The following is a 144179-nucleotide window of genomic DNA, read 5'->3' on the forward strand; positions in this document are numbered from 1 at the left end:
CCCCTTAGTAGACGTTGATCCAGCGATGAATTCGATGACACCGATGAAGAGCTATACTATCTTCAGAAGTGCCAGGCAAGCAAAACCCCCTTGTTCATTCCGATACAATCCCACTCTCTCGCTCCTGCTCTCTTTTACTGCATTAGGACAACACCGTTTCAACTGTTACATGCTGCGGTAGCTGAACCCCTTTCCTCTGCATGACCTGTCATTGCCACAGTAAATAGATGAAACCCACTAGCATGAGTAGGAATTGTTTGAGCCCTGATGTTCCTCCTCATTCATGCTTGTTATCATGCCTGCTACTGCTTAGAGTTGAGTCCGGTCTGATTCATTGGGAATGAATTGGAATGTGGTGAACATGTCCTACCGTTGAGAGCTAAGTGTGTGAACACGATTTGGTAAAGGTAGCGGTGAGAGGCCATGTAGCCGTCACATTGCAGCCGCAACCTTGTAGCGGTGAGAGAACATGGTGGGTTGTCTCATTGCAGCCATCCTCAGGAACCGAGTTCTGTGTTTGTGATCCATGAACAGTTACTACCACACATTGGGTTCCGGTAACTCGCCCCCTCTCGGCTTATTAATCAACTCGATCTCTGTCCAGGAGTTGCCACTAGTTTCTGGAGTTTGTAGGTAGTGTTAGTAGTCTACCAAGTAGCACCCGGTACAGGTGGGCTTGGGAGAGACTAGGCACAGTGGCACGGTGTACCAAGTGGCACCCGGATGGTGGTCTTGGGAACCCTGCACACATCGTTTGGGGCCGTGAACGACACCCCGGCCGGATCTCCTTGCGGATGGAACCCGAATAGGCGATAAACCTGGACTAGAGACTTTTTGGTTTGTCATGTCATGGCCGACTCCCTCGCCCGGCTTCCGCTTGAAGGTTGTCGAGGTACATGACATGTACAGAGCGATAAGTGGCGAGAGCGTGTGTGAAGAAGTACACCCCTGTAGGGTTATCTTTATCTATTCGAATAGCCGGATTCCTCGGATATGGAAACTTGGACCCCTTGCATAGTTCATAGACAAGTGAAAGTGGATACTCTAAAACTCGCAAGATAAGCGTGAGTGCTATGTATGGCGTTCTCGCAGGGAGACGGGATCGGATCCATAGTGGTGTATTGGTATGGTGAATTTGTGGACTCATGTGCGCCACCTCAAAAGAGATACTTGTAGTCGTAGTTCAGGTTAGCCACTGAGTCAAAGCTGGCTTGCTGCAGTTAAACTCCACCACCCCTTTGTTGATAATGATGCATATGTAGTTAGTTCTGATGTAAGTCTTGCTAATTACATTTGTACTCACGTTTGCCTAATTTATGTTTTGCAGAGAGACTTCAGTCTCGCTAGTAGTTCCGCGTGGACTTCGATTTTTAGCTTGTTACCTCAGCTACGATGTTGTACATTTGGGAGGGTCTTGTAGATAGTCAGGCTTCTGAGCCTTCTTCATTTGTAGTTGTCTATACTCAGACAAGTTAATCTTCCGCATGTGCTTGTTGCTTGTATTCTCTGTATGTTGGGGTCATGAGACCTATGTTTGTAATGCTTGGCTCCTCGGAGCCTAATGAATAAATACTCTGAGTCGTAGAGTCTTGTTTTGTTGCCATGTTGTATTGCACATATTGAGCATATTGTGTGTATGATTGAAATGCTTGGTATGTGTGGGATCTGACAACCTAGTTGTTTATCCTTGGTAGCCTCTCTTATGGGGAAATGTAGTCTTGTGCTTCCATGAGCCATAGTAGTGTGCTACAGCCCAGTTCACCGAAGTCCTGCTAGCCCAGCACTACTGCTCCGGAACACTTGACTGGCCGACATGTGATTCACTTCGTTCCTGTGTCTGTCCCTTCGGGGAAATGTCACGCGGTGACATCTGGAGTCCTGCCTAGCGTGCTACAGCCCGGTTCACCGGAGTCCTGTTAGCCTAGTGCTACAGCCTGAATTCGCACGCCGCTGACCGACATGCTCGATGTTGATTCATGTATGCCTGTCCCCATAAGTTAGTGCCACTTTGGGTTCACGATTAGTCATGTTGGCCCGGGTTCTCTGTCATATGGATGCTAGCGACACTATCATATACGTGAGCCAAAAGGTGCAAACGGTCCCGGGCCATGGTAAGGCGACACCGTGGGAATACCGTGCGTGAGGCCGCAAAGTGATATGAGGTGTTACCGGCTAGATCGATGTGACTTGGAATCAGGGTCCTGACAGCTTTGGTATCAGAGCCTGACTGCCTGCAGGATTACCAAGCCAAGCTGGTCGAAGTCGTGTCTGGAAATGCTTTAGTTATATAAGGGAATTGATTGTGAATGGGAACGTAAGGCTCTTTTTACTCCTTATCCTCATGACCTTCTGATCTGAGTCATCTTATCTTTTCTATGGGGTTAAGAACTAGGCTTCTCTTCTATCTCTCAGGATGGCGTGTTACTAAACCGTAGTTGCCTAGGATTGTTGAGTTTAAGCCTCAATTCAGTTCCTACTACTTCCATATGTTCATAGCTGGCCTCAGAACCTTGATATTGTGATGTTGAGTGGTTATGCCACCATTTTTGCAGGTTGCCTCAAATCTTTTGAGCAATTACAGCCGTTATGCTGTCCGAGTCATCCCAGGTTTCTAGATAGTTTGATGCAGTTGCAATCACTCCTCCATGTTCCTGATGTCCATTTGGGTCAGGTTAATCACACTAATCGGTGAGTTGAGGTACTCTGTTGCCTCAACATATATGTTGGAGCTATTACTATGACCCTAGGTGTTTTAGGGAGTCACCTAGTAATCTAGCCATGTTTTGTGTTCCAGTGTGATGATTCTGGCCACCATTCTTGAGAGCATCCCGCGATGCTACTTAGTAGTAGGTATTCTACTCCTGGGTTCTTGACCCAAGATTCACTCTACTTACCTCGTGTTGATAATGTTGCTCGTACCTTTAGGATATTAGTAACCTTTGCGATAGTCCTCGAGGTCCGTGGTATTTCCTTCTCCCAAATACTATGAACTGCTTATGGCAGAAGTTCTTTTGAACCAAAAGATCACAACCAGAGTGCTCTTGATGAGTTCTTCATTTTACATTGTGAATCTGCCAGTCCTACCTCTCTGCATGGGTTATCCGGAAGAAACCTGTTGAACTTGGTTCGACATACTAATCTATGCATCCACAACTCAGAAAATTATATGTTCCTTTGAGTTATCCCTCTTTAGTTGTTTTCTAACTCTCATCTATCAATTGATAGTCGGGAGTAGTTGTGCATTCGTGTTATCGATGCTTATTATTCTCGTGGTCCGTCGAGCCGTTCTATTCCTGAATGACTAGGAGAAACAAACTCCAGTACCTCATCCATTTCTAGGGTTGGGTCAAAGCAGTTGTATTCTGCAGATCAAAATGCCAATCCAGCCTTTGTTCTGCTCTGCCTCGGAGTATTACCCCCTTTATGTCAGGATTGCCATGAGAATTGCACCACCTCTTATGAATTCTTGACGAAGTGATACTTCTCGCCATCATTATCCATTCCTCGGTTCCATGTTGTTGTAACCGGAATGCCGACAAGTGATTTGTGATGTGTGAAATCAATACTCCGAGCAACTCGTTGCTTGGTAGTAAATGGACAATATTCTCATTCTTAGGGTGTTGGTTATTGAATCATCATTCTAAGATAGATTGTGCTGCCTAGTCCTTATTTCTGGTGCACTCTTCGATCAATGAGTTAGGATTGTGTTAGTCCCTCGCTTTCTTGATCATATCGACTTGCCCTGGAAAGCAAGATTGTTCTCGAGCTTAGTAACATATCGGTGGTTTTTGATTTTCCGAATATCTTCTCGGAAGTATTACCAGGTTGTTCCCTGATCGCCATGTTGAGTTCGTGATCATGTTGGTTTTCTCTAAACCATCTATTATCCAAGAATCTGTGTTGCATACCCATGAGCTAGTTGGTTAAGCTAAACAATAACTTGGAGAGTTGGAAGATAAAAGCTTGTCTGACTTAGTTCGTGTCAAGGGATATCTTTTGTTTGTGTGTGTTGAAGAAAGATGATATCTTCATCGATTGGTCCTCGTGATCAGTTGTTGGATCTATTGTCTTGTCCAAACTTTGATTTGAGTGTGGGCTATCCTCAAATCAAATCAAAACCAACAATGTTCGTAATGTTGTCTTACTCGAGGTTGATTCCTCGGGCATACACCATTACATCCTTTGGTCTGACCAATACCATCACATTGTTCACATAATGGTGGAAGTCCAGTGATATGGAAATTCTGATGAGTTGTTGTTAAGCCCATCAGCAGCATTTTGTCTTCTCCATGATTCATGCAGAACATCTCGCTAGTGTTGGAAACTTGTGTAAGCATTTTCTTCATGCCCCGTTCATGGAGTATATGTTTGGATGAAAGTAGTGACTTCTTCTAAGTTCACGTGCAATCGATGCAAGTTGCCGCCGTGAATTCGAGGGAGCTTGTTTTTTTGCTTCTTTTGGAATCATCCGAAGTCAGTCATGCATTTGTGCGAAGTATTCTATGGTTTGGTAGATTAATTACCTCCACTCCATATGTGTTCCTAGCACACCAAGCCACTGATTGATTGTTCAAGGACAATAAGTTCTAAGTGCTAGTCCTGAAGGTACCAGACAGATTTGTACAACATTCCGTTATCCTCAATGATGGTTCCCAACCTGAACACGGTAGTGTTTTATTATAAGACTACTACGTGGTCATGCTTGTCTAGGACAGTGTGTTCACAGTTGTGTAGCAGAACCAGCTCATATTTTGGAGCATGCTATCATAGTTCATTTCCGAGAATCTCGCAACGTCATCTTGTCGATTTGTGTTGCAAACTTTCTTTTCCATACATGCTGTTTGAAATATTCCGTTACCAACCGGATCTGAATCTCAGGCAGATATGATGGTTGGAACATTTCCAAGATCTATGATGTAGGTCCCAACAAGGTTGATGTTGGCCGACACACCTAGCCGGAAGATCTATTATTGTAGCTTCTTGGTTAAGCAATTTGACCATCTTCTCCATGAGGATTTCGTATGATCTATACTAAAAGTTGATCCTTATGGGTGTTTGTGCCCCGAAGTTAGACCTTTATTTGATGTTCTAGATATCGAATGATATTGAGTTAAGCTGGTACATCAAGGAGAACATTAGAAGCGGAGTGCTAAATGTCTCTCGGTCGATCATCCAGATTTTGTTTCCTTGGCGTCGTCAAGGTAAAATCTGAGAAAGTGTTGTCCTCCTCTGCACCTGCATCCTCCATCATTATTCATCATGGTAGTACGAGGTGTTACCAGGATCTTGGCATAGATGTTTGTAAAACCTTGATGAATATGGAAATGCTCAAGTTCTTGAAAGAACGCTCAGTCACTAGGTTATATCCTCTGTTTTGAACGCTCAGTCACTAGGGAGTCGGCCACGACCTGACTAACCAAGAAGTCTCTAGTCCAGGTTTATCGCCTATTCGGGTTCCCTCCGCAAGGAGATCCGGTCGGGGTGTCGCTCACGACCCCAAATGATGTGTACAGGGTTCCCAAGGCCACCATCCGGGTGCCACTTGGTACACCGGGCCACTGTGCCTAGTCTGTCCCAAGCCCACCTGTACCGGGTGCCACTTGGTAGACTACTAACACTACCTACAAACACCAGAAACTAGTTGCAACTCCTGGACAGAGATCAGGTTGATTAATAAGTCGAGAGGGGCACTTAAGCATTCCAATGCGTGGTAGTAGCTGTTCATGGATCACAAACACAGAACTCAGTTCCTAAGGACGGCTGCAATGAGACAACCCACCATGTACTCCTACATGGCCTCTCACTGCTACCTTTACCAGATCGTGTTCACACACTTAGCTCTCAATAGTAGGACATGTTCACAACTTTCCAATTCATCCCTGATGAGTCAGACCTGACACAACTCTAAGCAATAGCAGGCATGACAACAAGCATGAATGAGTAGGCACATCAGGGCTCAAACAACTCCTACTCATACTAATGGGTTTCAACTATTTACTGTGGCAATGACAGGTCATGCAGAGGAAAGGGGTTCAACTACTGCAGCATGTAACAGTTGAATCGCGGTTGTCCTAATGCAGTAAAAGAGAGCAGGAGCGAGAGAGTGGGATTGTATCGGAATGAACAAGGAGGTTTTGCTTGCCTGGCACTTCTGAAGATAGTATAGCTCTTCATCGGTGTCATCGAATTCATCGCTGGATCAACGTCTACTGAGGGGGGACAAACACCGACAACTGAGAAAGAACACAATCAACACATGACGATATGCAACAATATGATGCATGCTATGACATGGCAATATTAATGTGTTTTGAGCTAATGCATCTAGCTATGATTTAAATGAAGTTGGTTTGAATACATGATTCAAATTCCAACTCCATATATGATTTATTTAAATTCCAGAAAGGAATTATTGCATCAGCATGACCACACAGTGACGTCAGCAGGTCAACGGCTCGGTCTAGGTCAAACCTAACATGTGGGGTCCACACGTTAGTGACATAGTAAACTACCAGGGTTAATTAAAATTAAAATAACCTAATCTAGATTAGTTAAGGCCTGGGCCCACATGTCAGTATTAGCATGGCTAATTAAGTTTAGTTAACACTTAATCTAAATTAGTAGGGCCTGGGCCCACCTGTCAGCGACCCTGAGGAAGTCAAACAGGGTCAAACTCTGGGTCAATGGGGTCAAACCCGCCGGACCTGGTCCACGGCTCGTCAGGACTAACTACATATGACAGAGAACCCCGATTCCAAGTCACATCGATCTAGCCGGTAACACCTCATATCACTTTGCGGCCTCACGCACGGTATTCCCACGGGTGTCGCCTTACCATGGCCCGGGACCGTTTGCGCCTTTTAGCTCATGTATATGACAGTGTCGCTAGCATCCATATGATAGAGAACCTGGGCCGACATGGCTAGTCGTGAACCCAAAGCGGCACTAACCTATGGGGACAGGCATACGTGAATCACATCGAGCATGTCGGTCAGCAGCGTGTGAATCCGGGCTGTAGCACTAGGCTAATAGGACTCCGGGAACCCGGGATGTAGCAGGCTAGGCAGGACTCCGGATGTCACCGCGTGACATATCCCCGAAGGGACAGACACATGAGCGAAGTGAAACACATGCCGGCCAGACAAGTGTTCCGGAGCAGTAGTGCTGGGCTAGCAGGACTCCGGTGAACCGGGCTGTAGCGGACTACTATGTCTCATGGAAGCACAAGACTATATTTCCCCATAAGAGAGGCTACCAAGGATAAACAACTAGGTTGTCGGATCCCACACATACCAAGCATTTCAATCATACACACAAAATGCTGGATATGTGTAAATACAACATGGCATCACAACAAGACTCTACGACTCAAAGTATTTATTCATTAGGCTCCGAGGAGCGAGATATTACAAACATGGGTTTCATGACCCAACAATCATAACATACAAATCAAAGCACAACCGGAAGCTTAACATGTCTAAGTACACACATCTACAAATGAAAAAAGGCTGAGAAGCCTGACTATCTACTAGATCCTGCCGAGGGCACAAGATCGTAGCTGAGGTATCAAGCTAAACGTCGAAGTCCACACGGAACTACTAGCGAGACTGAAATCTCTCTGCAAAACATAAAATAAGCAAAGGTGAGTACAAATGTACCGAGCAAGACTTACATCAGAACTAACTACATATGCATCGGTATCAACAAGGGGGGGGGGGGTGGTGGAGTTTAACTGCAGCAAGCCAGCTTTGACTCAGTGGCTAACCTAAAGTACGACTGCAAGCAACTCTTTTGAGGTGGCGCACACGAGTCCACATATTCACCATATCAATACACCACTGTGAATCTGCTCCCGTCTCCCTACGAGAACGCCATCCATAGCACTCATGCTTATCTTGCGAGTTTTAGAGTATCCACTTCAAGTTATCTATGAACTGTATAGGCAACCAAGCAGTCCTTTACCGCGGACACGGCTATTCGAATAGATGATGTTAACCCTGCAGGGGTGTACTTATTCATACACGCTCTCACCACTTACCATCGTTTACACGACATGTACTCGACAACCTTCAAGCGGAAGCCCAACGAGGGTGTCGGCCACGGCCTACCTAAACACTCAAGTCTCTGTTCCAGGTTTATCGCCTATCTAGGTTCCATCCGTAGGGAGTCCGGCCGAGGTTTCCACATACGGCCCCGAACGATGTGAACAGGGTTCCCGAGACACCAAACGGGTGACTCGGTACACCATGCCATGGTGTATCTACCGCATCATAGCCCACACCTAGGGTCAGCGCTGCGCATGGCTGCCAACACATAACCTACAAACACCAGAAACTATTTGCAACTCCTGGACAGAGTACTAGGGTGGTTAAGAAGCCGAGAGGGTCAATTAAGGATCCCAATGCATGGTAGTAACTGATTCTTAAATCACACATATAGATCTGGGTACTTAAGGACGGTTCCAATGAAACAACCCACCATGTACTCCTACATGGCCTCTCATCAATACCTTTACCAAATCGTGTTCAACACACTTAGCTCACACAGTAGGACATGTTCACAACTCTCAATTCATCCCCGATACCTGACACAACTCTAAGCAATAGCAGACATGACAAACAAGCATGAAAATGACGACATCGTGCATGGGAGGGTCAACGGGTAGCACCTAAGGTTTCTACGGGCTCTCACAAAGCTAACGGGCATAAGAACAGGACCGATTGGCCACCGGAGCCTCGTCGGCGACGAGCTCGTGCGGCGGCGTGCTTCGGTCATCAAGGGGGCGATGGCTAGGGCGATCAAACGGAGCGGGGGAGAGGGGGAAACGGTGGCGGAGCTCACAGCGATCACAAAGAGGGGCTCGGCTTGCTCGGGGATGGCTTGACGACGGCGAATCCGTCGATGGAGTCTGGCGGCCGTGCTCGGGGAAGACGACTCGTGACGGCGATGTGGGGCTCCCGCGGTGGCGTGGATCGGGGTGGAAGAAAGAGGGGGTCGAGGCACAACCTCTTGGCGCATCGGCAAGGCGAGGTATGGCCGGTGGGCACATTGGCGGCGACGACGACGATGAGCACGCTCGGGTGCATGGAAGGGAGAGAGCAGAGGAGGGGGGAGGAGCACGAGGGGGAGGCCGAGAGGGTTCCACGGGTCGCATGGCGTGCGTAGGGCGTCGGGGAGCTAGCCGAGAGGCAGGAGGTGGCCGAGCGCGTGCTCGCGCGCTGCGGGCACACGCCTCTCGTCCTTCTGGTGAGAGGAGGGAGATGACTGGCAAGAGGGCCTGGTGGGCTGGGCTGCTTCGGCTGGGCCAAGTGGCTACACAGGTATGGCCAGGTAATTCTCTCTCTCTCTCTTTCTTCTGTTTTGCATTTTCTGTAATTTGTTTTGATTTAGTTTTAGACACTAAATCATTTTTGTTTCTTCTGATAATTCTTGTAGGGACTAGTTGGATTATTCCAAAGCCCTTCACCAAAGATCAGAATTATTGGACATATATTAATTAATTAATAAATATATATCCAATGCAAATAGTTATTGATTTAATTCAAAGGCCCAAAATAAATATCTCTGAGATTCCAAAAATATTGTTTTAAGTTTTACCTCTTGCCAATATTTTCAGAGACTAAGAGGAACATTTTCTTGGACTTCTTTGAAAAGATTTTAATGTTGATTATTTTTGAAGTGATTTATGAGGGTTTCAACTAACCTCAATTCAACTTTCAGAATTTACACATGAAGCATGATGCTCACTCAGGTAATTAGCTACAAGCAAAATCTAGGGCTGTGACAACTCACCCCCACTAAACAAGAATCTCGTCCCGAGAGTCAAGACGTGAGGTAAGAAGACAGAGGGAACACTAATAAAGAATCTTCACGATCTGATTGCCCTTCTCGAAGATGTTGATTCATTGCATCATGTCGATCTTGACATCCTCGCTTTTGAGATCTTCATCCACGCGATGACGACAGAAAGAAACTATACTAGGATTGATCTTCTCAAAGATCAAGCTATACAAGATCCACTCGCGGAATGAGATGTTGAAACATCTTGAGTTGAGAGACAGAACACATTGAGAGGGATGGAAGAACAAACGACGGGGTTTGATTTGGTGGGCAACAATTCCACGCTTAGAAAGATGGTGGATGGTGTCAGGGTGACAAGGAAATAATTGCCATGATTCCGTAACGGGGCACCTTGGAAAAAGTGACTCGTTGAACTGTTCCCTTAAGTGGCAAAAAGAATTACTTTTGATCCATAGATCATTGGAACTCTTCATACCAACTTAAGGCAATTCGCAAACGATCGTCTGGAAGAGTTCGAAGAAGTGTCATACTCGGACTAGAATGGATGATGTGGACTACCTTGTTGAAGTCAACACAAGGGATGATTTTGCTTGCGTGTGCTCTCAAGAACTTGAGCATTACCATACTCATCAAGGTCTTACCAACATCCGTGTCGGGGATCCTGGCAACACATCATACTACCATGATGAATAGTGATGGACAATGCAGATGTAAAGGAAGACAACACTTTCTCAGGTTTCACCTTAGCGAGGCCAAGGAAACGAAATCCAGATGATCGACCGAGAGACATTTAGGACTCCGCTTCTAATGTTCTCCTTGATGTGCTAGCGTAACCCATTTATGGATATGGTTTGGTATCTAGGACACCAAGTAAAAGGTCGGACTTCGGGAGCGTAAGAATCCATAAGGAATAACTACGGAAGTAAATCCTACGGAATCCTTATGGGGAGGTGGCCAACTTTCTCAATCAAGATACTACGATAATAGGTCTTCCGGCTGGGTGTGTTGGCCACGACATCCACTTTACCGGGTTACAGAGACCAATATTATAGTTCTTGGGAAACATTCCAACCATCATATCTGCCTGAGATTTAGATATGGTTGGTAACATAACAGTTCAAACAACATGTCTGAAAAGGAAAGGTTGCAACACAAATTGACGAGATGATGTTGCGAGATTCTCGAGAAATGAACAACGATAGCAAGCTCCAAAACATGAGCCGGTTCTGCTACATACATGTGAACACGCTGTCTTAGACAAGCACGACCACATGGTAGTCTTATAATAAAACACTACCGAGTTCTGGTTGGGAACCATCATTGCGGATAACGAATTCTTGTGCATTACCATGGATTAGCACTTAACTCCTTTTCCTAGAACAAATCAGTCAGTGGCTTGGTGTGCTAGGGACACATGTAGAATGAAGGTTGCAAGTCTCCAAACCACAAAATACTTTGCACGTATGCATGACCGATTTGGGATGATTCCAGAGGAAGCAACACTGACTTTCTCGAATCCACGACGACAACTTGCATCATATGCACATGAATTAGAGGAAGTCACTACTTTCATCCAGACATATGCTTCATGAACGAAACACGAATAAATGCTTACACAAGTTTCCAACACTAAGTTGATGTTCAACATGAGTCATGAGGGAGACAAAATGCTGCTGATGGGTTCAACAACAACTCATCGGAATTTCCATATCACTGGACTTCCACCATCATGTAAACACGGTGATAGCATTGGTCAGACCAAAGATGTAATGGTGTATGCTCGAGGGATCAACCACGAGTAAGACAACATTACGAACATCGTTGGTTCTGATTTGACTTGACGATAACCCATACTCAAGTCAAAGTTTTGACAAGGCAATAGATCCAACAACTGATCACGAGGACCAATCGATGGAGATATCATCTTTCTTCAACACACACACACACACACACACACACAAGAATATCCCTTCCGAAAGAACCAAATTCCTCAAAGCTTTTTATCGTCCAGCTCTCCAAGTTGTTGTTTAGCTTAACCAACTAGCTCAGGGGTATCCAACACAGATTCTTGGAGAAGGGGTAGTTTACAAGAAACCAACTTGATCACGAACTCAACATAGCTGTCAGGTGACAACCTGGTAACACTTCCGAGAATATATCCGGAAAATCACGAACCACCGATATGTTACTAAGCTCGAGAACAATCTTGCTTTTCAAAGCAAGACGATATGATCAGATAAGCAAGGAATGGAATAATCCTCACTCATTGATTGAGAAGTGCACCAGAAATAAGGACTAGGTAGCACGATTAGTCCTAGGATGGTGATTCAATAACCAACAGGCTAAGAATGAGAATATTGTCCATTAACTACCAAGCAACGGAGTTGCTAGGAGTATTTATTTCACACATCATAGTTCACTTGCCGGCATTCCGGTTGCGACAACACGGGACCGAGGAACGAAAAATGATGGCAAGAAGTATCACTGCATCAAGAATTCATAAGAGATGGTGCAATTCTCACGATATTCTTGACATAAAGTGGGTAATACTTCAGGGTAGAACAGAATCAAAAGCTTGACTGCATTTGATCTGTGGAATACAACTGCTTTGAACCAATCCTAGAAATGGATGAGGTACTGGAGCTTGTTTCTCCTAGTCATTCTGGAATAGAATGGCTTGACGGACCACAAGAATAATAAGCATTGATAGACACGGATGCACAATTACTCCTGACTATCAATTGATAGGCGATGGTCGGAATACAAATGAAGAGGGACAACTCAAGGAATGTATAACCTTCTGAGTTGTGGATGCATAGATTAGTATGTCGAACCAAGTTCAACATATTTCTTCGAGATAATCCATGCAGAAAGGTAGGACTAGCATAGTCACAATTATGAATGGAGAACTCCTCAAGAGTACTCTGATTGTGATATTTTGGTTCAAAAGAACTTCTGAATTAATGGTTCATGGTATTTGGAAGAAGGAAATACCACGGAACTCGAGGACTAATGTAAAGGTTACTAATATCCTAAAGAAACTAGCAAACACTATCGACATGAGGTAAGTAGGGTGAATCTCGGGTTGAAAAACCCAGGAGTAGAATACCTACAACTAAGTAGCATCACGGGATGCTTTCAAGAATGGTGGCCACATTCATCACACCGGGAACACAAAGCATGGCTAGATTACTAGGTGACTCCCTAAAACACCTAGGGTCATAATAATAGCTCTAACATATCTGTCGAGGTAGTAGAGTGCCTCCACAGACCGTTAGTGTGCTTAATCTGGCCCAAAGGGACATCGGAAACGGGAAGAAGGGATTTGCAAATGCATCAGACTAGTTAGAGACCTGGGATGACTCGGACAGGATAACGACTGTAAATGCTCAAAAGATTTGAGACATCCTGCAAAATGGTGGCATAACCACTTAACATCGCAATATCAAGTTTCCAAGGCCAGCTATGAATATATGGAAGTAGTAGGAACTGAACTGAGGCTTGAACTCAAAAATCCTAGGCAACTACGGTTTTAGTAACACGTCATCCTGAGAGATAGAAGAGAAGCCTAGTTCTTAATCCCCGTAGAAAAGAATAGGTTGACTCAGATTAGAAGGGCATAAGGTAAAGGAGTAAAAAGAGCCTTACGTTCCCTTCCACAATCAATTCCCTTACATAAATAAAGCATTTCTAGACTCGACTTCGACCAGTTTGGCTTGGTAATCCTACAGGCAGTCAGGCTCTAATACCAAAGCTGTCAGGACCCCGATTCCAAGTCACATCGATCTAGCCGGTAACACCTCATACCACTTTGCGGCCTCACGCACGGTATTCCCACGGGTGTGGCCTTACCATGGCCCGGGACCGTTTGCGCCTTTTGGCTCACGTATATGATAGTGTCACTAGCATCCATATGATAGAGAACCCGTGCCGACATGCGTAGTCGTGAACCCAAAGTGGCACCAACCTATGGGGACAGGCATACATGAATCACATCGAGCATGTCGGTCAGCAGCGTGTGAATGCGGGCTGTAGCATTGGGCTAACAGCACTCCGGGGAACCCGGGCTGTAGCAGGCTAGGCAGGACTCCGGATGTCACCGCGTGACATTTCCCTGAAGGGATAGACATAGGAACAAAGTGAAACACATACCGGCCAGTCAAGTGTTCCAGAGCAGTAGTGCTGGGCTAGCAGGACCGGTGAACCAGACTGTAGCGGACTACTATGGCTCATGGAAGCACAAGACTACATTTCCCCATAAGAGAGGCTACCAAGGATAAACAACTAGCTTGTCGGATCCCATACATACCAAGCATTTCAATCATACACACAATATGCTCGATATGTGTAAATACAACATGGCATCACAACAAGACTCTACGACTCAAAGTATTTATTCATTAGGCTCCGAGGAGCGAGATATTACAAACATGGGTCTCATGACCCAACAATCATAACATACAAATCAAAGCACAAGCGGAAGCTTAACATGTCTGAGTACAGACATCTACAAATGAAAAAGGCTGAGAAGCCTGACTATCTACCAGATCCTACTGAGGGCACAAGATCGTAGCTGAGGTATCAAGCTAAACATTGAATTCCACATGGAACTACTAGCGAGACAGAAGTCTCTTTGCAAAACATAAAATAAGGAAACGTGAGTACAAATGTACCCAGCAAGACTTACATCAGAACTAACTACGTATGCATCGGTATCAACAAGGGGGGTGGTGGTGGAGTTTAACTGCAGCAAGCTAGCTTTGACTCAGTGGCTAACCTGAACTACGACTGCAAGAAACTCTTTTGAGGTGGCGCACACGAGTCCACATATTCACCATATCAATACACCACTATGGATCTGCTCCCGTCTCCCTACGAGAACGCCATCCATAGCACTCATGCTTATCTTACGAGTTTAGAGTATCCACTTCAAGTTATCTATGAACTATATAGGCAACCAAGCAGTCCTTTACCGCGGACACGGCTACTCGAATAGATGATGTTAACCCTGCAGGGGTGTACTTCTTCATACACGCTCTCACCACTTACCGTCGTTTACACGACATGTACTCGGCAACCTTCAAGCGGAAGCCCAACGAGGGTGTCGGCCACGGCCTACCTAACCATTCAAGTCTCTAGTCCAGTTTATCGCCTATCCAGGTTCCATCCGCAGGGAGTCCGGCCGAGGTTTCCACATATGGCCCCGAACAATGTGAACAGGGTTCCCGAGACACCAAACGTGTGACTCGGTACACCGTGCCACGGTGTATCTACCGCATCATAGCCCACCCCTAGGGTCAGCGCTACGCACGGCTGCCAACACATAACCTACAAACACCAGAAACTATTTGCAACTCCTGGACAGAGTACTAGGGTGGTTAAGAAGCCGAGAGGGTCAATTAAGGATCCTAATGCATGGTAGTAACTGATTCTTAAATCACACATAAAGATCTCGGTGCTTAAGGATGGTTCCAATGAAACAACCCACCATGTACTCCTACATGGCCTCTCATTGATACCTTTACCAAATTGTGTTCAACACACTTAGCTCACACACAGTAGGACATGTCCACAACTTTACAATTCATCCCCGATGAATCAGACCTGACACAACTCTAAGCAATAGCTGGCATGACAAACAAACATGAATGAGTAGGCACAACAGGGCTCAAACAACTCCTACTCATGCTAGTGGGTTTCATCTATTTACTGTGGCAATGACAGGTCATGCAGAGGATCAGGGGTTCAACTACCGCAGCAAGTAACAGATGAATCGTTGTTGTCCTAATGCAGTAAAAGAGAGCCAGAGCGAGAGAGTGGGATTGTATCGGAATGAACAAGGGGGTTTTTCTTGCCTGGCACTTCTGAAGATAGTATAGTTCTTCATCGGTGTCACTGAACTCATCATCGGAACCACATCTATCGAGAGGGGACAAATACCGACAAACAAAGAGGAATACAATCAATGCAATGCAACAATTATGATGCATGATAATGTCATGGCAATATGTTGTTGATTGAGCTAATGCAACTAGCAATCATATTAAATGAAGTTGGTTTGAACCAAGGGTTCAAATTCAAACTCCATATGTGCTTATTTAAATGTCAATTATGCAAATTGGCCTGTACAGCAACCCTAGGTTTTTCAAACATGCATGCAAATTCCATAAACATATTCCTTTTATTTTTTTGATAATTTTTCATATATAATTTATTTCATTCTGAGTTATAGATTATTTTCTATGATTTTTGGAAGTTTAAGGGATTTTCTAAAAATAAATAAATCATTTAGATTTATTTAAAATACAGAAAAGCATTTACTGCGTCAGCCTTGCATCATGGTGACGTCAGTAGGTCAACAGGGGCGGTCCAGGTCAAACCTGACCTGTGGGTCCCGCGTGTCAGTGTCATCACTAACTTAACAGAGTTAGTTAGTGTTAGATTAACCACTAATCCAAGTTAATTGGCACTAAACTAAACCTAACTAAAAATTAACAGGGCGGGCCCACGCATCAGTGACCCTGGGGGGTCAAACACGGGTCAAACACGGGTCAAATCGCCGGAGTTGGCCCGCGGCTCGTCGCCGGCGGAGCCAGAAACGGCGGAGGGCGTCGGGTTTGCTCCTCCAGCGACCAAATGAGTGGCGAAGGGGCTCTGCATGGAGCTGGTTCTCATCCGCATCCAACGGAGCAAGCAGTAGTGGCTGGGGTGGTCTACAGCGCTGATGGCGTCGAGCTTTGCAGTGGCCGGAGCTCGGGCACCAATCAAAATTACAACATCGTGCACGGGAGGGTCAATAGGTAGCACCTAAGGTTTCTACGGGCTCTCACAAAACCAGAAGCTAGGTGTTACAGCACATACTTGCATGTTATGCGTACGTGTAAAGTGTATTGCTATGTGTGGGATCCGACAACCTAGTTGTTTATCCCTGGTAGCCTCTCTTATGGGGAAATGTAGTCTTGTGCTTCCATGAGCCATAGTAGTCTGCTACAGCCCGGTTCACCGGAGTCCTGCTAGCCCAGCACTACTGCTCCGGAACACTTGACTGGCCAGCATGTGATTCACTTCGTTCCTGTGTCTGTCCCTTCGGGGAAATGTCACACGGTGACATCCGGAGTGCTGCCTAGACTGCTACAGCCCGGTTCACCGGAGTCCTATTAGCCCAGTGCTACAGCCCAGATTCGCACGCTGCTGACCGACATGCTCGATGTTGATTCATGTATGCCTGTCCCTGTAAGTTAGTGCCACTTTGGGTTCATGACTAGTCATGTCAGCCCGGGTTCTCTGTCATATGGATGCTAGCGACACTATCATATACATGAGCCAAAAGGACCAAACGGTCCCGGGCCATGGTAAGGCGACACCGTGGAATACTGTGCGTGAGGCCGCAAAGTGATATGAGGTGTTACCGGCTAGATCAATGTGACTTGGAATCGGGGTCCTGACAGCTTTGGTGTCAGACCTTTATTTGATACACCATGCCGAGTAAGTGTCCTGAAGTTGGTTTTCTACGCGTTGGTATCAGAGCCAGGCTGCCTGTAGGATTACCAAGCCAAACTGGTCGAAGTTGAGTCTAAAAATGCTTTAGTTATGTAAGGGAATTGATTGTGGAAGGGAACGTAAGGCTCTTTTTACTCCTTTACCTTATGCCCTTCTGATCTGAGTCAACCTCTTCTTTTCTACGGGGATTAAGAACTAGGCTTCTCTTCTATCTCTCGGGATGACGTGTTACTAAAAACGTAGTTGCCTAGGATTGTTGAGTTCAAGCCTCAGTTCAGTTCCTACTACTTCCATATGTTCATAGCTGGCTTTGGAAACTTGATATTGCGATGTTAAGTGGTTATGCCACCATTTTGCAGGATGTCTCAAATATTTTGAGCATTTACAGCCGTTATGCTGTCCGAGTCATCCCAGGTCTCTAACTTGTCTGATGCATTTGCAAATCCCTTCTTCCCGTTTCTGATGTCCTTTTGGGCCAGATTAAGCACACTAACGGTCTGTTGAGGTACTCTACTACCTCGACATATATGTTGGAGCTATTATTATGACCCTAGGTGTTTTAGGGAGTCACCTAGTAATCTAGCCATGCTTTGTGTTCCCGGTGTGATGAATCTGGCCACCATTCTCGAAAGCATCCCGTGATGCTACTTAGTTGTAGGTATTCTACTCCTGGGTTTTTGAACCCAAGATTCACCCTACTTACCTAATGTCGATAGTGTTTGCTAGTTTCTTTAGGATATTAGTTACCTTTGCATTAGTCCTCGAGGTCCATGGTATTTCCTTCTTCCAAATACCATGAACCATTAAGGCAGAAGTTATTTTGAACCAAAATATCACAATCAGAGTACTCTTAAGGAGTTCTCCATTCATAATTGTGACTCTGCAGTCCTACCTTTCTGCATGGATTATCTTGAAGAAATATGTTGAACTTGTTCGACATACTAATATATGCATCCACAACTCAGAAGGTTATACGTTCCTTGAGTTGTCCCTCTTCATTTGTATTCCGACCATCTTCTATCAATTGATAGTCAGGAGTAATTGTGCATCCGTGTCTATCAATGCTTATTATTCTTGTGGTCCTTCAACCATTCTATTCCAGAATGACTAGGAGAAACAAGCTCCAGTACCTCATCCATTTCTAGGATTGGGTCAAAGCAGTTGTATTCCGCAGATCAAATGCAATCAAACTTTTGATTCTGTTCTACCCTGAAGTATTACCCACTTTATGTCAAGAATATCGTGAGAATTGCACCATCTCTTATGAATTCTTGATGCAGTGATACTTCTTGCCATCAATTTTCATTCCTCGGTCCCGTGTTGTCGCAACCGGAATGCCGACAAGTGAACTATGATGTGTGAAATAAATATTCCTAGAAACTCCGCTGCTTGGTAGTTGATGGACAATATTCTCATTCTTAGCGTGTTGGTTATTGAATCACCATCCTAGGACTAATCTTGCTACCTAGTCCTTATTTCTGGTGCACTCCTCGATCAATGAGTGAGGATTATTCCATTCCTTGCTTATCTGATCATATCGTCTTGCTCTGAAAACCAAGATTGTTCTCGAGCTTAGTAACATATCGGTGATTCGTGATTTTCCGGATATCTTCTCGGAAGTGTTACCAGGTTGTCACCTGACCGCTATGTTGAGTTTGTGATCAAGTTGGTTTCTTGTAAACTACCCCTTCTCCAAGAATCTGTGTTGGATACCCCTGAGCTAGTTGGTTAAGCTAAACAACAACTTGGAGAGTTGTACGATAAAAAGCTTTGCCGAATTTGGTTCTTTCGGAAGGGATATTCTTGTGTGTGTGTGTGTGTTGAAGAAAGATGATATCTCCATTGATTGGTCCTCGTGATTAGTTGTTGGATCTATTGCCTTGATCCCTCAAGCATACACCATTACATCTTTGGTCTGACCAATGCTATCACTGTGTTTACATGATGGTGGAAGTCCAGTGATATGGAAATTCCGATGAGTTGCTGTTGAACCCATCAGCAGCATTTTGTCTCCCCCATGACTCATGTTGAACATCAACTTAGTGTTGGAAACTTGTGTAAGCATTTCTTCGTGTTTCGTTCATGAAGCATATGTCTGGATGAAAGTAGTGACTTCCTCTAATTCATGTGCATCTGATGCAAGTTGCCGCCGTGGATTCGAGAAAGTCAATGTTGCTTCCTATGGAATCATCCCAAATCGGTCATGCATACGTGCAAAGTATTCTGTGGTTTGGAGACTTGCAACCTTCATTCTACATGTGTACCTAGCACACCAAGCCACTGACTGATTTGTTCTAGGAAAAGGAGTTAAGTGCTAATCCATGGTAATGCACAAGAATTCGTTATCCACGATAATGGTTCCGAACCAGAACTCGGTAGTGTTTTATTATAAGACTACCATGTGGTCATGCTTGTCTAAGACAGCGTGTTCACATGTATGTAGCAAAACCGGCTCATGTTTTGGAGCTTGCTATCGTAGTTCATTTCCCGAGAATCTCGCAACATCATCTCGTCGATTTGTGTTGCAACCTTTCCTTTTGAGACATGTTGTCTGAACTGTTATGTTACCAACCAAATCTGAATCTCAGGCAGATATGATGGTTGGAATGTTTCCCAAGAACTATAATTTTGGTCTCTGTAACCCGGTAAAGTGGATGTCATGGCCAACACACCCAGCTGGAAGACCTATTATCGTAGTCTATTGATTGAGAAAGTTGGCTACCTCCCCATAAGGATTCTGTAGGATTTACTAACGTAGTTATTCCTTATGAATTCTTGCGCTCCCGAAGTCCGACCTTTTACTTGGTGTCCTAGATACCAAACCATATCCATAAATGGGTTATGCTAGCACATCAAGGAGAACATTAGAAGCGGAGTGCTAAATGTCTGTCGGTCAATCATCTGGATTTCGTTTCCTTGGCCTCGCTAAGGTGAAACCTGAGAAAGTGTTATCTTCCTTTACATCTGCATTGTCCATCACTATTCATCATGGTAGTATGATGTGTTGCGAGGATCGCCGACACGGATGTTGGTAAGACCTTGATGAGTATGGTAATGCTCAAGTTCTTGAGAGCACGCGCAAGCAAAATCATCCCTTGCGTTGACTTCAACAAGGTAGCCCACATGATCCATTCTAGTCCGAGTATGACACTTCTTCGAACTCTTCCAGACGATTATTTGTGAATTGCCTTAAGTTGGTATGAAGAGTTCCAATGATCTATGGATCAAAAGTAATTCTTTTTGCCACTTAAGGGAACAGTTCAACGAGTCACTTTTTCCAAGGTGCCCCGTTACGGAATCATGGCAATTATTTCCTTGTCACCTTGACACCATCCACCATCTTTCTAAGCGTGGAATTGTTGCCCACCAAATCAAACCCCGTCGTTTGTTCTTCCATCCCTCTCGATGTGTTTTGTGTCTCAACTCAAGATGTTTCAACATCTCATTCTGCGAGTAGATCTTGTACAGCTTGATCTTCGAGAAGATCAATCCTAGTATAGTTTCTTTCTGTCGTCATCGCATGGATGAAGATCTCAAAAGCGAGGATGTCAAGATTGACATGATGCAATGAATCAACATCTTCGAGAAGGGCAACCGGATCGTGAAGATTCTTTATTAGTGTTCCCTCTGTCTTCTTACCTCACGTCTTGAATCTCGGGACGAGATTCTTGTTTAGTGGGGGTGAGTTGTCACAACCCTAGATTTTGCTTGTAGCTAATTACCTGAGTGAGCATCATGCATCATGTCTAAATTCTGAAAGTTGAATTGAGGTTAGTTGAAACCCTCATAAATCACTTCAAAAATAATCAACATTAAAATCTTTTCAAAGAAGTCCAAGAAAATGTTCCTCTTAGTCTCTGAAAATATTGGCAAGAGGTAAAACTTAAAACAATATTTTTGGAATCTCAGAGATATTTATTTTGGGCCTTTGAATTAAATCAATAACTATTTGCATTGGATATATATTTATTAATTAATTAATATATGTCCAATAATTCTGATCTTTGGTGAAGGGCTTTGGAATAATCCAACTAGTCCCTACAAGAATTATCAGAAGAAACAAAAATGATTTAGTGTCTAAAACTAAATCAAAACAAATTACAGAAAATGCAAAACAGAAGAAAAAGAGAGAGAGAGAGAGAATTACCTGGCCATACCTGTGTAGCCACTTGGCCCAGCCGAAGCAGCCCAGCCCACCAGGCCCTCTTGCCAGTCATCTCCCTCCTCTCACCAGAAGGACGAGAGGCGTGTGCTCGCAGCGCGCGAGCACGTGCTCGGCCACCTCCTGCCTCTGCTAGCTCCCCGACGCCCTACGCATGCCATGCAACCCGTGGAAACCTCTCGGCCTCCCCCTCGTGCTCCTCGCCCCTCCTCTGCTCTCTCCCTTCCACGCACCCGAGCGTGCACATCGGCGCCGTCGCCGCCAACGCGCCCACCGGCCATACCTCGCCTTGCCGACGCGCCAAGAGGCTCCGCCTCGACCCCCTCTTTCTTCCACCCGAGCCACGGCACCGCCTGAGCCCCACATCACCGCCATGAGTTGTCTTCCCCTAGCACGGCCGTCGGACTCCATCGTCATATTCGCCGTCGCCAAGCCGTCCCCGAGCAAGCCGAGCCCCTCTTTGTGATCACTGTGAGCTCCGCCACCGTTTCCCCCTCTCCCCGCTCTGTTTGATCACCGTAGTCGTCGCCCCCTTGATGACCGAAGCACGCCGCCGCACGAGCTCGTCGCCGACGAGGCTCCGGTGGCCAATCGGTCCCGTTCTTATGCCCGTTAGCTTTGTGAGAGCCCGTAGAGACCTTAGGTGCTACCTGTTGACCCTCCCGTGCACGATGTCGTCATTTTCATCGGTGCCCGAGCTCCGGCTGCCGCAAAGCTCGACGCCATCAGCGCTGTAGACCACCCCAGCCACTGATGCTTGCTTCGTTGGATGCGGATGAGCACCAACTCCACGCAGAGCCCCTCCGCCACTCGTTTGGTCGCCGAAGGAGCAAACCTGACGCCCTCCGCCGTCTCTGGCTCCGCCGGCGACGAGCCGCGGGTCAACTCCAGCGAGTTGACCCATGTTTGACCCGTGTTTGACCCCCCCCCCCAGGGTCACTGACACGTAGGCCTGCCCTGTTAATTTTTAGTTAGGTTTAGTTTAGTGCTAATTAACTTAGATTAGTGCTTAATCTAACACTAACTAACTCTGTTAAGTTAGTGATGACACTGACACGTGGGACCCACATGTCAGGTTTGACCTGGACCGCCCCCGTTGACCTGCTGACATCGGCATGATGCAAGGCTGACGCAGTAAATGCTTTTTTGTATTTTAAATAAATCTAAATGATTTATTTATTTTCAGAAAATCCCCTAAACTTCAAAAAATCATAGAAAATAATCTATAACTCAGGATGAAATAAATTATATATAAAAAATTATCAGAAAAATTCAAGGAATCTGTTTATGGCATTTGCATGCATGTTTGAACAACCTACGGTTGCTGTACAGGGCAATTTGCATAATTGACAATTAAATAAGCACATATGGAGTTTGAATTTGAACCCTTGGTTCAAACCAACTTCATTTAATATGATTGCTAGTTGCATTAGCTCAATCAACAGCATATTGCCATGACATTATCATGCACCATAATTATTGCATTGCATTGATTGTTTTCCTCTTTGTTTGCTGGTATTTGTCCCCTCTCGATAGACTTGGTTCCGACGATGAGTTCGATGACACCGATGAAGAACTATACTATCTTCAAAAGTGCCAGGCAGGCAAACCCCCCTTGTTCATGCTCATACAATCCCACTCTCTCGCTCCGGCTCTCTTTTACTGCATTAGGACAACAACAATTCATCTGTTTGAGCCCTGTTATGCCTACTCATTCATGCTTGTTTGTCATGCCTGCTATTGCTTAGAGTTGTGTCAGGTCTGATTCATCGGGGATGAATTGGAAATTTGTGAACATGTCCTACTGTGTGTGAGATAAGTGTATTGAACACGATTTGGTAAAGGTATCGATGAGAGGCCATGTAGGAGTACATGGTGGGTTGTTTCATTAGAACCGTCCTTAAGCACCGAGATCTGTATGTGTGATTTAAGAATCAGTTACTACCATGCATTGGGATCCTTAATTGACCCTCTCGGCTTCTTAACCACCCTAGTACTCTATCCAGGAGTTGCAAATAGTTTGTGGTGTTTGTAGGTTATGTGTTGGTGGCCGTGCGTAGCGCTGACCCTAGGGGTGGGCTATGATGCGGTAGATACACCGTGGCATGGTGTACCGAGTCACCCGCTTGGTGTCTCGGGAACCCTGTTCACATCGTTCGGGGCCGTATGTGGAAACCTCGGCCAGACTCCCTGCGGATGGAACCTGGATAGGCGACAAACCTGGACTGGAGACTTGAGTGTTTAGGTAGGCCGTGGCTGACACCCTTGTTGGGCTTCCGCTTGAAGGTTGCCGAGTACATGTCGTGTAAACGACGGTAAGTGGTGAGAGCGTGTATGAATAAGTACACCCCTGCAGGGTTAACATCATCTATTCAAATAGCCGTGTCCGTGGTAAAGGACTGCTTGGTTGCCTATACAGTTCATAGATAACTTGAAGTGGATACTCTAAAACTCGCAAGATAAGCGTGAGTGCTATGGATGGCGTTCTCGTAGGGAGACGAGAGCATATCCATAGTGGTGTATTGATATGGTGAATATGTGGACTCGTGTGCGCCACCTCAAAAGAGTTGCTTGGAGTCGTTGTTCAGGTTAGCCACTGAGTCAAAGCTGGCTTGTTGCAGTTAAACTCCACCCCCCTTGCTGATACCGATGCATATATAGTTAGTTTTGATGTAAGTCTTGCTGGGTACATTTGTACTCACGTTTGCTTATTTTATGTTTTGTAGAGAGACTTCAGTCTCGCTAGTAGTTCCGTGTGGACTTCGACGTTTAGCTTGATACCTCAGCTACGATCTTGTGCCCTCGGCAAGATCTGGTAGATAGTCAGGCTTCTTAGCCTTTTTCATTTGTAGATGTGTGTACTCAGACATGTTAAGCTTCCGCTTGTGCTTTGATTTGTATGTTATGATTGTTGGGTCATGAGACCCATGTTTGTAATATCTCGCTCCTCGGAGCCTAATGAATAAATACTTTGAGTCGTAGAGTCTTGTTGTGATGCCATGTTGTATTTACACATATCGAGCATATTGTGTGTATGATTGAAATGCTTGGTATGTGTGGGATCCGACAACCTAGTTGTTTATCCTTGGTAGCCTCTCTTATGGGGAAATGTAGTCGTGTTCTTCCATGAGCCACAGTAGTCCGCTACAGCCCAGTTCACCGGAATCCTACTAGCCCAGCACTACTGCTCCGGAACACGTGACTGGCCGGCATGTGTTTCACTTTGTTCCTGTGTCTGTCCCTTCGGGGAAATGTCACGCTGTGACATCCGGAGTCCTGCCTAGCCTGCTACAGCCCGGGTTCCCGAGCCCGCAAGGGCACGCCCGTCTTCTTCCTTCAGCCAGTAGGCAGAGGAGAGGCATGGCGCACGTGCGTGCGGCTTCGGCCACCTCCTGCTTGCCACCGAGGCGCCCCCGACGCGTCTGGAGACGCCCCGCAGTCCCCTCGCTCCTCTCCCTCACTCTCTGCTCTCTCTTTCACCCTCTAGTCCCTTCCACGAGCGCGGCCAAACGCAGCCGTCGCCGCTGATGAGCTCCCCCATGGCCACAGCCATCTCCGAGCCCCTCCGACGCACCCCTGAGCTCCACCATGACGCCCCGGTCCTCCCCGCCGAGCCACATGACGTCGGACGCCCTGGAGCGCCGTCGTCGACGCCATCTCCGCCCTCTTCACCGACGACCGTCGTCAACCGATTCGTCGTCACCAGGCCATCCCCGAGCATGGTGAGATCACCTACGACCCCTCCGTGAGCTCCTCTACCGAACCCCTCTCTCCCCACCATCGTTTTCCTCCTCTAGCCCGGCTGTCCACCGGAGCCAGAAGCTCACCGCCGCCATGGTTCTTCACCGCGTGGCCAGGGCCACCGCAGGCCATGCCTAAGCGCGTCACCGTGCTCGGTGAACCACCAGGAGCGCGTAGCACCTGCCAGTTTATCCCCCTAGCGCCCCGTAGCGCAACCCCACACTCACCCGAACTCCGGCGCCTCCACGAGCTCACTTCCGGCGAGCTCCGTCCACCCCCGGCCTCCCACCTGCTTCGTTAGATGCTCGTGAGTGCTAGCCACCCTCAGCACCCATCCGCGCGTCGAATGGATGCCGGAGCCGCGATTCCGGTGTGCCTCCGCCATCGGCTGTGGTCGTCGCCGGCCATGCTCCGGCGAGTGCCGACGTGGCCTCGCCATTAGCACTAACCCCGCCAGCTGGACCACCATTAGACGCTGACTGCGAGCCCCGCAGCGGGTCAAAGCCGTAGTCAACGCGGGATTAGTTTCTGTCTCACTGACGTGTGGGCCCCAGGCCACTAACTAAACTAGGATTAGCATTTGTTTAACACTAACTAACTCTAGTTAGTTACCTAACTACTGACCAGTGGGCCCTACTAGTCAGGTTTGACCTCGAGGCGCCCAGTTGACCAGCTAAAGTCACGCTGACGCACTGCTGACGCAATAAAGCATTTACTGGATTTATTCTTTTACAGGAAATTCCAGAAAATGTCCAATACTTCTAAAAATCATAGAAAATTATCTATAAATCCAAATAAGATAAATTATATATGAAAAATTATCAGAAAAATATGAAGAATCTGTTTATGCCATGTTCATGCATGTTTGAGAAAGTTAACATCACCAACTAGGACAATTCATGTTTATGGAATATATGGCGTGTAGTTTTGGAGTTGGAATTTGCTATATGTTTCAATTCCACTTCAATTAATATGACTAACTGTTGCCTTAGATTAATTTAGTACCTTAACATGCCATGATCATACATCATGTTTGTTGCATTGCATTGATGTGTTCTTTCTGTGTTTGCCGGTGATTGTTCCCCCTCGGTAGACGTATGTTCCGACAATGAATTCGATGACACCGATGAAGAGCTATATCATCTTCAGAAGTGCGAGGCAAGCAAAACCCCCTTGTTCATTCCGATACAATCCCACTCTCTTGCTCCAGCTCTCTTTTACTGCATTAGGACAACAACGATTCATCTGTTACTTGCTGCGGTAGTTGAACCCCTTATCCTCTGCATGACCTGTCATTGCCACAGTAAATAGATGAAACACACTAGCATGAGTAGGAGTTGTTTGAGCCCTGATGTGCCTACTCATTCATGCTTGTTTGTCATGCCTGCTATTGCTTAGAGTTGAGTCAGGTCTGATTCATCGGGGATGAATTGGAATGGCGATGAACATGTCCTACTGTGTGAGCTAAGCGTGTGGACACGATTTGGTAAAGGTAGCGGTGAGAGGCCATGTAGGAGTACATGGTGGGTTGTCTCATTGAAACCGTCCTCAGGAAATGAGTTTTGTGTTTGTGATCCATGAACAGCTACTACCACTCATTGGGATCCTTAATTGACCCTCTCGACTTATTAACTGCCCTAGTCCTCTGTCCAGGAGTTGCAACTAGTTTCTGGTGTTTATATGATATGTGTTGGCGGCCGTGCGTAGCGCTAACCCTAGGGGTGGGCTAGGATGCGGTAGATACACCGTGGCGCGGTGTACCGGGTGCCCGTTTGGTGTCTCGGGAACCCTGCACACATCGTTGGGGCTGTGAGCAAAACTCCGGCCGGATCTCCTCGCAGATGGAACCCAAATAGGCGATAAACCTGGACTAGAGACTTGTGTGGTTAGTCAGGTCGTGGACGACACCCTCGCCAGGCTTCCGCTTGAAGGTTGCCGAGATACATGCCGTGTATATGGTGATAAGTGGTGGGAGCGTGTGTGAAGAAGTACACCCCTGCAGGGTTATCATTATCTATTCGAATAGCCGGATTCCTTGCATATGGAAACTTGGACCCCTTGCATAGTTCATAGACAAGTGAAAGTGGATACTCTAAAATGTGCAAGATAAGCGTGAGTGCTATGGATGGCGTTCTCGTAGGGAGACGGGAGCGGATCCATAGTGGTGTATTGATATGGTGAATATGTGGACTCGTGTGCGCCACCTCAAAAGAGTTACTTACAGTCGTAGTTTAAGATAGCCACCGAGTCAAAGCTGGCTTGCTGCAGTTAAACTCCACCACCCCCCCTTGTTGATACCGATGCATATGTAGCTAGTTCTGATGTAAGTTTTGCTGAGTACTTTTGTACTCACGTTTGCTTAATTTATGTTTTGCAGAGAGACTTCAGTCTCGCTAGTAGTTTCGCGTGGACTTCGATGTTTAGCTTGATACCTCAGCTATGATCTTGTGCCCTCGGCAGGATCTGGTAGATAGTTAGGCTTCTTTGCCTTTTTCAGTTGTAGATGTATGTACTCAGACATGTTAAGCTTCTGCATGTGCTTTAATTTGTATGCTATGATTGTTGGGTCATGAGACCCATGTTTGTAATATCTCGCTCCTCGGAGCCTAATGAATAAATATTTGAGTCGTAGAGTTATGTTGTGATGCCATGTTGTATTTACACATATCGATCATATTGTGTGTATGATTGAAATGCTTGGTATGTGTGGGATCCGACCATCTAGTTGTTTATCCTTGGCAGCCTCTCTTATGGGGAAATGTAGTCTAGTGCTTCCATGAGCCATAGTAGTCCGCTACAGCCCGGTTCACCGGAGTCCTGCTAGCCCAGCACTACTGCTCAGGACACTTGACTGGCCGGCATGTGTTTCACTTTGTTCCTATGTATGTCCCTTCGGGGAAATGTCACGCGGTGACATCCGGGGTCCTGCCTAGCCTGCTACATCCTGGGTTCCCAGAGTCCTATTAGCCCAGTGCTACAGCCCGGATTCACACGTTGCTGACCGACATGCTCGATGTGATTCATGTATGCCTGTACCCATAGGTTGGTGCCGCTTTGGGTTCACGACTAGCCATGTCAGCCCGGGTTCTCTGTCATATGGATGCTAGAGACACTATCATATACGTGAGCCAAAAGGCGCAAACTGCTGTCATCATACCAATGCTGTCGGGACCCCGATTCCAAGTCACATCGATCTAGCCGGTAACACCTCATATCACTTTGCGGCCTCATGCACGGTATTCCCACGGGTGTCGCCTTACCTTGGCCCGGGACTGTTTGCGCCTTTTGGCTCACGTATATGATAGGTCTCTAGCATCCATATGACAGAGAACCCGGGCCGACATGGCTAGTCCTGAACCCAAAGCGGCACCAACCTATGGGAACAGGCATACATGAATCGCATCGAGCATGTCGCTCAGCAGCGTGTGAATCCTGGCTGTAGTACTAGGCTAACAGGACTCCGGGAACCCGGGCTGTAGTAGGCTAGGCAGGACTCCGGATGTCACTGCGTGACATTTCCCCAAAGGGACAGACACTGGAACAAAGTGAAACACATGCCGGCCAGTCAAGTGTCCTGAGCAGTAGTGCTGGGCTAGCAGGACTCCAGTGAACCGGGCTGTAGCGGACTACTATGGCTCATGGAAGCACTAGACTACATTTCCCCATAAGAGAGGCTGCCAAGGATAAACAACTAGATTGTCGGATCCCACACATACCAACCATTTCAATCATACACACAACATGCTCGATATGTGTAAATACAACATGGCATCACAACATAACTCTACGACTCAAGTATTTATTCATTAGGCTCAGAGGAGCGAGATATTACAAACATGGGTCTCATGACCCAACAATCATAGCATACAAATCAAAGCACATGTGGAAGCTTAACATGTCTGAGTACAGACATCTACAAATGAAAAAGGCTAAGAAGCCTGACTATCTACCAGATCCTGCCGAGGACACAAGATCGTAGCTGAGGTATCAAGCTAAACGTCGAAGTCCACGCGAAACTACTAGCGAGACTGAAGTCTCTCTGCAAAACATAAATTAAGCAAGCGTGAGTACAAATGTACCCAACAAGAATTACATCAGAACTAACTACATATGCATCAGTATCAACAAAGGGGGTGGAGTTTGACTGCAGCAAGCCAGCTTTGACTCAGTGGCTAACCTCAACTACGACTGCAAGCAACTCTTTTGAGGTGGCGCACACGAGTCCACATATTCACCATTCAATACACCACTATGGATCCGCTCCCGTCTCCTTACGAGAAGGCCATCCATAGCACTCACACTTATCTTACGAGTTTTAGAGTATCCACTTTCACTTGTCTATGAACTGTTATAGGCAACCCAGAAGTCCTTTACCGCGGACACGGCTATTCGAGTAGATCATTTATAACCCTGCAGGGGTGTACTTCTTCACACACGCTCTCGCCACTTACCTCCATGTACACGTCGTGTATCTCGGCAACCTTCAAGCAGAAGCCTGGCGAGGGAGTCGGCCACGACCTGACTAACCACACAAGTCTCTAGTCCAGGTTTATCGCCTATTCGGGTTCCATCCGCGAGGAGATCCGGACGGAGTTTCGCTCACAGCCCCAAACGATGTGTGCAGGGTTCCCGAGACACCAAACGGGCGCCCGGTACACCGTGCCATGGTGTATCTACCGCATCATAGCCCACCCTAGGGTCAGCGCTACGCACGGCCGCCAACACATATCCTACAAACACCAGAAACTAGTTGCAACTCTTGGACAGAGGACAAGGGTAGTTAATAAGTCGAGAGGGTCCATTGGTTTCGGGCCCAATGCGTGGTAGCAGCTGTTCATGGATCACAAAGACAGAACTCAGTTCCTAAGAACAGTTTCAATGAGACAACCCACCATGTACTCCTACATGGCCTCTCACCGCTACCTTTACCAAATCGTGTTCACAGACAGTAGGACATGTTCATCACTCTTCCAATTCATCCCCGATGAATCAGACCTGACTCAACTCTAAGCAGTAGCAGGCATGACAAACACGCATGAATGAGTAGGCACATTAGGGCTCAAACAACTCCTACTCATGCTAGTGGGTTTCATCTATTTACTATGGCAATGACAGGTCATGCAGAGGATAAGGGGTTCAACTACCGCAGCAAGTAACAGATGAATCATTGTTGTCCTAATGCAGTAAAAGAGAGCAGGAGCGAGAGAGTGGGATTGTATCGGAATGAACAAGGGGGTTTTGCTTGCCTGGCACTTCTGAAGATATTATAGCTCTTCATTGGTGTCATCGAACTGATCGTCGGGATACGCCTACCGAGAGGGGACAAGCATCGGCAATAGAGAAGAACACAATGAATGCAAATGCGACAATATGATGCATGATCATGACATGGCAATATGCTATGATTTGTGCTAATGCATCTATCAACAATTTAAATGAAGTCCATTTGAACCAAGGGTTCATATGCAAACTCCATAAGGGGTATTTAAAATGCCATTATCATGTTTTCACTTATACAGGGGGTATAAGTTGGTTGAACATGCATGAAAGTAGCATAAATGGATATATTGGATTTTTCTAATAATTTTTCATATATAATTTTTTTCATTTGGAGTTACGGTTGATTTTCTATGATTTTTAGAAATTTAGGCAATTTTCTGGAATTTCCTGTAAAAGAATAAATCCAGAACAGAGTTATTGCAACATCATGACGTCACTGTGATGTCAGCGGTCAACAGGCACGGTCCAGGTCAACCCTGACTAGTGGGACCCACTGGTTAGTGGTTAGTTAACTATCTAAATTTAGTTAGCGTTAAACTAATACTAATCCTAGTTTCGTTAGTGGCCTGGGGCCCACATGTCAGTGAGCCAGGGGAGGTCAAACCCCTGGTCAGCTGGGTCAAACTCGCCGGAGTTGACCCGCGTGTCATCGCCGGCGACACCAGAGACGGCGGAGGGCATCGGAAAAGCTCCTCCGGCGACCAAATTAGCGGCCGAGATGCTCTACGTGACGAGGAAACTTGTCCGCATCCAGTGGTGCTCACAGCAGCAGCTCTAGTGGCCTAAAATGACGGCGGCGGCAACTTGCGCAGCGGCCGGAGCTCGGGTGTTCGCGGAAACAGCGCTGCGGTGTGCAAACGAGTGCAGCGTGGCACTGGGGAGACTCTATGCGTGGCGGTGAGCATGTTGGGCGCACGTCCGGGACCAAATGGTCACCGGAACGTCACCGGCGTCGAGCGCAGGCGGCGGCGCGTTTCGGCCGCGATGGGGAATGGAGCTAGGGGACGAGGGTGAACGCTAAAGAAGAGGGGAAAAAGAGAGGAGCTCACCGCGGAGTCGATGAGCAGGTCAGTAGCTCGGGGGAGGCGTCGAAGCAAGCGGGGCGGCGAGAACGATCTCCGGCAGGCGCAGTGAAGATGAGCTCAAAGAGGATGTTGCAGAGCTCCCGCGGTTGAACTGGTTGGCGTAGACGATGCAGGAGTGGACGACGGTTCTTCTGGACGCATCGACAGGACGAGGGGTGGACGCTGGCTGTGGCTACGGCGAGCGGCGGCGACGGTGGCGTTCGGCCATGCGCGTGAGAGAGAGACAGAGGGGAGAAGGAGCACAGGGAGAGTGAGAGAGAGCCGGAGGGGTTGCGTGGCGCCCTTAGCCAACTCTAGGCGGTCGGCGGCAAGCAGGAGGTGGCGAGCTACGGGTGCGCGTGCATCAGGCACACGCTCTGCGTCTGACTGGCGCGAGGTGGAAGACGCCTCTGCCCCTGGTGGGCTGGACCGGCCGACTGGGCCGCCAGGTAAGGTTATTGTCTTCCTGTGCTTTTCTAATTATGTTCTGTTTTCTATTTTGCAGGTTTGTTTTGAATTTGGTTTTGAAACCAATTCAATTTTTTTTGCTGCTGAAAATATTTTTAGGAGCTAACAGAATTAAACCAATGCTCCACAAAATATTTCAGAATTATTGGACCTATATTGATTTAATAGTAGATATAAATCCAATTCAAATAGCTATTGACTTAATTCAAATGCCCAAAATAAATGTTTCTGAGACACCAAAAATATTGGTTTGGGTTTTACTTCTTGTCAATATTTTCTTGGACTCATTTGATGAGATTTGAATGTTGGTTATTTTTAGAGGTCTTCTGAGGCTTTTGAAAATTCCTCAATTCAAATTTCATTTGAATTTAAACATGATGCTCACATGAAGGGCTAGCCTAGCGCATACTAGAACTAGGGATGTGACAGCTCACCCCTACTAAACAAGAATCTCGTCCCGAGATTCAAGTCGTGAGGTAAGAAGACAGAGGGGTCACAAAGCTAACACGATCTTCATGTCCGATTTGCCCTGCTTGAAGATGTAGATTCATTTCTCCAATTGATCTTGACGTCTTTGCTTTTGAAATCTTCTTTCAACACGACAAAGAGAAGGAAGGGAAAACCTAAAGAGTCGATCTTCTCGAAGATCGAGCAACTCACGATCAACTCACGAGATGAGACATAGAAACATCTCTTGAGCTGAGACACGAAACATACATTCAGGGGGATGTGGTGTAACAGATGACGAAGGTCCAGTAGGTAGGCAACAAATCCACGCTCGATCACGACGTAGCGAGGAGTTAGCTGCCATAATTCCTCAACGGGGCACCTTGGGGGAGGTGACTTGTTGGATTGTTCCCTTAAGTGGCAAAAAGAATTACTTTTGATTCAAAGACCATTGAAACTCTTTATACTAGCCTAAGGCAAATCACAATCGATCATTTGAAGGAGTTTGAAGGAATGACATACTTGGACTAGAATGGATGATGTGGACTACCTTGTTGAAGACAACGTAATGGATGAATTTGCTTGCGTGTGCTCTCAAGAACTTGAGCATTTCCATATTCATCAAGATTCTACCAACATCCGAGTCGAGGATCCTGGCAACACATCTTACTACCTTGGCGAATAGTGATGGACAATGCAGATGCATAGAAAGACAACCCTTTCTCAGGTTTCACCTTAGCGAGGCCAAGGGAATGAAATCTGGATGATCGACCGAGAGACATTTAGCACTCCGCTTCTAATGTTCTCCTTGATGTACTGGTTACCACGGTCATGCTTTAAAGCATCAACATAGTCATCAAGTAGTGGTCGGACTTCGGAATACAAAGGATCCATAAGGAACAACTACTGGAGTAAATCCTACGAAATCCTTATGGGGAGGTGGCCAACTTTCTCAATCAAGATACTACAATAATAAGTCTTCCGGTTGGGTGTGTTGGCCACAACATCCACTTTACCGGGTTACAGAGAGACCAATATTACAGTCCTTGAGAAACGTTCCAACCATCATATCTGTCTGGGATTCAGATCTGGTTGGTGTCAGGATAATCCAGACTCATCGGGTCTAGAAAGAAAAATGAAAGTTTGCAACACAAATCGACGAGATGACGTTGCGAGATTCTCAGGGGAATGAACTATGATAGTAAGCTCCAAAACATAAGCCGGTTCTGATAAAAGCATGTGAACACGTTATCCTAGACAAGCATGGCCACCTGGTAGTCTTACAACGAAACACTACCGAGTTCAGGAGGGAACCATCAACGAGGATATCGAAGTTCTTGCGTAGGTCTAGCTCCTAAGAAGAAACTTCTTCTCCTTGAACAAACCAATCAGTGGCTTGGTGTGCTAGGAACACATATGGAGTGGAGGTAATCAATCTACCAAACCATAGAATACTTCGCACATATACATGACTGATTTGGGATGATTCCAAGGGAAACATAACGAACCTTTCTCAAATTGATGGCGGCAACTTACACCTAATGCACGTGAACTTGGAGAAAGTCACTTCTTTCATCCAAGCATAAGCTTCATGAACGGAACATGAAGGCATTGCTTACAAAGTTTTCAACACTAGGTTGATGTTCAACATGAATCATGGGGGGACAAAATGTTGCTGATGGGCTCAACAGCAACTCATCAGAATTTCCATATCACTTGACTTCCACCATCATGTGAACAGGGTGATAGCATTGGTCACACCAAAAGATGTAATGGTGTATGCTCGAGGAATCAACCACGAGTAAGACAACATTACGAATATCGTTGGTTCTAACTTGATTTGACGATAGCCCATACTCAAATCAAGGTTTGGACAAGACAATAGGTTCAACAATTGATCACGGGGATCAGTCGATGAAGATATCATCTATCTTCAACACACACACACACACACACACACACAAGGATATCGCTTGGCATGAACTAAGTCAGACAAGCTTCCATCTTCCAACTCTCCAAGTTGTTGTTTAGCTTAACCAACTAGCTCAGGTTATCCAACACAGATTCTTGGAGAATGGATGGTTTAGAGAAAACCAACATGATCACGAACTCAACATAGCGGTCAGGTGACAACCTGGTAGTACTTCCGAGAAGATATTCGGAACATCACGAACCACCGATATGTTACTAAGCTTGAGAACAATCTTGCTTTTCAGAGCAAGACGATATGATCAAATAAGCAAGGGATTGAATAATCCTAACTCATTGATCGACGAGTGCACCAGAAATAAGGACTAGGTAGCACGATCAATCTTAGGATGATGATTTAATAATCAACACTCTAAAAATGAGAATATTGTCCATTTACTACAAAGCAACCAGTTGCTCGGAGTATTGATTTCACACATCACAATTCAATTGTCGGCATTCCGGTTACAACAACACGGGACCGAGGAATGAACAATGATGGCAAGAAGTATCACTAAATCAAGAATTCATAAAAAATGGTGTAATTCTCATGACAATCCTGACATAAAGGGGGTAATACTCCGTGGTAGAACAGAACAAAAGCTGGATTGGCATTTGATCTGCGGAATACAACTACTTTGACCCAATCCTAGAAATGGACGAGGTACTGGAGTTTGTCTCTCCTAGTCATTCCGGAATAGAATGGCTTGACGGACCACAAGAATAATAGGCATCGATGAACACGAATGCACAACTATTCCTGACTATAAATTGATAGGCTAGGGTCGGAATACAGCTGAGGAGGGTCAACTCAAGGAACATATAACTTTCTGAGTTGTGGATGCATAGGTTAGTATGTCGAACCAAGTTCAACATGTTTCTTCCCGGATAACTCATGCAGAGAGGTAGGACTGGCAGAGTCACAATTATGAATGGAGAACTCCTCAAGAGTACTATGATTGTGATCCTTTGGTTCAAATAACTTCTGCATTAATGATTCATGGTATTTGGAAGAAGGAAATTCCACGGACCTCGAGGACTGTCGCAAGGTTTCTAATATCCTAAAGGAACGAGCAACACTATCTACATGAATTAAGTAGAGTGAATCTTGGGTTCAAGAACCCAGGAAAGAATACCTACTAACTAATAACATCACGGGATGCTTTCGAGAATGGTGGCCAGAATCATCACACCGGGAACACAAAACATGGCTCAATCAACTCCTACACATGCTAGTGGGTTTCATCTAGTTACAGTGGCAATGAAAGGTCATGCAGAGGATAAGGGTTCAACTACCGTAGCACACAGCAGTTTGAAACGTTGTTGTGTTAATGCAGTAAATGAGAGCAGAGGCGAGAACATGGGATTGTATCGATATGATCAATGGGGATGCTTGCCTGATGGAGTGGCCCACGTACCGTAGTTTACACGACATGTACTCGGCAACCTTCAAGCGGAAGCCCAACGAGGGTGTCGGCCACGGCCTACCTAAACACTCAAGTCTCTAGTCCAGGTTTATCGCCTATCCAGGTTCCATCCACAGGGAGTCCGGCCGAGGTTTCCACATACGGCCCCGAACGATGTGAACAGGGATCCCGAGACACCAAACGGGCGGCCGGTACACCGTGCCACGGTGTATCTACCGCATCATAGCCAACCCCTAGGGTCAATGCTACGGACGACCGCCAACACATATCCTATAAACACCAAAAACTAGTTGCAACTCCTGGACAGAGGACTAGGGCAGTTAATAAGTCGAGAGGGTCAATTCAGGATCCCAATGAGTGGTAGTAGCTGTTCATGGATCACAAACACAGAACTCATTTCCTGAGGACGGTTTCAATGAGACAACCCACCATGTACTCCTACATGGCCTCTCACTGCTACCTTTACCAACTCGTGTTCACACGCTTAGCTCACACAGTAGGACATGTTCATCACCATTCCAATTCATCCCCGATGAATCAGACCTGACTCAACTCAAAGCAGTAGCAGGCATGACAAGCAAGCATGAATGAGTAGGCACATCAGGGCTCAAACAACTCCTACTCATGCTAGTGGGTTTCATCTATTTACTATGGCAATGACAGGTCATGCAGAGGATAAGGGGTTCAACTACCGCAGCAAGTAACAGATGAATCATTGTCGTCCTAATGTAGTAAAAGAGAGCAGGAGCAAGAGAGTGGGATTGTATCAGAATGAACAAGGGGGTTTTGCTTGCCTGGCACTTTTGAAGATGATATAGCTCTTCATCGGTGTCATCGAATTCATCGTCGCAACATACGTCTACCGAGGGGGAACAATCACCGGCAAACACAGAAAGAACACATCAATGCAAATGCAACAAACATGATGTATGATCATGGCATGTTAAGGTACTGAATTCACCTAATGCAACAGTTAGTCATATTAATTGAAGTGGAATTCAAACATATAGCAAATTCCAACTCCAAAACTACATACCATATATTCCATAAACATGAATTGTCCTAGTTGGTGATGTTAACTTTCTCAAACATGCATGAACATAGCATAAACATATTCTTCATATTTTTCTGATAATTTTTCGTATATAATTTATCTTATTTGGAGTTATAGATAATTTTCTATGATTTTTAGAAGTATTGGGCATTTTCTGGAATTTCCTGTAAAAGAATAAATCCAGTAAATGCTTTATTGCATCAGCAGTGCGTCAGCGTGACATCAGCTGGTCAACTGGGCGCCTCCATGTCAAACCTGACCAGTAGGGCCCACTGGTCAGTAGTTAGTTAACTAACTAGAGTTAGTTAGTGTTAAACTAATGCTAAATCTAGTTTAGTTTGTGGCCTGGGGCCCACACGTCAGTGAGACAGAAACTAATCCCGCATTGACTACGGCTTTGAGCCGCTGCGGGGCCCGCTGTCAGCGTCTAATGGTGGTCCAGCTGGCGGGGTTAGTGCTAATGGCGAGGCCACGTCGGCACTCGCCGGAGCATGGCTGGCGACGACCACAGCCGACGGCGGAGGCACGCCGGAATCGCGGCTCCGGCGTCCATTCGACGCGGGGATGGGTGCTGAGGGTGGCTAGCGCTCACACGCATCTAACGGAGCAGGTGGGAGGCCGTGGGGTGGACGGAGCTCGCCGGAAGTGAGCTCGCGGCGGCGCCGGAGTTCGGGTGAGTGCGGGGTTACGCTACGGGGCGCTAGGGGGATAAACTGGCAGGTGCTACGCGCTCCTGGGGGTTCACTGAGCACGGTGATGCGCTTAGGTGCGGCCTACGGTGGCCCTGGCCATGCGGTGAAGAACCATGGCGGCGGTGAGCTTCCGGCTCCGGTGGACAGCGGGGCTATAGCCAGGTTTGTGTGTGTGTGTGTGAAGAATCATGATGAACATATAATTTGAAAGTTGTGGATGAGCCTATTCAACATCCTCGAGAAAGACATCTGGATCATGAAGATTGTGTTAGCTTGTGTTCCTCTGTCTTCTTACCTCATGACTTTAATCTCGGGATGAGATTCTTGTTTAGTAGGGGTGAGCTGTCACATCCCTAGTTTTGGTATGCACTAGGCTAGCCCTTCATGTGAGCATCATGTTTAAATTCAAATGAAATTTGAATTGAGGAATTTTCAAAAGCCTCAGAAGACTTCTAAAAATAACCAACATTTAAATCTCATCAAATGAGTCCAAGAAAATGTTCCTGTTAATCTTTGGAAATATTGGGAAGGAATAAAATTCAAACCAATATTTTTAGAATCTAAAAAACAATTATTTTGGGCCTTTGAATTAATCCAATAAATATTTGAATTGGATCTATATTTGTTATATAATAAATATATGTTCAATAATTCTGTAAATTGTTGTGTAGCTTTGGATAAGTCCATTTAGTTCACACAATTATTTTCATGAATTTTGAAAATGGTTTGGTCTTTGAACTAAATCAAAACATAATAGCAAAAATAGAAAAACAGGAAACAAAATAGAAAACCAGAGAGAGGAAAGAGTTTACCTGCAGCCCACCTGGCGGCCTACTTACCTGGCCCAGACACCAGGGGCAAGGTTGTCTTCAACCTTGCGCCTACTGGCAGCCAGCGCACGCGCCCGAGCGGCCACCTGCTGCTTCGCGCTGTCGATGCCCCCTGCACCCTCGTCTGGCGTCGTTGAGCTGCCCTGGACGCCCTGAACCTTCTCCCTCTCTCTCTGCTCTCTCCCTCGGACTCTAGCCCTCTCTCCCAAACGTGCCCGAGCCTCCGTCGGTGCCACTCGCTGCCACGGCGGCAACGAGCCAGCTCTAGCCCCCTTGGACGTGTTCCCAAGCTCAGTTTTCTTCCTCTACGTCGTCTGCCCCGAGACACGCGACGTCATACGCGCTGCAACGCCAAATACGCCGTCGTCCTCGTCCTCTGCATCCGACGGCCTCCGTCGCACGATTCACCGCCTCCAGAGCGTCCCGAGCCTGCTGACCGCCCCCTAGAACCCGCTGTGAGCTCCTGCTCCTTCCCCCTTGCTCACCCCTCCGTTCTCGTCCGTTAGCCTCCGCCCTGCGAAACCGAGCTCCGGCCATCGCCATGGCCAGTGAGCCCCACGCTCCCGAGCTCCTCCGCTCGCCCTAGTAGCACCCGCCTGCTAATCGTGCTCTCAGGAGCTGAACGCACGCACCAGCTCCTTCTCCTGTGCACCGCAGCGTCGTCCTCACTGACGCTGAACTCCGGCCGCCACCTTGCTCGCCGCCGGCACTGCTCCCGGCCACCCTGCGGCCTCCCGTTCAGTCCTTTGGATGCGGACAAGCAAGAGCTACTCCCCGGTGCCCTTAGCTCGCCAAACCACCACCCGTAGCTCAAATCCGAGCGAGCCGCCGTCGTTTCGGTCGCCGCCGGCAAGGCTCCGGCGACTGCCGACATGGCCGTCATTAGCGGCTAATAGAACCACTAATTAACCTCCAGTGAAATAGACATCCGGGCCCCACCGCCTAACTGACCGGCTAACTAAATAAGATTAAATTTAATCTAATTCTAGTGGGCCCACATATCAGTTTTGACTATGCTGATGTGGCCGTTGACCCGACCCCACATGTCTGTGACTCTAGCCAGTGCTGTGTCACTGACCTACGGGTCCCACTGGTCAGGTTTGACCCGGGGAGCCCTGTTGACCCTGCTGACATCACCCTGACGCATTGCTGATGCAATAAGTCATTTTCTGGGTTAAAAATAATTCAGAAAATTCCAGAAAATGTCTAAAACTTCTAAAAATCATAGAAAATTATCTATAACTCCAAATAAGATAAATTATATATGAAAAATGATCAAACAAATCCAATCTATCCATCTGTACTGTTTTCATGCATGTTTGAGCAAGTTAACCTCACTGTTTAGGATGAAACATGATTAGGGCAAATTTCATAATAGGTTTGGAGTTGGAATTTGATGTAGTTTTGAATTCCACTTCAATTAAAATGACTTTCTATTGCATTAGCCCAAACATGAGCATGTTGCCATGTCATGATCATACACCATATTGTTGCATTGCATTGATTGTGCTCTCCTTCTATGTTGCTGGTGTTTGTCCCCTCTCAGTAGACGACGTTCCGACGATGAGATCAATGACACCGATGAAGAACTATACTATCTTCAGATGTGCCAGGAAAGCAAACCCCCTTGGTCATTCTGATACAATCCCACTCTCTCGCTCCTGCTCTCTTTTACTGCATTAGGACAACAACGTTTCAACTGTTACATGCTGCAGTAGCTGAACCCCTTTCCTCTGCATGACCTGTCATTGCCACAGTAATTAGATGAAACCCACTAGCATGAGTAGGAATTGTTTGAGCCGTGGTGTGCCTACTCATTCATGCTTGTTTGTCATGCCTACTATTGCTTAGAGTTGAGTCAGGTCCGATTCATCGGGAATGAATTGGAATGGCGATGAACATGTCCTACTGTGTGTGAGCTAAGTGTGTGAGCACGATTTGGTAAAGGTAGCGGTGAGAGGCCATGTAGGAGTACATGGTGGGTTGTCTCATTGCAGCCGTCCTCAGGAACTTAGTTCTGTGTTTGTGATCCATGAACAGTTACTAGCACACATTGGGTTCCGGTAACTCGACCCCTCTCGGCTTATTAATCAACTCGATCTCTGTCCAGGAGTTGCAACTAGTTTCTGGTGTTTGTAGGTAGTGTTAGTAGTCTACCAAGTGGCACCCAGTACAGGTGGGCTTGGGACAGACTAGGAAAATTGGCACGGTGTACCAAGTGGCACCGGGATGGTGGGCTTGGGAACCTTGTACACATCGTTTGGGGCCGTGAGCGACACCCCGGCCGGATCTCCTTGCGGATGGAACTCGAATAGGCGATAAACCTGGACCAAAGACTTGTTGGTTAGTCAGGTCGTGGCCGACTCCCTCGCCCGGCTTCCGCTTGAAGGTTGCCGAGGTACATGACGTGTACAGGGCGATAAGTGGCGAGAGCGTGTGTGAAGAAGTACACCCCTGCAGGGTTATCATTATCTATTCGAATAGCTGGATTCCTCGGATATGGAAACTTGGACCCCTTGCATAGTTCATAGACAAGTGAAAGTGGATACTCTAAAACTCGCATGATAAGCGTGAGTGCTATGGATGGCGTTCTCGCAGGGAGACGGGAGCGGATCCATAGTGGTGTATTGGTATGGTGAAGTTGTGGACTCGTGTGCGCCACCTCAAAAGAGTTACTTGCAGTCGTAGTTCAGGATAGCCACCGAGTCAAAGTTGGCTTAATTTATACTCATGTTTGTACATTTGTACTCACGTAATGTAGATAGTTCTGATGTAAGTCTTGCTGGGTACATTTGTACTCACGTTTGCTTAATTTATGTTTTTGCAGAGAGACTTTAGTCTCGCTAGTAGTTCCATGTGGACTTCGATGTTTAGCTTGTTACCTCAGCTACGATCTTGTACCCTTGGGAGGGTCCTGTAGATAGTCAGGCTTCTGAGCCTTCTTCATTTGTAGTTGTCTGTACTCAGACAAGTTAAGCTTCCGCATGTGTTTGTTGCTTGTATACTCTGTATGTTGGGTCATGAGACCCATGTTTGTAATATCTCGCTCCTCGGAGCCTAATGAATAAATACTTTGAGTCGTAGAGTCTTGTTGTGATGCCATGTTGTTTTGCACATATTGAGCATATTGTGTGTATGATTGAAATGCTTGGTATGTGTGGGATCCGACAACCTAGTTGTTTATCCTTGGTAGCCTCTCTTATGGGGAAATGTAGTCTTGGGCTTCCATGAGCCATAGTAGTCCGCTACAGCCCGGTTCACTAGAGTCCTGCTAGCCCAGCACTACTGCTCCGGAACACTTGACTGGCCGGCATGTGATTCACTTCGTTCCTGTGTCTGTCCCTTCGGGGAAATGTCACGCGGTGACATCCGGAGTCCTGCCTAGCCTGCTACAGCCCGGTTCACCGGAGTCCTTTTAGCCCAGTGCTCCTGCCCAGATTCGCACGCTGCTGACCGACATGCTCGAAGTTGATTCAGGTATGCCTGTCCCCGTAAGTTGGTGCCACTTTGGGTTCACGACTAGTCATGTCGGCCCGGGTTCTCTGTCATCTGGATGCTAGCGACACTATCATATATGTGAGCCAAAAGGCGCAAACGGTCCCAGGCCATGGTAAGGCGACACCTGTGGGAATACCGTGCGTGAGGCCGCAAAGTGATATGAGGTGTTACAGGCTAGATCGGTGTGACTTATAATCGGAGTCCTGACAGCTTTGGTATCAGATAATTCCAGTGGACCCACGCGTCAGCATTGACCATGCTGACGTGGCCTTTGACCGGGCCTACCTGACTGTGACATAACCCAGCACTTTGACACTGACCAGTGGGACCCACTGGTCAGGTTTGACCTGGACCAGCCCCTGTTGACTTGCTGACGTCGTCATGACGTAGTGCTGACGCAGTAAATCATTTTCTGGATTAAAAATAATCTAGGAAATTCCAAAAAATAGCCAAAACTTCAAAAATTCATAGTAATTCAACCGTAACTCCAAATGAAAAGTTTTATATATGAAAAATTATCAGAAAAATCCAATCTATCCATCTGTACCATTTTCATGCATGTTTGAACAATTTATACCTGCTCATCAGGTCAATCAATTAAATGGCATTTGAATTTCACATATGGAGTTTGAATTTGAATCTTGGATTCAAACCAACTTCATTTAAATTATTGCTAGTTGCATTAGCTCAAACCACAGCATATTTCCATGTCATGATCATGCATCATATTGTTGCATTGCATTGATTGTGTTCTTTCTGTGTTTGCCGGTATTTGTTCCCTCTCGGTAGACGTTCGTTCCGACGATGAGTTCAATGACACCGATGAAGAGCTATACTATCTTCAGAAGTGCCAGGTGAGGGAGTCCTGGATTAGGGGGTGTCCGGATGGCCGGACTATACCTTCAGCCGGACTCCTGGACTATGAAGATACAAGACTGAAGACTTCGTCCCGTGTCCGGAAGGGACTTTCCATGGCGCGGAAGGCAAGCTTGGCGATACAGATATGTAGATCTCCTGCCATTGTAACCGTCTTTGTGTAACCCTAACCCTCTCTGGTGTCTATATAAACCGGAGGGTTTTAGTCCGTAGGACGACATACAGAACAACAATCATACCATAGGCTAGCTTCTACGGTTTAGCCTCTCTGATCTCGTGGTAGATCTACTCTTGTACTACCCATATCATCAATATTAATCAAGCAGGACGTAGGGTTTTACCTCCATCAAGAGGGCCCGAACCTGGGTAAAACTTCACGTCCCTTGCCTCCTGTTACCATCCGGCCTAGACGCATAGTTCGGGACCCCCTACCCGAGATCCTCTGGTTTTGACACCGACACCAGGCAAGCAAAAACCCCCTTGTTCATTCTGATATAATCCCACTCTCTCGCTCCTGCTCTCTTTTACTGCATTAGGACAACAACGATTCAACTGTTACATGCTGCGGTAGCTGAACCCCTTTCCTCTGCATGACCTGTCATTGCCACAGTAAATAGATGAAACCCACTAGCATGAGTAGGAGTTGTTTGAGCCCTGATGTGGCTACTCATTCATGTTTGTTTGTCATGCTTGCTACTGCTTAGAGTTGAGTCAGGTCTGATTCATCGGGGATAAATTGGAATGTGGCGAACATGTCCTACTGTTGAGAGCTAAGTGTGTGAACACGATTTGGTAAAGGTAGCGGTGAGAGGCCATGTAGGAGTACATGGTGGGTTGTCTCATTGCAGCCGTCCTTAGGAACTATATTATCTTCAGAAGTGCCAGGCAAGCAAAACCCCCTTGTTCATTTCGATACAATCCCACTCTCTTGCTCCTGCTCTCTTTTACTGCATTAGGACAACAACGATTCATCTATTACTTGCTGCGGTAGTTGAACCCCTTATCCTCTGCATGACCTGTCATTGCCACAGTAAATAGATGAAACCCACTAACATGAGTAGGAGTTGTTTGAGCCCTGATGTGCCTACTCATTCATGCTTGCTTGTCATGCCTGCTACTGCTTAGAGTTGAGTCAGGTCTGATTCATCAGGGATGAATTGGAATGGCGATGAACATGTCCTACTGTGTGTGAGCTAAGCGTGTGAACATGATTTGGTATAGGTAGCGGTGAGAGGCCATGTAGGAGTACATGGTGGGTTGTCTCATTGAAACCGTCCTCAGGAACTGAGTTCTGTGTTTGTGAACCATGAACAGCTACTACCACTCATTGGGATCCTTAATTGACCCTCTCGGCTTCTTAATCACTCTAGTACTCTGTCCAGGAGTTGCAACTAGTTTCTAGTGTTTGTAGGTTATGTGTTGGCGGCCGTGCGTAGCGCTGACCCTAGGGTGGGCTATGATGTGGTAGATACACCATGGCACAGTGTACCGGGCGCCCATTTGGTGTCTCGGGAACCCTGTTCACATCGTTCGGGGCCGTATGTGGAAACCTCGGCCGGACTCCCTGCGGATGGAACCTGGATAGGCGATAAACCTGGACTAGAGACTTGAGTGTTTAGGTAGGCCATAGTCGACACCCTCGTCGGGCTTCCGCTTGAAGGTTGCCGAGTACATGTCGTGTAAACGATGGTAAGTGGTGGGAGCGTGTGTGAAGAAGTACACCCCTGTAGGGTTATCATTATCTATTCGAATAGCTGGATTCCTCGGATATGGAAACTTGGACCCCTTGCATAGTTCATAGACAAGTGAAAGTGGATACTCTAAAACGTGCAAGATAAGCATGAGTGCTATGGATGACCTTCTCGTAGGGAGACAAGAGCGGATCCATAATGGTGTATTGATATGGTGAATATGTGGACTCGTGTGCGCCACCTCAAAAGAGTTGCTTGCAGTCGTAGTTCAGGTTAGCCACTGAGTCAAAGCTGGCTTGCTGCAGTTAAACTCCACCACCCCCTTTGTTGATACCGATGCATATGTAGTTAGTTCTGATGTAAGTCTTGCTGGGTACATTTGTACTCATGTTTGCTTAATTTATGTTTTGCAGAGAGACTTTAGTCTCGCTAGTAGTTCCACGTGGACTTCGACATTTAGCTTGTTACCTCAGCTACGATCTTGTGCCCTCGGCAGGATCTGGTAGATAGTCAGGCTTCTTAGCCTTTTTCATTTGTACATGTCTGTACTCAGACATGTTAAGCTTCCGCATGTGCTTGATTTGTATGCTATGATGGTTGGGTCATGAGACCCATGTTTGTAATATCTCGCTCCACGGAGCCTAATGAATAAATGCTTGAGTCCTAGAGTTATGTTGTGATGCCAGTTTGTATTTACACATATCGAGCATATTGTGTGTATGATTGAAATGCTTGGTATGTGTGGGATCCGACAACCTAGTTGTTTATCCTTGGTAGCCTCTCTTATGGGGAAATGTAGTCTTGTGCTTCCATGAGCCATAGTAGTCTGCTACAGCCCAGTTCACCGGAGTCCTGCTAGCCCAGCATTATCGCCTATCCGGAAACCCGGGCTGTAGCAGGCTAGGCAGTAGTGCTGGGCTAGCAGGACTCCGGTGCTGGGCTAGTAATGCTGGGCTAGCAGGACACGGTGTATCTACCGCATCATAGCCCACCCCTAGGGTCAGCGCTATGCATGGCCGCCAACACATAACCTACAAACACCAGAAACTATTTGCAACTCTTGGACAAAGTACTAGGGTGGTTAAGAAGCCGAGAGGGTCAATTAGGGATCCCAATGCATGGTAGTAACTGATTCTTAAATCACACATACAGATCTCGGTGCTTAAGGACGGTTCCAATGAAACAACCCACCATGTACTCCTACATGGCCTATCATAGATACCTTTACCAAATCGTGTTCAACACACTTAGCTCACACATAGTAGGACATGTTCACAACTTTCCAATTCATCCCCGATGAATCAGACCTGACACAACTCTAAGCAATAGCAAGCATGACAAACAAGCATGAATGAGTAGGCACAACAGGGCTCAAACAACTCCTACTCATGCTAGTGGGTTTCATCTATTTACTATGGCAATGACAGGTCATGCAGAGGATAAGGGGTTCAACTACCGCAGCAAGTAACAGATGAATCATTATTGTCCTAATGCAGTAAAAGAGAGACGGAGCGAGAGAGTGGGATTCTATCGGAATGAACAAGGGGGTTTTGCTTGCCTGGCACTTCTGAAGATAGTATAGTTCTTCATCGGTGTCATCGAACTCATCGTTGGAACCACATCTATCGAGCGGGGACAAATACCGGGAAACAAAGAGGAACACAATCAATGCAATGCAACAAATATGATGCATGATAATGTCATGGCAATATGCTGTTGATTGAGCTAATGCAACTAGAAATCATATTAAATGAAGTTGGTTTGAACCAAGGGTTCAAATTCAAACTCCATATGTGCTTATTTAAATGTCAATTATGAAAATTGCCATGTACAGCAACCCTAGGTTGTTCAAACATGCATGCAAATGCCATAAACAGATTCCTTGAATTTTTCTGATAATTTTTCATATATAATTTATTTCATTCTGAGTTATAGATTATTTTCTATGATTTTTGGAAGCTTAGGGGATTTTCTGAAAATAAATAAATCATTTAGATTTATTTAAAATACAGAAAAGCATTTACTGTGTCAGCCTTGCATCATGCTGATGTCAGCAGGTCAACGGAGCGGTCCAGGTCAAACCTGACATGTGGGTCCCGCGTGTCAGTGTCATCACTAACTTAACAGAGTTAGTTAGTGTTAGATTAACCACTAATCTAAGTTAATTGGCACAAAACTAAACCTAACTAAAAATTAACAGGGCGGGCCCACGTGTCAGTGACCCTGGGGGGGGGGTCAAACAGGGGTCAACACGGGTCAACTCGCCGGAGTTTTCCCGCGGCTCGTCGCCGGCAGAGCCAGAGACGGCGGAGGGCGTCGGGTTTGCTCCTCCGGCGACCAAACGAGTGGCGGAGGGGCTCTGTGTGGAGCTGGTGTTCATCCGCATCCAACGGAGCAAGCAGCAGTGGCTGGGGTGGTCTACAGCGCTGACGGCGTCGAGCTTTGCGGCGGCCGGAGCTCGGGCACCGATGAAAATGACGACATCGTGCACGGGAGGGTCAACGGGTAGCACCTAAGGTTTCTACGGGCTCTCACAAAACCAGAAGCTAGGTGTTACAGCACATACTTGCATGTTATGCGTACGTGTAACATGTATTGCTATGTGTGGGATCCGACAACCTAGTTGTTTATCCCTGGTAGCCTCTCTTATGGGGAAATCTAGTCTTGTGCTTCCATGAGCCATAGTAGTCCGCTACTGCCCGGTTCACCGGAGTCCTGCTAGCCTAGCACTACTGCTCCGGAACACTTGACTGGCCGACATGTGATTCACTTCGTTCCTGTGTCTGTCCCTTCGGGGCAATGGCACGCAGTGACATCCAGAGTCCTGCCTAGCCTGCTACAGCACGATTCACCGGAGTCCTGTTAGACCAGTGCTACAGCCCGAATTCGCACGGTGCTGACCGACATGCTCGATGTTGATTCATGTATGCATGTCCCTGTAAGTTAGTGCCACTTTGGGTTCATGACTAGTCATGTCGGCCCGGGTTCTCTGTCATATGGATGCTAGCGACACTATCATATACGTGAGCTAAAAGGAGCAAACGGTCCCGGACCATGGTAAGGCGACACCGTGGGAATACCATGCGTGAGGCCGCAAAGTGATATGAGGTGTTACCGGCTAGATCGATGTGACTTGGAATCGGGGTCCTGACAGCTTTGGTATCAGACCTTTATTTGATACACCGTGCCGAGTAAGTGTCCTGAAGTTGGTTTTCTACGCGTTGGTATCAGAGCCAGGCTGCCTGTAGGATTACCAAGCCAAACTGGTTGAAGTCGAGTCTAGAAATGCTTTAGTTATGTAAGGGAATTGATTGTGGAAGGGAACGTAAGGATCTTTTTACTCCTTTACCTTATGCCCTTCTGATCTGAGTCAACCTCTTCTTTTCTACGGGGATTAAGAACTAGGCTTCTCTTCTATCTCTCAGGATGACGTGTTACTAAAACCGTAGTTGCCTAGGATTGTTGAGTTCAAGCCTCAGTTCAGTTCCTACTACTTCCATATGTTCATAGCTGGCCTTGGAAACTTGATATTGCGATGTTAAGTGGTTATGCCACCATTTTGCAGGATGTCTCAAATCTTTTGAGCATTTACAACCGTTATGCTGTCCGAGTCATCCCAGGTCTCTAACTAGTCTGATGCATTTGCAAATCCCTTCTTCCCGTTTCCGATGTCCTTTTGGGCCAGATTAAGCACACTAATGGTCTGTTGAGGTACTCTACTACCTCGACATATATGTTGGAGCTATTATTATGACCCTAGGTCTTTTAGGGAGTCACCTAGTAATCTAGCCATGCTTTGTGTTCCCGGTGTGATGAATCTGGCCACCATTCTCGAAAGCATCCCGTGATGCTACTTAGTTGTAGGTATTCTACTCCTGGGTTTTTGAACCCGAGATTCACCCTACTTACCTCATGTCGATAGTGTTTGCTAGTTTCTTTAGGATATTAGTAACCTTTGCATTAGTCCTTGAGGTCCGTGGTATTTCCTTCTTCCAAATACCATGAACCATTAAGGCAAAAGTTCTTTTGAACCAAAATATCACAATCAGAGTACCCTTGAGGAGTTCTGCATTCATAATTGTGACTCTGCCAGTCCTACCTTTCTGCAAGGATTATCTGGAAGAAATATGTTGAACTTGGTTCAACATACTAATCTATGCATCCACAACTCAGAAGGTTATACGTTCCTTGAGTTGTCCCTCTTCATTTGTATTCCGACCATCGTCTACCAATTATAGTCAGGAGTAATTGTGCATCCATGTCTATCAATGCTTATTATTCTTGTGGTCCATCAAGCCATTCTATTCCAGAATGACTAGGAGAAACAAGCTCCAGTACCTCATCCATTTCTAGGATTGGGTCAAAGCAGTTGTATTCCGCAGATCAAATGCAATCAAGCTTTTGATTCTGTTCTACCCTGAAGTATTACCCACTTTATGTCAAGAATATCATGAGAATTGCACCATCTCTTATGAATTCCTGATGCAGTGATACTTCTCGCCATCATTTTTCATTCCTCGGTCCCGTGTTGTCGCAACCGGAATGCCGGCAAGTGAACTATGATGTGTGAAATAAATACTCCTAGCAACTCCACTACTTGGTAGTTAATGGACAATATTCTCATTCTTAGCGTGTTGGTTATTGAATCACCATCCTAGGACTAATTGTGCTACCTAGTCCTTATTTCTGGTGCACTCCTTGATCAATGAGTGAGGATTATTCCATTCCTTGCTTATCTGATCATATCGTCTTGCTCTGAAAAGCAAGATTGTTCTCGAGCTTAGTAACATATCGGTGGTTCGTGATTTTCCGGATATCTTCTCGGAAGTGTTACCAGGTTGTCACCTAACCGCTATGTTGAGTTCGTGATCAAGTTGGTTTCTTGTAAACTACCCCTTCTCCAAGAATCTGTGTCGGATACCCCTGTGCTAGTTGGTTAAGCTAAACAACAACTTGGAGAATTGGACGATAAAAAGCTTTGCCGAATTTGGTTCTTTCAGAAGGGATATTCTTATGTGTGTGTGTGTGTGTTGAAGAAAGATGATATCTCCATCGATTGGTCCTCGTGATCAGTTGTTGGATCTATTGCCTTGTCAAAACTTTGACTTGAGTATGGGTTATCGTCAAGTCAAATCAGAACCAACGATGTTTGTAATGTTGTCTTACTCGTGGTTGATCCCTCGAGCATACACCATTACATCTTTGGTATGACCAATGCTATCACCGTGTTTACATGATGGTGGAAGTCTAGTGATATGGAAATTCCGATGAGTTGTTGTTGAACCCATCAGCAGCATTTTGTCTCCCCCATGACTCATGTTGAACATCAACTTAGTGTTGGAAACTTGTGTAAGAATTTCTTCGTGTTTCGTTCATGAAGCATATGTCTGGATGAAAGTAGTGACTTCCTCTAATTCATGTGCATCTAATGCAAGTTGCTGCCGTGGATTCGAGAAAGTCAATGTTGCTTCCTCTGGAATCATCCCAAATCGGTCATGCATACGTGCAAAGTATTCTGTGGTTTGGAGACTTGCAACCTTCATTCTACATGTGTCCCTAGCACACCAAGCCACTGACTGATTTGTTCTAGGAAAAGGAGTTAAGTGCTAATCCATGGTAATGCACAAGAATTCATTATCCGCAATGATGGTTCCCAACCAGAACTCGGTAGTGTTTTATTATAAGACTACCATGTGGTCATGCTTGTCTAAGACAGCGTGTTCACATGTATGTAGCAGAACCGGCTCATGTTTTGGAGCTTGCTATCGTAGTTCATTTCCCGAGAATCTCGCAACATCATCTCGTTGGTTTGTGTTGCAACCTTTCCTTTTCAGACATGTTGTCTGAACTATTATGTTACCAACCAGATCTAAATCTCAGGCAGATATGATGGTTGAAATGTTTCCCAAGAACTATTATATTGGTCTCTGTAACCCGGTAAAGTGGATGTCATGGCCAACACACCCAGCCGGAAGACCTATTATCGTAGTACCTTGATTGAGAAAGTTGGCCACCTCCCCATAAGGATTCCGTAGGATTTACTTCCGTAGTTATTCCTTATGGATTCTTGCGCTCCCGAAGTCCGACCTTTTACTTAGTGTCCTAGATACCAAAACATATCCATAAATGGGTTACGCTAGCACATCAAGGAGAACATTAGAAGCGGAGTGCTAAATGTCTGTCGGTCGATCATCTGGATTTCGTTTCCTTGGCCTCGCTAAGGTGAAACCTGAGAAAGTGTTGTCTTCCTTTACATCTGCATTGTCCATCACTATTCATCATGGTAGTATGATGTGTTGCCAGGATCCCCGACACGGACGTTGGTAAGACCTTGATGAGTATGGTAATGCTCAAGTTCTTGAGAGCACGCGCAAGAAAAATCATCCCTTGTGTTGACTTCAACAAGGTAGTCCACATCATCCATTCTAGTCCGAGTATGACACTTCTTCGAACTATTCCAGACGATCGTTTGCGAATTGCCTTAAGTTGGTATGAAGAGTTCCAATGATCTATGGATCAAAACTAATTCTTTTTACCACTTAAGGGAACAGTTCAACGAGTCACTTTTTCCAAGGAGCCCCGTTACGGAATCATGGCAATTATTTCCTCGTCAGCTTGACACTATCCACCATCTTTCTAAGCGTGGAATTGTTGCCCACCAAATCAAACCCCGTCGTTTGTTCTTCCATCCCTCTCAATGTGTTCTGTGTCTCAACTCAAGATGTTTCAACATCTCATTCCGCGAGTGGATCTTGTATAGCTCGATCTTTGAGAAGATCAATCCTAGTATAGTTTCTTTCTATCATCGTCGCGTGGACGAAGATCTCAAAAGCGAGGATGTCAAGATCGACATGATGCAATGAATCAACATCTTCGAGAAGGGAAATCGGATCGTGAAGATTCTTTATTAGTGTTCCCTCTGTCTTCTTACCTCACGTCTTGAATCTCAGGACGAGATTCTTGTTTAGTGGGGGTGAGTTGTCACAGCCCTAGATTTTGCTTGTAGCTAATTACTTGAGTGAGCATCATGCCTTATGTCTAAATTATGAAAGTTGAATTGAGGTTAGTTGAAACCCTCATAAATCACTTCAAAAATAATCAACATTAAAATCTTTTCAAAGAAGTCCAAGAAAATGTTCCTCTTAGTCTCTGAAAATATTGGCAAGAGGTAAAAATTAAAACAATATTTTTGGAATCTCAGAGATATTTATTTTGGGCCTCTGAATTAAATCAATAACTATTTGCATTGGATATATATTTATTAATTAATTAATATATGTCCAATAATTCTGATCTTTGGTCAAGGGCATTGGAATAATCCAACTAGTCCCTACAAGAATTATCAGAAACAACAAAAATGATTTAGTGTCTAAAACTAAATCAAAACAAATTACAGAAAATGCAAAACAGAAGAAAAAGAGAGAGAGAGAGAGAGAGAGAGAGAGAGAATTACCTGGCCATACCTATCTAGCCCCTTGGCCCAGCCGAAGCAGCCCAGCCCACCAGGCCCTCTTGCCAGTCATCTCCCTCCTCTCGCCAGAAGGACGAGAGGCGTGTGCCCGCGGCGCGCGCGCACCCGCTCGGCCACCTCATGCCTCTCTTCTAGCTCCCCGACGCCCTATGCACGCCACGCAACACGTGGAACCCTCTCGGCCTCCCCCTCGTGCTCCTCTCCCCTCCTCTGCTATCTCCCTTCCACGCACCCGAGCATGCTCATCGTCGCCGTCGCCACCAACGCGCCCATCGGCCATACCTCGCCTTGCCGACGCACCAAGCCTTGACCCCCTCTTTCTTCCACCACGAGCCACGCCACCGCGGGAGCCCCACATCACCGCCACGAGTCGTCTTCCCCGAGCACGGCCGCCGGACTCCATCGACGGATTCGCCGTCGCCAAGCCGTCCCCGAGCAAGCTGAGCCCCTCTTCGTGATCGCTGTGAGCTCCGCCATCGTTTCCCCTCTCCCCTGCTCCGTTTGATCGCCGTAGCCGTCGCCCCCTTGATGACCGAAGCACGCTACCGCACGAGCTCGTCGCCGACGAGGCTTCGGTGGCCAATCGATCATGTTCTTATGCCCGTTAGCATTGTGAGAGCCCGTAGAAACCTTAGGTGCTACCCGTTGACCCCCCGTGCACGATGTCGTCATTTTCATCGGTTCCCGAGCTCCGGCCGCCGCAAAGCTCGAAGCCGTCAGCGCTGTAGACCACCCCAGCCACTGCTGCTTGCTCCTTTGGATGCGGATGAGCACCAGCTCCACGCAGAGCCCCTCCACCACTTGTTTGGTCGCCAGAGGAGCAAACTCGACGCCCTCCGCCGCCTCTGGCTCTGCCGGCGACGAGCCGCGGGTCAACTCCGGTGAGTTGACCCGTGTTTGAACCCTGTTTGACCCACAGGGTCACTGACGCGTGGGCCCGCCCTGTTAATTTTTAGTTAGGTTTAGTTTAGTGCTAATTAACTTAGATTAGTGCTTAATCTAACACTAACTAACTCTGTGAAGTTAGTGATGACACTTACACGCGGGACCCATAGGTCAGGTTTGACCTGGACCGCCCCTGTTGACCTGCTGACGTCAGCATGATGCAAGGCTAACGCAGTAAATGCTTTTCTGTATTTTTGTTGGGGAACGTAGTAATTTCAAAATTTTCCTACGCACACGCAAGATCATGGTGATGTATAGCAACGAGAGGGGAGAGTGTGATCTACGTACCCTTGTAGACCGACAGCGGAAGCGTTAGCACAACGCGTTTGATGTAGTCGTACGTCTTCACGGCCCGATGGATCAAGCACCGAAACTACGGCACCTCCGAGTTTTAGCACACGTTCAGCTCAATGATGATCCTCGGACTCCGATCCAGCAAATTGTCGGGGTAGAGTTACGTCAGCACGACGGCCTGGTGATGATCTTGATGTACTACCGTCGCAGGGCTTCGCCTAAGCACCGCTACAATATTATCGAGGATTATGGTGGAAGGGGGCACCGCACACGGCTAAGAATATGATCACGTGGATCAACTTGTGTTTCTAGGGGTGCCCCCTGCCCCCATATATAAAGGAGCAAGGGGAGGAGGCTGGCCGGCCCCTATTGGCGCGCCAGGAGGAGTCCTCCTCCTAGTAGGAGTAGGACTCCTACTAGGAGGGGGAAGGAAGTGGGGAGGGAGAAGGAAAGGGGGGCGCCGCCCCCCCTCTCCTAGTCCAATTCGGACCAGGGGGGAGGAGGCGTGCGGCCCACCCTGGCTGCCCCCCTCTCTCTCTCCACTAAGGCCCATATGGCCCATTACTTCTCCCGGTAGGGTTCCGGTAACCCTCCGGCCCTCCGGTTTTCTCCAAAATCACCCGGAACACTTCCGGTGTCCGAATATTGCCGTCTAATATATCAATCTTTATGTCTCGACCATTTCGAGACTCCTCGTTATGTCCGTGATCACATCCGGGACTCCGAACTAACTTCGGTACATCAAAACTCATAAACTCACAATATAACTGTCATCAAAACCTTAAGCGTGCGGACCCTACGGGTTCGAGAACAATGTAGACATGACCGAGACACGTCTCCGGTCAATAACCAATAGCGGAACCTGGATGCTCATATTGGCTCGTACATATTCTATGAAGATCTTTATCGGTCAGACCGCATAACAACATACGTTGTTCCCTTTGTCATCGGTATTTTACTTGCCCGAGATTCGATCGTCGGTATCTCAATACCTAGTTCAGTCTTGTTACCGGCAAGTCTCTTTACTCGTTTTGTAATACATCATCTCGCAACTAACTCATTAGTTGAAATGCTTGCAAGGCTTATGTGATGTGCATTACCAAGAGGGCCCGGAGATACCTCTCCGACAATCGGAGTGACAAATCCTAATCTCAAAATACGCCAACCCAACATGTACCTTTGGAGACACCTGTAGAGCTCCTTTATAATCACCCAGTTACGTTGTGACATTTGGTAGCACACAAAGTGTTCCTCCGGCAAACGGGAGTTGCATAATCTCATAGTCATAGGAACATGTATAAGTCATGAAGAAAGCAATAGCAACATTCTAAACGATCGGGTGCTAAGCTAATGGAATGGGTCATGTCAATCACATCATTCTCCTAATAATGTGATCCCGTTAATCAAATGACAACACATGTCTATGGTTAGGAAACATAGCCATCTTTGATTAATGAGCTAGTCAAGTAGAGGCATACTATTGACGTTTGGTTTGTCTATGTATTCACACAAGTATTATGTATCCGGATAATACAATTCTAGCATGAATAATAAACATTTATCATGATATAAGGAAATAAAATAATAACATTATTATTGCCTCTAGGGAATATTTCCTTCAGTCTCCCACTTGCACTAGAGTCAATAATCTAGATTACACAGTAATGATTCTAACACCCATGGAGCTTTGGTGCTGATCATGTTTTGCTCGTGGAAGAGGCTTAGTCAACGGGTCTGCTACATTCAGATCCGTATGTATCTTGCAAATCTCTATGTCTCCCACCTGGACTAGATCCCGGATGGAATTGAAGCGTCTCTTGATGTGCTTGGTTCTCTTGTGAAATCTGGATTCCTTTGCCAAGGCAATTGCACCAGTATTGTCACAAAAGATTTTCATTGGACCCGATGCACTAGGTATGACTCCTAGATCGGATATGAACTCCTTCATCCAGACTCCTTCGTTTGCTGCTTCCGAAGCAGCTATGTACTCCGCTTCACATGTAGATCCCGCCATAACGCTTTGTTTAGAACTGCACCAACTGACAGCTCCACCGTTTAATGTAAACATGTATCCGGTTTGCGATTTAGAATTGCCCGGATCAGTGTCAAAGCTTGCATCAACGTAACCATTTACGATGAGCTCTTTGTCACCTCCATATATGAGAAACATATCCTTAGTCCTTTTCAGGTATTTTAGGATGTTCTTGACCGCTGTCCAGTGATCCACTCCTGGATTACTTTGGTACCTGCCTGCTAGACTTATAGCAAGACACACATCAGGTCTGGTACACAGCATTGCATACATGATAGAGCCTATGGCTGAAGCATAGGGAACATCTTTCATTTTCTCTCTATCTTCTGCATTGGTCGGGCATTGAGTCTTACTCAATTTCACACCTTGTAACACAGGCAAGATTCCTTTCTTTGCTTGATCCATTTTGAACTTTTTCAAAACTTTGTCAAGGTATGTGCTCTGTGAAAGTCCAATTAAGCGTCTTGATCTGTCTCTATAGATCTTAATGCCCAATATGTAAGCAGCTTCACCGAGGTCTTTCATTGAAAAACTCTTATTCAAGTATCCCTTTATGCTATCCAGAAATTCTATATCATTTCCGATTAGTAATATGTCATCTACATATAATATCAGAAATGCTACAGAGCTCCCACTCACTTTCTTGTAAATACAGGCTTCTCCAAAAGTCTGTACAAAACCAAATGCTTTGATCACACTATCAAAGTGTTTATTCCAACTCCGAGAGGCTTGCACCAGTCCATAAATGGATCACTGGAGCTTGCACACTTTGTTAGCTCCCTTTGGATCGACAAAACCTTCTGGTTGCATCATATACAACTCTTCTTGCAGAAATCCATTCAGGAATGCAGTTTTGACATCCATCTGCCAAATATCATAATCATAAAATGCGGCAATTGCTAACATGATTCGGACAGACTTAAGCATCGCTACGGGTGAGAAGGTCTCATCGTAGTCAATCCCTTGAACTTGTCGAAAACCTTTTGCGACAAGTCGAGCTTTGTAGACAGTAACATTACCATCAGCGTCAGTCTTCTTCTTAAAGATCCATTTATTCTCAATTGCTTGCCGATCATTGGGCAAGTCAACCAAAGTCCATACTTTGTTCTCATACATGGATCCCATCTCAGATTTCATGGCTTCAAGCCATTTTGCGGAATCTGGGCTCACCATCGCTTCTCCATAGTTCGTAGGTTCATCATGATCTAGTAGCATGACTTCCAGAACAGTATTACCGTACCACTTTGGTGCGGATCTTACTCTGGTTGATCTACGAGGTTCATTAGTATCTTGTTCTGAAGCTTCATGATCATCATCATTAGCTTCCTCACTAATTGGTGTAGGTGTCACAGAAACTGGTTTCTGTGATGTACTACTTTCCAATAATGGAGCAGGTACAGTTACCTCATCAAGTTCTACTTTCCTCCCACTCACTTCTTTCGAGAGAAACTCCTTCTCTAGAAAGTTTCCGAATTTAGCAACAAAAGTTTTGCCTTCGGATCTGTGATAGAAGGTGTATCCAATAGTTTCCTTTGGATATCCTATGAAGACACATTTCTCCGATTTGGGTTCGAGCTTATCAGGTTGAAGCTTTTTCACATAAGCATCGCAACCCCAAACTTTCAGAAACGACAACTTTGGTTTCTTGCCAAACCATAGTTCATAAGGCGTCGTCTCAACGGATTTTGATCGTGCCCTATTTAACGTGAATGCGGTCGTCTCTAGAGCATAACCCCAAAACGATAGTGGTAAATCAGTAAGAGACATCATAGATCGCACCATATCTAGTAAAGTACGATTACGACATTCGGACACACCATTACGCTGTGGTGTTCCGGGTGGCGTGAGTTGCGAAACTATTCCGCATTGTTTCAAATGTACACCAAACTCATAACTCAAATATTCTCCTCCACGATCAGATCGCAGGAATTTTATTTTCTTGTTACGATTATTTTCAACTTCACTCTGAAATTCTTTGAATTTTTCAAATGTTTCAGACTTATGTTTCATTAAGTAGATATACCCATATCTGCTTAAGTCATCTGTGAAGGTGAGAAAATAACGATATCCGCCACGAGCCTCAACAATCATCGGACCACATACATCTGTATGTATGATTTCCAACAAATCTGTTGCTCTCTCCATAGTACCGGAGAACGTTGTTTTTGTCATCTTACCCATAAGGCACGGTTTGCAAGTACCAAGTGATTCATAATCAAGTGGTTCCAAAAGCCCATCAGTATGGAGTTCCTTCATGCGCTTTACACCGATATGACCCAAACGGCAGTGCCACAAAGAAGTTGTACTATCATTATCAACTCTGCATCTTTTGGTTTCAACATTATGAATATGTGTGTCACTACTATCGAGATTTAATAAGAATAGACCACTCTTTAAGGGTGCATGACCATAAAATATATTACTCATATAAATAGAACAACCATTATTCTCTGATTTAAATGAATAACCGTCTCGCATCAAACAAGATCTAGATATAATGTTCATGCTTAACGCTGGCACCAAATAACAATTATTTAGGTCTAATACTAATCCCGAAGGTAGATGTAGAGGTAGCGTGCCGACCGCGATCACATCGACTTTGGAACCATTTCCCACGTGCATCGTCACCTCGTCCTTAGCCAATCTTCGCTTGATCTGTAGTCCCTGTTTCGAGTTGCAAATGTTAGCAACAGAACCAGTATCAAATACCCAGGTGCTACTGCGAGCATTAGTAAGGTACACATCAATAACATGTATATCACATATACCTTTGTTCACCTTGCCATCCTTCTTATCCGCCAAATACTTGGGGCAGTTCCGCTTCCAGTGACCAGTCTGCTTGCAGTAGAAGCACTCAGTTTCAGGCTTAGGTCCAGTTTTGGGTTTCTTCTCTTGAGTAGCAACTTGCTTGTTGTTCTTTTTGAAGTTCCCCTTGTTCTTCCCTTTGCCCTTTTTCTTGAAACTAGTGGTCTTATTGACCATCAACACTTGATGCTCCTTCTTGATTTCTACCTCCGCAGCTTTCAGCATTGCGAAGAGCTCGGGAATAGTCTTATTCATCCCTTGCATATTATAGTTCATCACGAAGCTCTTGTAGCTTGGTGGCAGTGATTGGAGAATTCTGTCAATGACGCAATCATCTGGAAGATTAACTCCCAATTGAATCAAGTGATTATTATACCCAGACATTTTGAGTATATGCTCACTGACAGAACTGTTCTCCTCCATCTTGCAGCTATAGAACTTATTGGAGACTTCATATCTCTCAATCCGGGCATTTGCTTGAAATATTAACTTCAACTCCTGGAACATCTCATATGCTCCATGATGTTCAAAACGTCGTCGAAGTCCCGATTCTAAGCCGTAAAGCATGGCACACTGAACTATTGAGTAGTCATCAGCTTTGCTCTGCCAGACGTTCATAACATCTGGTGTTGCTCCAGCAGCAGGCCTGGCACCCAGCGGTGCTTCCAGGACGTAATTCTTCTGTGCAGCAATGAGGATAATCCTCAAGTTACGGACCCAGTCCGTGTAATTGCTACCATCATCTTTCAACTTTGCTTTCTCAAGGAACGCATTAAAATTCAACGGAACAACAGCACGGGCCATCTATCTACAATCAAACATAAACAAGCAAGATATTATTAGGTACTAAGTTCATGATAAATTTAGGTTCAATTAATCATATTACTAAAGAACTCCCACTTAGATAGACATCCCTCTAATCCTCTAAGTGATTACGTGATCCAAATCAACTAAACCATGTCCGATCATCACGTGAGATGGAGTAGTTTCATTGGTGAACATCGCTATGTTGATCATATCTACTATATGATTCACGCTCGGCCTTTCGGTCTCCATGTTCCGAGGCCATATCTGTATATGCTTGGCTCGTCAAGTATAACCTGAGTATTCTGCGTGTGCAACTGTTTTGTACCCGTTGTATTTGAACGTAGAGCCTGTCACACCCGATCATCACGTGGTGTCTCAGCACGAAGAACTTTCACAATGGTGCATACTCAGGGAGAACACTTCTTGATAATTAGTGAGAGATCATCTTAAAATGCTACCATCAATCAAAGAAAGATAAGATGCATAAAAGATAAACATCACATGCAATCAATATAAGTGATATGATATGGCCATCATCATCTTGTGGTTGTGATCTCCATCTTCGAAGAACCGTCATGATCACCATCGTCACCGGCGCGACACCTTGATCACCATCGTAGCATCGTTGTCGTCTCGCCAATCTTATGCTTCCACGACTATCGCTACCGCTTAGTGATAAAGTGAAGCATTACAGCGCAATTGCATTGCATACAATAAAGCGACAACCATATGGCTCCTGCCAGTTGCCGATAACTTGGTTACAAAACATGATCATCTCATACAATAAAATTTAGCATCATGTCTTGACCATATCACATCACAACATGCCCTGCAAAAACAAGTTAGACGTCCTCTACTTTGTTGTTGCAAGTTTTACGTGGCTGCTGCGGGCTTAAGCAAGAACCAATATTACCTACGCATCAAAACCACAACGATAGTTTGTCAAATTGGTGTTGTTTTAACCTTCGCAAGGACCGGGCGTAGCCACACTCGGTTCAATAAAGTTGGAGAAACTGTCACCCGCTAGCCACCTTTGTGCAAAGCACGTCGGGAGAACCGGTCTCGCGTAAGCGTACGCGTAATGTCGGTCCGGGCCGCTTCGTCCAACAATACCGCCGAACCAAAGTATGACATGCTGGTAAGCAGTATGACTTATATCGCCCACAACTCACTTGTATTCTACTCGTGCATATAACATCAACGCATAAAACCAGGCTCGAATGCCACTGTTGGGGAACGTAGTAATTTCAAAATTTTCGTACGCACACACAAGATCATGGTGATGTATAGCAACGAGAGGCGAGAGTGTGATCTACATACCCTTGTAGACCGACAGCGGAAGCGTTAGCACAATGCGGTTGATGCAGTCGTACGTCTTCACGGCCCGACCGATCAAGCACCGAAACTACGGCACCTCCGAGTTTTAGCACACGTTCAGCTCGATGATGATCCCCGGACTCCGATCCAGCAAAGTGTCGGGGTAGAGTTCCGCCAGCACGACGGCGTGGTGACGATCTTGATGTACTACCGGCGCAGGGCTTCGCCTAAGCACCGCTACAATATTATCGAGGATTATGGTGGAAGGGGGCACCGCACACGGCTAAGAATATGATCACGTGGATCAACTTGTGTTTCTAGGGGTGCCCCCTGCCCCCATATATAAAGGAGCAAGGGGAGGAGGCTGGCCGGCCCCTATTGGCGCGCCAGGAGGAGTCCTCCTCCTAGTAGGAGTAGGACTCCTACTAGGAGGGGGAAGGAAGTGGGGAGGGAGAAGGAAAGGGGGGCGCCGCCCCCCCTCTCCTAGTCCAATTCGGACCAGGGGGGAGGAGGCGTGCGGCCCACCCTGGCTGCCCCCCTCTCTCTCTCCACTAAGGCCCATATGGCCCATTACTTCTCCCGGTAGGGTTCCGGTAACCCTCCGGCCCTCCGGTTTTCTCCAAAATCACCCGGAACACTTCCGGTGTCCGAATATTGCCGTCTAATATATCAATCTTTATGTCTCGACCATTTCGAGACTCCTCGTTATGTCCGTGATCACATCCGGGACTCCGAACTAACTTCGGTACATCAAAACTCATAAACTCACAATATAACTGTCATCAAAACCTTAAGCGTGCGGACCCTACGGGTTCGAGAACAATGTAGACATGACCGAGACACGTCTCCGGTCAATAACCAATAGCGGAACCTGGATGCTCATATTGGCTCGTACATATTCTACGAAGATCTTTATCGGTCAGACCGCATAACAACATACGTTGTTCCCTTTGTCATCGGTATTTTACTTGCCCGAGATTCGATCGTCGGTATCTCAATACCTAGTTCAGTCTTGTTACCGGCAAGTCTCTTTACTCGTTTTGTAATACATCATCTCGCAACTAACTCATTAGTTGAAATGCTTGCAAGGCTTATGTGATGTGCATTACCAAGAGGGCCCGGAGATACCTCTCCGACAATCGGAGTGACAAATCCTAATCTCAAAATACGCCAACCCAACATGTACCTTTGGAGACACCTGTAGAGCTCCTTTATAATCACCCAGTTACGTTGTGACATTTGGTAGCACACAAAGTGTTCCTCCGGCAAACGGGAGTTGCATAATCTCATAGTCATAGGAACATGTATAAGTCATGAAGAAAGCAATAGCAACATTCTAAACGATCGGGTGCTAAGCTAATGGAATGGGTCATGTCAATCACATCATTCTCCTAATAATGTGATCCCGTTAATCAAATGACAACACATGTCTATGGTTAGGAAACATAACCATCTTTGATTAATGAGCTAGTCAAGTAGAGGCATACTAGTGACGTTTGGTTTGTCTATGTATTCACAACGGTATTATGTATCCGGATAATACAATTCTAGCATGAATAATAAACATTTATCATGATATAAGGAAATAAAACAATAACATCATTATTGCCTCGAGGGCATATTTCCTTCAATTTTAAATAAATCTAAATGATTTATTTATTTTCAAAAAATCCCCTAAACTTCCAAAAATCATAGAAAATAATCTATAACTCAGAATGAAATAAATTATATATGACAAATTATCAGAAAAATTCAAGGAATCTGTTTATGGCATTTGCATGCATGTTTGAACAACCTAGGGTCGCTGTATAGGGCAATTTGCGTATTGACATTTAAATAAGCACATATGGAGTTTGAATTTGAACCCTTGGTTCAAACCAACTTCATTTAATATGATTGCTAGTTGCATTAGCTCAATCAACATCATATTGCCATGACTTTATCATGCATCATAATTGTTGCATTGCATTGATTGCGTTCCTCTTTGTTTGCCGGTATTTGTCCCCTCTTGATAGACGTGGTTCCGACGATGAGTTCGATGACACCGATGAAGAACTATACTATCTTCAGAAGTGCCAGGCAAGCAAATCCCCTTGTTTATTCCGATACAATCCCATTCTCTCGCTACGGCTCTCTTTTACTGCATTAGGACAACAATGATTCATCTGTTACTTGCTGCGGTAGTTGAACCCCTTATCCTCTGCATGACCTGTCATTGCCATAGTAAATAGATGAAACCCACTAGCATGAGTAGGAGTTGTTTGAGCCCTGTTGTGCCTACTCATTCATGCTTGTTTGTCATGCCTGCTATTGCTTAGAGTTGTGTCAGGTCTGATTCATCGGGGACGAATTGGAAAGTTGTGAACATGTCCTACTGTGTGTGTGCTAAGTGTGTTGAATATGATTTGGTAAAGGTATCGATGAGAGGCCATGTAGGAGTACATGGTGGGTTGTTTCATTGGAACCGTCCTTAAGCACCGAGATCTGTATGTGTGATTTAAGAATCAGTTACTACCATGCATTGGGATCCTTAATTGACCCTCTCGGCTTCTTAACCACCCTAGTACTCTGTCCAGGAGTTGCAAATAGTTTCTGGTGTTTGTAGGTTATGTGTTGGCGGCCGTGCGTAGCGCTGACCCTAGGGGTGGGCTATGATGCGGTAGATACACCGTGGCACGATGTACCGAGTCACCCGTTTGGTGTCTCGGGAACCCTGTTCACATTGTTCGGGGCCGTATGTGGAAACCTCGGCCGGACTCCCTCCAGATGGAACCTGGATAGGCGATAAACCTGGACTAGAGACTTGAGTGTTTAGGTAGACTGTGGCCGACACCTTCGTTGGGCTTCCGCTTGAAGGTTGTCGAGTACATGTCGTGTAAACAACGGTAAGTGGTGAGAGCGTGTATGAAGAAGTACACCCCTGAAGGGTTAACATCATCTATTCGAATAGCCGTGTCTGCGGTAAAGGACTGCTTGGTTGCCTATGCAGTTCATAGATAACTTGAAGTTAAAGCTGGCTCAAAAGAGTTGCTTGCAGTCGTAGTTCAGGTTAGCCACTGAGTCAAAGCTGGCTTGCTGCAGTTAAACTCCACCACGCCCCCCCCCCTTGTTGATACCGATGCATATGTAGTTAATTCTGATGTAAGTCTTGCTGGGTACATTTGTACTCACGTTTGCTTATTTTATGTTTTGCATAGAGACTTCAGTCTCGCTAGTAGTTCCGTGTGGACGTCGACGTTTAGCTTGATACCTCAACTACGATCTTGTGCCCTCGGTAGGATCTGGTAGATAGTCAGGCTTCTCAGCCTTTTTCATTTGTTGATGTCTGTACTCAGACATGTTAAGCTTCCGCTTGTGCTTTGAGTTGTATGTTATGATTGTTGGGTCATGAGACCCATGTTTGTAATATCTCGCTCCTCGGAGCCTAATGAATAAATGCTTGAGTTGTAGAGTTATGTTGTGATGCCATGTTTTATTTACACATATCGAGCATATTGTCTGTATGATTGAAATGCTTGGTATGTGTGGGATCCGACAACCTAGTTGTTTATCCTTGGTAGCCTCTCTTATGGGGAAATGCAGTCTTGTGCTTCCATGAGCCATAGTAGTCCGCTACAGCCCGGTTCACCGGAGTCCTGCTAGCCCAGCACTACTGCTCCAGAACACTTGACTGACTGCCATGTGTTTCACTTCGTTCCTGTGTCCTGCCTAGCCTTCTACAGCCTGGGTTCCCGGAGTCCTGTTATCCCAGTGCTACAACCCGGATTCACACGCTGCTGACCGGTATGCTCCATGTGATTCATGTATGCCTGTCCCCATAGGTTAGTGCCGCTTTGGGTTCATGACTAGCCATGTCGGCCCGGGTTCTCTATCATATGGATGCTAGCGACACTATCATATACGTGAGCCAAAAGGTGCAAACGGTCCTGGGCCATGGTAAGGCGACACCCGTGGGAATACCGTGCGTGAGACTGCAAAGTGATATGAGGTGTTACCAGCTAGATCGATGTGACTTGGAATCGGGGTCCTGACAGGGATCCCTTCCCGCCTAATATTTGGGAAGAGGACCAAGGCCTCTATAAATAGGACCAACCACCACCATATGGAGGGGACGGATCATTCAGACCACCCTCGCACATACAAGCTCATCAAGCTCAAGAACACCGCTCCTCAGGAGGTTGTTCTTCCCTTGTACTGTGGCCCGAACCAGTATAAACCCTTGTGTCCCTTGTTCTTCGGGTTCGGCGAGCTAGGCTTAGAGATCGTTGCGAGAGTGGGCTCGCGGGGAAGAGAGATCTTCGTGTGCACCCCAGTATTTGAACCTCAACGGTTTGCCGGAACCCATAATCCGACATTTGGCGCGCCAGGTAGGGGTGTGCTGAAGCCTTTTCTTCCATTGATCTGCGTTCCACTGCTCCATCGCATCCATGTCTGACGCTCGCCGAGCCCGTGCTGAGTGCCGCACCACCCTTGCCGCCCGCGTCACTCAGACGGCGCCCGTTGCCGGACCTCCCCATCGTTCTCCATCACCCGCTGCCAACGCTGCCACTGGCCCGGCAGCGAACGAGCAGCAAGCTTCATCACTGCACCCTTTTGTGCGGTGGGATGGACGCACCACCACCCCGTCGCTGACTCCGGCCGGTTCATTGTCCCATGCTCGTCGCACGCCCACGGACGCGCAGACCATGCTGCTCATGGCGCGCGAGATCATGCGCTATCACCCGGTCGACGACCTCTACGATGATTGGCTGGACCGCATCGCCGAGCTCATCAGTGTCGCTGGCATCTATCCTGCACCGTCCCTTTCTCTACCTCGACCACCTCCAGTGGCGGGTGACGTCGCCCACGGAGCTCCTCCACCACCTTCACACCAAGACAACCCCCTCGCACCAAGACGCGCGGTCTCGCGGCGTGACCCGCCGCGTTGGGCGCCCACGCACGAAGAAAGCTGCCAGGAAGTCTTGGGGCCACAAGAAAGTGCTCCTGCGCTACCGGCACCGCTGCGTCAAAACCACGCGCCGCCTGCGCCGGCGGCGCGTGGATATCAAGGTCAGGCTCCGCCTCCACGACGGGCTCTGGTGACCACAGCAAGCTACCGCGCCTTCACTCCCGAGCTACGCAACGTCGTTTGGCCCGGCAAGTTCAAAGCGGACCTGCCTCCGTGCTACGACGGAACCCCCAACCCCGCGGAGTTCCTACAGCTCTATGAGCTAAGCATCGAGGCGGCCAACGGCGATGAGAAGGTCATGGAGAATTGGTTCCCTATGGCCCTCAAAGATGGCGCACGCTCATGCCTCTTGAACCTGCTCGCAGGATCAATCTCCACCTGGGGCGAGATGCGCAAGCGTTTTGTCGCCAACTTCCAGGGCACCCGTGACCGCCCGCCGGCCACGGGTGACTTGCGGCGCATCAAGTAGCTGTCGTGGTTCTAGGCCTGACAGTAGAGTGGGGGGTAGGTATGGAGAGGCAAGGTCCTAGCTATGGAGAGGTTGTAAGCACAAAGGATGTACGAGTTCAGGCCCTTCTCAGAAGAAGTAACACCCCTACGTCTCGGAGCCCGGAGGCGGTCGAGTGGATTATGAATGTATGAATTACAAGGTGCCGAACCCTTCTGCCTGTGGAGGAGGGTGGCTTATATAGAGTGCGCCAGGACCCTAGCCAGCCCACGCAGGAGAGGGTTTAAGGTGAGTTAAGTCTGGGGCGTTACTGGTAACGCCCCACATAAAGTGCCTTTACTATCATAAAGTCTACTTGATTACAGGCCGTTGCAGTGCAGAGTGCCTCTTGACCTCCTGGTGGTCGAGTGAGTCTTCGTGGTCGAGTCCTTCAGGCCAGTCGAGTGAATCCTCGTTGGTCGACTGGAAGGCGACCTCTTCTAAGGATGTCCTGGGGTAAGTTACTTGGATCAGGTCCATGACCCTACCCTAGGTACATAACCCCATCATTAGCCCCCGAATGGATTGAGGCTTCGAGTGAAGAAGGAGTTGATGTCGTTTCCGATTAATCTTGGTGCTCCGGTTGTGCGCTGTTCTGGACCAAAGAATCCCTTTGTCGACAGGAAACAACTTGCCTTCAGTCGACTTGATCCATTCTGTTTTTGCGTCGAGTGATCTTTCAGGCTTCGACGATCTCCGAGCGACGGATCGCCGGAAACACCGCGCCTGACAGACTGATTTGTTGCTCGCGGATTCCGCGGGATGCGAAATTTTGGGGCGCGCGCGAAGCGGGGCGGACCGCGGCGTTCGGATGGGACGGGGCATGGACGCCTCGATCTCCGCGCCGCCTTTTTCGCCACGTATCCCGTCTGCATAACTGTTCCAGATATGATTAGATCGACCGGGCCCACCTGTCATCCACTCGGAAGGGACCTTATAAATGTGCCCGGCGAGGATTTCTGTGCTGCGCCTTAGCATTCTTCCCCTCTCTCTGCTTCCTTCCTCCCTGCTCAGCGTGCTCGCTCTCGCCCCCGCACCACTTCCCTTCGCGCATCTCGCCGGCGACCATGGCCAAGGAGAAGACGGCGGCGCTGGAGCGTGCAAAGAAGGCGTCGGCGTCGGAGAAGGCGAAGGGGAGATCCACCAGCCGCGGAGGGTCCTCGTCCAGATCCCGCCTGCCGAAAGGCTGGGTCCAAGGAGACTGGATCCAGTCGACCATCACTGAGAATGACATTCTCGACATGGCCAACGAGGGCTTGATCCCCCACGGAGCTGCGAGGCTTCCGGGGAAGGAGTGGCAGCCTCAGCCAGAAGAGGGTGAGTGTGTGCTTTTGGCCACCCATCTGGATCGTGGGTTTTCCTTGCCGCCGAGTGTTTTCTTTCGTGGCTTTTTGAACTTCTTCGGAGCGCAGCTCCACCACTTTACCCCAAACTCCATTGCCTATCTTGCCGCGTTCGTGTCCATGTGTGAGGGTTTCTTGGGCTGTCGACCGCACTGGGGTTTGTTCAAGCATATATTCACGTGTCGCTCTCAGACCGTGAAGAAGGCGAGTCCAGGCGACGAAAAGACCCGAGTCGTCCAAATGTGTGGGGGTTTGGGCATCCAGGTGAGGAACAAGAGCACCTTTCCGCCCATGACCTTTCCCGAGTCAGTCAGAGGCTGGCAGTCGACCTGGTTCTACTGCCGGGACCAGTCGACGCCGGGACAGTCGAGTGGACTCCCACAGTTTACCATGGACCGAGTGAACAAGCCCTCCTCTCTGAAGTTGATCCCGGAGGAGAAAGCTGATGTGAAGATGTTGATGGAGCGCGTGGTGCAGTTGGTTCGGGAGGGAGTGATGGGCATGGATCTCCTGGAGGTCTTCCTCAGGCGTCGCATCCAGCCCCTCCAGTTCCGGAGCCACTGCATGTGGTTGTACTGTGGGACCGAAGACGAGACTAGAGTCCATCCAGAAGCAGTCGACGATGTCACTCTGGAAAGATGGATGGCAGCCGTCACCGGAAACAAGGACAACCCACGCGGAGCCAGAAGGATTCCTCCACTCGACCACAACGGTGATCCAAATAAGGTACACTTGCCCTGCTCTCCACTGCATTCTTGTCGCATTCATCTCTGTCCACTCTGCCGACTGGTCGACTGATCATTGTCTTGATATCCGCTAGGCCCTCACCGAGCTGTACTCGATGCCCAATGGGGCACAAACTCCGACTGAGGAGGGTGAGGCGAGTGGGGGCGAGAGCCAGGACGAGGAGGAATGGGACTCGGACGTTGCAGGGGACGACGACGACGATGATGATGATGACGGCGATGATGATGACGCCGAAGACGAGGAGGAAGAGGAGGAGGTCGTGCCACCGCGCTCGGAAAGGCGGTCGAAGCTCGTCCACGACCCTTCGACTGAACGTGGCAAGGGGGTTGCGACGCAGTCAACCAAGCGCCCTAGGACCACTTCTCCAGCGCCGACTGAAAAGGCGCCGAAGCAGCCTAGGGGGGCTCCGCCAAAGCCGACCAAGCTCCTGCCGAAGATGAAGGTGTCCATCCCCACCATATCAGGGTAATTGTGTCGTTTGAGTCTTCTCATTTTGTGTGAACTTTATCTCTGGTCGACGCTGAAGTTAGCCGACTGATCCTTTGGAGTTGTAGTGCTGCTACTTCTGAGACCTCGGCCCAGGCTAATGACCACGAGATGGAGGATGCAGCAACTTCGAACCCAGGTATTGTATTCTTAACATCGTTCTTAGTCGACTGACTCGCGATCTCTGATCCTGATTCTTCTCCGCAGCTCCACCCAATACTGTTATCAATCTCCCTGATGACGACGAGGATGAAGAACCACTGGCACGCAGGAGGAGTCGGAAAGCGTCCGCCAGTAAGGTGCCTCAGGATGTGACGGCGCCTGAGATTCTGACTGTGGAAGAAGAGAACACCACTCGACACACGGTGTCCTTCGCAAATCCACTGACGAGTGCTCAGCAGCCCTCCCTCTTCACGACGCACCACGTCCCAGAGGACCAAGCTGGCGCAGCGAAGGAGGCAATACGCCAGGCGGGACTCATGATGGAGCAGCTGAAGACCATCCGGGACGCGAGCCAGGCAGCTTATGACGCCAGCTCTGCCCTCCAAAGCAATGTCCAGGTCAGTCGACCGCTGTTTGTTCTGTTGGATATGCTACCAAAAACTTTTCTTTTCCGGAATTTATAGTAATCACCCACTGGGTGTGTCGAATAAACTCCATGTTAGCGGGGGCACGCTGAGTGCACCCGCTGGGTGTAGTCCCCAAGGCTAAGGTCGACTGCTGGCAGTCGGCCTTAGGCTTTATGATGTCAATCTTTCTGTCAGTCGACTGGTCGACTGGATTTCACAAACCGGTGGGGGCACGCTGAGTGCACCCACTGGGTGTAGTCCCCAAGGCTAAGGTCGACTGCTGGCAGTCGGCCTTAGGCTTTATGATGTCAATCTTTCTGTCAGTCGACTGGTCGACTGGATTTCACAAACCGGTGGGGGCACGCTGAGTGCACCCACTGGGTGTAGTCCCCGAGACTGTGGTCGACTGCTTGCAGTTGATCACAGTCTTAGAGAATGCATCTCGCACACTTTTTTTTTTGAGGTCGACTGGTCGACTTTGTCTTCAACAGGATTAGTGGGGGCACGCTGAGTGCACCCACTGGGTGTAGTCCCCGAGACTACGGTCGAATGCTTGTATTTGGCTGTAGTCTTAGAAACGTGTGTTTATCCCTTTTTCACACGGAAGTGAATTATATTTGACATTTAGTCGATTGGTTCTTCACAGAACTCCTGTGATCTTGTGGCTCGCTACTCAGAGCTGGAACAAAAACATACTCAAGTCGAGCTGAGCTTGAAGCTGGTTCAGGAGAAGCTGACAAAGGCAAAGGAGGAGACCGAAGGTATGTTTGGTGAGACCCTGACGACTGCTTTTCCCCTTGCTTGTTTCAGCATCTGATCTTGCTGTAACTTGCAGGTAAGGTAAGGGAGGCCCAGCAGAAGAAAGACCTTGAGCTAGCTGAGAAGATCAAGCTTGCTGACGAGAAGTTAGCTTCAGTTACCAAGCTCGAACAAGACAATACCAATCTGAAAGCTGCTCTTGGGATTGCCAACAAGGAGGTCAGTCGACTGAAAACTGACAAAGCTGCCCTGACCGACCAAGTCAGCAAAATGACTGAGAAGAAAACTGAACTGGAGGCCTTCCTGAGTGGCCTTGCCAAAAAGTTGTTCCTTATGCTTGAAGGTAGACCTCCATGTTTGGCAAATATTTCCAATTGTGGCTTTTTCCATTCGACTATCTCCTTGACTTAGTGATCACCCTTGCAGAATTTTGTCAAAACTTTGAAGAAGAAACCAGCCGACTGGAGCCAAACCTTGACCCCGTCAATTCTCCGGTGAACGACGAAGTTGCCATGGGTGTTTTCCGACTGGAGTCTCGTGTTGCAGCTGTCGTGGACTATCTCACAAGGCTGAAGGCCGCCACATCTCGCATCGACTCGACGCTCTGGCCTGAGGAGACACTTCAGAATGACCTTGAGTCGCTGATGGCCCGCTTGAACACGATCCCTGGTCGAGTGCAGGAGTGGAAGAAGTCCTCGGCTCGGTGTGGTGCAGATGTCGCTCTGTGTCTGGCCCGAGTCCACTGCAAAGATGCGCGAGAAGAGAAGCTGGCGGCCCTTCGGGTGGCCAATACCAAGAAGCACGACTTCAGATCCTTTATGGAAACTTTCCTTGCAGCTGCCACTCGGATCGCCGACGGGATTGACCTTGATGAATTTGTTGCACCTTCCAGCCCTCCACGGGAGGGGTAAAAAACTTCTTCTGGCTCGACGCTTTAAATTTGCCTCGGTATGCCGAGTGAAATTGTAACCGACAAACCTTAACAGGCTTGACGCCTGAGCACTTTCGGTTCCTTTAGATGTCGATTCAAACTTGGATTTGGTGCTTGAATACGATTGCCTTCGGCTCGGAATGTCTTTTGCAGGTTCAAAGCAAGGTGCCTGTGCTGCAATCGACTTATTCTTTAGTCCACTTAGACGAGCACTGGGCTGCAGCTAAGCCCTCCGAATGAGAGGGTTGCTCTCCACTTGGCAGGGTTTTTATACCTTAGGCGAGCGCTTGGACTGCAGCTAAGCCCCCGAGTGAGAGGGTTGCTCTTCACTCGGTAGGATTTTTGTAACTTAGGCGAGCACAGGGCTGCAGCTAAGCCCCCGAGTGAGAGGGTTGCTCTTCACTCGGTAGGATTTTCACAACTTAGGCGAGTGCTTGGACTGCAGCTAAGCCCCCGAGTGAGAGGGTTGCTCTTCACTCGGTAGGATTTTTATAACTTAGGCGAGCACGAGGCTGCAGCTAAGCCTCCGAGTGGAAGGCTGGCTTACCACTCGGTAGGATTTTGATAACTTAGGCGAGCACGAGGCTGCAGCTAAGCCTCCGAGTGAGAGGATTGCTCTTCACTCGGTAGGATTTTCACAACTTAGGCGAGTGCTTGGACTGCAGCTAAGCCTCCGAGTGGGAGTCTGGCTCACCACTCGGTAGGATTTTGATAACTTAGGCGAAACGGATTCGCGGCTAAGCCTCCGAGTGGGAGTCTGGCTCACCACTCGGTAGGATTTTTACAAACTTAGGCGAAACGGATTCGCAGCTAAGTCACCCACTGAGGGGAATTTCATTGGACAAAAAATAAAAAGTGACAGATATTATGGAGGAACTATGACACTTATTATTTTGAGGTCCATGAACTACAGAAGTACTTTATTGCAACTCATCCGAGTGATAAAGCTTAAGTGTAAAACGGGCGGAGTAGCTCCGCGTTCCAAGCTCGGGGCTCGTCGATATTATGCTCGACGTTGTAAAGACGGTACGCCCCGTTGTGGAGAACCTTGGTGACGATGAAGGGGCCTTCCCAAGAAGGAGCAAGCTTGTCTGGTTTGTGCTGATCCACTCGGAGAACCAAATCCCCTTCCTGGAAGGCTCGACCTCTCATGTTTCGGGCGTGGAAACGCCGCAGATCTTGTTGGTAGATGGTCGACCGGATCAGAGCCATCTCCCTTTCTTCCTCTAAAAGGTCGACTGCGTCCTGCCGCGCTTGTTCAGCTTCTGCTTCGTTGTAGATTTCAATTCGAGGAGCATTGTGGAGAAGATCACTCGGCAAGACTGCTTCAGCTCCATAGACCAAGAAGAATGGAGTTCTTCCGGTCGACCGATTAGGCGTGGTCCGCAGACCCCAGAGTACAGATGGAAGTTCGTCGACCCAAGCTCCAGCCGCGTGTTTGAGATCACGCATCAGTCGAGGCTTCAGTCCCTTGAGAATCAGTCCATTAGCTCGCTCTGCTTGTCCATTTGACTGCGGATGGGCGACTGATGCGTAGTCGACCCGTGTGCCCTGGGAGTCGCAGAAAGCTCTGAATTCCTCTGAGTCAAAGTTCGACCCATTATCCATAATGATGCTGTGCGGGACTCCATATCTGAATATTAGTTCCCTGATGAAGCTAACAGCAGTACCGGTGTCAAGGCTCTTGATTGGTTTAGCCTCGATCCACTTGGTGAACTTGTCGACTGCCACCAGTACATGCGTGAAGCCACTTCGTCCTGTTCTCAAAGGACCGATCATGTCCAGCCCCCAAACTGCAAAAGGCCAGACGAGTGGGATGGTCTTCAAAGCTGACGCCGGCTTGTGAGACATATTCGAGTAGAACTGACATCCCTCGCACTTATCTACTATCTCTTTTGCCATCTCATTCGCCTTGGGCCAGTAAAATCCGGCTCGGTATGCTTTGGCCACGATGGTCCGAGAGGACGCATGATGACCACAGGTCCCCGAGTGAATATCATTGAGGATGAGTCGACCTTCTTCTGGTGTTATGCACTTCTGACCGACTCCAGTCGCGCTTTCTCTGTATAATTGTCCTTTGATTACGGTAAAGGCCTTAGATCGACGGACGATCTGCCGAGCCTCTTCCTCATCCTCCGGAAGCTCTTTCCTCAAGATATATGCGACATACGGAATCGTCCAGTCGGGAATGACCACCAAAACCTCCATGATCAAGTCGACCACCGCTGGGACTTCAACTTCAGTCGGATCTGTGGCGCTCTTGGGCTGCGGAGTTTCTTCGGTGAAAGGATCTTCTTTGACTGACGGAGTGTGTATATGCTCCAAGAACACACCACTCGGAATGGCTTCTCTCTTGGAACCTATCTTTGCTAGATCATCAGCTGCTTGATTTTTTAGTCGGGGTATATGATGGAGCTCCAACCCCTCGAACTTCTTCTCCAGCTTCCTCACTGCATTGCAGTATCCAGTCATGGCTGGGCTTCTCACGTCCCACTCTTTCATCACCTGATTGACCACTAAATCAGAGTCGCCATAGACCATTAGGCGACGGACGCCGAGTGAAATGGCCATGCGCAACCCATATAGGAGGGCCTCATATTCTGCCTCATTGTTGGAGGAATCAAAGTGAATCTGGAGCACATATCTGAGCTTATCTCCTCTGGGGGAAACCAGGACAACCCCAGCACCGGAACCATTCAACATCTTAGAGCCATCGAAAAACATGGTCCAATGCTCCGAGTGAACTTCAATCGGCTGCTGTTGTTCAATCCACTCGGCGAGGAAATCTGCTATCGCCTGGGACTTAATGGCTTTCTTTGCCTCAAACTTGATATCAAGGGGAAGAAGTTCAATCGCCCATTTGGCCACTCGACCAGTTGCATCTCTGTTGTGCAAAATCTCTGATAGTGGAGCGTCGCTGACGACTGTGATGGAATGGTCAGAGAAATAATGAGCAACCTTCTTTGTGGTCATGTATATTCCATACACAAGCTTCTGATAATGAGGATATCTCTGCTTGGATGGAGTCAAGACTTCAGACAAATAATACACTAGGCGCTGAACTTTGAGAGCTTTTCCTTCTTCTTCCCGCTCGACCGTTAGCACAGTACTGACGACTTGTCCTGTGGCTGCGATGTAGAGCAACAGAGGCTCTTTGCTGATTGGAGCAGCAAGCACCGGCTGGGTGGAGAGCAGAGCTTTTAGCTCGGCAAACGCTGCATCAGCTTCTGGAGTCCACTCGAACTTGTCAGCCTTCTTCATCAGTCGGTAAAGAGGCAGTGCCTTTTCACCGAGTCGTGAGATGAATCGACTTAATGCGGCCAAGCATCCAGTAAGCTTCTGGACATCGTGCACTCGCACAGGGCGTTTCATTCGGAGAATAGTGCCAATCTTCTCTGGGTTAGCGTCGATTCCCCGTTCGGAAACGAGAAAACCGAGTAACTTGCCACCAGGAACTCCAAATGTGCACTTTGATGGATTGAGCTTGATATCATACCTTCTGAGGTTGGCAAATGTTTCGGTGAGGTCAGCGAGCAGGTCGGAACCTTTTCGTGACTTGACAACAATATCATCCATATAAGCTTCCACATTCCGACTGATTTGGGTGAGTAGACACTTCTGAATCATTCGCATAAATGTGGCTCTGGCATTCTTGAGGCCGAATGGCATGGTGATATAGCAGAAGCACCCGAATGGAGTGATGAAAGCTGTTTTTACCTCATCGGGCCCGTACAGACGGATCTGGTGGTACCCGGAGTAAGCATCTAAAAAAGACAACCTCTCGCATCCCGCGGTCGAGTCAACAATTTGATCTATGCGAGGGAGAGGAAAGTGATCTTTCGGGCAGGCCCGGTTGATGTGCTTGAAATCAATGCACATTCGGAGCGACTTGTCCTTCTTAGGAACCATGACGACATTAGCGAGCCACTCGGAGTGGTATATCTCTCGGATAAATCCTGCCGCCAACAGTCGAGCCACTTCTTCACCGATGGCCTTTCTCTTCTGGACGGCGGACCGCCGAAGATGCTCTTTGACTGGTTTTGCAGACGAGTCGACTCTTAGGCCATGCTCAGCCAGTCCCCTGGGAACACCTGGCATGTCAGCGGGCTTCCATGCAAAAATGTCCCAGTTCTCACGGAGGAACTGGATGAGCGCTTCTTCCTATTTTGGGTCGAGTGTTGTGGAGATGCGGGTTGGAGCTGCTTCGGGGTCGGTCGGGTGAATGTGAACAGGCTTCGTCTCACCGGACGACTGGAATGCAGACTCTGTGGCGGGCTTCTTGGATCGCAGCAAGTCACTCGGATCTGCGTTTTGCTTGTATTCTTCGAACTCGACCGCTGTCACTTGGGAATCGGCAATCTTGGAGCCCTTCTGAAAGCACTCCTCTGCCTTTTTCCTATCACCGGTGACAGTGATCACACCTTTGGGACCGGGCATCTTCAATTTGAGGTACACGTAACATGGTCGAGCCATGAACCGTGCATAGGCTGGTCTCCCCAAAATGGCATGATATGCACTTTGAAAATCCACGACCTCAAACGTCAACTTTTCTTTGTGAAAATGCTTCGAATCACCAAACACTACGTCCAAAGCTATCTGGCCGAGTGACTCGGCCTTCTTCCCTGGTATAACTCCATGGAAGCTCATGTTACTAGTGCTCAGTCGGGACATCGGAATGCCCATACCTTTCAATGTGTCTGCATACAATAAGTTCAGCCCACTTCCACCATCCATCAGCACCTTTGTCAGTCGAGTGCCTTCGACAACTGGATCGACCACCAAAGCTTGCCTCCCGGGGGTGGCAATATGAGTCGGGTGATCAGATTGGTCGAACGTGATGGGTGTTTGAGACCACTTCAGATAATTTGCCTTTGCTGGGGCAACCATGTTCACCTCTCGGTTAATCACTTTCAGTCGACTTCTGCTTTCCACATCTGCAAAGATCATCAGAGTGGAGTTGATATGCGGATATCCTCCTTCACTGTCCTCTTTGTCTTCGGCCTTGTCCGACTCCTTCTCCTTGTCCTTAGACTGTTTTCCCTGAAACTGCTGGATCAGGAGTCGACATTGGCGAGTGGTGTGCTTTGGGTAAATGATATTCCCCTCTTCATCTTTCTTCGTGTGAATGTGACACGGCATATCCATCACGTCGTTCCCTTCTTTATCCTTTACCTTCTTGGGGTTCCAGGATCCTTTTGGTTTCCCCTTAAACTTTCCTTGAGTCACGGCTAGAGCCTCTCCAGGAGCTGCCGGTTCAGCCTTCCGCTTCTGTTTCCGACTGGCGTTTCCTTTTTCCGACTGACTCGGCTTGTGCTTGCCGCTTCGGAGTCGGTCTTCTTCTTCGCCGTTGGCGTACTTGGTAGCAATCTCCATCATCCGACTCAAGGTCATGTCACCGGTTCGACCAAATTTCAAACTCAGTTCTCTGTTCTTGACGCCGTCTTTGAAGGCGCATACTGCCTGATGATCAGAGACATTTTCCACAGTGTGGTGCAAAGTGATCCACCTCTGAATATACTCTCTGAGAGTCTCATTAGTTTTCTGCACGCAGACTTGCAACTCTGTCAATCCCGCTGGTCGCTTGCAAGTCCCTTCAAACGTTCTGATGAACACTCGGGACAGATCTTCCCAAGTGTAAATGCTGCTAGGAGGTAATTGAGTCAACCATGCCCTGGCAGAACCTTCCAACATGAGGGGCAAATGCTTCATGGCCACCTCGTCGTTCCCACCACCGATCTGAACTGCCACTCGGTAGTCTTCAAGCCAAGTTTCAGGCTTAGACTCACCAGTGAACTTGCTGACTCCTGTTGCCAACCTGAAATTGGGGGGGATAACTGCGGCTCTGATAGCTCTGCTGAAACATTCAGGACCAGAAACATGTACTCGACTGCTCGTGGGTACATCTCTGTCGAGTGCGCCTCGATGGGCTCTGTTCCGGTCGACCAACCCTTGCACGATAATGGATCGCGCGTCGAAGCCTGGCTCTCTGGGGTCAACTGGAACCCTACGCCCTGTACTGTACTGACGCCTATCATCTGGCTGCCGAGGAGCGTAAGACCCACCCCTCGGAGGGGAATAGGGCACTCGACGCCTATCATCTCGGTCGAGTCTGTCGCCATATTGATCTCGCCGATTCTCACGCCCTTCGCGCCGCGGAGGCGATCTGGGGCTGTGAGCCGACCGAACCGTATTCACAGTGACAGATCGACTGTGAATTCTGTTGCGCGACTGAGACACGGCTGAATTCTGATCTCCTGCTGCCCGGAGCAGATCCCTGATCTGCAGCAAACCTCTGCCAGCTTCCGACTGCGAAGGCTGAATGGACTCTGCTATACGGGTCGCAGCTGCTAAATTCTGAATTGGGGTTCGATATACCTGAGTCGGCGGGAAGAGTTGACGTCGACTGGTGTCGGGAACTCGTTGCCGCGCGCGCTCGTCGAGTGCTCGCTGAAGGTTCTCCAGTCGAGTGCGCTCGGCCAAATTGGCCAGACGCGCCTCCTCCAAGGCACGAGCCTCGGGGGTTTCTCCTGCGATGGGAATACGCAGGGGATCCTCGTTCCTGCGGCGAAGCTCTTCTCTTTGCAGAGAGTCGAGTGGCTCGGGCTGGTACTCTTTGTAGTCTCGTGCAGGGTCGCCGCCGTCACCTGCTCCACCACCACGGGCGAAGCCAGGAGGGCTGTGGGGCCCATCGACCATCAAGATTTCCGCCGCTGGATCACTGCTTCCGCACTCGGATGCAGTCTCTCCGGAGCCAGTCGACTGATCGAACAAGCCGTAGAGAGATTCGTTGGGCTCGATTGCCGCAACTTGTGTAGTGGCCGATTGGTGAGCCACCGCGTGACTCACCCATCGCTGAAGCCTCGACCGGCCTGAGCGCTTGCGCTGGCGGGAGACCGGGAGGGTGGACGATGGAGGAGCCGACCGATACTGGGTCGACGGTTGCCGCAGCAGAACGCCGCGGACAGATGCGCGAAAATGCGTCGCACCGCGGACGGGGAGCGCGTCTACGTCGAGTGGAGCCTCCTGGAGCCATGCGGAGTCGTCGGCGATGAAGGTGAGAGTGCCGAGACGGATCTCTTGACCCTTGACCAAAACTCCAGCAGACACCATGATGAGAGTACTCGGAAGAATCGCAACTTCTCCACAAAATCGCTAAAACACCTGCCCCAAGGTGGGCGCCAACTGTCGTGGTTCTAGGCCTGACAGTAGAGTGGGGGGTAGGTATGGAGAGGCAAGGTCCTAGCTATGGAGAGGTTGTAAGCACAAAGGATGTACGAGTTCAGGCCCTTCTCGGAAGAAGTAACAGCCCTACGTCTCGGAGCCCGGAGGCGGTCGAGTGGATTATGAATGTATGAATTACAAGGTGCCGAACCCTTCTGCCTGTGGAGGAGGGTGGCTTATATAGAGTGCGCCAGGACCCTAGCCAGCCCACGCAGGAGAGGGTTTAAGGTGAGTTAAGTCTGGGGTGTTACTGGTAACGCCCCACATAAAGTGCCTTTACTATCATAAAGTCTACTTGATTACAGGCCATTGCAGTGCAGAGTGCCTCTTGACCTCCTGGTGGTCGAGTGAGTCTTCGTGGTCGAGTCCTTCAGGCCAGTCGAGTGAATCCTCGTTGGTCGACTGGAAGGCGACCTCTTCTAAGGATGTCCTGGGGTAAGTTACTTGGATCAGGTCCATGACCCTACCCTAGGTACATAACCCCATCAGTAGCAGCTCGGGAAAACTATGCAGAAGTACATCCAGCGCTTCAATAGCGTCTGCCTCAAGATTGCCAAGGTGACGGATGAGGCGATCATCTCCATGTTCTCCGATGGCGTCCGTGATGTTAAGATGAAGCAGGAGCTCGCCATCCACGAGGACCTGTGCACGGCCCTGGAGATGTTTAACATGGCGACCAAGTGCGCGAGGGTTGAGGAAGGTCGCCTCTCCCTCCTCGAGCTTCCAGCTGCAGACCAAGAAGAGAAGAAGGCCAAGGTCAAGGACACGAAGTCCAAGGGGGTTGCCGTGCTCGCGGCAAAGCTAGAGATGAAGAGCGGCCGTGACCACCCCTAGTCGTCCAAGGCCAGCCATGTGTTCTGCGCCTTCCACAACGTCCACAGCCACAACACCAACGATTTCCAGGAGCTCAGGGCCATCCACGATGGGTGCTTCGGTCGACGCCCCAAGTGCAACGATCGAGGCTACGGCCGAGGAGGAGGACGAAGTGGAGGACGAACTGGAGGACACTGGGATGACCATGGCCCCCGCCAGGAGTGGCGCGGCCGGCCTCGTGAGGACCGTTGGCAGGACCCGCCTCGCGAGGGCGCCTGGAGGGAGCAACCTCGTGAGGACAGCCCACAGGGCAACGCTGGGCTCCCTCCGCTACCGACGCCGCCAAGGAGGAACAACGATCATCATCAGGACGAGGGGGCTGAGGGCTTCCATGAGCCTCGAGCCATCACCTACATCTTAGGTGGCGCTTAAGCCCCAGCCTCTCAGCGTATCTTCAAGCAGTTTGCTCATGAGGTGAACGCAGCCCTTCCCAGGATCGAGGCCACGTGCCCGCTCAGGTGGTCCAAGTGCGCCATCACCTTCAGCTCGGCGGACCAGCTCAATTGTGTGGAGACCGCTGACGTCCTTCCGATGCTCTGCTCACCCATCATCAGCAACGTTCAAGTCACCAAGACCCTCATCGACGGTGGCACAGGGCTCAACATCTTGTCCGTCGAGATGTTCGACAGCCTTCAGGTGCCATACGATCAGCTACAGCCTACCAAGCCTTTCTCAGGAGTGACCGACGGCTCCACCACCCCGATAGTGCGGGTTCGCCTCCCTGTCACCTTCGGCCAGCATGACAACTACCGCACCAAGCTCATCGACTTCAACGTCGCCCACATCCGCCTGTCGTATAACGGCATCCTTGGGTATCCAGCCTTGGCCAAATTTATGGCAGTGGCGCACCATGGCTAGAATGTCCTCAAGATGCCAGGGAGCGGCGGTGTCATCACGGTTCCGTGTGAAGAAAGAGATGCGGCGTGCTCCCTCGAGAGCGCCTACCAGGCTGCAGCAGTCGAAAACCCCGACAATGAAGGCACCTTGTACCCTCCTGAGTCCATCCCCAAGAAGAAGAAGCAGCTACTCCACCCAGGGCCTCAGGAGAGCGGCGTTTCCGGTGGTACCACCTCAGGACATGTGCCCGCAGATGGGGCGCATCCCTCGCTCGCATAGGAAGGCATGCCTGGCGCCCTCCCCAGGCTGGGCTGGGGGGCGCTCTTCTAGAGGGCCTCAGACCTAGCCAACGTCATGAGGGAGGCGCTCGAGCACCACGTGGAGGCGTGCTTCACTGCATGTTTCCCTCAAGAGAGTGCGAGGCATGGAGCGCCTTGTGCTCAGGAGTTCATCACCAAGGCGATCCAGGAGCTTCAAGAGGCAAGGACCATACGCGATGACCACCGCCCACCACCCGGCGCAGCTCCCGGTCCTGGCGAGGATGCTGGGCTATGCGTCTGCATCGACATTCCAGGGCTCAACAGGGCCGCATCTCAGGGACGTTTCTGGCCTTCACGTGTTGGACAATGCGAGGGTCCACCTCACAGTTATGTTCGCATGCCGTTTGGCTTGTCGAACATGACTGTCACCCTCCAACGCCACCTGTGGAGCATCCTGGCGGCTCAGGAGGCCAGGCATCACGCCGTCCTGGAGGAGGTCATGAGAGTCCTTCAGGAGCCACCTGGGCCTGCGGGTCCTCCTAAGGCTCAGGACCCTGGCGGCTCATGAGGGACAACCCTTCGGTGCGCATCTTCAGCTACTCCAACACCACTCCAGCTATGGTATCAGGTGACTCTTTCCATTTCATGCAGTTGGGGTGCCCCTCGGGTAGCATCATCCCCAAGTCGCATGGGCTTGTCCCTGTGATGCATATCCTTTTGCATCTCTAGCTTACTTTGACGGGGGCGCCCCTCGGGCTGCATCATCCCCAGGCCGCATGGGTCCGTCCCTGTGGCATGTATCGTTCTTGCATCTATCTAAGCTAACATGCCTCTTTGCTTGACTCATTCTATGATTATCGCCTGTTTATCTAGTACTTAGATACCCCACCCATGACCGCCGTCGTTACCACGGGAGCCGCGCGCTAGTTGCCTTTCTTTAGGATTCCTCGCATGAGTAGGCTAGTCACGGCATCTGCGCTCGGGTCCGTCCCTGTAGCGTCGATAAACCCAACGACCAAGCTCTATGTGGCGAGCCGGCCCCGTTCACGTCACCTCCTGGGGTCGTTGGTGTCTGGCCTTCTCATGTGATCGCCTCAGGAAATTCATCCGATGCAGGTTGCCTAACTATCTTGCAGGACCGCTGAAGCTACCAAGAACCAAGACCAGGCGCAACCCGCCTTGAGGTAGGGCCTCGTGAGTCCCGCGTTGGCTCACGGGTGCCCAGACACACCTCGTCTAGCCCTGTCATGCAAGCCACGTGTCAGGGCGGGGTTGTACACACCTCGGGGGCTCCACTCAGAGGGAGCCCTCACCCACGCACCAGTGGAAGCACCATGCTCTGTGCTGGCAGTCGACACGGTCGAGGAGTGGCTATACCCGTGCAAGTGCGGAAGCGCTACGCTCCGCGCTGGTGATAAACAACTGAGGGCGACCCCATGGCCGTACCAACCTCAGGGAGCCACCCGGCTCAGTGTCCAGCCTCACTGCAACCCTTCCCCCGCAGGAGAGTCACGCGAGGGGGCTGGGCACGGGGCTACGCTCAGGCCTCGCCTAGCATACTCCGCCCTGCCAGATCCCTCAAAGTTGGTCGTTGCGCACCACTCCCAAGCGGGACCTCGGCGAGGACAGGTATGAAGGTATGTTTGAGCGTCAAGGGGGACTCCTGAGCATCGCGACTCAGGAGCCTAACTGTCCACGTAGCCCCTCACCCCTTGGTCCCGTCCTAGTGATCCGGATGGCCCAACGGTGGTTGAGGTATGCGCGGGGTCGGGCCCTGCTGACGAAGAACCCGGAGGCCTATTTATGCATCTCCTTCCTGCAAGCCATTTGCGCGTCAAGGGGGGCTCCTAAGCATCGCGACTCAGGAGCCTAACTGGCCACGTAGCCCCTCACCCCTTGGTCCCGTACTGGTGATCCGGATGGACCAACAGCGGCTGAGGTATGCGCAGGGTCGGGCCCCGCCGACGTAGAACATCAAGCAAACAGGAAGGAAATCGCGGTACCTGAACAAATCATTACACAGCATAATGTTCCTTAACACCAAACAAAAGTTTTAACGCCTCCACGAGGCGTGTCGCATGTTGTAGGGAAGCTCGCAGGAAAGTAAAAGTAGGAAGGAGAACTATCGCCCGCCAGCTGGCCTCCTCTTCAGTCTCGGGCGTCGTCACCAGGAAGTGCCCGCTCATCGGCAGCGCTGCCATCACCCATGTCATTGGCCTTGGTCGCAGGATCGGCGGCGCCATCAGCTGGAGGTGCGGGGTAGATGGCAAGGAACTTCTTCAATAGGGCCTCCACCTGGTCCTTCACGGCTTCGGCAGCGGCTGCGTAGCGCCCTTCCTCTATGGGCTCGACTAGCTTATCGAGGTCGGCGTCAGGGTCATGAAGATAGAGATGGCTGAAGACGCGTGTCAGGGCGGATGAGGAGAGTGCGCGGGCTTCCCCCTCCACCAGGGGGCCGATTCCGTTAGCAACACCCTTGAGCGCCACGACAAGATGAGGGAGTAGCTGGCAGGGCCTTCGTCATCGGTCGCCAGCGGCTTCTCCAAGCCCTTCTCATAGAAACCCTGCAGCACCGCACGGGACCTCTCCTCAAGAGATTTGAAGGCCGCACGGTCCTGGGCAAGAACCTTCGCCTTGGCCTCCAGCTGGGCGTTCTCCACCGCCACCTTCTTCTCCAGCTCCTCCAGGCGGCTGCGTTCTGCGGCCTGCGCCCTCGCCGACTGCTCCAGCTCGGCATCATGACCATTGACCGCATCTTCTCAGGACTTCAACCTCTTCTCCTCCGCCTTGCAATCGCGGGCCTCGGCCACGCGCTCATTAAGCATGGTCTCCATCTCAGCCTTCACCGACCGGAAGCGCTCCCTGGCGGCCCCAGCATCCCTCAGCTCCACCACACGGGCGGCCATGGCTTGGTCAGCGGCTCGCTTGTCCTCCTCGGAAGCTGCCACGGCCTGGCCCAACATCGCCCTGACAGACGCATCGGAGTGCAGCCAGCCTGAGATTAGCTCCAGGCACCCCGCCACCAAGCGACGATCAGCGCCTTGAAGATCAACCCGCAGCTGGGCCAGCGCAGAAAGAGCCCTCTCCAGAGAATCGGGCGAAGCAGAAGGATCATGAGCTAGCGGTGCGACCGGAGGAGGAAGTTGCGTCGTGGCCAGGACCTGTGAGCTGATGATGGCAGGAAGAGAAGCTGGGAGCTCCTGAACCTTGGCAACATCAACAGGCGAGTTGGAGAGAAGCGCCTCTGGAGCCGGCTTGGCGGTGGAGATCTCCTCCTCCTGAGGCTAGTCCACCAGGCCTCGTGAGGACAATCGACCTGGAGAAGCATGGGCACCATCGCCACCCTTCCGTGCAGGAGGACGCGCGGCCATGGCAGGCTGCTGGGCACAGAAGGCATGGGCGCTCCTTCCTTCTTTTTCTTCGCCACCGATGTTGGCCTGGCGAAGCAAGGATGGGCGTTAGAAGAAGCATTAATAGCAAGAACAAAATCAGGACAAGGCGCTTACTGATCCACGGCGGTGTAGTCCCTCGGCCTCTTCAGGACCGCGAAGCCCGTAGGCTTCACAGCCTGGGGCGCCGACGCGCAGATCTCGGGAGCATCTCCTCAGGAGATCAACGTCGACCGGCTCTTCGTCGGGACCCCAGCCGGCAACTTCTTCGAGGGGGTAACCTGAGAGCTCGTGGTGACCCCCGCGGAGGGTGGGACCTCCCTCACCGGATGGTCGTCAGCATCATCATCATCAGGCAAGGCGCGAAGGAGGTCGGCCTGGCGCGGAGGGGAAGTCTCCCCTACCCCCTCCCGGGTCACCTCCGAGTCGCGCTCCTCCTCCTCATCAGAGTTGTCGCCACCAGGACCTCGGAGGGCACCAGAGGCATGAGCCCACGCCCGTCGAAGGTGGGCATGGCGGCGGCAATTTTCGCCCCATCCGGGCGGCGATACAAGGGAACATGAGTATCCGATGGGTACCCCTGGTCGTCCCCAACCAAGAGACGGGGAGCCGCACCCAGCTCCTCGTCCGTCGGGGCACTTGGGCTCAGGGGAGGTCGTCCTCCTCATCCACGAGCTTCCACAGGGGGCACGAGCGCGCCTAGAGCGGGGCCACACGCTGCGCAAGGAATTCCTTGACAAGCATGGCCCCCATCAACTTCGCCACCTTCGAGTCGTCAGGCTTCAGGTCAGCGGCCATCTTCTCCAACACTTGCTGCGCCCGAGGGTCGGTGAGCTTCGCACTCAGCCACGCATTGTGAGGCGAGGGCCTCTCCATCGGCAGCAATAGCCGAGGGTGGGAGCATTTGGCGTCCATAAGGACCCACTTGCTCATGAAGTTCTCGGCCTTCTTCCTGGTCTTTGTGATCGCGTTGGAGCCGTTGGCCATGACAAAGTTGGCGCGCCTCGAGAAATGGTCGTCCTTATTCCGAAGGTAGAAGAAGTGGCGGAGAAGCGCCACGGACGGCATCACCCCCACGTATGCCTCGCAATAGAAGGAGAAAATCTACAGGAGGAGGACGGAGTTGGGATGAAGATGAAGGGCGTGCAGCTTGTAGTGGTTGAGGACGGCGTAGAAGAAATCAGAGAAAGGAGGGACCAGCCCTACGATGATGCTACTCATGAAGAAGAGGTAGAAGGTGATGTCCGAGGCCTCTGGCTCGGCGGAGCCAACCCGGAGCACGGTCATCCCTTCTCGTTGCTGCCCTCTCCCGTCATCAGGAGCGTGGTGGCGAGGTTCTTCTCCGAGACGCTGGGCGTGCTCAGGGCCGGCTCGTACTAGGTGGGTGGAGAGACGACCTTTGCCTTGCTAGACGGCATCGATTACGGACCCGAAGGGGAGATGGCGTGGATCTGGAGCCTTTGGGAGCGAGAAGCAAGAAAGGGGATCTGGAGCAAGATGAAGGGAGGGAATGAAGGCACTGCGGCGCGCACCAGTCAGGGGAAGTTGCCGAGGCAACATGGGGAAGGAGAGACGCCCACGACCCGTCAATCGCCACGCGTCAATCAAGGTTGCAGGCCATTGGGGCCCGCGGTGCTCCACACTTGACCCTCGGGTTTGACGCGAAGCCAAGTACGAGCGCGCCTTGGGCCCGGGGGCTACTGTCGGCGTCCTGGGAACGGGGATACCCAGACTTGCCTGCCTGCGGCCCAGGACATGGCTCATCCAGCGGCCCGGTACGGCCCACCCTCATCAACAACCACTCAAGACCCTCGCGAGGGGCCAAGCCTCGCTAGGAGGACGACGCCAAGACATCCTCAGGGGCATCCTCCCTAGGCTGGCTCCCGAGGGGAGGAGATGTCTATGCAAGGGGTACCTCATGAGGAGCGCGTGACGTAAGCCATGACGACCAAGGCCAGGCGGGCGCCAGCGGGCGCAAAGTACTCGTTGCCTCTTTGGTGCCAAAGGGGCAAGCACAGGTGAGGAGTCCCGAGGCATCAGGCAAAGGTTTCCATATTGGTGCAACAAGGCCAAGACCAGCAGGACAGCAGGACGAAGGTCACCGCGGACCCCACGACGGCGTAACCACCAGAGCCTTTGGCAGGCGACGACCACCTTTTGTCAGGATAACTTGTACTAGTTGCCCCTTCAAACTGGCCGTTGTGGGATCCCTTCCCGCCTAATATTTGGAAAGAGGACCAGGACCTATATAAATAGGACTAGCCACCACCATTGGGAGGGGACGGATCATTCAGACCACCCTCGCACATACAAGCTCAGCAAGCTCAAGAACGCCTCTCCTTAGGAGGCTGTTCTTCCCTTGTACTGTTCATCATCAGCCTACAAGGCAACCCACCACACCACACTAGAGTAGGGTATTACACCACAACGGTGGCCCGATCCAGTATAAACACTTGTGTCCCTTGGTCTTCGGGTTCGGCGAGCTAGGCTTAGAGATCGTTGCAAGAGTGGGCTTGCAGGGGAGAGAGATCTTCATGCGCACCCCAGTGTTCCAACCTCAAGGGTTTGCCGGAACCCATAATCCGACACCCGTAATGGGGTATAGCTTGAAAGCAGATGAATGCTTCTCGCCCAAACAGGGCATGATATCTGTTGTGGAAAGGTGCCACGTGGAAGAGCAACTCTTCAGACCTACAGTTTTCCGGCGTGCCGAATACGACGTCAAGTTTGATCCTCCCCGAGCTTATTGCTTCTCGACTAGGGATGATGCCTCGGAAAGTGGTGCCGCTTTGCTCAATGCGACTTTTGTCCATCTGCATTTTTTGGAGTGTGTCTTTGTAGATGAGGTTTAATCTTCTACCACCGTCCATGAGTACTTTTGTGAGCCGAAAGCCATCTACTATTCGGTTTAAGACCAAAGCGGCTGGTGCTCGAACTGATCTGGCCCTTGGCTTGTCATCGGCAGTGAAGGTTATCGCCATGTCGTTCCAAGGATTTACTACTACTACCTGGTTGACTTCGGCAAGGTTGCGCAGCGCCCTCTTGCGCCGGTTGTTGGAAGAAAAGGTCTCAAAGACCGTAAAAACGTTGAGATTGGCATTTTACGAAGAGTGACTCTCTTGAGGAATGCTGGTGAGGATGGCCTCACCACTCTTAGCCACCCACCGGAGTACCCAACATGCCCGAAGACTATGTGTTGGTTCAGTATTCGGCGTTGTGTGTATCTGGCAAGGTTTATCGAGTAGGTCGCCGAGGACAGTTCTGTGTCCCGTAAAGGGCTTCACTTTTTTGTCCATGGGATGATGATCGGGTACCCCATAGGGGTGCATCCTTTTTGTCCGTCCGACGGGCTACTTGAATGCCGGAGGATCCCACCGAGTTGTTTGTGCCTTCCAGGTGCTTTCCATTGCACTAAACTTCTAGACGATGTGTGCCCGATCTGAAAAGTGCGGTATGCGGCGACGGTTGAGGGCGTTAAGGATTCCCTCGTCCGTGCAATTGCGGAGAAATATCAAAATCGTGTTGTAGTCACGGCAGTCCTTGATCTTGTCTTTAACAAGGAGGAACCTGGCCCAAATGTGGTGGACTGTTTCCTCGGGTTGTTGCCGCATGTACATTAGGTCGCATACATCTGGAGGACCTGAGTTTTTTGGGGAATATTGTATGTGGTGGGTGGGCGGGCTGAAATCTGAATCCTGACCCATTATTGCATCCAGAATTTGAAGAATGTGCGAAGTCACCGGTCAAGGGTCCGGAGCGTCCTGGCGGTCTTCGGGCTCAACGCCCGGTTCTATGTTTAGAGGACATGAGGTCTTTTCCCAAAGATGGGTATCCGGCTCGTGCGACTCGGAAATGCAAACATAGCTTGTTCTCAACCTGGGGGAGAAGTATCACCGGCATGTTCTTCCACGACCGCTACCATATGGGTGATCGGCGGGGACCTGATTTCCCTCTGGTCGGGTTTAAGTCCAATCCGATCGTAGTCTATTGCTACTCCCAGGGTAGTGATGCAATCAAGTAGTTCGTTTAAAGATGAAATATCTTCTGGATCCATCTTTTCGGGGTGTTCGAGGCCGACATGAAGACGATGTTTAGCGATTTCAAGGGCCGCCCTTGGCTTAAAGGCCGTACGGACACCCATGGTGAAACCGCCGAGCTGGAGGAGCTGTCCCGGAGGTAGGGTTTCTCCCGAGGTAATGTTGTAGTTAATGACAAGGTGAGCCATCGGTCCTACCGTCGATGGCACAGTGGAACTCTCAATGAAAGCACCAATGTCGGTGTCAAAACCGGCTGATCTCGGGTAGGGGGTCCCGAACTGTGCGTCTGAGTTTAGAAGGAAACATGAGACAAGGGTGACACCATGTTTACCCAGGTTTGGGCCCTCTTAATGGATGTAAAACCCTATGTCCTTCTTGATTGTATTTGATTAGTATAGGGGTTACAAGAGCTGATCTTCCTCGAGATCGTAATGGCTAAACCCTAGATGTCTAGCCTATGCGATTTGTCTTAGCCTCTATGGACTAAACTCTCCGGTTTATATAGACACCAGAGGGGTCTAGGGTTGTATAGAGTCAGTTTACAGAGAAAGGAAATAATACATCCGGATGCCAGGCTTGCCATCCACACAAAGGATAGTCCCATCTGGACACGGGGAAAGGTCTTCTGCCTTGTATCTTCACGGCCCATCAGTCCGGCCCATATCAAATAGTCCGGACACCCGAGGACCCCTTAGTCTAGGACTCCCTCATAGATGGAGGTTGATGAGGTTCGTCTTGGTGTACACCCTCGTTTACTTCATCTTTGCGTGTCCCACTTGTGGATGCCTCTGAGTCAACTCGTGGTTCACCTTATTGTGAGGTAGAAGCTTCCACTTGGACGGACAGGGTACTCTCCTTCACCTCTGTTGGGCGAATCTTGCCAATATACAAGTCTTGGATTGCTTCCAAAGGGTCTTTGTCTCCTACATCAATTGGCAATTGCTCTACTTGCGAGCCGTTAGATTCATCAAACTTCACATCTACCGTCTCTTCAACCTTTTGGGTGAAATTGTTATAGACACGGGAAGTGTGAGAGTTTGAGCCATAACCAAGTAGGAAACCCTCATGAGATTTAGGAGCAAATTTATAATGATGATGCTTATCAAGAATATAGCACTTTGAGCCGAATACTCGAAAGTATCCAACTTGGGGTTTGTTAGCGGTGACAAGCTCGTATGCCATCTTGCCAAGTAGCTTGTGAAGATATAGACGATTTATTGCATGACAAGCTGTCTCAACCGCTTCCACCCAAAAGTGTTTTGGTGTCTTGTACTCATCAAGCATCATTCTCGCCATCTCAATAAGAGTCTGGTTCTTCCTCTCAACAACTCCATTTTGTTGAGGCGTGTACGTAGCCGAGAACTCATGTGAAATCCCTTCTTTGTCAAGAAAGGTGTCCACATTGGCTTTCTTGAACTCCATTCCATTGTTGCTACGAACCTTCTTGATCTTCACTTCAAATTGATTTTGGGACTTCCTAGCGAAGTTCTTGAAGATCTTTTTGACCTGCGATTTATCATCAAGAAAGAACTCCCCACGTAAATCTTGAAAAGTCATCGACAATGACTAAACCGAACGAGTTACCACCCAGAATTTTGTAGGCGTTGGGACCAAAGAGATCCATATGAAGTAGCTCGAGCGGTCTTCTCGTGGTCATGATGTTCTTCACGGGGTGGCTTCCTCCAACCTGTTTTCCTACTTAACAAGCACTGCATAATCTATCATTATCAAATATAACGTCTTTCACTCCAATGATATGATCGCCTTTGATAAGCTTATCAAGATTTCGCATGCCCACATGACCTAACCTTCTATGCCACAACCAACCTTTAGATGATTTAGCAATTAAGCAAGTTCTAGTTGAGCCTTTTTAGTGAAATCAACAATGTATAGATCACTTTTATGTATACCGGCAAAGACCATATTATGGTTATCTCTATGAAACACTTGGCAATCTACTTCAGTAAATAGGACATTGAATCTAAAGTCGGCTAGTCTAGATACGGAAAGTAAGTTATAGCCAAGAGATTCAATGAGCATAACATTTTGGATGGAGCTGTCATGTGATATGGCCACCTTACCAAGGCCAACTACCTTACCCTTTGAGTTATCACCAAAAGTGACATACTTCCGAGGGCCATCATTTTCAACAAGCTCCCGAAATATATCCTTGTCTTCGGTCATGTGATCAGTACATACACTATCAAGGACCCATTCCTTTCCTCCAGCCATGTAGCCGCGAAGGTTTGCCATAAGACCAAAGTGTCTCATAGACTCATCGAGATCAAAGACACTATCATCATCATCATCATCATCATCATCATCATCATAGTATCCATGTTCAACATCGTCTTGTGATTGATTCATTACCTAGAGAGATTGATTCATTAGTTTTATGATCATGACAATGTTCATCCTTATGAATTCTAATGACTTCCGAGATGATGTTGCTAATGATTCCAACATCTCCTTTGGCACGTGATACGTCCATTTTGCATCATGTTTTCTTACTGTTATTTACAATGTTTTTATCCATAATAATGCTTTTTGGAGTAATTCTAATGCCTTTTCTCTCATAATTTGCAAGGTACACACAAAGAGGGAGAATTCAGGCAGCTGGAAATCAGGACCTGAAAAAGCTACGTCAGGCCACCTATTCTGCACAACTCCAAATGAGCTGAAACTTCACAGAGATTTTTTATGGAATATATAAGAAATATTGGAGCCAATAAGTACCAGAGGGGGCCACTAGGTGGGCACAACCCACCTGGGCGCGCCAGGCCCCCCTGGCGCGCCCTGGTGGGTTGTGTCCTCCTCGGCCCACCTCCGATGCCCATCTTCTGGTATATAAGTGGTTTTGACCTAGAAAAAATAAGAATAATACTTTCGGGATGTAGCGCCGCCGTCTCGAGGTGGAACTTGGGAAGGAGCACTTTTGCCCTCCGGCGGAGCGATTCTGCGGGGGGAACTTCCCTCTCGGATGGGGAAATCATCGTCATCATCATCACCAACAACTCTCCCATCTTGGGGAGGGCAATCTCCATCAACATCTTCCCCGACACCATCTCATCTCAAACCCTAGTTCATCTCTTGTATTCAATCTTGTTACCAGAACTATAGATTGTTGCTAGGGGGTGGCCAGTAGTGTTGATTACAACTTGTAGTTGATTACTATATGGTTTATTTGGTGGAAGATTATATGTTCAGATCCATTATGCATATTAATACCCCTCTGATCATGAGCATGTTTGTTGATTGTGAGTAGTTACTTTTGTTCTTGAGGTCACGGGATAAATCATGTTACAAGTAATGATGTGAATTTGATATGTGTTCGATATTTTGATAGTATGTATGTTGTGATTCCCTTAGTGGTGTCATGTGAACGTCGACTACATGACACTTAACCATATTTTGGGCCTAAGGGAATGCATTGTGGAGTAGTAAATAGATGGCGGGTTGCGAGAGTGACAGAAACTTAAACCCCAGTTTATGCACTATTCTGTAAGGGACAGATTGGATCCTTGAATTTAATGCTATGGTTAGGATTTATCCTTAATACTTTTCTCGTATTTACGGATGCTTGCGGGAGGGTTAATCATAAGTAGGAGGTTTGTTCAAGTAAGAACAACACCTAAGCTCCGGTCCACCCACATATCAAATTATCAAAGTAGCGAACACAAATCAAACCAACATGATGAAAGTGACTAGATGAAATTCCCGTGTACCCTCAAGAACGCTTTTCTTATCATAAGAGACCGTTTTGGCATGTCATTTGCCTCAAAAGGAGTTGGCTACCTTGATGCATACTTGTTACAATTATCGTTACTTGCTCGTTACAGATTATCTTGCTACCAAAATACTCGCTACTTACAATTTCAACACTTGCAGACAATACCTTACTGAAAACTACTTGTCATTTCCTTCTGCCCCTCGTTGGGTTCGACACTCTTACTTATTGAAAAGAGCTAAAATTGACCCCCTATACCTGTGGGTCATCAAGGCTATTTTCTGGCACCGTTGCCGGGGAGTGAAGCGCTTTTGGTAAGTGGAATTCGGTAAGGAAACATTTATATAGGGTGCTGAAATTTATTATTACTTGTTACTATGGAAAACAATCCTTTGAGGGGTTTGTTCGGGGTACCTTCACCTCGTCTGGAACCATAATTAATTGCCCTCAACCTACTGCACCTTCTAAAAATATTGAATATGAAATTCCTTCAGGTATGATAGAACAACTGCTAGCTAATCCTTATGCAGGAGATGGAACCAAACATCCTGATATGCACTTGATACATGTGGAACAAATTTGTGGATTGTTTAAGCTTGCAGGTTTACCCAGGGATGAAGTTATGCAAAATGTTTTCCCTTTATATTTGAAGGGAAAATCATTGGCATGGTATAGGCTATTCGATGATATTGGATCATGGAATTGGAATCGTTTAAAATTGGAGTTTCACCAAAAAAAAATTATCCTATGCATCTAATTCATCATGACCGGAATTATATATATAATTTTTGGCCTTGTGAAGGAGAAAGTATCGCTCTAGCTTGGGGGAGGCTTAAGTCAATGTTATATTCATGCCCCAATCATGAGCTCTCAAGAGAAATTATTATTCAGAATTTTTATGCTCGGGCTTTCTCATAATGATCAAACCATGTTGGTACTTCTTGTGTTGGTTCTTTTATGAAGAAGACTATTGAATTCTGGTGGGATCTTTTGGAAAGAATTAAACGTAACTCTGAAGAATGGGAACTTGACGAAGGTAAAGCTTAAGTATGATTGTGTTAAATCTTTTATGGATACCGATGCTTTTCAAAAATTTAGCACTAAATATGGACTTGACTCTGAGATAGTAGCCTCCTTTTGTGAATCATTTGATACTCATGTTTAACTCCCTAAAGAGAAGTAGCTTAAATATCATCCACCTATTAAAGAAGAAATTAAAGAACCGGTACCAGTTAAAGAAGAAACTATACTCTATAATGTTGATCCAATTGTTCCTACTGCTTATATTGAGAAACCTCCTTTTCCTGTTAGGATAAAGGAACACACTAAAGTTTCAACTGTGGTCAACAAAAGCTTTGTTAGAACACCTAAACCAGATGAACAAATTAGAGTTGAACCTAATATTGCCATGGTTAAAGATCTCTTAGAAGAAGATGTGGATGGGCATGTTATCTACTTCTGTGCAGAAGCTGCTAGAATTGCCAAACCTGAAAAAGGGATAGATATGGACCAGTTGTTGGCCTGCATGTCATTTGGGTTAAAATAGGAGATCACTGTTATTATGGTTTATGTGATATGGGTGCTAGTGTGAGTGCTATTCCTCACAAGTTATATCAAGAAATTCGGGAGGACATAACACCTATTGAGATAGAAGACATAGATGTTACTATTAAACTTGCAAATAGAGACACTATATCACCAGTTGGGATTATTAGGGATGTTGAAGTCTTGTGTGGGAAAACAAAATATCCTACCGATTTTCTTGTTCTTGGTACCCCACCTGATGACTTCTGTCCCATTATGTAACATCCCAAAATTCTAAATTTTGGAATGTTATATTAAATAAATAATTGTGATTGTTTGTTTGATTTTTGTGTGCTTGATTGTGTGAAACTGAGTGGAAATTGAAACTTTTTAAAAGTTGAATGAGAGGGAATAAAAGGAATTTCCCAAAACTTTCATCTTGCATTTCGATCTCCCTGAGTTCAAATTCATTACAAAACCCTAGAGTGAAGATAATATGACCTCTTCCATTTAAAGAAATGAAAAGGGGTTCGAAAATGATTTGAATTCCATTTGAAATATTTCAAATTTAGAAACTTTAAGCAACTAAATGAGTTCATGAGGGAAGATAAAAATGACTTCTTCATATTTGAGGAAAGAGAGTTGGAAGTTTCAAAGAAATAAATTGGAAGTCACTTTGAAGTTATTTGAAACTCTTCTTCCATTAGAAGTTGTTTGAAATTCCAAATCCAATTGGGAGTTATTTGAGTTTCTATTCAAAATATTTTTCTCCTAAAAATAAATAAATGGAAATAAGGGTAAAATGATTCCCTTCAATAGAAAATTAGGAGAAAATAAATTTGAAATCATTTTGCTATTTTAAAAATGATTTTTATTGATTTCAAATATAATAGTAGCATTGTTTGACTTTTATGATTTATTTTGGATTTTATTTGAACTTGAAAAATAGTTCATCTTATTCAGGGTATTTTTTATGAATATTTTGGTATATAATATGCCTATGTAAGTTTTTTTGTTATTTTTGCTTTGTTATAGTTTTGTTCTGTAAAAAAACACATGCACGCACGCGCTGGCCAGCCGGCCCAGCAGCCACCCAGCCGCGCGGCCCATTGGCCAACTTGCCAGCTGGCCCAAAGCCCCGATCGGCCAGGCCGTCCCAGGCCTGCCCAAGGCCGAACCCCACGCCCGCAGGCCTCCGCCTCGTTCGCCCGCCCTCTCTCTTCCCTCGCTCGCTCTCTCCCCTATCGTTGACCCGCGGGGCCCACTTCCCAGGTCGTCCCTAACCTCCCGCTCGCCCCGCACGGGATCAGGACAACGCGCACGCATGCCGAAACTGCCGGGCGAAGACCTCGCGGATGAGATTATCCTCGCGACTCCGCAGCCTCTACTCGCACCTATAAATCCCCCAGGACCCCCTCTTTCCGCTCTGCCAGTCCGTTTCGCCCCACACCAACCATAGCCGACGCTCTGCCACGTTGGATCTCGCCGGAGATACAGCTACTTCACCGGAGTTTGCCGTCGTCCGTAAGCCGCCACGGCCTCCGTCTTCTTCTTCAATATGTTGCCCGAGTCGAAGCGCATCTCGTTGACATCCTCCTCCCGTCCCTAGGTCGCCAGAGACGCCACCCCGACGACTTGCGTTCTCGTCGGAGCACGGAGACGCCGCCCTTCGCTTCGCCCGTCCGGGTCACCCTGACGCCCGCCGACCCCACCAGCACGCCGCCCACGCCGCGCCCGGTCTCCCCGACCCCTTCACCGCCGCTAAGGACCGCCCGAGACGCCGCCCTGTCCGCCGTACGCCGCCTGAAGCCAGCGCCGCCGTCTCCAGATGTCGTCTTCGCTTCTGTAAGGCGACCCCTCCCCGTTTGTCTAGTTTTTTTTAGTATTTATAGATTGGTTTGTTTTAGTTCGGTTAACCGTGGTTTTAGTTAAACCGGTCTCCGGTTTTTTTATTTAGCCGCGGTAGGATTTTTCTTATTTAATGGTAGTTCGTCATATAAGCTTCCGCAGTGAATGCTATTCGGCCAGCCACGAGCCGCCACGTGGCCAGGGACCTGGTCGCGAATAAAACTTTCACAGTCAAGTCCCTGTAAATTTCAGTTTAGCCCCTAAACTTCGGATAGCTGTATCTTTTTAATCGTAACTCCAAATTCGACGAAACCAGCGGCAAAATGTTCGTCTCGAATAGCTTTATCCAGAAAACCAACTTTGAAAACTTTTGGCCAAATTCAAATTTGAACTTTATTCAGATTTGAATTCAAACTTTAATTGGCCATATCTCCTTAACCGTAGCTTCGATTGATGTGATTCTTTTTGCACCGTGTCACCGTTGCCAAACCCTACCACTTGGACCATTGTCACACATTTTCCGCACAAAAATGGTTTGTCTATGATAGTTTTACTATTATGCCATGTATGCACTTTAGTACACATCACATCTTTGCACCCTATGTCACATGTTGTTTTGCACTTAGAATATTTCCTTGCTAGTTAAGTATGTTGAATGTTCATTTGGTTTTCCAAGACTTTTGCTTTGCATGTTCTTCTTGGTTCTCTGAAATGATTGCTTATGTGAGTGCAATGTTCGACTTTATAGATTTTCATCGGAGAGTGACGAATAGTTCTATTAAGTAAATTTTTGAGAGCGATATCATCTTCATCAACTATTACCAGGCAAGTTCACGTTTGACCATTCCTTCAATTACCTATGTTTTTATTATGCACTTAGTCCTTTGAGGTAGGATTGCATGGTAAGATTTATTGTTGCCAGATGGCTATGCCGTTACCTAGTAGTTCATTTGAGGTAGGTCTGATCTATACATCCTTGTCACCACCGTGTAAGTTTATTTTTGCCTTGCTAAATATAGACGTGGTTTGGGAAGCGAACATGGTGAGACATGAGTGACAAAGTAGTAATCAAGACCAAGACTTGTAAATGAACTACCTAGGCGGTATTTGGTTTGAATGATGGCGAAGTACAGTGGGAGCATGCATGGTTAATCCATGGTGGTGCACCACTAGTGGTCAGCCGCCCAGGCTCAAAGAGATCAATCATATTCTCATGTCTAGAAGCTTACGTGTGCAGCCACAAGCCAATATGGGCTCTGGCTTAGTTGAGTAGTTAGTGTGACCCCTTCCGGGATGGGCTAGCAGATGTAGAATGATGTAGGTGTACCGGCCTATCCGTGGGTTAAGGGGGAACATTTTCGAAAGACTATGTCTCGGTCATCCTGTTCTCAAATGCCAAGCAGTGCGAGAACTTCAAGGGAGGCGATCGAGTCTTGTGGGGAAAAGTGCGCAAACCTCTGCAGAGTGTTAAAACCTAATCAATTAGCCGACGGACAATTTGAGCATCTAGTAATGGAAATGCTGGGAGATCTCATCACTCTTAATTAAACAGTGGGGTTTTAAATGAAACTTTGGGAATGGATTGAGTTGGGTTTGCCAACTCATCCTATGCTATTTTGTAGTAGTAGAATAATACCTTTTATTCTAGGGAAAAACTAGCTTCATGCAAAAACTAAACTTAGAGATTTCCACCAGCCAAATTGCATGTACAAATAGGTTCATTATTCTTATGATGTGACTTGCCAGTACATTCAATGTACTGACCTACAGGGCTGCAATGTCTTATGTTGCAGGAATTTTCTACGACGAGTAAGAGTTACATTGTAGGGTTATGGTCTACACTCAACTTGTCGTTGGCGTTGATGGACTCCACACCCTTGTGTTTGTTTCCGCTGAGACTTATGAGGTATCTATCAGTTTACGTTATTTATACATGTGATTGCACTTTGATATATACATTGATGTACTGTGTGTGCCAGCATACCGATCCAGGGATGGCACGGATACACAGAGGCTTGACCGTTTGAGGTCGGGTCGCTACACATTATCTTTGGTAGACCTTTCTTGAACACAGTTAATGCTAGGACAGATTGCCAGAAAAAAATTGTAGGTGTTAACTTTGACGATGAGTCTCATGAGTTTAATTTTTCCAAGTTTAGTAGATATTATCATGAAAAAGAATTGCCTAGTAAGGATGAATTCATTGGTCTTGCTTCTATTGTTGTGCCACCTACTGATCCTTTAGAGCAATACTTGCTAGACCATGAGAATGATTTACATATGCATGAAAGAAATGAAATAGATAATATTTTCTTTGAACAACGTCCTCTGCTTAAACACAATTTTCCTATTGAAACTCTTGGAGGTCCTCTTGCACCTAAAGGTGATCCTGTGTCTGAATTAAAACAATTACCAGACACTTTGAAATATGCTTATCTTGATGAAAAGAAGATATATCCTGTTCTTATCAGTGCTAACCTTTCAGAACATGAATAAAAAGATTATTTAAAGTTCTAAGGAAGCACTGAGTTGCTATTGGATAAACTATTGATGATTTAAAGGGCATTAGTCCCACTCTATGTCAGCACAAAATTAATATGGAACCTGATGCTAAACCAGTTGTTGATCACCAACGTCGGTTAAATCCAGAGATGAAAGAGGTGGTAAGAATGGAAATATTAAAACTTCTGGAAGCAGGTATAATCTATCCTATAGCTGATAGTAGATGGGTAAGTCCTGTTCATTGTGTCCCTAAGAAAGGAGGTATAACTGTTGTTCCTAATGATAAGAATGAACTTATTCCACAAAGAATTGTTACAGGCTATATAATGGTAATTGATTTCAGAAAATTAAATAAAGCTACTAGAAAAGATCATTACCCTTTGCCTTTTATTGACCAAATGCTTGAAATATTATCTAAGCACACGCATTTTTGCTTCCTTGATGGATATTTTGGCTTCTCGCAAATACCTGTTTCTCAACCTGGTCAAGAAAAGACCACTTTTACTTATCCTTTTGGAACCTATGCTTATAGACGAATGCCTTTTGGTTTATGTAATGCACCTACAACCTTCCAAAGATGTATGATGGCTTTCTCTGACTTTTGTGAAAAGATTGTTGAGGTATTCATGGATGACTTTTCTTCTTATGGGAAGTCTTTTGACGATTGTTTAAGCAATCTTGATCGAGTTTTGCAGAGATGTGAACAAACAAATCTTTTCTTGAATTGGGAGAAGTGCCACTTTATGGTAAATGAAGGCATTGTCTTGGGTCATAAATTTTTTGAAAAAGGTATTGAAGTGGACCAAGCTAAGGTTGGTGCTATTGAGAAAATGCCATGTCCCAAGGACATCAAAGGCATTCGTAGTTTCCTAGGTCATGCTAGTTTCTATAGGAGATTTATCAAAGACTTTTCTAAAATTTCTAGGCCACTCACTAATATTTTGCAAAAGGATATTCCTTTTGTCTTTGATGATGATTGTCTTGAAGCCTTTGAAACACTAAAGAAAGCTTTAATTACTACACCTATAGTTCAACCACCTGATTGGAATTTACCTTTTGAAATTATGTGTGATGCCAGTGATTATGATGTTGGTGCTATTCTAGGACAAAGAGTTGATAAGAAATTGAATGTCATTGACTATGCTAGTAAAACTCTAGACAAAGCTCAAAGAAATTATGCTACAACTGAAAAAGAATTCTTAGCAGTGGTGTTTGCTTGTGATAAATTTAGACCTTATATTGTTGATTCCAAAGTAACTGTTCACACAGACCATGCTGCTATTAAATATCTTATGGAAAAGAAAGATGCTAAACCTAGACTTATTCGTTGGGTTCTCTTGTTGCAAGAATTTGATTTGCATATTATTGATAGAAAGGGAGCTGAGAACCCTATAGCTGATAACTTTTCTAGGCTTGAAAATGTGCTTGATGACCCACTTCCTATTGATGATAGTTTTCCTGATGAGCAGTTAGCTGCAATAAATGTTGCTAATAGTAATCCTTGGTATGCTGACTATGCTAATTACATTGTTGCTAAATATTTGCCACCTAGCTTTACTTACCAACAAAAGAAAAGTTCTTCTATGATTAAATACATTACTTCTAGGATGACCAACATCTTTATAAGGGAGTAGATGGTATTATTAGACGTTGTGTACTTGAGCATGAACAGGGACAAATCCTACGGAAATGTCACTCTGAAGCTTATAGAGGGCATCATGCTGGAGATAGAACTGCTCATAAGGTATTGCAGTCTGGATTTTATTGGCCTACTATCTTCAAGGATGCTCGTAAGTATGTCTCATCTTGTGATGAATGCCCAAGAATAGGCAATATTGGTAAGCATCAGGAGATGCCTATAAACTATTACTTGCTGTTGAACCTTTTGATGTTTTGGGATTTGATTACATGGGACCTTTTCCTTCCTCTAATGGGTATACACATATTTTGGTTGCTGTTGATTATGTTACTAAATAGGTAGAAGCTATCCCAACTAGCAGTGCTGATCACAACACCTCTATTAAAATGCTTAAGGAAGTTATTTTCCCAAGGTTTGGAGTCCCTAGATATTTAATGATTGATGGTGGTTCACACTTTATTCATGGTGCTTTCCGTAAAATGCTTGCTAAGTATGATGTTAACCATAGAATTGCATCACCTTATCATCCTCAGTCTAGTGTTCAAGTTGAACTTAGCAATAAAGAAATAAAATTAATTTTGCAAAAGACTGTTAATAGGTCGAGGAAGAATTGGTCTAAGAAATTAGATGATGCACTTTGGGCTTATAGGACAGCATGTAAAAATCCTATGGGTATGTCTCCTTATAAAATGGTTTATGGAAAGGCTTGTCATTTCCCTCTTCAGTTAGAACATAAAGCATATTGGGCAGTTAAAGAACTCAATTATGATTTCAAACTTGCTGGTGAAAAGAGGTTATTTGATATAAGCTTATTAGATGAATGGAGAACCCAAGCATATGAGAATGCAAAGTTATTCAAAGAGAAAGTTAAAAGATGGCATGACAAAAGAATTCAAAAATGTGAGTTTAAAGTCGGAGAATATGTTCTTTTGTACAACTCTCGTTTTAGATTCTTTGCAGGAAAACTCCTCTCCAAATGGGAAGGCCCCTATGTCATTGAGGAGGTTTACCGGTCCGGTGCCATCAAAATAAATAATTTCGAAGGTACTAACCCAGAGGTTGTCAATGGACAACGAATGAAGCATTATATCTCGGGTACGCCTATTAATGTTGAAAGCAATATTATCCAAACATTGGCATCGAAAGAATACATAAAGGAGTCCTTCTGGAAAATTTTGGAAATAAGGAGGTACGTAGTATCATAGCAAACGGACTCCGGAAAATTTGCAAAAATATTTTTTATCAGTTTTGGAATATTTTAAAATTTTGGAAATAAATAAACTTCCAGGAAGCGTCCCCTGGCGGGCACAAGACCCGAGGGCGCGGCAGGCATGCCTGGCGCGCCTAGGTGGGTTCTGCCCACCTGGGACACCTCCCGTACTCCGTTTTTCTTCTATATGCTTGCCTTGCAAGATAAAAATTCTATATATACTTCCCTAACCTGTTAACCACAGTATCGTGGAGAAAATCCTCTGATCTCTTTTCTTGTTGTTTCCGGTCAGATTTATCAAGCTAGGCATCATGTCTTCCTGCTCCTCCAACCACATGGAAGAAGATGTTTGGCTGATGAAGATCGAGACGACGCGGGAGGAGCCTACGGACGCCACCAAAGGAGAATTGAGTATAGGGTATGGTGTCACACCCTAGCTAGTTCATGCATTAGAGTGTTGCATCATGTCTATTCTTTCATCAGAAACCTGAAATGGGGATGACAGAAACCCCAGCCCCCTCTGAAACCAACTAGGGTTTACTAAAAACTTTTTCAATGAACCTGAAATGCCCTTCTAAAATGCCCATCATTTTTGTCTTGGTTCAGAACCTCTGCCAAAAGTGGTGCACATTTTCCTAGGCCATCTTAGGGTCTTTGAATTAAATCATAGATATTTGAATTTGGGCATTTAAAATTATATAAAATATTTCAAATGCTCAAATATCTCCAAACTAAAATGTTTCATGTTGGAAATAATCCAACTATGGACCAGGAGTAGTTTGGTGATTTTAGGAGTTGCCTAAGTATTTTTAATAATTCAACAAAGTTGCAGAGGAATTAAAAAAAAACAGAAAACAGGAGAAATAACAAAAAACTTACCTGGCGCCCAGCACCCGGCCCACCTGCCGGCCCAGCCCAGCGCCACGCCAGCGAGCTGCTTGCCGGCCAGGCAGGCAGGCAGGTGCCCGACGGCGGCCGCAGCGTGCGCCACGCAGCTGGCCGTCGCCCTGCTTCACCTCCTCGCCTCGTTGCTAGATGGATGAACTCCACGCTGAGCCGTGAACCCCCAGGACACCTCCATTCTCCCCCAACTCCTCTCTCTCGCGCTCCCCCGCCATGGCCGACGCCATCGCCGCCACCCCCTCGTCGTAGCCACGCCCTCCGTCAACCCCACGCCATGCCGCCGTGTCCAGGAGCTCCGCCACCCTCCTCTCCTTCGAGCAAGCCGAGCCCCGAGCGCTCGCAAGGCCCGAGCCCACCGCATCGACCTCGACCGAACCGCCGTCGCCGGAGATCCCCTTCAACGCCGTCGTCACTCCGGCCCGTCCCCGGCCGCACCAAGTGCTTCGTCGAACTCCCCGTGAGCTTAACCATCTTCCCCTCCCTTCTTTTCTTGCTCCCGAGCTGTGTAGTGACCTCCCGAAGCTCAACCGCACCCACCGCCACGGAGCTCGTCGCCGACGTGCTCCCGGTCACCCTCCGGCCACAACTTGGTGTCCATCATGCTCACCACGTCACATAGCACCTAACCAGCTACTCCCCGCACCTCACCGACCCCTCTAGCATCAAGTTCGCCCTCGGCCGAACTCCGGTGGCTGCCAAAGTCGTCGCCGGCGCCAACTCCGGCCACCCCGACCCCAACGGACTCCACCAAGAGCTGCGGCTCGTCCTCAGCTCCACTCCGATGGCCTCCGCAACTCGTTTGGTTGCCGGAACGGCAAAAACCACTTCCACCGCCGTGTCGGGCTCGCCGGCGGCTAAACGCCGGTGCAGCCGACCTGGCTTTGACCGCGGGTGGGCCCTGGTTGACCCCGATGAGTCAATGACAGGTGGGGCCCAGCCCTGTTAACTAAATAGGGTTAGTTTTAATTAACTTTAAACTAAACTAATTACCCTGACACCCTGGACCCACAGTCAGGTTTGACCTGGACGTTTCCGTTGACCCTGGCGTCATTCTGACGCATGGCTGATGCAATAAATTAATTTCTGGATTTATTCTAATATAGGAAATTCCAGAATATAGTTTAAACTTCAAAAATTCATAACTTTTAATCTGTAACTCCAAATCAGACAAGTTATATATGAAAAATGATCAGAAAAATCCAATCTATCCATCGGTACTGTTTTCATGCATGATTAAACAAGTTAACTTGCTGTTTTATGCAGAACAAGATAAAACACTTTAAGGGGCCATGTATGAGTTTGAAATTTGAATCTTTGGTTCAAATTGGTTCAAACCCTTTGGGTCTTAGTTGCATTAGCCCAACACATTCATATTGCCATGTTTCATGCATGCATCATATTGTCGCACATTGTTTGGTGATGGCTGTGTATCGGTGTTCTTTGCGGCAGGTTCTGCCTCCGAGGAGTACCGTGATTACCCTAACGAAGAACCATATCAGTGCATCGAACCATCAGGCAAGCAACCAACCATTTGATCATATCGATACAATCCCATGTTCTCGCTCCTGCTCTCATTTACTGCATTAAGACAACACGTTTCAAACTGCTGTGTGCTACGGTAGTTGAACCCATTTCCTCTGCATGACCTGTCATTGCCACAGTAACTAGATGAAACCCACTAGCATGTGTAGGAGTTGTTTGAGCCATATGTATGTGTTGTTCCTACCTTGCTATGCCTGCTATGCTTAGAGTCGTGTCAGGTCTGGTTCATCTGGGTGATGGGCTAGAGTGAAATGATTATGTCGGTAGTGAGGGTGGTGCGGTGAACACGATTTGGTAAAGGTATCGATGAGAGGCCATGTAGGAGTACATGGTGGGTTGTTTCATTGAAGCCGACCTTAAGCACTGAGATCTGTATGTGTGATTTAAGAGTCAGCTACTACCATACATTGGGCCCGAAACCAATGGACCCTCTCGGCTTCTTATTCACCCTAGTTCTCTATCCAGGAGTTGCAAGTAGTTTCTGGTGTTTGTAGCCTACTGGAGGCCGTGGACAGCGCTGACCGTAGGGGTGGGCTGTGATGCGGTAGGTATGTGGCACGGTGTACCGACTACCCGTTAGGTATCTCGGGAACCCTGTACACATCGTTCGGGGCCGTATGGGAAACCTCGGCCGGACTCCCTGCGGATGGAACCTGGATAGGCGATAAACCTGGATTAGAGACTTAGGTGATTAGGTAGGTCGTGGCCGACACCCACGTTGGGCTTCCGCTTGAAGGTTGCCGAGTACATGTCGTGTAAACGACGGTAAGTGGTGAGAGCGTGTATGAAGAAGTACACCCCTGCAGGGTTATCATGATCTATTCGAATAGCCGCGTCCGCGGTAAAGGACTACTTGGTTGCCTATACAGTTCATAGACAAGTAAATGGAAACTACTAAAAGCCTCAAGATAAGTGTGAGTGCCGAGGATGGCTTTTCCGTAGGAAGACGGAGGTGGATCCTCGGTAGTGTATTGAAGTGGTGAGTAGCAGACTCGTGTGCGCAAAACCATTTCAAGTTGGAGTCTCGTAGGATAGCCTAGCCAAGAGTCAAAGCTGGCTTGCTGCAATAACTCCACCAACCCTTTTTGATAATGTGCATGTATGTAGGATCTGATGTAAGTCTTGCTGAGTACCTTTGTACTCATGTTGCTATAATTTACATTTTTACAGAAGACGCTGCAACCCCTTCTGATGGGTTCTTCGTAGACGTTGACATCAATGAGTAGGCTAAGGCCCAGGTGGTGATCCTGAGCTTGTGAAGGACCACGTAGTATAGCTAGGCTTTCCAAGCCTGTTTTATTTTACTAGTTGTCTGTACTCAGACAAGTTACTTCCGCTGCTGGGTTGTATGACTGTATGACTTGAGTGCTGGGTCATGTGACCCGTACTTGTGTGTATGTTATGTATGGCTCTCTGAGCCTTAAATAAAGTACTTGTGTCGTAGAGTCATGTTGTGATGCCTTGTTGTATTTGCACATATCGAGCATATTGTGTGTATGATTGAAATGCTTGGTATGTGTGGGATCTGACTATCTAGTTGTTTATCTTTAGTAGCCTCTCTTACCGGGAAATGTCTCCTAGTGTTACCACTGAGCCATGGTAGCTTGCTACTGCTCTGGGACAGTTAGGCTGGCCGGCATGTGTCCTTCTTCATTCCTGTGTCTGTCCCTTCGGGGAAATGTCACGCATTGAGTACCGGAGTCCTGTTAGCCCGCTACAACCCGGTTTACCGGAGTCCTGCTAGCCCAGTGCTACAGCCCGGACCCACTTGCTGATGACCGACACGTTCGATGCTGGGTCATGGATGGCTATCCCTGTAAGTCTGTGCCACTTTGGGTTTACGACTAGTCATGTCAGCCCGGGCTCCTTATCATATGGATGCTAGCGACACGATCATATACGTGAGCCAAAAGGCACAAACGGTCCCGGGCAAAGGTAAGGCGACACCCGTGGGGATACCGTGTGTGAGGCCGCAAAGTGATATGAGGTGTTACAGGCTAGATCGATGTGACATTGAGTCGGGGTCCTGACAGCGTTGGTATCAGAGCCGGACTGCCTGTAGGTTCTCCAAGCCAAACTGGTCGATGTTGAGTCTAGAAATTCTTTAGTTAATATGTAGGGGAATTGTTTGTGGTTGGAACGTAAGGCTCTTTTTACTCCTTTATCTTATGACATTCTGATCTGAGTCAGTCTATTCTTCCACCGGGGGTTAAGGAATTAGGATCTTTTCTCTCTATCAGGTTCACGTGTTACTAATCAGTAGTACCTTATAGGTTGATGGATACAAGCCTAGTTCAGTTCTACTACCACATTATGTTGCTAGGATGGACCCAGAATTTTGATATGATGTTGTTGAGTGTGTATGAAATCCTTTGTCAAATGTCTCAAAATCCTTTTTGAGCATTTACAGCTGTTATGCTGTCGAAATTTTGCTAGAAATTCTAATGCCTTTGCATTATGGTTGTGCTTTCAGATGGCCACTCGCGACCTCAATCAAGTGGTTCGCCTGACTCGATGCCTAGATGTACCCGGCCATACTGCCATGTTGGTCAGGGTAATGACTGAGGCTGGATACCGTTGGTATCCTGAGTACACGGTCGAAGAGCAATTTCGAGACTTTAACCAAAGCCAGTATCTTTGCACCGTCAGGATATTTCCATCTTATCCTGGATCCACCGAGCCCCTTCACTGCTCCTATGGACTCGGGGTTACTATTGAGATGGCTGTGCAGGATGCCGCTTACTCTATGATGACCATCATGCGAGTCAGGACTGGCCTATTCCGGGACTCTGATTTCCGGTGTATGCCAGCATCACTTCCGGGAGCACAAGGGTATCTCCAGGCTATCTATGCTGACCCCACTCAGGAGGATTCACGGACTCGCACCACTGCTGAGATGCTCGAGGATAAGGACCATGAAAATCGGGCCTTGAGGCTAGAGCTTTTCAATACCCGTGCTGACCATTGGGCCACTTTGACTCGATTCACACCGGCTGTGCAAGCTGGATATTCGGATATGCGCGATCTCTATCCTGTGAGATCTGCTCTGCCAGACGTGATGGGTTGGCGTGATGTAGGAGGCATCACCCCACCTCGTGGTCCCCGCATGCCACCGTCTGTTGGTCCAAGACCTCATCCTAGCCCCTATGGTCCACAAGCTCCGCGAGATCGTCTGTTCCCGGATGATCATGTTGAGCTTCCCGGCTATGGAGGTGACTTCTACGAGGACTACTACGGATCGGTCTGAGTTAGTGGTAGTATCACTAGTTCATACCAGCTGTGTCGTCTATCGTCCTGCGTGACTCGTGGGATATGACCTAGTTTGTACCGCCTTCCGGAGGAGTAGAAAAATAATGTGTAGGAGCTCGGAGTGCCTCCGATGTGATGTAATCTTCTTTTCACCGTAATAGTACCTTGTTTGGTCTTGTACTAAACCTTGTATGGTGTGTATGACGATGGAATAAAAGGAGCAGTTTCTGTATCTACCATGTCATACGGATGATCATCTTGCATTCCGAGTTATTCCTTACATTCTGTATTCTATGTCGGAATCTTGTTATTCTGACCAAATCATTGTCTTGTTTACCTAGGATGGTCAACACGCGCAATAACCTTGTTTCCCAAGAGCAGGCTGAAGGCAGTGAAGTCGGGAATGCAAACCCGCCTCACCCTCCTTCCCTAGCCGAAGTTATGCCGGAAGCTGAGAGAAACAAGCGGGAGACCAACCGTTTGTTGGAGCGTATTGAACAAAACACAGCACACCATCAGAGGACTAACTTGGTGTCACTCAGTGATTTCATCAAGTTACATCCACCCACGTTCCACCACTCCGTCGAGCCTCTCGACGCTGATGACTGGCTTCGCAGTATTTCTCACAAACTGCGTTCTGCGCTAGTAGCTAAGGCTGACAAGGTCACCTTTTCTGCATATCATCTTGAAGGCCCCGCCAGTCAATGGTGGGAGAATTATGGAGCTATGCGCCCAGCGGACCATGTCACTACTTGGGCTGAATTCAGCGAGGCTTTCCGTGAACATCACATTCCGGAGGGTCTCATGGACCGTAAACGTGAGGAATTTTGCAGTTTCACTCAAGGCCGACTCTCTGTGGATGCTTACAGCAGGGAGTTCGGTAACCTCGCACGATATGCAACTGAGGAAGTTTCTACTAATGCCAAGAAGCAAGCAAGGTTCCGTAAGGGACTTAGTCCTGAGCTTCGCCGCGACCTCCGTCTGCATGAGTGCACATCCTTTCAGAAGCTTGTTAACAAGGCCATCAGTGCTGAGACTGGTCAGACTGATTATGACGCAACACGCAAGCATGGCCGTGACGTGGGTTCCTCATCCGGTGCTGGTCCTCAGAAGCGCTGCGTGTGGGTGCCTAACACTGCCCTGCCACCCAGGTTCACACCGAGGCCATCCTTCCAGGCGCCTCGCCCCGTTCAACAGTTTGCACCAGCCAAGCCCTATGGTGGTCCAACCAACAATGCTCCTCCACGCACCAGTTCCGTGACTTGCTTTAAGTGTGGGGAATCTGGCCACTATATGCGCGAGTGTCCCCAGACCAACCCCAACCAATCTGCTAAAGCTGTTGGCCGTGGCAAGCCGACAGGGAAAGTGTTCTACGCCAAGCCGGCCACCGCTGCACGTGGCCATGTCAACTGTATCTCTGCCGAAGAAGCTCAAGAGGATCCCAACGTCGTTCTCGGTACGCTCCTTGTTAATTGCCACCCGGCATCTGTTCTTTTTGATACAGGAGCATCTCATTCATTTATATCCGAGAGCTATGCTCGTCTGCATAACACCACATTTTGTGAGATGCCCACCTCTATGGTAATTCAAACTCCGGGATCCAAATGGCAAACCTCCAGGGTAAGTCATGGAAATGAAATCCAAGTCGACAGACTTGTTTTCCTTGCATCCTTGATAGCTCTTAAATCTTCAGATATTAATATCATCTTGGGTATGGACTGGATGTCAGCCCATCATGCCAAAATTGATTGCTTCTCTAGGACTGTTCAACTCACCCATCCTTCGGGGAAGATAGTCAATGTCTTGACCCGAATAGCCAAGCGACAGTTATATTCTCTTAACGCCAGCCCTTTGCCAGACCTTGAGGACGTCCCGGTAGTCCGTGACTTCCCGGATGTCTTCCCAGAGGAATTGCCAGGTGTTCCACCTGACAGGGATGTTGAGTTCGTAATAGACCTCATTCCAGGAACCGTCCCGATTGCTAGAAGACCCTATAAGATGGCACCACTAGAACTAGCCGAGCTTAAGAAGCAACTCGATGAGTCCTTGAAAAAGGGTTTCATCCGACCTAGTTCATCTCCGTGGGCTTGCCTCGTCCTCTTCGTCAAGAAGAAGGATGGTACGGACCGGATGGTTGTAGATTATCGACCTGTCAACTTGGTCACAATCAAGAACAAATATCCGCTCCCCAGGATCAACGACCTGTATGATCAGCTCGCTGGATCCTCAATCTTCTCCAAAATGGATTTGAGGTTGGGCTACCATCAAATCAAAATCAGGAACGGGGACATTCCTAAAACGGCCTTTGTTACTCGTTATGGCCAATACGAGTACACCGTCATGTCCTTCGGTTTAATCAACGCTCCAGCCACCTTTTCCTCGGTTAATGAACTCAATCTTCATGGAGTATTTGGATAAATTCGTCGTGGTTTACCTCGATGATATACTCATCTACTCTAAGAACGAGGAAGAACATGCCGAACATCTAAGGCTAGTGTTGAAGAAACTTCGAGAACATCGTCTTTATGCCAAATTTTCTAAATGTGAATTTTGGTTGTCAGAAGTGACCTATCTGGGTCATGTAATATCTGGTAAAGGTATTGCTGTTAACCCTGAGCGAGTTCAAGCCGTCCTTAATTGGACTCCACCTGAATCGGTCAAGCAAGTTCGGAGTTTTCTGGGCTTAGCGAGCTATTGCCGTCGCTTTGTTGAAAATTTCTCCAAAGTTGCAAAACCTCTAACCGAACTCCTCAAGAAAGATAAAAAGTTCGAATGGACTCCACAATGTGAGCACAGCTTTCAGGAACTGAAAAGACGCCTGACTTCTGCTCCCGTACTAGTACCGCCAGATTTCTCTAAGGACTTTGTTATCTACTGCGACGCCTCGCGACAAGGACTAGGCTGTATTCTCATGCAAGATCGACACGTAATTGCTTACGCTTCACGAGAATTGCACCCACATGAGGAGAATTATCCTACTCATGATCTAGAGCTTGCAGCTGTAGTCTATGCACTTAAAACCTGGCGACATTACCTCCTCGGTAATCGTTGCGAGATATTCACGGATCATCAAAGTCTGAAGTACATCTTCACCCAACCGGATTTGAATCTCAGGCAAAGACGTTGGGTCGAGTTGATCACAGATTTCGACTTAGGAATAACTTACATTCCAGGGAAAGCCAACGTCATGGCTGATGCGCTAAGTCGTAAATCTTATTGTAACAACCTGATGTTACAACAAAGTCAACCACTTCTACATGAGGAATTTCAGAAGCTTAACCTTCACATTGTTCCTCAAGGATTCCTTTCCACCATGGTGGCAAAACCTACCCTTACGGATCAGATCATCAAAGCACAGAAGGTAGATCCGGGAATTTCCCGCATCAAGGGAAACATCAAGAAAGGAGTTGCGAATTGTTTCTCCATTGATGATCAAGGGGTCGTATACTTTGGGAATCGGCTAGTGGTTCCCAAGGTGCGAAACCTGAGGCGATTGATCCTTAAGGAAGCTCATGAATCTCCTCTCACTATTCATCCCGGTAGTACCAAGATGTATCAGGACCTACGCCAGAGGTTCTGGTGGACTAGGATGAAGAGAGAAATTGCTCAGTATATTGCTAACTGCGACGTCTGCCGTCGTGTAAAAGCAGAGCATCAACGGCCTGCTGGCACCCTTCAACCCCTAGCTATTCCTGAATGGAAATGGGATAAAATTGGTATGGATTTCATTACCGGTTTTCCCAGGACCAAGAGAGGGAATAATGCTATCTTCGTCATGGTCGATCGTCTTTCCAAGGTAGCCCATTTCTTACATGTTCGTGAGAGTATAACTGCTAGTCAGTTAGCAGACTTGTACATCTCCCGAATAGTGTCTCTCCATGGTGTTCCTTTGGAAATTAACTCGGATCGAGGAAGTCTCTTCACCTCTCGATTTTGGGAAAGTTTCCAAAATGCTATGGGAACCCGCCTTTCCTTTAGCACCGCTTTTCACCCTCAATCAAGTGGTCAAGTAGAACGCGTCAACCAGATCCTAGAAGACATGCTTCGAGCCTCTGTTATCTCATTCGGAATGGAATGGGAGAAATGCCTTCCATTTGCCGAATTTGCTTACAACAACAGCTATCAATCTAGCTTGGGTAAAGCCCCTTTTGAAGTTCTCTATGGACGACGGTGTCGAACACCCCTTAATTGGTCAGAAACCGGGGAAAGACAATTCTTTGGCCCGGATATGATCCAGGAAGCAGAAGAGCAAGTTCGCATCGTTCGTGAAAAGTTGAAAACAGCCCAATCTCGTCAAAAGAGTCAATATGACCGAAAACATAAGGCTATGACTTTCGAGGTTGACGAGAAGGCTTACCTTCGGGTTACTCCTCTGAAGGGAACCCATCGTTTCGGTATCAAAGGCAAATTGGCTCCCCGTTACATTGGACCTTTTCGTATTCTCGCTAAACGAGGAGAAGTTGCCTACCAGTTGGAACTACCTCCGCATCTCTCCAGAGTCCATGATGTCTTCCATGTTTCTCAACTCAGGCGTTGCTTCTCGGATCCTATCCGTGGAGTGGACCACGAAACGCTTGATCTCCAAGATAATCTCACGTATCGAGAGTACCCCATTTGTATCCTCGATCAGGCCGAGCGTACCACTCGACGTCATAATATCAAGTTTCTCAAAGTTCAATGGTCGCACCATTCTGAGGATGAAGCAACTTGGGAAAGGGAGGATCGTCTTCGACTCGAGTATCCCGCCTTCTTTCCGGAGGAACCCAAATCTCGGGACGAGATTCTTTTGAGTGGGGGTGAGTTGTCACACCCTAGCTAGTTCATGCATTAGAGTGTTGCATCATGTCTATTCTTTCATCAGAAACCTAAAATGGGGATGACAGAACCCCCAGCCCCCTCTGAAACCAACTAGGGTTTACTAAAAACTTTTTCAATGAACCTGAAATGCCCTTCTAAAATGCCCATCATTTTTGTCTTGGTTCAGAACCTCTGCCAAAAGTGGTGCACATTTTCCTAGGCCATCTTAGGGTCTTTGAATTAAATCATAGATATTTGAATTTGGGCATTTAAAATTATATAAAATATTTCAAATGCTCAAATATCTCCAAACTAAAATGTTTCATGTTGGAAATAATCCAACTATGGACCAGGAGTAGTTTGGTGATTTTAGGAGTTGCCTAAGTATTTTTAATAATTCAACAAAGTTGCAGAGGAATTAAAAAAACAGAAAACAGGAGAAATAACAAAAAACTTACCTGGCGCCCAGCACCCGGCCCACCTGCCGGCCCAGCCCAGCGTCGCGCCAGCGAGCTGCTTGCCGGCCAGGCAGGCAAGCAGGTGCCCGACGGCGGCCGCAGCGTCCGCCACGCAGCTGGCCGTCGCCCTGCTTCACCTCCTCGCCTCGTTGCTGGGTGGATGAACTCCACGCCGAGCTGTGAACCCCCAGGACACCTCCATTCTCCCCCAACTCCTCTCTCTCGCGCTCCCCCGCCATGGCCGACGCCATCGCCGCCACCCCCTCGCCGTAGCCACGCCCTCCTTCAACCCCACGCCGTGCCGCCATGTCCAGGAGCTCCGCCACCCTCCTCTCCTTCGAGCAAGCCGAGCCCCGAGTGCTCGCAAGGCCCGAGCCCACCGCATCGACCTCGACCGAACCGCCGTCGCCGGAGATCCCCTTCAACGCCGTCGTCGCTCCGGCCCGTCCCCGGCCACACCAAGTGCTTCGTCGAACTCCCCGTGAGCTTAACCATCTTCCCCTCCCTTCTTTTCTTGCTCCCGAGCTGTGTAGTGACCTCCCGAAGCTCAACCGCACCCACCGCCGCGGAGCTCGTCGCCGACGTGCTCCCGGTCACCCTCCGGCCACAACTTGGTGTCCATCATGCTCACCACGTCACATAGCACCTAACCAGCTACTCCCCGCACCTCACCGACCCCTCTAGCATCAAGTTCGCCCTCGGCCGAACTCCCGTGGCCGCCAAAGTCGTCGCCGGCGCCAACTCCGGCCACCCCGACCCCAATGGACTCCACCAAGAGCTGCGGCTCGTCCTCAGCTCCACTCCGATGGCCTCCGCAACTCGTTTGGTTGCTGGAACGGCAAAAACCACTTCCGCCGCCGCGTCGGGCTCGCCGGCGGCTAAACGCCGGTGCAGCCGACCTGGCTTTGACCGCGGGTGGGCCCTGGTTGACCCCGATGAGTCAATGACAGGTGGGGCCCAGCCCTGTTAACTAAATAGGGTTAGTTTTAATTAACTTTAAACTAAACTAATTACCCTGACACCCTGGACCCACAGTCAGGTTTGACCTGGACGTCTCCGTTGACCCTGACGTCATTCTGACGCATGGCTGATGCAATAAATTAATTTCTGGATTTATTCTAATATAGGAAATTCCAGAATATAGTTTAAACTTCAAAAATTCATAACTTTTAATCTGTAACTCCAAATCAGACAAGTTATATATGAAAAATGATCAGAAAAATCCAATCTATCCATCGGTACTGTTTTCATGCATGATTAAACAAGTTAACTTGCTGTTTTATGCAGAACAAGATAAAACACTTTAAGGGGCCATGTATGAGTTTGAAATTTGAATCTTTGGTTCAAATTGGTTCAAACCCTTTGGGTCTTAGTTGCATTAGCCCAACACATTCATATTGCCATGTTTCATGCATGCATCATATTGTCGCACATTGTTTGGTGATGGCTGTGTATTGGTGTTCTTTGCGGCAGGTTCTGCCTCCGAGGAGTACCGTGATTACCCTAACGAAGAACCATATCAGTGCATCGAACCATCAGGCAAGCAACCAACCATTTGATCATATCGATACAATCCCATGTTCTCGCTCCTGCTCTCATTTACTGCATTAAGACAACGCGTTTCAAACTGCTGTGTGCTACGGTAGTTGAACCCATTTCCTCTGCATGACCTGTCATTGCCACAGTAACTAGATGAAACCCACTAGCATGTGTAGGAGTTGTTTGAGCCATATGTATGTGTTGTTCCTACCTTGCTATGCCTGCTATGCTTAGAGTCGTGTCAGGTCTGGTTCATCTGGGTGATGGGCTAGAGTGAAATGATTATGTCGGTAGTGAGGGTGGTGTGGTGAACACGATTTGGTAAAGGTATCGATGAGAGGCCATGTAGGAGTACATGGTGGGTTGTTTCATTGAAGCCGACCTTAAGCACTGAGATCTGTATGTGTGATTTAAGAATCAGCTACTACCATACATTGGGCCCGAAACCAATGGACCCTCTCGGCTTCTTATTCACCCTAGTTCTCTATCCAGGAGTTGCAAGTAGTTTCTGGTGTTTGTAGCCTACTGGAGGCCGTGGACAGCGCTGACCGTAGGGGTGGGCTGTGATGCGGTAGGTACGTGGCACGGTGTACCGACTACCCGTTAGGTATCTCGGGAACCCTGTACACATCGTTCGGGGCCGTATGGGAAACCTCGGCCGGACTCCCTGCGGATGGAACCTGGATAGGCGATAAACCTGGATTAGAGACTTAGGTGATTAGGTAGGTCGTGGCCGACACCCACGTTGGGCTTCCGCTTGAAGGTTGCCGAGTACATGTCGTGTAAACGACGGTAAGTGGTGAGAGCGTGTATGAAGAAGTACACCCCTGCAGGGTTATCATGATCTATTCGAATAGCCGCGTCCGCGGTAAAGGACTACTTGGTTGCCTATACAGTTCATAGACAAGTAAATGGAAACTACTAAAAGCCTCAAGATAAGTGTGAGTGCCGAGGATGGCTTTTCCGTAGGAAGACGGAGGTGGATCCTCGGTAGTGTATTGAAGTGGTGAGTAGCGGACTCGTGTGCGCAAAACCATTTCAAGTTGGAGTCTCGTAGGATAGCCTAGCCAAGAGTCAAAGCTAGCTTGCTGCAATAACTCCACCAACCCTTTTTGATAATGTGCATGTATGTAGGATCTGATGTAAGTCTTGCTGAGTACCTTTGTACTCATGTTGCTATAATTTACATTTTTACAGAAGACGTTGCAACCCCTTCTGATGGGTTCTTCGTAGACGTTGACATCAATGAGTAGGCTAAGGCCCAGGTGGTGATCCTGAGCTTGTGAAGGACCACGTAGTATAGCTAGGCTTTACAAGCCTCTTTTATTTTACTAGTTGTCTGTACTCAGACAAGTTACTTCCGCTGCTGGGTTGTATGATTGTATGACTTGAGTGCTGGGTCGTGTGACCCGTACTTGTGTGTATGTTATGTATGGACCTCTGAGCCTTAAATAAAGTACTTGTGTCGTAGAGTCATGTTGTGATGCCTTGTTGTATTTGCACATATCGAGCATATTGTGTGTATGATTGAAATGCTTGGTATGTGTGGGATCTGACTATCTAGTTGTTTATCTTTAGTAGCCTCTCTTACCGGGAAATGTCTCCTAGTGTTACCACTGAGCCATGGTAGCTTGCTACTGCTCTGGGACACTTAGGCTGGCCGGCATGTGTCCTTCTTCGTTCCTGTGTCTGTCCCTTCGGGGAAATGTCACGCATTGAGTACCGGAGTCCTGTTAGCCCGCTACAGCCCGGTTTACCGGAGTCCTGCTAGCCCAGTGCTACAGCCCGGACCCACTTGCTGATGACCGACACATTCGACGCTGGGTCATGGATGGCTGTCCCTGTAAGTCTATGCCACTTTGGGTTTACGACTAGTCATGTCAGCCCGGGATCCTTATCATATGGATGCTAGTGACACGATCATATACGTGAGCCAAAAGGCGCAAACGGTCCCGGGCAAAGGTAAGGCGACACCCGTGGGGATACCGTGCGTGAGGCCGCAAAGTGATATGAGGTGTTACAGGCTAGATCGATGTGACATTGAGTCGGGGTCCTGACATATGGGCACTCCCCTTGGCTTTTGCCAAGCTTGGGGAAGGTGCCCCGTTATCGTATCATCCCACTATCTTTTGCTTTTACTTATCTTAGTTCAATCTTTTTCTTAGATGAATAAAGTTTATTCCGATCTTTTCTTCTTTGAGAATTTGCTTAGTGATACATCATTGTTATCATGTGCAAGTTATATAATGAAGTTTAGTTTGAGTTTTTATTTTCTTTACTTCATTGTTGCAAACAAAGAAAAGAAAAAGAGAAAGGAAGCAAATAAAAGAAAGGAAATGGATCAATAAGATCATATACTAATCCTATGGTAGGTGATAGCACCACATAAGGAAAAGTATAAGTAAGAAAATTTCATTAGAGATTGACAAACATAGCATTGGTCAGTGATGCAACTCATGAAAAAATTAATAAGGGAGGGGAAGATTCACATATAAATATACTATCCTAGAAATCTTTTGTGATTGTGAGCACTCATCAAAAAATTAGATGCCAAAATTGTTGACGTTGGACAAGGAAGACAACGTAATGGTTTATGTATGTTTATATTCACATAGAAGTCATATTGTCATAGATCCTTCAACATGTGACGCTTGCCGCCATCTTTGCTAGCCAAAAATTCCGCACCAAGTAGAGATACTACTTGTGCATCTGAAAACCCTTAAACCCAAATCTTTTTCAAGTGCCCACCATACCTACCTAGGGATTGATCAAGATCCCTCAAGTAAGTTGTCATCAGTGCAAAAAGGCAAGAAAAATTGCTTCTAAATATGTGAGATCTTTTAGTGCAAGAGAAATTGAGCGCTACACGAACTTGGATGACAAAGAATAAAAGCGACAGACTGCATAATAAAGGTTGTCATCTTAAGGGGCAATGTAACATGATGTTCTTTTGCACTAAGGGGTTGAGCATGCAAACAAATAAGCGCATGGCAACCTCTACTTCCCTCCGCGAAGGGCCTATCTTTTACTTTTATGTATTTACTTTTATGTAAAGAGTCAAAATTTTCCTTCTATTCCTTTTATTTTTCTCTTTTGGCAAGCATCATGTGGTGAGGAAAGATCTAGGCACATATGTCCAGTTGAATATAGATAGCATGAGTTATTATGGTTGACATCACCCTTTGCTCATGTGTCTGGTTAAAACGTTTTGCTCATGTGTACTCGATGAGTGTTAGCAATCATAGAAGACTATATGATGGTTGAGTATGTGGACTTGCTTACAAGGCTCCGACATGTGACCCTTCATGAAAAGATGATGAATTGTAGTTGCAAAGTTGACTAAGAACATAGTTTGTTGGTTTCTAATAGAGTTTTTTCTTTATACTTCGATTGTGTGATGAACTGTTACTCATTCATAAGAAGTATATGATGCAAGTTCTATGATAAAAATCTTATGTTAAATTTTTTGTCGTTCCAATAATCAACATGATGCTTCTATGTCCGTATTTTGTTTTAATCAACACCTCTCTCTCAAAGCATGTGGACATGTTTTTCAATTTTAGTTTTCGCTTGAGGACAAGCGAGGTCTAAGCTTGGGGGAGCTGACACGTCCATTTTGCATCATGTTTTTCTTACTGTTATTTACAATGTTTTTATCCATAATAATGCTTTTTGGAGTAATTATAATGCCTTTTCTCTCATAATTTACAAGGTACACACAAAGAGGGAGAATTCCGGCAGCTGGAAATCTGGACCTGAAAAAGCTACGTCAGGCCACCTATTCTGCACAACTCCAAATGAGCTGAAACTTCAGGAAACTTTTTATGGAATATATAAGAAATATTGGAGCCAATAAGTACCAGAGGGGGGCCACCAGGTGGACACAACCCACCTGGGCGCACCAGGCCCCCCTGGCGCGCCCTGGTGGGTTGTGGCCTCCTCGGCCCACCTCCGGTGCCCATCTTCTGGTATATAAGTGGTTTTGTCCTAGAAAAAATAAGAATGATACTTTTGGGACAGAGCGCCGCCGTCTCGAGGCAGAACTTGGGCAGGAGCACTTTTGCCCTCCGGTGGAGCGATTTTGCCGGGGGAACTTCTCTCCCGGAGGGGTAAATCATCGTCATCATCATCACCAACAACTCTCCCATCTTGGGGAGGACAATCTCCATCAACATCTTCACCAGCACCATCTCATCTCAAACCCTAGTTCATCTCTTGTATTCAATCTTGTTACCGGAACTATAGATTGTTGCTAGGGGTGGCTAGTAGTGTTGATTACAACTTGTAGTTGATTACTATATGGTTTATTTATTGGAAGATTATATGTTCAAATCCATTATGCATATTAATACCCCTCTGATCATGAGCATGTTTGTTGATTGTGAGTAGTTACTTTTGTTCTTTAGGTCACGGATAAATCATGTTGCAAGTAATCATGTGAATTTGATATGTGTTTGATATTTTGATATTATGCATGTTGTGATTCCCTTAGTGGTGTCATGTGAATCGACTACATGACACTTCACCATATTTTGGGCCTAAGGGAATGCATTGTAGAGTAGTAAATAGATGGTGGGTTGGGAGAGTGACAGAAACTTAAACCCCATTTTATGCATTATTCCGTAAGGGACCGATTGGATCCTAGAATTTAATGATATGGTTAGGATTTATCCGTAATACTTTTCTCATAGTTGTGGATGCTTGCGGGAGGGTTAACCATAAGTAGGAGGTTTGTTCAAGTAAGAACAGCACCTAAGCTCTGGTCCACCCACATATCAAAGTAGCAAACATAAATCAAACCAACATGATGAAAGTGACTAGATGAAATTCCCGTGTACCCTCAAGAACGCTTTGCTTATCATAAGAGACCGTTTTGGCATGTCCTTTGCCTCAAAACGATTGGGCTACCTTGCTGCATACTTGTTACAATTATCGTCACTTGCTCGTTTTAGATTATCTTGCTACGCTACTTACAATTTTAGCACTTGCAGACAATACCTTACTGAAAATTACTTGTCATTTCCTTCTGCTCCTCGTTGGGTTCGACACACTTACTTATCGAAAAGAACTACAATTGACCCCCTATACTTGTGGGTCATCAGCACGCATAAGGTCCCGAAGCTGAAATAAACAATCACCAAACTTAGTATCTTTAGGATTCATCTTATTTAAAGCAATGGACTTTTGTAGAATCACATCTAGATTTTGCAAGGAATAGTTTGGAAATCATTCCTCAAGAAATCTCGATATGGTGTAAGCACATTCAAGAGTAGGCAAGCAAACAATCAAGTTTCTAGGCAATCCTCTAATGATAAGATTGATAGTTTTAAGATTGTGGATCATGTCAAGTGACTCATTTTGGGTAGGGTGCAAGGGGTCAATAAGGGGTGCACACGGGTTAGTAACGTACTTGTTAAAATGATATTCATTGAAAATCTCAAGCATCTCATTTTTCCAAGCATTAAAGAACTCTCCATTAAGCATAGGCACTCTACGTCTAAAACTCCCCATCGTAGACTCATCCATCTTCCTCCAATGGTGACTAAACCAAAGCCATGGAGATCAATGCTCTGATACCAATTGAAAGGATCAAGAAGAGGTGTCTAGAGGTGGTGATTAGACCCTCAACAAGCAAAAGTAGTAGTTTTTAAATTCTTCTAGTTATAAGGTGGAGTTTATCACAAGTTCAAACATTCACAATACATTTCAAGCACGCTTGGCAAGAGTATATGAGCAGTGGAAAGTAGAGCATGCAAGTTGCAAGAAAGTAAAGGGATGGGATTGGAGTGTGCAAACGCAATTGGAGACACGGAGATTTTTGGCATGGTTCCATAGGTGGTGATATCGTACATCCACGTTGGTGGAGACTTCAACCCATAAAGGGTAATGGTTGCGCAAGTCCTCGAAGGGCTCCACCCATGAAGGGTCCATGAAGAAGCAACCTTGTCTATCCCAATATGGCCATCGCCCATGAAGGACTTGCCTCACTTGGGTAGATCTTCATGAAGTAGGCGATCTCCTTGCCCTTACAAACTCCTTGGTTCAACTCCAAAATCTTGATGGAGGCTCCCAAGTGACACCTAACTAATCTAGGAGACACCACTCTCCAAAAGGTAATAGATGGTGTGTTGATGATGAACTCCTTACTCTTGTGCTTCAAATGATAGTCTCCCCAACATTCAACTCTCTCTCATAGATTTTGCTATGGTGGAAAGATGATTTGAGTGGAAAGCAACTTGGGGAAGGCTAGAGATCAAGATTCTTGTGGTTGGATTGGAATGTCTTGGTCTCAACACATGAGTAGGTGGTTTTCTCTTAGAAAATGAATGTTGAAAGTGTAGGCACGTTCTGATGGCTCTCTCCCTTATGGAGAGGAGCGTGGAGGGGTATATATATCCTCCACACAAAAGAGACAACTTGGTCAGACCGAATGTATGAACTCAGTGAGACCGATTCAGTCCAAAATGTGAACGTTAGGATTTCCGGTGGGAACGACATAATAAACTCGGTGGGACCGATGGGCTAGGGTTAGGGCATAACTTGATCTCGGTTTGACCGATTACTTCAACTCGATGAGACCGATTTCAGTAATAGGTTAATAGAGAGTTGGTCAGGCAAACTCGGTGTGACCGACTACGTATCTCGGTGAGACCGAAATAATTGCAATAGGCAACAGAGAGTTTGCAAGCCCATCTCGGTGAGATCGAGATACCATCGGTGAGACCGAACTATTAGGGTTTCTGGCAGTGGCTATGTCAAGTGAACTCGGTGGGGCCAGATGAATAAAATCGGTGGGGCCGAGTTTGACTTTAGGTTTAGGACATATTTGGATGTGAGAAAGTGGTTGAGGGATTTGGAGCATATCACTAAGCATTTTGAGCAAGTAGACCATTAAGCAACACCTCATCCCCTTTTAATAGTATTGGCTTTCCTATGGACTCAATGTGATCTTGGATCACTAAAATATAAATGAAGAGTCTTGAGATTTTGACAATATTTGTCCTTAGCATCTTGAAGGGGTTCGACATCCTTTTGTCCATGCCATGCCTTTGTTGAACTATCTGAAATACACTAGATGAAAATATTAGTCCAACAAGAGATATGTTGACATCAATTACCAAAATCACCCAGGGAGCACTTTTGCTTTCAGGAGGGAGTGGTCTTCTCCATGTCTTCTGGTGTGTCTTGCGGGGTCTCAATCACTGGAGTGGTGACTTGAGCTGGCGGTGTGCGAGGTATGACTTCATGCAATGGGGAGTTGGGGTGGTGCTCTTCCTAGAAATCATCTTGTGCGATTGGCGTCGTGGGACCGCCAATGCTAACTTGTTCACTGCTCGTGGGAGTAGGCGATGATACCACCTTGGACATGAGCTGGGGAAACTGAGGAAGGACTTCATCATCTTCAACATTGTCTTCATGACCAATGTCTTCAGCCGCGATGGGGTCAGCGTCTGGAATATCTTCAGACTCATGAGCCCCTATGGTAGCGGGCTCATGCATGCACGACGAGACAATGCTCACGGTTGGTGGAAGCTGGAAGTGCAAAAGAAATGGGCTCAACGATCAATGGTTCTTGGGGAGCAGCATGTTCTTTGCGAGAAGACTTTGAAGACTTTGTCTTCAGCTTCTTGGATGGAGCAGCATTAGTAGCATCATGATGCTTTCGCTTCTTTGCTTCAGCTTCAGCCTGCTTCGTCTTCTTCTGCACAGAGGCTGCTGAGGGGACCTTTGGCTTCGAGCCAGTCATGCTGGCAGGGAAGACAATCCTTGGTCTTTCCTGCATTGGAGCTTCAGTCTCAGCAGCAACAGGCTTCTTCTTATTGGCATCCAGCTTGGGGTCAATGCCTAGACACCCAAGGGCCTCTCTCTTCATAGCTTCATTGTGCGCCTGAACGCATTTTTCAGCATAGTACTTCATGCGCTCCCTTGAGCCTATAGCTTCATTGCGACACTGATGGAATTCCTCTCTAAGATCAGCTATCATCTTCTTGAAGTTCTGAACATCAGTGACACTGAGCTTGGCCATATGCTTATCGAACAGAGCCTTCTCATGGTCTATTTTGTTCTTCAACTCAACAATCTTCTGAGAAATAGTAAGTTCTTTGGCTATGTAGCCCTGGAATGCGACACTGATGTCAATGGGCTGCTGCAGATCATCAGTGGTAAGAGTGGTATCTTCAAACCATTCACCGATGAAGTTGTTGAGTATGTCGGCATCAAAGAGGCAATCTTTGAAGATTTCCGCCTCCTGCATTGTTGGGGATATCACTACTGGGCGTAAACTGGCCTATCTGGGCCGGGTTAACTTCGTCAGTAGTTAAGTATGTTAAAGCCCAAAAAGACAAAGGAGGGCTCAAGGCCCATGGTCGGTTCAAGGCCTGTAGCCGTAAACCGGCGTTAGTAGTTAACTTGTATTGTAAGTTAGGAATTAGTAGAGACCAAACCGGACACATCTATGAGCCGGTATTGGGACTCCGTAAAGCCAACGGGAGTCACCCGTGTATATAAGGGGACGACCCGGCGGCGGTTCAAGGACAACAGACAACAACTCGAGACATAGGTGAAGCTTGCTTGCTCCCTAGTCATCGAAACCCCATCAATTCCATAACAACTAGATGTAGGCTTTACCTTCATTGAAGGGGCCAAACTAGTATAAACTCTCTTGCGTCCCTGTGTCCGCTTTAACCCCTTCAAGCTAACCCGTCGCGATGGCTCCACGACTAAGTCCTTTCTCTAGGACATCTGGCGTGACAAAACCACGACAGTTGGTGCCCACCGTGGGGCAATCACACGATGGTTTCCGGTTCTTGGAGGGCCTCTTTGAAGGACTCGAGGGCTACGCTGTAGGCCGGATGACTAAGAGTCGTCGCAGACATCGACGACGCAGGCTGGGGCCCCGAGGCCGGCTCAATTGAGTACGGGTACCGGGTCCCCTTTGGTAGCATTCACGTTTTTATTGGCAAGATTGGTGAACCGGGCCCTGAGCCAGACATCTGCACCGACCTTGTTGAGACGGCTTAGCGTGCGCGATCCGCCAGGGTTAAACCAGCCATGAAGCGTGCCTTCGTGGGAGTCATCCATGGAGGAAGTTATGAGGATGGATCGGAATCTCGCGGCGATGCCGTTGTTTGTTTCGATGATGAGTCATCGACCGGAGAAACCGAATCTCTTTATCAGCTACAAGACGGCCGGATTGGGGGCTGTTCCGATGGCGATAGTACTCCGGACCCCTCTGATCTGCCCAACCGGGTTGGAATATTCATGACTGGCACACAAGCAGTGCTTCATTCTTCGACCGCTGCGGCAATGACCTCCGGTTCAGCAGCGGCAACGGCTGACGGGGCAGGAGGCCCTGTGCGCCCGCTGGCTCAGGTTCTATCAGAACTATTTGATGCGTTGGTTGTGCTTATGGCGGAAGTTAATCCACCGGATAAGGACGTTTACAATGCGGAGATTGCAAAGGTAAAGGAACAGATCACCCAGGCCAAGGCGGGTCTGGCGGCTGAGGACACCAGGATGGCCGCAGAGCGGGCCGCTTTAGACGCACAAGCCTACAGGCTTATGTTGGACCAGAACGCGTCGCATGAAGTCATGAGGAGGAAGCACCGATCCCGCTTACCTCCGGTTTTCGAGGCCAGAGACCTTTTGAACACTCCAGGACCAAGGGCCGGCAATCTGCTGGAGGGAAACCGGGCAGAAGCCCCTGGGACCGGTGCATCGGTTCAGCCTCGTCAGATGGACCCGCCTCGTCAAAACACCGTTATACCTCAGTATGCTTTAACACCTCCGGGTCACTACTCCAACCCAATGGACAATCTTGTTGCCGCTGTTGCACGGTTGGAGGCCATTCCAATTGAAGGTGACTCGCCGCAGGCAGTAGAGACGCGACGGGTCAAGGAACTTCTGAGGACAGCTTTGGCCCAATAGGAAGCGTACTCGTACAGCCGCGACCGGATCCACTCGACCCCCCGTCCAAGCCGGAGCTATAGCAGACATATGGATGAACCAGCAGTGTCGAGTAATGAACAACGTGGAGCACCCCGTGGCAACAACCCGACGGGTGGTGCTGATGATGCTCAGGAAGTGGTGAACCGGGCCCGAGCGCGCAGGGAGGCCGAGTTAGCCGCACAGCATCAGGCTCGGCAGCTCACACCGGTTCGTCCAACCGTCTCGATCGAACCTGGTGTTACTTCTAGCTCTTTGGGGGTGCCTTGCCTTATCCCCGCTTTACGCAACATGCGCCTGCCCAAGGATTTCAAAGGCCCACGCAAGGTACCAAATTACACGGCGGATCAACCTCCAGAGACATGGGTGGAGAGCTATGAGATGGCCATGGAGATGCTTGATGTGGATGATGCAGCGTGTGCGAAATACTTCACCATGATGCTTGAAGGAACGACCCGTACTTGGTTAAAAAGCTTGCCGGCTAATTCTATCAGCTCATGGGCCCAATTACGAGCTCGGTTTATCAGCAATTTCAAGGATACCTGTAAACAGCCTATGTCGATAGTGGACTTAGATGCATGCGTCTAGGAGGAAGGAGAGTCAACAACTCATTGGGTGTGCCGGATTTCACAAGTGTTGCACTCATCAGACCTCATCAACGCTGACACCGCAGTATTAACCCTAGAAGGCAACTGCCGGTTTGGGCCCCTGAAGCTGAAGTTGGGACGGATGAAACATCATTGCACCAACATGGGGACCCTCATGGCCGCTTTGGTGAAATATGCTGATTCTGATAGTACCAAGGATCCCGAATCTGATGAGGACAAGACAGGGAAAGGGAAGAAGAACAGCAGCTCCAAAGGTCAGCAGCATCACTGGGCAGGCAATGGTGGTGGAGGCAAGCGTAAAGCGGATGGTAACATGGACTTTGTGGCTAATACCAACGCACAGGACAACGGCCAGCGAAGCAAGGGTAGACCGAAAAATCGTAATGGAGCACCCAACCCTAACCCAAACCGCCTAAACAATCTGCTAAGCCAGCCCTGTCCAAGACATGGGATGAAGGAGGCGCCAGCAAACCACCTTTGGAAGGATTGCTTTATTATGCAGGAGTTCAAGAATTCTAATGATTTCCGGTATGATCACGAATCTGGTGGTAGCTCAGGATCCGGGCCAGGTTACGGTGGAGGAATTTCCGGTTCAGGATTTAATGGTAATCCGGGCGGACATAATGGTCAAAATAGTCAGAACAACCAGGGTGGTTACAACCAACAGCAGCAACAGTCAGGTTACCAGAGCAACCCAAAGCAGTTGAGTAGTGGGCAGTACCATGTCTTCACCACTAGCTTGGACAAGCGAGACCGGAAGGTTTAGAGGCGGGCAGTCAACTCTGTTGAACCGGCCATACCCTGTTATCTACGTTGGTCTGAACAGCCAATCATATGGAGCAGAGAGGATCACCCACCCCAGGTCGATAATTCGGGTCAGTTGGCTCTGATGGTGGCGCCTCAGGTGGGAGGTTATAAGTTCACCAAGGTGCTCATGGATGGAGGCAGCAGCATTAATATCTTGTACTATGAGACCTTCCGTCGTATGGCATTAATATCATGTTGGCAAGATAGCTCTGGAAGTGGCCTTTGGGGATGACGATGATTCCAGGTCGGAGACATTGACATTTGAAGTGGTGAAAATCCAGAGTCCATATCACGCCCTGTTTAGGTGACCGGCTACGCCAAGTTTATGGCACGGCCGTGTTATGTGTATCTGCAGCTCAAGATGCCGGGTCATAGGGGGACAATAACGGTTCACGGAAGCCGCAAAATCGCTTTGGAATGCGAGGAAGGAGATGCGGCTTATGCAGAGTCGGTTTGTGCCACCGAGGAGTTGAAGTACTATAAAGACAATGTTGATCCGGCGGACATGACTCCGTTGAATAAGCCAACTACGGAGCATGATCCGGCCCTGAAGTTCAAATCGGCAGCAGAAACTAAGCTTGTTGACTTCGTACCTGGCGATTCGTCCAAGCAGTTCAGCATCAGTGCCAACTTGGATCCGAAATAGGAAAGCGTGCTCATCGAGTTCATCCGTGAGAATCGGGACATTTTTGCATGGAAGCCCTCTGACATGCCAGGTGTACCGAGGCAACTCGCTGAGCACACACTTAATGTGGATCCTAAATATAAACCGGTGAAACAGTTCCTCCGCCGGTTTAACGAAGAAAGACGCAAGGCGATTGGAGAAGAGGTAGCCAGGCTCTTAGCAGCTGGCTTTATTGTTGAAGTTTTTCACCCTGAGTGGCTTGCCAATCCGGTGCTGGTCCTCAAGAAAAACGGTACCTGGCGCATGTGTGTGGATTACACAGATCTTAATAAAGCTTGTCCAGCAGATCCTTTTGCCCTCCCCCGTATTGATCAAATTATTGATGCTACGGCGGGTTGTGAGCGTCTAAGTTTTTTGGATGCATATTCTGGCTATCATCAGATCAAAATGGCAGTTAAGGACCAGGAGAAAACGGCATTCATAACTCCCTTTGGAGCCTTCTGCTATGTGTCTATGCCCTTCGGGCTCAAGAGTGCCCAGGCAACTTATCAACGCTGTGTGCAAAATTGTCTACATAAACAGATTGGCCGTAATGTACACGCCTATGTGGATGATATCGTGGTTAAATCTAGGGAGAAGGAGACTCTGATTGGTGATTTAAAGGAAACTTTTGATAACCAGAGGACGTACAAGATGATGCTTAATCCGGACAAATGCGTCTTTGGTGTACCGGCAGGCAAGTTATTAGGCTTCTTGGTGTCCAATAGGGGAATTGAGGCTAATCCAGAGAAGATCACAGCCATCACCTCCCTCGCTAAACTGAAGTGTATCAATGATGTTCAGCGCCTGGCAGGCTGGATTGCTGCGTTAAGCCGGTTTATCAGTCGCCTCGGTGAGAAGGCAATCCCTTTGTATCAGATGTTGAAGAAGACAGATCAGTTTGTCTGGAGTTCTGCTGCTGATGAAGCATTTGAGGACTTAAAACGGCAATTGGCCAATCCGCCTGTGCTCGCCGCTCCCATTGACAAGGAGCCGTTGCTGCTATATGTTGCTGCTAATGCTCGGGCGGTCAGCGTGGCTATTGTGGTAGAGCGAAAGGAGGCAGGTAAGGAGCATCCGGTTCAACGTCCGGTCTATTATATCAGCGAGGTGCTCATTGAGTCCAAGCAAAGGTATCCGCATTGGCAGAAGCTGGTGTATGGAGTTTTTATGGCAAGCCGGAAGCTTAAACAATACTTCCAAGGGCATCCAATTACAGTGGTCAGTTCTGCTCCTTTGGGAGATATCATCCAGAACCGGGAAGCAACTGGCCGGATTGCAAAGTGGGCTATAGAGCTGGGGCCGTACGGTTTGAAGTATGTGCCTCAGACATCGGTTAAGTCTCAAGCACTTGTTGATTTCATCAATGATTGGACGGAAATGCAAGCACCTGAAGAAAAGCCGGATCATATGTATTGGACCATCCATTTTGACGGATTCAGGCAATTGGAAGGCTCAGGGGCTGGAGTCGTATTAACTTCCTCACGAGCTGATAAGTTTTGTTATGTTCTCTGCTTAATGTTCCCTTGTACTAACAATGCAGCTGAGTATGAAGCCTTGCTCCATGGTCTCCGGATGGCTAAGGAGATGAATCTAAGTCGAGTTAAGTGCTTCGGTGACTCGGACCTTGTGGCTCAGCAGGTGTCTGGCACTTGGGACTCCAAGGACCCACTCATGGCAGCATATCATTGGGAGGTGGATATTGTTGCAGGTTATTTCAGAGGCTATCAGGTGGACCACGTGGACCGGCGGAAAAATGAAGCGGTAGACGCTTTAAGCCGGCTGGGCTCTCAGCGCAAACCGGTCCCGCCCAATGTTTTCCTAGATGTGCTGCACAACCCGTCGGTCAAGATCCCTGGTGAAGAGGATTTGGCTATTCCTGATCTGGAGGCTCAATTGGTGGCAGCTCTTCATGTTATTCCGGATTGGACGCTTCCTTACCTGGCGTACAAGAACCGGGGCGAGTTGCCAGAGGATGAGATTCTGGCCCGGTAGATAATCCGGAGATCCAGGTCCATGGCTATCATCAACGAGTTGCATCATTGCAGTGTATCAGGAACTTTTCAACGCTGCGTGTCTCCTGAAGAAGGTCGTGAAATTTTGCGTGAGATCCACGAAGGAGACTGTGGTCACCATGCCGTTCAAAGTCTCTGGTGGCTAAAGCGTTTCGCCATGGCTTCTATTGGTTAACTGCTCATGCTGATGCGGAGGATCTGGTCAGACGATGTGATGGTTGCCAAAGGTTTTCAAGACGTGCTCATGTACCGGTTCAAGAATTGAGAATGATTCCAATTACTTGGCCATTTGCGACTTGGGGGCTGGATATGGTTGGGCCTTTCAAAAGGTCCAAAGATAAGAAGACCCACCTCCTGGTGGTGGTTGACAAGTTTACAAAGTGGGTGGAGGCAGAACCTGTTAGCAAGTGTGATGCGGCCACGGTGGTTCAGTTCATCAAAAAGGTGATTTTCCGGTTTGGTTTTCCGCACAGTATTATCACAGATAATGGTACCAATTTGTCCAAAGGTGCTATGAAGGAGTTCTGCGAACGGGAGCACATCCGGCTCGATGTTTCATCAGTGGCACATCCACAGTCCAATGGTCAAGCAGAAAGAGCTAATCAAGAGATCTTGAGAGGCATCAAGCCCCGGCTCATGGTTCCTTTGCAGAGAACGCTGGGTTGTTGGGTAGAAGAATTACCATCTGTGCTATGGAGCATCAATACAACACCCAACAGATCAACAGGATACACACCGTTCTTCATGGTTTATGGAGCGGAGGCGGTTCTCCCCAGTGATATCCGTCATGATTCACCTCGTGTAACGGCTTATATTGAAGCGGACAACGAGACAGCACGGCAAGATGCTTTGGACCGGTTGGATGAAGAGCGTGACATCGCAGCCGCCCGATCAGCGATTTACCAGCAGGATCTTCGTCGTTATCACAGTCGCCGAGTCAGAACCATAACCTTTCAGGAAGGAGATTTGGTGCTTCAGCTCATCCAAGATCAGACTGATATGCATAAGTTATCCCCACCTTGGGAGGGGCCTTTCATGGTTAGCAAGAATCTGCACAACGGGTCGTACTATCTGATCAATATTCGAGAGCATAAAGACTCACGTACATCAGAGGAGGAGACTAACAGGTCGTGGAACATAGCTCATCTTCGGCCTTACTATACCTAAGCCATTGGCTATACTTATGTACATACTATGACAATGTATATACTATGATTAAATATAATAAACCGGAACCTCAGCTAAAGCGGTGTTCTTTTACATCATGTGAGGTTACACGGAGTTGCTTTAAAGCGGCCTCCGGTTTACCCCTTGAGTTCGCTTTTTAAAAGCATCATGTTATATCACTTGGGGGTTTGGTCGTGTCCAAACCAATACCATGCCTCTTGATAGGCGAAAGCCACCAGATCACTTGGGGACTTGGTCATGTCTGAACTAGTCATGCCTCTTGATCGTCTTAAGGCCACAGAATCACTTGGGGGCTTGGTCGAACCCGAACCATGACCATGCCACTTGATCGGCATAAATGCCACGGTTTCATTTGGGGACCTGGCTGACTAGAACCATAGTTACACCTAACGGGAGCTTGGTCGTGTTCGGCCATGGTAACACCATCTGATCAGCTCAAATAAACCTTTTTTTGCAACGTTTTGTCATTGCATTTGATTTACACTTTTCTTTGAAGGTTTTTTTTTGCTTTTTATTGTGTTTTTAAACCGACAAAGTTTTTTAACCAATCAATTGACGGAACACAGTTCACGTCAATCCGGAGACTATTTGCCCGGTTTGATCCTTGTTGTTAACATCCTCTTATGGAGTAACACAGTGTTTATTATAACCCAGCACGGTTTACATGGTAAACCAGCGTCATATATATACAGGAGCTGCTATCTCCTCCAACAGTGTGGGTTTGCAAAACTCCGCTTCAAGATTGGCCAAGCCAACTTCACGCTCAACGATGGCAGGTATTATGGATCTCAAAAATTTGATCATATACTTAAAATTTTGTTTTGGATGTTTTGATTTCATATATGCAGACATCATATTCCGCCTGACGGTACAACCGTGGTGGCACTTGATGAATTTCTCATTTCAGAAAGTGTTTTGGAAAGTTCATCACCACAGGAAGAACGAATTATGCGCGAAGGCATATCAACATCAAAAGTATCGGCTAGCCTATTACAAGGCAACATGGTGCCCATAATAATATAATTGTTTTTCGCAAAGGAGAGGCAGTTTTAAAACCGGCTTCCGGTTCAAGCTTGGTCACCAGCCTGGCCTGATGGTTGTGGGTCATCCTGCGCCGCTTCAGCCTCCGTTTCTCTACCCAGTGGCTGGAAATCCACAGTTGTCCAGTTGATTCCCATTAATGCTTGAAAAACAGCTTCATCATGGATCAGTAATGACGGGTCAATATCGGGAGCGTAAGTATGCTTACGGATTGGAGGGATCAGATTTTCCGATTCATGGATTGGTGCAGCTATTCGCTTGTTCTGACTGTCATATTGGGCTTGATAATGAGATAAGTCTGCTTCTTCAGCCAATTGACAAGCTAGCGGGCGTACCTCCCGGTTTATTGCTTGCAGATCCACTTCACCAAATTCTGACCCGTCTTCCTTCAAGCTGGGATAGCCCTGAGCCACTTCAATAGGATCAAAATCCGGCACTCAGGCTTTTGCCCGGATTAAGGCATTGATTGCACCGGTTCGAGCAGCAGATTTCTTCAGCTCTTCAACCCGGGCAGGAAGCACTGACAGTTTCATCAGAGTATCTTGAATCAAAGTGGGCACCGGTTTGTTATGAGATGCGGTACAGATGATCTGCTGGGCACCAGTATACAATTGTTCAACCAATGTATAGGCGGCTTTCAATTTCTTCCGCACATCTGACCCCAAGTGACCAATGCATGTCCCTGAAATACCATAAAGGGTTAATAAACCGGCGACTCTGTAAGAAGGCAGAGCCAATTCAGAAGGCAAACTGGCTTACCAAAGATAGCAGTGGTCATGGCATGCATGTGCCGCTTTATGCTGGTCAGATCATCCGCCACTGGTTTTAGTGCAGCCTCGGCATCCTCTGCTCGTTTGATCAGAGCGGACTTTTCAGTGGCCCAATCCGCCCGCTTCTTCTTGAAGTTCTCCTTAAGTTGTTCCATGGCGCTTAAAGTGCTGGCCAATTCCTCTTTTGCTTTGGAGGTTTCAGCATGTTGGGTTTTCAGGTTTTCTTGGAGATCGGTGACTTGGTTTTCTTTCGTCTTCAGCTCCGCCTGCATGCATACAGATATATGCTTCAACAAATCGGTATAAGGATTCAAGTACCAACCACATAACAAGTTATGCACTTAGCACTTGGGGGCTAATGCATATTCGATCTTCATCTTTCAATTGCTTACAAAGTCCCAAGATCAATACAAGTATTCAACTTGGCACTTGGGGGCTAATGGCTATTTGCTCATATATATTCTGATGCGGCAGTTTCAATTACTTAAAGTACCGCTTTAACTACGCTAAGTTGAACCGGCCCTTGGGGGCTACATCAGCGAACCTCAAAGCATCAAGATTTATATTATTAAGTACCGGTTTGAAAGAATATTACAAACCGGCCCTTGGGGGCTAGGAGAGTCAGCAAGAATGGAAGCATACAAGCAGGAAGGAGCATATGGAAGTTACCTCATATTTATCTTTCATCATATTAACCAGACCGGCTTCATAGTCGCGACTGGTATACAGCCGGTTCAGATAGCCGGAATGGATATCTTGGGCGTTCAGAGCAGCATAAGTCGTTAGATCAGCGTTCCACTTGCCTTTGCCAAAGGCAGCAAATTCTTCCTTGGCAGAATGTTTGGATAAAGCGACAGGATTGCTTGCTCAGTATGGCCAGTGCCAGTAATGACAACCTCATCATCCTTGGTACCGCCGGTTTGCACTGGAGCTGTTGGCTTGTTAGTAGGTTTTGCTGGACCGGTGGAGCTTTCAATCCGGGTGGAGCATGTGGGCTGATTGACAGGACCTGAGGCATCAGTAGGTCTCTCTTCAGCAATAAGATCGTCGTCTTGCTGCGGTGGATCATTGGGTATATCCTCAGGAATAGCCGCTTCAAGATCGGGTGTCTTGCCTGGCTCAAGAACGGCATTTTCTTCGGCCGCTTTGTCCAGGCGGGCCTTCTTGCTTGGCCTAGGTTTGGCCCTGAGAAGAATAACAAAATCAAATACAACATATGTTCTAAGGCGATGTACTGCAAATATCACAATAAGTATAGCTTACCCAAGCACCGTTTTGAGCGGTGGTAGCTGAGTAGCCGATGACTCACCAGAAGATGAGTGGGAAGTAACCTGGTAATCGGAGTCAGGCGGATTAAGAGGTTGACGAAAGCAGCCCGCTTTAGGACAAGCACTGACAAGCAAATTAGAGACCTCTGAATGGCGTTTCCGAACCGGACTGTTTGGTAAACCGGTGGAGGTAAATACCCGGCCGCTGTGCCGGGTTGTGTGACGAGCTTCGTGTTGTTGGGTCTTCATAAGAAATTTAGGATCCAAATAAGCAAGAGGATGAGAAAATTTAACTTTCCGGTTTGCCTGACGGTTTTTTTATGAAGGCAAAGGTTCTGAATCGGAAGAGAGAATAATTACCTCTGCAGCATCCGCGTGGCTGGCTTCGGCATCATCCTGACAAACATCATCATTAATAAGACGCATGTAAAATAAACCAAGTGAGTCAAGCTCTACCTCAAGGTCCGGATTATCCACATCATCATCAGGGGCCGGATTAGAAGATGCCGTGGTTCTTTTCCTGTGGGCAGTCCTCTTCACAGCTTTAGTCTTTTGCCGAGTTGCTCTTTCCGGTTTGTCTGGTTTTTCTGGTTTCTCCTGCGGCAGTTTTTTGCTCCAAAACGGATCATTGCCCTGATTACACAGACACTGATATTAAACAATGACCAGACATATCAATAACAAATTCAGCAAAGAGAAAAATCAAAGTCTTACAGCTGGCGGTTTGTTGGTGGCACAGAAGGGAAGCAGGCCGGTTCTAGCACAGACGTGTTCCGGTTCATTCAGCATTTTATTCACAGCCTCTGTGATTTCTTCATCGGAGAGCTGGATTTTTGAATGTCGCAGTGGGTCATCAACACTGTCAGTATACTCGCACATCAAACCGGAGCGCTGACTAAGGGGCAGTATGCTCCATGATATCCAAAAGCGAGCGAGATCAACCCCTATTAAACCGTTGGCCATAAAGGCTCTGAGCTTTGACAGTTGGGGAGCATATTTGCTTCTCTCCTGGGCAGTCAATCTTTGAGGAAAAGGGTGTGTATTGCTGAGCCGCTCCGGACGAAAGCCAGGAAAGGGATTCTCACCAGCAGGGGAGGTGTCTTTACAGTAGAACCATGTCTGATTCCACTCTTTGGGGTGACTGTGCAGCTTGGCGTGAGGGTATGTGACCTCTTTCCTTTTCTGAATCGCCACGCCACCCAACTCCGTATTAGAGCCATCAGTAAACTCAGTACGGCGGTTTAGATGGAAAAGGTCTCTGAACAATTCCACTGTGGGCTCCTCTTGAAACAACACCTCACAGAGCACTTGGAAGTGACACATATTTGTAACAGAGTTGGGGCCAGTGTCTTGTGGATGGAGTTGGAAATCGGCTAAAACATCTCGGTAAAATTTAGAAGCGGGCGGCTTAAAGCCCTGGGCTAAGTGATCTACGAAAAAAATAACCTCTCCTTCTCGAGGTGTGGGAGGGCATTCTTTGCCAGGAGCCCTCCAATGGATGGTATCTTTGCTGCCTAAAGCGCCAATCAGGACTAAATCGTCCAGTTGATCCTCTATGATGCGAGAAGGAACCCAATTGCACTCATATATTTGCTTGGCCATGCTGGAATCTACAAGGTAGAAGATCCCGGTTCAAAAATGCATTTGATCAAGGTACGTTGGTATGTGCACTGTTAAACCGGAGACAGAACTATCTGAACCGGAATTTCATGAAGCAACCAACATCTGGCGGTTCAACAAGGGGACTAATGGCATATACCGGTTTGGAAAACTTTTCTATAAGGTTAAACCGCCTGATCTAAGCATTGAAAACCTGAGATTGCGGATGGACAAGTACGCAGAAACAGGTTTCACAAGATTTCTTTACAGCATTGGATCTGAAGCAAGTTCATAAAAGAGATAAATACTTAGAGGTTCAAAAGGAGCAGTACCGAACCTATGAGCAAAACGTTCATATAGATCTATGGTTTGAGATGCATAAGTGAAGGTGAAGGTCAAACAGCTATCATTGCACGGAGTAAAGATTTGCGGATTCATCTAAACATCTATCGTATGAGCAAGAGGCAGACGATGAACACTGAAGAACTGCGAAACCCTAGGTCAGATCTGCGGGGGAAAGGATAGAAGATTTACCGGAGCTGAGGAAGATGCGGAAGATTGCCGCGATGCTCTGGTGCGCTCAGGTTGATGCAGTGGCCAAGGATGAGGCAGAGGTCGACGGCGGCGGCGGAGCTCCGAGGCTAGTGACGCGAGGAAGACAAAGAAGGCACGGAAGGAGAAAAGAAATGAACCTTCGGTCCTATTTATAAGGCGAAAGAACATGAGTCAGGCGCGACAATCAAGGGGCCACAAAACGGAGCTGTCGCCTCAATTTCCGCCGATCTATTAAACAAAGAAGCATAATGGATAGCTTCGTTATGACAGCTGACGTCACTCCGGTTTACAGCAATCAGAGAAGATGACATCATGGCGGTTTACCAATTTATAATAAGATGTTGAAGATGAAGCTTTTATTAAAGGATTGACATGAACCCATTCAAATCAATCTGGGGCCTAATGTTGGGGATATCACTACTGGGCGTAAACCGGCCTATCTGGGCCGGGTTAACTTCGTTAGTAGTTAAGTATGTTAAAGCCCAAAAAGACAGAGGAGGGCTCAAGGCCCATGGTCGGTTCAAGGCCTGTAGCCGTAAACCGGCATTAGTAGTTAACTTGTATTGTAAGTTAGGAATAAGTAGAGACCAAACCGGACACATCTATGAGCCGGTATTGGGACTCCGTAAAGCCAACGGGAGTCACCCGTGTATATAAGGGGACGACCCGGCGGCGGTTCAAGGACAACAGACAACAACTCGAGACATAGGTGAAGCTTGTTTGCTCCCTAGTCATCGAAACCCCATCAATTCCATCACAACTAGACGTAGGCTTTACCTTCATTAAAGGGGCCGAACTAGTATAAACTCTCTTGTGTCCCTGTGTCCGCTTTAACCCCTTCAAGCTAACCCGTCGCGATGGCTCCACGACTAAGTCCTTTCTCTAGGACATCTGCCATGACAAAACCATGACATGCATGCTCTTGATCTGCATCTCCATAGCATCATCAGCCAAATCTTCATCACTGAACAGATCTATAACATTCTCTCCATTGCGCAAGATGCTAGCTAGAGTGAGATCTTGCCCTGAAATCTTCTTAGGCTTCTTGGACTTCTTGGAGATGTGAGACAAGTCCTCAGACTGCACACTGGATTGAGGTGGTGCAGATTGCAATGGCTTCACACTTGAAGCTTTTGGAGCAGCAGAAGATTTTGAAGCCTTAGACTTTTTCTTTGGCTTCGGGGGCTCTAGAACATCCTCATGTTCCTCTTCACCAGTAGCTTCTTCAACAGTGGCCCTTTGTGCAGCGATGTGGGAGAGAAGCCCATCAAAGCTACTGAAAGGACCAATGAGATTATGTTAGCTTCACGACTACCATCTGGCCTTGGAGCAGATGGACCAGGGTTGAAGTCAATCCCCATGTCCTTCTTGTTCTGGACTGCAGAAGCCCTCGCAAACTGGAAGTTTTGTTCAAAGAGTTCGTCTTCATAACACCATCAGAGACTTGATGGGTCGAAATTTTCAGTCTAAGGTCCTCTAACCATGCAAGGATAGAAGCCCTTTGCAATGGCTTCAGCTTTTTTCTTGGGGTGCAGCTTCCTGTACACAATATCGGCCCATGGTGGCCTCACAACATTCTTCTTCACATACTCAGGAGTAACAAAGCGATACTGAAACCATTCCTCTGCCCAATATCTTCGGATCCATTGGACCCGAGTTTTGTGTTCACCATATTTCTTCAGGGTCAGACTTGTATGGATCATAGAGATCTAAGAGCAGGTCCAAAGCAGTGTTGTCCCGGCGCTGCCTGCCACCCTTCTTTGTAGATTTTTCGCCAGCCATTGGCTTTTGAATGAAAGGCTTCACAACTGTGTTGGGCTTCAATCTACTTGTTAGACAAGAGCGGGCTTCAGGTGATTCAATACGATGCTATAAAAACTCTACAAATGGATGCAGACTATGAGAACTAAGGGACTCTCCCATGGACATGTACCTGTGACAGCATTAGAGATGCAAGGGGAGGGGAAGAGGTCATATGCATTCTCAGAAGATTTTGAAGATAAATCAGTTTGAAGACATTGACCTCAGATTGTGAAGACATTCACTTATCGATGTGAGTTGGTTCCAGATTTGTACGAGTCCATGAATAAGTACAGGTGAGGAATCTAACTAGTTGTGATGCATAAGTGAACATACTTGCAAGTTATGAGATGCATAAAAGGAAAGATTCAGATTTGGAAGTGTAGAAACAACTTTTGGAAGATGTGGACAGTTCAACAGATCAAATAAACGGTAAAAGTGAGTTCTTATTTACTGCACGACGAACTGCTAGACGAGAAGTTGAGAGGTCAAGCAGTCCAATCTCTCATGCCCTAACTTGGCAGCGGAAGACACCTACGGCGGCGGTAGAGGGGAAGATGTTCGCGGCCAGCGTGAAGACGATGTTGGAGAAGTCGCGGCAGCAAAGCGCTTCATCTCTAGCGACGACGGATGCTAGCGGTGGCGCTAGGGTTTGAGCGAGACGGCGAGGGGAGAGGAGATAATGACCGCGGGGGGGGGGGAGTATTTATAAGGAGGAGGGACGGTGTTGTGCAATTACTCAGGTGCCCCTGGCGGTTCACATCTAAAGGACACGTGGCAAACATGCAAATTATTGAAGGTTGAGCCATGACTCCACTTGCGCCTGGTTTGTCGGGTGGTCATTCTGGCTTCTCTGGTATTCAGGCAAAAAGGATAGAGATAATAAAATCAAGTTTAAATGTGTGTCTCTGTATCTTCAGCTGACAACGACACAGTGAAGACATTCGACACGTGTCAACAGAATGCATATGAAGAGACAGAGAGAGTTTGAGGGATTAGCACATAAAGGGTCCGATCACATTCACTTAGCACAGAAAATGGCAACTTGAATACATAGCTATAAGTGAATGTTGTAGAGGACAGAACACACACACACACACACATATATATATATAGCCGGTCTATTCTGATAATATTATCAGAATAACTATTCTGATAACACTTCCGCACTGCATGCTAACGCGAGGGCACTACACTTTCTTTAGCTAGAGCACTGCATTACAGAGACTAGTGAACTTCGTGTCGTAAAAAACTGTACGCAGTGTTTTTTTGGTACAGTTTTTGCTCTAGTTTTTTAACCGTTTATCGGAACGAGGCGTATGATATATCGTTGGAAAGCTATGGATTAGGCACAACTTCGCCATGTTGGACACTTTTCGAGATTCCTCACGGTTTAAGAGCAGTTTTGAAAATGGTGCGGCCCATGTCGAGTGGCAGCGAGCGTTTTTCGCGTTTTTTTCTAAACCGCTTGTCGGAATGAAGCAAATGATACACCGTTTGATAGATATCATCGAGGCGCATCTTTTTTCATAACTATTATTTTCTCTAATTCATTACGGTTTAAGAGCAGTTTTAAATTTACTAAATCGCGGAATTCTGTTTTTCAAAAAAAATCAATTTTTTGTTACTGTTTTCGCTCTAGTTTTTGAACCGTTTGTCGAAACGAGGCGTGTAATATGTCGTTGGAAAGCTATGGACAAGGCGCAACTTCCATATGTAGAAATGGTTTTGAGATTCCTTACAGTTTTAAGTTAATTTTGAAAATTGTGCGGCGGACGACGAGTGGCAGCGGCCGTTTTTCATGAAATTTTTACAAACCGGTTGTCGAAATGATTCAAATGATATGCCGTTGAAAAGATATCGATGAGATGCAACTTTTTCATGTAGAACACTCTCTCTAATTCCTTATGGTTTAAGAGCAGTTTTAAATTTACCGAAATGCGGACACTTTGTTTTTCGCGAGACCAAAATCATCGTGTATACTTCATCGGACAGAATAACGCGCTGCTTCAACGAAAAACCGCACTGCAACAGGCAGTCAAGTGAACTTCATAATTTCTTTTTGTCGGACATAAACTTTCTCGCAAAAGTTTTTGTTGTCTTTTTTTCAACATTTTTTTGAACGAGAGTGGACCGCAACACTCCCGAAAATGAACCGCAACACTATCAAAAGTGAACCTCATGAGTTTTTGTTGTATTTTTTTCATACTTATTAATTTTTTACGCGCGTTGACCAAGCGAGTGGACCTTTCATCGGACAGAAGAACGCACTGCTTCAAACAGAAAACCGCACTGCAGCAGGCAGTCAAGTGAACTTCATGATTTCTTTTTGTCGGACATAAACTTTGTCGCAAAAGTTTTTGTTGTCTTTTTTTCAACTTTTTTATGAACGAGAGTGGACCGCAATACTCCCGAAAATGAACCACAACACTATCAAAAGTGAACCTCATGAGTTTTTGTTATAATTTTTTCATACTTATTATTTTTTACGCGCGTTGACCAAGCGAGTGGACCTTTCATCGGGACAGAAGGACGCACTGCTTCATACTGAAAACCACACTTCATGAGACAGACAAAAGAACTGCATTGTTTCTTTTGTTGGACCAAAATTTTCTTAGACGAGGAAGTGGAGTGCGCTTCACATCTGGTGTAAGTGAACCGCAAAACTTCCGAAAGTGAAACACAGCACTACCGAAAGTGCACCGGATGAATTTTTATTCTTTTTTGTACTTATTATATTTAAGCTTGTAGACCAGACGAGCGGACCACGGAGGTTGAGCGAGTAGACTACATCAGACGAAAAATCATATTGCATCAGACAGGCAAGTGCACTGTATGAATGACCAAACGTTTTCACACACAACTTCATGAAATGAGTTGCAAGGATTTCCATAATATCAAGTTAACTTTTATTTTGTCCCACAAGATTTTCTAATGTTAAAAGTCGGCGAAAGTGATTCATGGGGCAGTGAACTACTTCTAAAAAGAAGAGAATGACTTGGATGTTTTTTCTGGCACTAGTGAACCACTCAACTCGCTACATGTCCTGCATAGGGGGTACATAAAAAATGCATTCACTAGTGAACCACTCGACTCGCTAGTGATATGCATTCATAAACTATACTAATTTCTGTACTGCAACATACAACAATATGACATAATTAAAAAAGTATACCACCGGCGACCCAAGTGGAGTCTACTTCTCTATCGCGGCTGGCGAACATCAACTAGCTGAGGAGAGAGCAGCTTCTGAAATCTGGAGGCTCGTTGACGCCGGCTGCCGTAGTAGCAAACTGCACTTCAGACAGTAGGCAGAGAACTACAGCTAATAGGTGTATTTCACTTTTTTGCGTTTCGATGATATCCCTTCCTGCAAAAATAACAAAACCACAGCCCTAAAACTGCGCGCGGACGAACTTCTCACCAAACGAACTACGTCGGCGCCGCCACTGGACTGAACCAACGAGTGCCCGCCATGCTCAGTGCAACGCCAGGAGGCCGTCGAGGCACTCCGCAGCCCCTGCTGTGCCCCGTAGCTCGATTCCGCCCGAACTCGTGCTCCGGCCGCCGCTGCGAGCTACGCTCCGGCGAGCTCCGGCCACCCCACGTCCTCTCGTCGCCTCCACTAGATGCGCGCGAGCACCAGCTCCTCGGAGATGGTCTCTGCGGCCCATTTGGTCACCGGAGGACCAAATCCGAGGCCCTCCGCCGCGTCTGGCCTCGCCGGCGTCGAGTCGCCGGCGGGTTTGACCCCGCTGACCGGGGTTTGACCTTCCCCCTTGTGTCACTGACGCGTGGGCTACCCCCCTGACATTTTTAGTTACTATTAGTTTAACACTAATTAACTTAGGTTAGTTAGCTAGTTAGTCGCTGACCAGTGGGCTTGGCGCCCACTAATCCTAATTAGACTAAATAAACCCCCCTGCTTACTAACTGAGTCACTGACGTGTGGACCCCACACGTCAGGTTTGACTTGGTCAGCGCCATTGACCTGCTGACATAAGCATGACGTTGTGCTGACGCAATATATCATTTTCTGGTTTAAAAATAAATCAAGAAAATCCAGAAAATGATATAAACTTCAAAACTTCATAGAATTTCAACCGTAGCTCAGATTGAAATAATTTATATATGAAAAATTATCAGAAAAATGCAATCTATCCATCTGTACCATTTTCATGCATGATAAACCAACTTATACTTGCTGTATAGGTGAAACATATTAATGGCATTCATAAAGACTTAACTTGGAGTTGCATTTGAATTCTTGGTTCAAATGGACTTCATCCAAATGAATGCTAGCTGCATTAGCTCAAATAACATCACATCTACATGCGATGTTCATGCATCATATTGTTGCATATGATTGTGTTTTGATTTGTCGACACCATTCCTTCTCGATGCATCCTACTCCGGAGAGTGCTCCAGGGTACCTGTCTGAGGAGCAGTGCCCCCCTGTTGATCTACGAGGCAAGCAAACCCCCTTGTTCATTCCGATACAATCCTACCCTCTCGCTCCTGCTCTCTTTTATTGCATTAGGACAACAACGATTCAACTGCTACTTTATGCTGCGGTAGTTGAACCCATTCCTCTGCATGACCTGTCATTGCCACAGTAAATAGTTAAAACCCACTAGCATGTGTAGGAGTTGATTGAGCCATGTTGTGTTCCTACCATGCCATGCCTGCTATTGCTTAGAGTTGTGTCAGGTCTGATTCATCGGGAATGAATTGGAGTGTTACATATGTTCTGGTGCTGAGAGTTAAGCGTGTGAACACGATTTGGTAAAGGTAGCGGTGAGAGGCCATGTAGGAGTACATGGTGGGTTGTCTCATTGGGACCGTCCTTAAGAACTAAGTTTTGTGTAAGTTGTCCAATGACTAGTTACTACCACACATTGGGCTCCGGGCGCTCCAAGCTCTCTCGACTTATTAGCCAACTTGATCTCTGTCCAGGAGTTGCCAATAGTTTCTGGGGTTTGTAGGTAGTGGTACTAGTCTACCAAGTGGCACCCGACCAGGTGGGCTTGGGACAGACTAGGCACAGTGGCACGGTGTACCAAGTGGCACCCGGATGGTGGGCTTGGGAACCCTGCTCACATCGTTTGGGGCCGTGAGCGACACCCCGGCCGGATCTCCTTGCGGATGGAACCCGAATAGGCGATAAGCCTGGATGAGAGACTTGTGTGGTTAGTCAGGTCATGGCCGACACCCTCGCCAGGCTTCCGCTTGAAGGTTGCCGAGGTACATGACATGTACATGGCGGTAAGTGGCGAGAGCGTGTGTGAAGAAGTACACCCCTGCAGGGTTATCATGATCTATTCGAATAGCCATGTCCTTGGTTATGGACTTCTTCGATGCTTATGTGGTACATAGACAACTTAAAGTGGATACTCTAAAATGCTCAAGACAAGTGTGAGTGCTATGGATGGCCTTCTCGTAAGAAGACGAGGATGAATCCATAGTAGTGTATTGATGTGGTGATTAGTGGACTCGTGTGCGTTGCCTCACCTCAAAGAAGTTTCTCGTAGTCATAGAAAAGGATAGCCACTGAGTCAAAGCTGGCTTGCTGCAACTAAACCCCACATTACCTTCTTGATACTAATGCATGTATGATAGGATCTGATGTAAGTCTTGATGAGTACCTTTGTACTCACGTTTGCTTTATTTATGTTTTGCAGGTGAGACATCTGTCTCACTAGTAGTACCGCTTGGACTTTGACGAGTAGCTTGTTACCTCAGCTACGATCTTGTACCCTTGGGAGGGACTTGTAGATAGTCAGGCTTCTCAGCCTTTTTCTTTTGTAGTTGTCTGTACTCAAACATGTAATGCTTCCGTTGCTTGTATGCTCTGAATGATGGGTCATGTGACCCCTGTTTGTATTTAATGCTATGTGGCTCTTCTGGGCCTTTATCTATATGAGTTCGCGTTATGTTGTGATGCCATGTTGTACAACACATACTTGCATGTTATGCGTACGTGTAACATGTATTGCTAATGTGTGGGATCCGACAACCTAGTTGTCTATCCTTGGCAGCCTCTCTTATGGGGAAATGTAGTCTAGTGCTTCCACCGAGCCATGGTAGTCCGCTACAGCCCGGTTTATCGGAGTCCTGCTAGCCCAGCACTACTACTCCAGAACACTTAGACTGGCCGGCATGTGATTCACTTTGTTCATGTGTCTGTCCCTTCGGGGAAATGTCACGATGTGACATCCGGAGTCCTGCCTAGCCTGCTACAGCCCGGTTCACCGGAGTCCTGTTAGCCCAGTGCTATAGCCCGGATTCGCACGCTGCTGACAGACATGCTCGATGTTGATTCATGTATGTCTGTCCCAGTAAGTTAGTGCCACTTTGGGTTCACGACTAGTCATGTCGGCCCGTGTTCTCTATCATATGGATGCTAGCGATACTATCATATACGTGAGCCAAAAGGCGCAAACGGTCCCGGGCCATGGTAAGGTGACACCCGTGGGAATACCGTGCGTGAGGCCGCAAAGTGATATGAGGTGTTACATGCTAGATCGGTGTGACTTAGAATCGGGGTCCCGACAGCTTTGGTATCAGAGCCTGACTGCCTATAGGATTACCAAGCCAACCTGGTCGAAGTTGAGTCTAGAAACTCTTTAGTTATATAAGGGAATTGATTGTGGAAGGGAACGTGAGTCTCTTTTTACTCCTTATACCTCATGCCTTCTGATCTGAGTCATCCTATCTTTCCTACGGGGTTAAGGAACTAGGCTTCCTCTTCTGTCTATCAGGATCACGTGTTACTACTCCGTAGTCTCTAAGGATTGGTTGATCTGAGTCATTTCCCAGTTCGAGTACCTCCGGTGTAGCCTGTATAGTAATATCTCAGAAGCTTGAGTGATGATGTTGAGTATGGTGCTACCTCGTCTTTTGCAGAATGTCTCATTTTGAGCATTTTATTGCCGTTATGCTACCGGAATTGTCCTAGGACTTCAGGAGATAGTATTTTCCCTGTACTATATCCTACATCCTTATGATGATGTTGAATCCATCCTTGTTTCCTTGGTTGGTTCTTCAGGATGTCGTTAGTTAACCGAAGTTCTGTTGCTCGTAGTCGGAACCCCGGAGATGGTAGGGATGAGGATCCTCCCGACCGGTCTTCGTTGGCAGAATTCATGTTAGAGATGGAGAGGAACAAGCGTGAGTCTAACCGCTTGTTAGCACGTATCGAGGAGAACACCGCACCCCAGTGCAAAGAGTCAGCGACCATCTATGATTTCATTGGTCTGAAACCACCTACCTTCCATCATTCTATTGAACCACTCGATGTAGATGACTGGCTCCGTAGTATCACTATCAAGCTGCGTTCTACGAACGTACCTGAAGGTGACAAGGTCACCTATGCTACATATCACTTGGAAGGTCCTGCTAGTCTTTGGTGGCAGAACTATGAGGCTATGCTTCCAGCTAGCCAGATACCCACCTGGAGAGATTTCACTGAGGCTTTTCGCGAGCATCACATCCCTCAGGCTCTCATTGATCGCAAGAGAGAAGAGTTCTGTAGTTTCACCCAGAGTAAATGGCTGTTGATGCTTACAGTAGAGAGTTTGAGAACCTCGCCCGCTATGCTACAGAAGAGGTGTCCACAGACGCTAAGAAGCAGGCTAGGTTCCGGAAGGGTCTCAACCCCAAATTGCATCGTGATCTCCGCTTGCATCATTGCAATACATTCCAGGCTCTTGTGAACAAGGCCATTAATGCAGAGACAGCTCAACTCACTTACGAGGAGTCTCGTAAGCACACCCGTGATTTGGTTTCTTCCTCCGGTTCTAGTTCTCAGAAGCGTCGGATTTGGGTTCCGAACTCCGCTCTTCCGCCCGGTTATTCACCGAGGTCCTCTTATGTGGCGCCTCACCCAGTTCAGTTATATGCTCCACCCAGGCCTACTGGTGGACCGCTTGTCAATGCGGGTCCACGTCCTACTTCGGGGACTTGCTTCACATGCGGAGAGCCAGGACACTATGCACGTGACTGCTCTCAAACCAACTATGCTCCACCCCAGCCTGAGAAGTTTGTTGGCCGTGGTAAGCCATCATGCAAGATGATCAGTGTCAAGTCAGCTCCCATTGAACGTGGATGTGTGCATCACGTCTCAGCTAAAGACGCTCATGATGATCCAGATGTCGTTCTCGGTACACTCCTTGTCAATTGTCATCCAGCATCGGTTCTGTTCGACACTGGAGCATCTCGTTCCTTCATTTCCGAAAGCTACGCTAACTTGCACAACATGTCATTTTGTGATATGCCCTCTCCACTAGTCATTCAAACTCCTGGATCCAAATGGCAAACTTCTAGTGTAAGCCATGGTAATGAAATCCTTGTTGACAGACTTGTATTCCTTGCCTCACTTGTAGCCCTCAAGTCTACAGATATTAACATCATCTTGGGTATGGACTGGATGAAATCTCATTATGCCAAGATTGATTGTTACACCAGGTCCGTTCAGCTTACACACCCATCTGGCAAGATAGTCACTGTCTCCACCAGAGTTGCAAAGCGTCAACTCTACTCTCTTAATGCCAGCCCTCTTCCAGACCTTGAAGATATCCCGGTAGTCCGTGACTTTCCAGATGTCTTTCCAGAGGAACTGCCAGGTATTCCACCTGACAGAGATGTAGAGTTTGTCATAGATCTTATCCCCGGAACCGCCCCAATTTCTAGGAGACCTTACAAGATGGCACCCTTAGAGCTAGTTGAGCTTAAGAAACAACTCGATGAATCCTTGCAAAAGGGTTTCATCCGTCCTAGTTCTTCTCCCTGGGCTTGCCCCATCCTCTTCGTCAAGAAGAAGGATGGTACGGACCGGATGGTTGTAGATTATCGTCCCGTTAATTTTGTCACAATAAAGAACAAGTATCCACTCCCCAGGATCAACGATCTGTATGATCAGCTCGCTGGATCCTCTGTCTTTTCCAAGATGGATTTGAGGTTAGGCTACCACCAAATCAAGATCAGAAATGGGGACATTCCTAAGATGGCTTTTGTCACTCGTTATGGCCAGTACGAGTACACCGTCATGTCCTTTGGTCTAACCAATGATCCAGCTACATTCTCCTGCTTGATGAACTCGATTTTCATGGAGTACTTAGACAAGTTCGTCGTGGTTTACCTCGATGATATCCTTATTTATTCGAAGAACGAGGAAGAACATGCCGAACATCTTAGACTTGTGTTAGAGAAACTCAGAAAGCATCGCCTTTATGCCAAGTTCTCCAAGTGCGAATTTTGGTTGCCAGAAGTGACCTACCTAGGCCACGTGATCTCTGGTAAGGGCATTGCTGTCAATCCTGAGAGAGTTCAAGCCGTTCTTGATTGGACTCCACCTGAGACAGTTAAACAAGTTAGGAGTTTCCTTGGTCTAGCCAGTTATTGTCGCCGCTTCATTGAGAACTTCTCCAAAGTGGCCAAACCTCTCACGGAACTTCTCAAGAAAGATAAAAAGTTTGAGTGGTCCCCACAGTGTGAGCACAGTTTTCAGGAACTAAAAAGACGCCTGACTTCTGCTCCCATACTTGTGCCACCGGATTTCACTAAGGACTTTTTTATCTACTGCGACGCCTCACGACAGGGACTAGGTTGCATTCTTATGCAGGATCGTCATGTGATTGCCTATGCATCTCGATAGTTGCATCCACATGAGGAGAATTATCCTACACATGATCTAGAGCTTGTGGCTGTAGTCTATGCACTTAAGACCTGGCGACATTACCTTCTTGGTAAGCGTTGCGAGATTTACACCTATCACTAGAGTCTCAAGTATATCTTCACCCAACCAGATTTGAACCTTAGGCAAAGACGTTGGTTGGAGTTGATCTGAGACTACGACTTAGGGATTACCTACACCCCAGGCAAGGGCAAGGTCATGGCTGATGCGCTAAGTCGTAAGTCCTATTG

Source organism: Triticum dicoccoides, chromosome 4A, assembly GCF_002162155.2.
Source record: "Triticum dicoccoides isolate Atlit2015 ecotype Zavitan chromosome 4A, WEW_v2.0, whole genome shotgun sequence".
In the NCBI taxonomy this organism is placed as follows: domain Eukaryota; kingdom Viridiplantae; phylum Streptophyta; class Magnoliopsida; order Poales; family Poaceae; genus Triticum; species Triticum dicoccoides.